General features: G+C 61.5%; 1 protein-coding gene across 1 annotated transcript; it reads right to left on the bottom strand.

Moving 5' to 3' along the window:
- Positions 1-25,499: 25,499 nt before the first annotated feature.
- RXRA (retinoid X receptor alpha) lies at positions 25,500-119,618 on the bottom strand. The gene is made up of 10 exons (XM_033122290.1): positions 119,498-119,618; positions 49,950-50,215; positions 44,323-44,473; positions 43,743-43,922; positions 35,450-35,619; positions 31,964-32,093; positions 31,082-31,214; positions 28,670-28,761; positions 28,065-28,170; positions 25,500-26,463 (listed from the first exon to the last, which is right to left on the bottom strand). The coding sequence occupies exons 1-10, from the start codon at positions 119,523-119,525 to the stop codon at positions 26,316-26,318; spliced, it is 1,404 nt and encodes a 467-aa protein (XP_032978181.1). The 5' UTR covers positions 119,526-119,618; the 3' UTR covers positions 25,500-26,315.
- Between the last annotated feature and the right edge of the window lie 21,056 nt (positions 119,619-140,674).

The raw sequence follows: 140,674 nt of genomic DNA, 5'->3' as shown, positions 1-140,674 counted from the left end.
CGGCCTGGGCTGTGGGACCACCCTCTCTCCTCCTGGGCTCCCCCCCGAGCCTCGGGGCCGGTTCCTTCCTGCCTGGGGGGCAGTGTTCACTCATCTCCTCACCCCCACCACGAGACAAAGGTGAACGCCTGGATCTCAGGCCTCGGTTCACTCTCCTGTGCCCGGCCACGAGCCTCCAGATGGCTCCTCCAAACCTGAGGCCCAGGCGCTACCTGAGACAGGATTCCCCCAGCCCAGCTCCGGCCTCTCCACACCCTGAGCTGCCCAGGACCAGGCCCCTGCTTAGGTGGACTCCTCTGCCCTCTAGTGTCAGCACCTTCAGGACCACCCTGGGGGTCAGCCAGGCAGCAGGAGGCCCCAGCTTGAGAGAGAGAGAGACAGAGAGAGACAGAGAGAGAGAGAGACAGAGAGAAAGAGAGACAGAGAGAGGCAGAGAGAGAGAGCCTTGTGATGCCACACCGGGGTTCTGAGCAGCCACAGAGGAGAGGGGAGGAAGGCTAGGACCCCAGGGGGGTCTCAGCCGCAGTCCACAGGCCCAAGCTCCAGAGGCTAGAGCTTGGGTCGTGCTCTGTGGTTTTCCTCTTGAAATTCTCACTAATTCTTGAAAAAGGAGCCCTATGTTTCCATTTTGCACTAGGCCCCACATATTCTGCAGCCCGTCCAGCTTTCACACTGCAAGGCTAAAAATCAGCCATGCCCTACCCGGCCTTGGCTGCCCATCTGTGAAGTGGGTTTATGCCCAGTTCCGAGGGTGGTCTGGGAAGATGCAGGAAACAGAGAACAGGGTTGGGGAAAGGGACTGGGGAAAGGAGAGGAGAAAGGGAGAGAGGCAGGGCAAGGGCAAGCGAGGTCCGCAATCTCTTTTGAGTGGACGTCCCCTCATCCCTTCCCCCTGGTGCCCCACCTTCACCCAAGGAGTAGGAGGCCTCGGCCTGAATCCTGTGGAAAAGAAATGGCTCCACATTTTCCGAGATGTTTTAAACATTGTTTTGGCAACGCAGCGCCTCCTCCACAGCCAGTCATCTTGACATAGAACAAGCCGGACCAGCGTCTGGCCCGGGCCCCGCCCCCTGCTCTCTGGCCAGCTTGGGCTCCCAGCTGCTGCCTGCTCTCACTTTCCCAGCCTTGCCCCTCCCAGCTGCCTGACACACCAGGCAGAAAGGCCAGACTGCCCCATTCAGATGGCCTCCTTTTAGGGCCAAAGCACACCTCTTGATGAGTTGGTTTCTCCTAAAAAACACTGTTGCTTCAGTGTGGCTGGTTTCGTGCCCCATGCAGACTTCCTGAGCCAGGAAGCGTGTAAGCAAGCCCTCATGGTAAAGGGAGAGAAACTGAGGTCCAGAGCAGGAGGGGCTTGCCTGGACATCAGAGCATGTGGCCAGGCTGGGGCAGGTGGGCTATGGGTGCTGGCCTGGGGAACACAGCACAGGCGTCAGCCCCAGGGGCTCTCCAAGACTCACCTGCCCGTCTGTGAATGAGAACGATAGGATGAGTCCAAACACTAAGGATGTCACGGTACCTGAGCTAGCTGGCCCAGAGCCTGACCGTAGCGGGCAACAAAATCCAGCAAGAGACCAAGGGCCATAGGCCACCCCAGGGCTCAACTCCACTTCCTGTCCCTCATCTCAGCTCCCCTGCAGGGCCCTGGGCCATCATCTTGACTCAGGGTGGCCAGCACCAGGTGACCTCACCTACCAGCTCCAGACCTGGAATGGGTACGTGAGCCGAGACCAGCAGGCCCATTGGGACTGAAGCCAGAGACATAAGTCAGGGGTGGGCCAGCCAAGTGAGCGGAACAGAACCAAGTGACAGGGGAAGCAGTGGCAGGACACAGGTCTCTAAGATGGCCCGTCAGGGGCCCAAACACTGATGCCCTCCCCACAAGTTGGCCCTAGGGGGTATTAGGTCCCCACGAGTGCAAGATATAGCTAGGAACCCCATGATGGATGGGGCCCACGTACCCTCCTGCTGTGGTGTCCCCTGCCTCTCCCCGAGGGGTGCAGAGCGTCACGAGCCCTTCCCAAGTTCCTGTACAAGGACTCGGATTTCCTGCAGTGGGATGTCTGGGGGCCAAGGCCGCCAGCCTGGAACTAACGGGCCACCTCGGCCCCAAACTGGCTGGGCCGGAGCCTAGGAGAGAGTCCACCACGGGCGTTAACTCTATAGGCCACAAGTGTGAAAACGGGCCTCACTTATTTTCACCTGGCCCACTGGCCCCAGCTCACGTCCAGAGCTGCTTCCCCTCCCCTCCCCCAACTCCACCATCACGAGGCCTGAAACGTCTGAGCTATGGACCCCGCATCCCCTCAGACGTCCACTGGATCTCTACGCTGGCCAAGCCCGGGGACACAGAGGGAGGCAGGCCCACTGGAAGCCCCGACGGGCCCATCATCCAGGGGTAGAAGCAGCCCCTGCACTGCAGCTCCAAGAAGTGGGCCTGGGGGATGGGGGGGGGGACAGGGGAGCTCGAGGCAAAAACGCCGGGAGGGCTGAGGGCTTCCCTGGCGGGCTGGAGTCAGGGGAGGGGACACCCAACTTGACCCATGGCTTAAAAGCAGCCTTCAGGCCGGGACCCTGGCTTTATCTGCGTGTTTTTGGCAGAGGGGCGAACAGTCAAAATGGTAATCTCGCCATGGGGTAGAGGACCGCAGGGCAGCCAGGACACTGCAGGACACGTGCAGGTGGCCTGGGAAGGATGGAAGGGATGGAAGGGAACGGGCAGGGCAGAGGCAGTCTCCCCAGGCCCCCCTCCACAGGGAGCCTGGAGCTCAGGGCATCTGCACCTTCCACAGTGGACATCAGATGCCACATTGGCCCCAAGTGTGGACCTTCTGATCTCCTTTTAAAACACTTTTATTCATTTTTAATAAAAGAAGCATTGAGTAACGGGGAAGGAGGCTGTTGCTGTGGCGATGCTTGGGACAGACTCCAGACCAGTGTCCTACACAAATATGGAACCTTCTGGAACATGGGGCAGGGCTGGGGTAACATGCCCATGTCCTGATGCCAGATGGCCCGGGACAACCAGTGGCCGCCCTGTCACAGCCACCAGCATCTCCCCATTTCACCTACTATTTAAACCTCCTGCCAGGCTGGGCGTTTTATTGACGAGGCGTTTTGTTGGCTGGGCATTTTATTACTGAGTTGTTTTAGGGTTTATTTTTTTTCCCTTGCTCCAGCAAAATTGATGCCCTCGCTCTTCAGGCTGTCATCTGTCTTCAGGCAGAAAAATGCATCAAGGGAGCTCTGTTAAGTGTCTGGTTTGTCTCCCTGCGAGGAGGCAGCAGGAGTTGGGCCGTAATAAAAAGGCAGAAAATGCACGGGAAACCCGGGAGTTTGTGAGCTATGTGGCTCACAAACCACGCGGCCCTGGGAGCGCAGAGCTGGCTGCGGAGTTCTGGGCATGGCAAAGCCCCTGTCTCTTGCCCCCCAGCCCTGCCCCATTTCAAAGGTGCCACCCTCACTCTCTCCCTCCTCCATATCTAGGCGCTGACGTCCTTCCAGCCAAGCCACGCACGGTGCCCTGGCATCATGGCAATGGGCCCGTCTGGTTCCCGGTTTTTCCCTCCCTGGACATAGCCACTGACCACGGCCTGCCACTGGGGAGTGGGTGCCCCTTGTCTGCCTCGGTCCCCTCCCTTGTTCTTCTCCAGCTCCTTCTACAGCCCCACAGCCCTGCATGGCCCTCCAAAGGCAGAGGCCGAGAGCACAGACATGGCACGCAGCCTGGCTCTAAGCCCAGCTGCCATTGTAACAACCCCACTGCACGGGCTTGGCTCCTGGCAGGTACTGCATTGAAACCTTCATGCAGCTACCCAGTGGCCAGAGAACGGGGGGGTCTCATTTATTATCCCCATTTCACAGATGAGGAAACTGAGGCTGGGGAGCTCGTTGACATGCCCAAGGCCACACAGCCAGGGCTGGAACACACACCCCTCTTGCTGGACACCACCACACTGCGACACCACCCCCAAAAACACAAACCACGCAGGCCCCCTGGGGAGGGCTCAGTTGGCAAGTAGCCCCAGCTGAAGACGAGCTAGGAGGCCTGGGCCCCAGTTCAGTTCCAACACTGCTGCACCCATCCTGCACGTCGTTCTCTGGGGTTGTCTGGAAAGGAGACAGGCGAGGGAGGAAATGGACCACAGGACAGTGGCCACAAAAGCCATCCTGGAGAAGGGCCACTGCTGGGACCTAGCTGAGCCAGGGCTTGGTGACGGTGCTTTCTGGAAAGACTGGCAGAGAACCTGACCAAACTCACCACCACGACTTCAGGTCAATAAGTCATGTCTCTTCCGACATGAGTCTTCAGGTGACCTAAACGCCCGTCAAGGTTCTAGGTAATGTAAGGTGTGAACGGTGCCTGCTACCTGACCCAGCAACTGCGCTTGTACAAATGCAGCCTCTATGGGGCTCCCAGCCTCTCTATCTACCAGGCACTGGGCCGGGGGCTTACATCCATCACTCCCTTACATACTTCTAGTCACCCAGTGAAACCAGTGCTGCTATGGTCCCATTTCACAGAAGGGAAACTGAGGCTCAGAGTGATGGGCAACTTGCCCAAGTCATGCAGGTTGTGGGTGGCATAGCTGGGAGTCACACCAGGCCTGCCTACCTACAAAGCCTGGCAGCCTCTCCAGGCCCACACACCTGGCCCCCACTCTCTCCTCAGTCAGCACAACCAGCACTTATGGGGGGCCCTCCATGAATTGGGCCTTGTGCCTGGTCCTGCCCTGGCTCTCCAGAGAGATGAGACTTCTGTTCATAAGAATGTAGAAGACATGAAAGTCAGACTGTGTGGTCCACACGCTGAGCCCAGCAGAATCCACAGGAAAAAGAAGCTCAGGCAAGCAGGGCTGGGTCAGGAGGGCTTCCTGGAGGAGAGCATGGGGTAAGAAGTGGTCACAGAGCCCCCCTGTGGAAGCCCCAGGACCCCTTGGTGATAATCCACTCTGGTCTAGCCTATACCCACGCCCAAGCAGCAGGCCGCCCATCCAGGCTGGCGAGCTGCGCCCACAATGCTACAGACAGGAAAAAGGAGGCGAGGACCCAAGCTGAGTCGCCGACCACTGCTCTTCCAAGTGACACTGAGCCCCGGCCCCATGGCTCCAGCCCCTCTGTCAGCGCACGTTCTTGGGCCCCTGGGGTGCCTGCATTTCAGCCAGCTTAGTCTCCGTGGGTGGATGACACTTTCAAGGGGCTCCAGGGTTTCTGCCTACCCTGTCATAGCCAGGGTCCCCAGTGGAGAACGGGCCCGGGAGTGCCACACAATGCGGTCAGTGCCCCCCACCAGACCCTGGTGGGGGTCCTCAAAGTGGCCGTCCTGAATTCAACAGTATCGGCAAACACCCAAAGGACCTGCCACTTTCCTGCCCACTTTCCTGTAGTGTCCAGGGGGGCGACCCCTCCCCTTTGCCCCCTTGAAGAGTTAATGAAGGACTCAGGTTTGTCCCCTTACGGCCAGAACCTTGACACTGGTTGTCCCATCACACCCCAAAGTGAGATGCAGACAGAAAGGAAACCACAGGCTCAGAGGACAGGCACTTGCTGGGGGCTGACCCAGCCCAGAACCCAGCTGTCTGACCCCAGCCTGACGCTCCTGCCCCACCCCAGCAGGCCGTGAAAAGTCAGGCGAAGACAACCAGCCAGAGGACAGCCATGACCAAGGCCCCCGCAGACAGGGGGAGGGGGCCCAAGAGCTCCCTGCTAAGCGGGAGCCAGCGGCTACTTTCCACGGAAAAAATCTCTTCAGACCCCCCAGAGGCCGGGAGGCCCCAGCCCGTGACTCAAGGCTCTGCCGCCGCCACTGAATCGCTTCCCAGACAGACAGCCTCTGTCCCCCGCCCGTCCCGTCCCGTTGTCGGGGCCAGTCACAGCAAGAGCCCACTCCAGGCTGAGCCCCACTGCCAGACGCCCCCCCCAGCAGGCCCCTGGGCCCTGTGCCCTGCACCCGGGCTGTGGGGGCCCGATGGGCCCAGGTCACATGTCCTAAGGGACTCAGCTCCTGCCTGTGAAGTGGGAAGGAGAGTTGGGGTGGCTTCTGGTTGGGCCCTAAGGACTCACAGGGGGTTTGCTCTGAGCAGGCTCAGCCCAGGCTGCGCTCCCGAGCTCCTGAGGACGAGGCCTTGCTCTCAGGACTGACACCAATCAGCGGCTGGTCCATGTGACTCTGGGTCCCTTCAGGCAGATGCCCGCTCATCCTGCTTTGTCATGGGGTTGGGGTGGGGGGGTGGGCGGTCTCCACTAGGTTTTATTTCAAGAAATATTTCTGGATGAAACATGGAGGTGACACTAGGCTGGGTCATTTGTGCAGACCCCTGGCTGTGATGTCCTCGGAGACGGCGGGCTGTGCCCCAATGGCTTTACAAGTGGCAGGCGAAGCACTTCCTGCCGTGGTGGCCCCTGGCTGGGGCAGGAGGGGTGTGAGGAGGGTCCACACATGAGGCCAGGGTGACCTTGGCCCAGAGGCCTGGCCTCCATCCACGTAGGGAGTCCCTGGAATCTTGGGGACAGGGAGTGACCTCCTTTTCTGTGCAGCGAGGACCACATCAGCTCCTGTTATGTTCCTGGACCCCTGGCTCAGGGACACACCCTCTGGAGACCCCGGCAGGAAGTGCCAGGACAAGCAGGCTCTTGACCCAGGAACCAGAACCTTCCCAGGGCAGGACAGACAGAGGTAGACTGCCCTCCTCCCTCCCGTGGTGGCCAGGAACTGGGGACACCATGAGGGATACAGCCAGCCCCATGCTGCAGGGCATACTGGAAAGTGCTGGAGCTGGGCCACACTGAACTGGGGAGTCCCGCAGGCTGAGCCACCCCAGCATGCCCCGGGGCCCGCCCCCAGACCTGGGCCACACTGAACGTGGGGAGTCCTGCAGGCTGAGCCACCCCAGCATGCCCCGGCCCCCCCCCAAACCTGGGCCACACTGAACGTGGGGAGTCTTGCAGGCTGAGCCACCCCAGCATGCCCCGGGGCCCGTCCCAGACCTGGGCCACACTGAATGTGGGGAGTCCCGCAGGCTGAGCCACCCCTAGCATGCCCCGGGGCCCGCCCCCAGACCTGGGCCACACTGAACGTGGGGAGTCTTGCAGGCTGAGCCACCCCAGCATGCCCCGGGCCCCCCCCAAACCTGGGCCACACTGAACGTGGGGAGTCTTGCAGGCTGAGCCACCCCAGCATGCCCCGGGGCCGTCCCAGACCTGGGAGTCGCCCTGCATGACAAAGGCATGGAGGGGAGGGCAGTGGGGTAGATAGGAGCTAAACTTGCGGGAGGAGCCTGTGGAGCCCTCCCCTGCCTCCCTCGGAGGGGCAGCCCCACCCCCTGGGTCAGGCCTGGCGTTTGAGACCAGACGACCCAGTAAGTCCAAAGCAAGGGACCCCGTTCTGCTCACTTCTGCCTGCCTCCTTCCGGGAAAGACCCCATGCTTCATCAGCTGTCGTGGTCCAAGAGCCAGGAGCCGGCCTGGGACCTATTTCGTGTTGTGTATGTCACAAAACCATCGCGAGCTTCATATTTTCCCACTGACGTCACCCAGCATGGTTTGAATCTGAAGTGACTGCGAAACCCTCAGAGGCATAATTGCAGTTGTCTTTGCAAAGTGAAATCAGATGGTTTTTCCAAACCTCCCCCCAACCCCTGCCTCCTCCCCTGCTCCCTCTCTCTCTTTTTTTTATTATGTTCCTTGGACCACGTCCAGATGTGTCCTAAAACAACAACCCTCCAAAAATTTACAAAAAGAGAGCGAGAGCACACAGCTTCCTGCCTGTTGGGGTGGAAGTGGCGACGTGGCAGGGCGGGGGTGGCCAGCCACGTCTGCAGGCCGGGGAAGGCGTCAGGCTCCAGCCAGATCCAAGAACACTGCCACCCCCATGCCCCAGCTCTGGACACAGGGAGGACATGGCCTGGAGGCCACAGCCTCTCCCCCTGGACGCCGGAGCTGGGAAAGAGCAGGGCAAAGCATGGAGCCCGGCCTTGGGCTCAGACTGACCCGGGTGCGACTCCCAGCTCTGCTGCTCACACACATGCGGCCGATCATGGGGAAGCCACGTCTCCACACGGAGCCTCCATTTCCACGGCAATAGAAGTGGTGTTGGGAGCTTTAATTAAAGCGGCTCCCGTGCACTGCTGGCGCCTGGGAGCACCTCACCTAGCCCTGCTCACCTGGAAGCAGGAGTGGCATGGACAGGAGGGCAGGTCCCGGGGGCTCACGGGAGAAGGGGCATCGGAGCCTTGAAGGAGACGCAGGTTTCCCCAGGAAAACGGGAGACACTTGGAGCAACAGCTGGATGCTGACCAGACCCCAGGCTGGGCCCCGAGGCAGCTCTGGTGGGGCCAGCACATGAGGGCCCCTGAGAGGCTGCAAGGTGGGGGGCCAGGCCTCCTGGGCTCTCCTGGACGCCTCCAAAGCCTTGGGGAGGGCAACATGGAGGTGTCGCCTGAGCCAGAGGGAGAAGAAAGATTCAGAAGCTGCTTTCGGAAGTCCCGCACAGCCCCACTCAGCCCCCACTCCGCACTCCACCTTCTGAGACGACACATCCCGTCTGCCACCCTGGCTCAGAAGATTCAGACCTGGGATGGGGCAGGTGGAGCCCAGGCCCCTCACCTCAGGCAGCAGCACACGCACCCGCCAGGGAGGCTCCCCAACCTGGAACTGTTTGGTGGTCCCTGGGGACTCTGGGTTGCCAGGTGAATGCCTGGTGGGTGGGTCTAGGAAGGTGGACAGGTGGGAAGAGGCGTCAAAGACCCAGGGATGCCTCAGTAAAATGTCAACAGGGTCTGAAAACGTACTGCAGGGGCCTCCTGGAAACAAGACTGCCGGCTGTGTACTGTGATCGAAATGGGACTGACAGTTTGCCCCCTTACCTGACTTCAGGACCAGTCAACAGGGACATAGACACTGCAGTTCCAGGGTCCCCAAGCCCACCCTCTGGTTCGATGCTTGGCTGGAAGGTCTCACGGGACACAGCCAACGCCTTATACTCACAGTTACGGTTTATTACAGCAAAAGATACAGATTCACATCCGCGCATGGGGCAGGCTCCAGGAGAGGCCAGGCTCCAGCTTCCGGCCCTCCCCTCCCAGGGCAGCGGTGTGGGCGGCACTTAATTCTCCCAGAATGATGTGTGACAACCTGCGTGGGGCGTTGCCAACTCCAGAAGCCCACCCGAGCTTTGGTGCCCAGGTTTTCCCTGGGTGTTGGTGACCTAGACACGGCTGACCACCCACAAGGCTGACCTTAGTCTCCAGCCTCTCCAGAGGTGGGGCTGATACCGTGTGGCCCCGGGTCTCCCCCCAGATCCATCATTAGCAGAGACTCTGGCTTGGCCCAAGGCCCCAGGTAACAAAGACACTGTATCGGGCAGGACGTCCCAGGGGCTCGGAGGTTCCCTCCCAGGTCTGCTGAATTAACCCTTTACTCCCACTGGGCGCCCACTTGGGAGGCTGCAGGCCCGACTGCGCCCAGGTGTAGGAGGGAGGGGAAGAAAAGTGTGAGGCAAGGATGTCACTGACGTTCCCTCTGTCTTAGGCGATGGGATGGCAAGTCCGCGACCAGCCTGTTGTGGAGCCCAGATCCAAAGCCCCTTCTCCTGCTGCAGCTCCCTCTCCTTCTACCGACTGCTCTGCCTCTTTCGCATCAGACTGAGCTGGGCCGCACCTGGGGGACCGTGACGCGGGGACCCGGGGTGGCTGGTATGGCACAGCTCCCTCCTGGTCACTGCTGGGTTTCTTTCCTTAATGGTCACTGCTGGGTTTCTTTCCTTAACATCAGGTGGATTTGGGACTTCGACACAAGAGCCCTTCACGGTAGACTCTACTGGACCCCAATCAAACCCTCCCAGGACCCCCGAGAAGGACAAGACCCGCCGCCAGTCGTGGAACATGCAGCAAAGGTCTGTAGAGGGTGGAAGGCCTGAGGCTCAGATTCCAGACAACAGAGGAGGCAGATTTGGGGGGGAGACCTTCTTGCTGCCCACCCCCACCACCCAGAACCACAGAACAATCCCCCGGAGGGAAAGCTGGCACTCCCAGAGTGCGGCAGGGATTCTCCTCCTCCGAGCTGTCCCAGCCCTTGGTCACCCCCACAATGATGTGGGTTTAATCTTTTGATTCTTTGTTGAAACATTTTGGAAGATTCATGCCTAAAGGGTTTTAAGAATGCAGTGGATTTCCAGGCTGGTCCCTGGGGAGAGCCGTCGGTACAGGAGACATCTGAGCAGCCGGCAAAGCAGCCTCGCCTGTGGTCACACAGCAGCAGGAGAGATTTCAGTTAGACCTAAGGAAGACCACACAAGTGGAAACCAGGCAACCATGCCTGGGTACAGACAAGTTGCAGGACTCCCACCTGCACCTCCTCCCTGTAAGACATATGCAAAGGTTCTGAAAGGTCCACAGACATGCACAATGACCACATAAAACAGCAGTAGGACCAGGCAATGCCGTCCAATGGCCTGGACAACACAATTCAAGATTTACGCCCCACCTGTCAGGAGCTGAATCCCTGTACCTCAGTGCTTGTAACTAGGACATGGGGAAAACAGCGGCCCTGGGCCAGGGCCAGGAACAAGAGGATTTAAACCAGCGGTGCCTCAGGAGCCCCTGGGGGGAGGTCACTGACGGACCTTAATTTCTTTAGACCATCCTTGATTCATGAGCCCTATCCGTGGTGCCAGGAATGAAATTAGAAAATGTTCTTTTGCCTTTTCTGTATCCAAAGAACTTCTATTCATCCTTCAGTGCCCAGTTCAAATGCCACCTCCTCTGGGAAGCCTTCCTGCCCCGCCCCTTCCCCCACGGGCTGCTCCTTCCTCTGTGCTCCCACAGCACCTTGAACGTGACCTCCTCCTGGCCCAGATCAGCCTGCAGCCCCATGAGAATTTTCTAGACTTTCACTGTCCAATGCACCAGCCACTGGCCACATGTGGCTTTTAAGAGCTTGAAATGTGGCTTGTCCAATTGGAGAGTTGCTGTTAAGTATGAAATATATACCCAATCTCCAAGACTTAGTACCCAAAACATGAATGCAAAATAGTCCATTAATAATTTTATATTGCTTGCACGTTGGAATAATAATAGTTTGATATATTGGGTTTAATAAACTATATTATTAAAATTCACGTGGTTGTCAATGTGGCTACTAGAACAATTTTAATCACGTATATGGCCCACATGACATTTCTATGGGACCGCCTCTGTGCTAACTCTGCTCTCTCCAGAGCCAGTACAGGGCCTGGCCCACGGGGGTTTCCAGGCAGCATTTGCTGAATGAATGAATGAATGAGTGAATGAATGAATGAATGAGTGAATGAGTGAATGAATGAATGAATGGGTGCTCAGGGCCCAATGCCATCACCTTTGCCCCGAGCCTTTAACTCAGCCCCTTGTGACTGTCCTGTCAAAATCCAGACTACGTGTGACATTTCCTGAACCACAGCTCCCTCCTCTGGGGTCTACACCCAATCCACATGTCGTGTGCTCGGCCCCACTGAACGCCTGGCCCTGGGGTGGGGTCTCAGGGACCCCGAGGAGAAGACGGGGAGCTCCGGCCCATGAGGAGCTACAGGGTTTGCAAGCACCCTCCTGACCAAGTGGGCAGGTACACAGACACCGCGGGGAGACAGGGGGTAGGGGGCTGGCCTCAGGGTAGGGGGCCACAAGGCTGAGGAGGAGGGAAGAAGGGGGAGCAGGAGGCAGGGGCAAGGAGACAGAGAGAGCGGACCCCGCTGAGCAGGAAGAAAAGTCCACGAAATGCTGGGAAGAAACAGTCATTTAAGGGGGTTGACAGCAGGCGGCTGGAACCATCGCTGTCTGGAGCCGCGAAGCAGGCTGGACCTTCCCACCCTTCCTTACCCTGCCCTGCCGGCCCCACCTCATTGCCCACCTCCCTCTCTCCCCTTCTCGCACCTGCTGTGCAGGCTCCTGGCATGTCCCTAACTTCTCCTCTCTGAGCTGGGAAGGAGCGCCCTCGAGGAACCTGGGGACAGGCTGGGGGTGTCACATTAGGCAGGGTCCAAAGGAGTCAACATTCATAATCTCTCCACACCCATCAAGGTCAGGTGGCAGAGGGCACTCCCATCGGACCCCCCCAGGACCAGACACCCCCCTTCCCGGCCCCTGAGCCCGTGTTCTGCTTCCCCTCCTCCCCCAGCATCAGGCGGACCCTGTCGGCCCACTCCTCCAAACCCGGTGTGATGACCAGCTGGGAGGGGTCCGCAAGGGCTCTGCGCCACGAGGCCCTCGGCGGGGTTCTTTGCCTCCGCGCCTGGCTCTGAAAGCCCCTCCCCTTTCTGCTCTGTGTTTCCAGAGCAGGATGTGGGAAAGACAAGCTTTGGAGGAAAAGGAGGACCCCTCAGCCAAGGTGAAATCAGAGATGCTGGACGGAGGCCCCTGTCTACTTCCGCCGTCCGCTCGGCCTACGGGGGCAGCTCCTGGACCCAGGCTCGGGACCGGGCGGAGGGGCGGCACCTGCCCATTACTCCAGCCGCTGGCGGTGAGCGGGCCGCTGGGAGAGGGCGGGCTGGGGCGGTTACCAGGGAGACGCCAGGGCTTAGCCAATCACCAGGGGCCGCCGGGCAAGGCGGCGGAATGCGCTCAGCGGGCGATGCTGCCCTCTGCTGTCGAAAGGAGGTGCGGACAGGCCGGCGCCCGGCTGCCGTCCTGCCTGTATTTTTCTGTCCAGAGCCGGGTGGAGGCAGCCGGTGATGCCTTCCCCTCATTTTGCATTAAAAATACCCAGGTAGGCATGGGCTTCTCTGGAGAAGAAGACTTAATACCTTCAGTTGTGGCGAGTTTCACAACCATCCTGTCCTCCGAGGAGGTTACTTTTTGTTGGAGGCTTTCTCATCAGGCTGCCTGCCCCACAATCAAGGAAAGCTGTTTGCAGGAAATAGAGTCACGAAATGCCTCTTTCCTTCAATCTTAATTCAATGTTATAATCTACAGTTCCATGTACAAATATAGGCTTTATTGAACCTGTTCACTCCATTGGTTATTTTGGCTTTATAAACCCTGAAAAGTTGTAAAACTGAGGAAATCTCAGTTTGAAATAGTTAGAGAGCGCCACCCACTGTCGACCTAGAGAATTGCAACCCAGCCTTTCTAACCCTTCAAACAGAAGAGAGTGGGGCCTGGAGAGGAGGAAAGCGTGTCCAGGGACTGGCGGAATTTCTAAAGCCCTAAAAAGGGTGGATGTGACCAATAGAAAGAAACCGTCACAGTCAGAGTGATGACCACGTGGAGTTGTCTAGCTCCGGACCTTTCAGCCAGCGGCCCTGGCACACCCTCATGTTTAACTGACCCTTTGAAGCATGCAGAAGCACGGTTACGGTTCTATAGGGCTGGCGAGTGCACAGCCCCCACTCTCCTAAGCTGTGGCAGAGCCAACCAGGCAGGGCATCTGTCTGCTGTGCTCAGACAAGGCCTCACGTCCTCTCAACACAACAGCCCCTGCCATCCGTTGCGACGGGCAGACAGCTGGCACTTGAGAGGAACAGCTTGGAACAGCCCCTCAGTCCACGTTCTACCTGTTTCTAACTCACTCGTTATTGTTTTGTACGTGGGTTTTTGCTCATTACAGAATCACTTAGTTGTTGTACCCAAAGTTCACTGCATTGGTACTTGCAACTTCCTGGACCCTTTCCTACCCCCCACGGCCCTAGCAACCTCAGGGCCCTCCAGAAACGCTGATATCTTGGCCTATGCCAGGGCAGTCTCCACGTGGCTCACCCCGGACCCTGCAGCCCAGGTGAGCCCACTTTCCACTCCACCTCCAGCCCTGTGACATTCTGCTCCACAACTGGATAGACCCGCGAGCACTGGCAAGTGAGTCTCCATCCCAGAAGTCAGGTTTGGCTGGGGTCTCATTTGTCATGGATTCTACACACACCACTTCACTGTCCCCAGCTAGACCTCGCTTCTCCCCAGACACCCAGAGAAAGGACCTTCACAGAAAAGGCCACTGAGGCTACAAAGCCAGGTCCCTGGAAGGTTTCTTGTCCTTTGTCAAGCAGAGCTGGCGCTTGCAGAAGCAGGAGGTTGGGGGAGGAAGGGGCGATGGCTTGTGAGCTCAGCTCAGCTCAGCACCTTGAGGAAGAAGCTAGGATCAGCCCATTTCACAGATGCGGAAATTGAGGCTCACTTGGCAATCAGATAGGGGAACTGATGTGTGTGACTCGAGCTGTCTTGTATTCACCCAGGGGGCTGGAAGAGGCCTACAACCAGGATCTGGGGCTGCCACTACCAGAGGGTCCTGGGTCCCCCTGTCTCCCAGCTGCCACCTGAGACACTGTGACAGAAGCTCTGCAGAACCCATCTTGTCACAGTCCACACGGGAACTCTAATCTCCCTTCCCAGGACTGCCCGCGTCTAACCCCTGACAAATGAGAAAACTTCAGAAAACCCTGCGTCTCGACTGAGAAACTGTCCTCCTTCAGACCCTCTGTCCCTGGAGCTCTCCAAACCAAGTCTGGTGACCTAGAACTTGCGGCGTGTTTTATGGGAGCTCTGGAGTCCTGCCCACAGAGGGGTAACATATGGGGTAGCTCCTGGCCCCCTCGCAATCCCTGCTTTGATCACAAACACAAGCAGTAGACCTGGAAGCCAGGTTGGCACTGCCTGTGACGGGGCCCAGCAGCCCCACCCATCCCCGAAGTGCCCAGGCTGCTCCTGTGTGGCTGCTCTTGGGGGCTGTCGTGTGGGACGGCCTGCAGGGTCTCTGCTCCCGCTCCCCACATAAGAACGCAGGATATGGCTAGGCCAAAAAGGAACACCCACGGAGCCACAGGTAGGGAAGTCATACCACTATGGTCTCACTGGAGGCTGGCTTCACACGACGTGCGACCTGCTGTCCGCTTTGCTGCCGACCGACCGACTGTCCTCAACTCTCCTCGACTCCCCAACACAGCCGCGGCAGTTATATCAGTGGCCAATGGCTCAATGGTTACAGCTGATGGCCAACTAGCCACAGCTGACGGCCATCTACTACCTGAGCCAACACCCCTCCATGTGAGACCGAGCCTGGAAACTGGTCTCTGGGGCTCTGTCCCCACAGGGGCCTTTCAGACTGAAATACAAAAGCTGAACCATGGAACGCAAACTTGCTGTAATGCTGAGGCTCGGCTCCCGACAGGTGACGAGGAGCCGCTGAGGCCAAAAAGGAACAACAACGGAGCCATGGATAGGGGGTTCATACCACTGTACTCTCGTCGGCGCCCGGTCGAGACACAGGAAGCAGGAGCCACACCATCCGCACCATCCATGCTTGCTAACGTAGCCACGGCAGTTAGATACAAAACAATAGTGGCTGATGGACAACTGGTTCCAGCTGATGGCCATCTAATAACCCAGCCAGACCCTTTCCACGTGAGGCCGAGAGCCTGAAAACTGCTCTCCTGGCCCTTCCCCGACACTTACCAAAGCGGTTCTGTGATTAGGGTGACACCCATCCCCAAACAGCTTTAACCCCTGGGGAAACTGAGGCTTGGGCACAAGCAACAGTGACCCTATTCGTGATGCTAATCTTAGAGGGGGGGGCAGAGGGGCAGAGGGAGGGAGAGAGCGAGGAGAGCCAGTCAGCCTGGGGGGTCACCTCCTCAGGCCCCCCCCGTGACCAGACCCCCACCCCCACTGTCCCACGTCCCATCCTCTCTCTCTCTCTCCCCCTGAATATGGGTATTAATAAAGGTTGGATGTGGAATCTCTTGGGAAAAGTTAAGTCTTTAGTCACAACAACTGCAGTATCTCATGAGGTCTTCAGTAAACAGTTGGTTTCTATAAGTAAGCACTTAGGCAACAGTTTGTGACATTTTTTATGTAAACATGCTGCTTTAATTTTCTAAATAAACCTTTTTGGGGATAGTTTCAGATTTACCAGAGTTGGAAAGCTGGCAGGGTCCTCCTGGGCCCCACCCCGTTTCCCCAGGGCTAACGGCTCGCATTCGTGTAGTGCTTTTGTTGTATGTTATGAGTCATGTCCATGCTTCGTTCGGATTTTCATTGCTTTTTACCTAATGCCCTTTGTCCTGTCCCAGGACCCCGTCCAGGACCCCACGTGACAGTCATCATGTCTCCTTGGGCTCCTCTGGGCTGGGACAGTTTCTCAGACAGTCCGTATTTTTGCCAATTCTGAGGCCTGGCCAGGTGTTTAGAAGAATGTCCCTCCGTTGGGATTTGTCTGGTGTGTTTCTCATGGTTTGGCGGGGTGGGTTGGGGGACGCCCTTCTCAGCACGTCACGTCAAGGGCATGTGCTGTCATCGTGACTCGACCCTGCTGGTGTTGACCTTGATCACTGGCCAAGGCGTGTTGGCAGGTTTCTGTGTTCCCTGTGAAGTTCCTCTTATCTGGCCCTTCCGACACTGTCCTGTTCATAAGGAAACCACCGTGCACTGGGCCGGGGCGGAGTGCAGCGCCAGGCTCCACCTCCTGAGGGCGCAGTATCTACACACAGCCTTTGGAATTCCTCAGCGCCGGATACTGGTCTCTTCTCCACCATTTGTTTATCTGTTCAGTGATTTATTTATATGAATATGGACTCGCGAATATTTATGTTGTCCTTTGAGTTATAATCCTGTACGACTTTATTTATTTTGTTCCAGCTCCAATTGTTCCAGCTTCGGGTTGGTTGCATCCTGTGTCCCTTTGAAGTCCCCCATTGTCACGCTTCTGTTGTTCTTTACTTTCACTTTCTAGTACTGCAAAGAGCTGCAGGCTCACCGTGCGCCTTTCCTGCCCCAAGCCTGGAACCAGCCGTTTCCCCAAGGAGCCCCGGTCCTCTGATTGGAGATGGCCTTAGAGACCACGGTCTGCGTGGTGGTGTGCCTGTTGCTACTGGGGCGTCATCGCTTCTAGACCCTCTCAGCTGACAGCCAGGAAACTGTGCACATGCCCTAAGCTGTCACGCACACGTACCGACAGACATTTCTATTGGCAGCCACCGTATGAAGTTGAGCGTGAGTTCATACTGGTGCCTCTATCTCTGATCCCTGTCACACGGATCATCCGAGCTTCCATCCACTGATTTGTCACTCCCCTCCAACGGTGACAAGCCTGGCTGCCACCATACTTCATTGTTCAGTTCCAGGGTATCTGGGGGGCAGCACCCCAGCTGTGAACCCCCACAGTCCCAGGGAAACAGCTTTACAGGCTACAGTGCAGTGTCACCCTCATTTTTACAAACCTGAAGCTCCTTTCCTCCAGCCCTCCGGTGAGGTTGTCCCAGACATTTGTGATACAGGCAGATTGTTCGGTCACAGTCCTCACTCCATCCAAGGATTCTTCCAACATCCTAAGGAATCTTTTCAATTTGCCGACAGCAAGGCGCACTTTTGTGCTCTCACGTCCTGTGGGTTTTGACAAGTGCATAGTGACATGTGTCCACCATGACAGTATCATACAGACTGGTTTCACTGCCCTTAACAACTCCTCTGTATTCTTCCTGCTGTACCTTCCCGCTCTGGGACCCCCGGCAACCACTAGTCTGCTCCATCTCTACAATTCTGCCTTTTCCAGAATGTCCGATTGAGGGAAGTGTGTAGCCTTTTTTCTTTCTTAGGCTTCTTTCACTTGAGCAGAATGGCTTCACGGTTCATCCAGGTCTTTTCGTGGCTTGACGGCTCGTTTCTTTTTATTTCCAAGAATGTCCCACTGTCCGGATGGACTGCTGTCTGTCTGTCCATTCACCCACCGAAGGACATCTTGGCTGAGTCCAAGGCATCTTGGTTTCGACAATTATGAATAAAGCTGCTGTAAATATCTGCATGCAGGTTGGGGGTGGACACGTTTTTACATCAGTTGCATAAACACCTGGGAACACAGTTGCAGGACAATGTCTAGCTTTACTTAAAAAATAAAACAAAACAAAAACAAAAAACTGCAGAATGGCTCTCCAAGGTGTCCGGAGAGCCAGCCCTCTGTGAGGTAGCCTCTCCCCTTCCCAAGCTCAGTGGCCTTGGGGGTCTAAAGGCCTGACCCCACCACAGGTGTCTCCTCTGGGCTGCTCCACCCGGCACCTGGGGCCCCACATGTCCCTCTCAGGAGCTTGGACTCTGAGCAGGCGGCCAGGCGGACTCACACCTACCCCTCAGGCTGCTGTGAGGTGTTTTCCTCACCCCCCCAAAGGTTGTGAGCCCTTCAGAGGTAGTCACTGGGTCCAGCTCTTTTCCGAACTGCTGCCTGGAAGCTGGGTCCTGCTGCTCTAGCTGAGCCCGAGCAGTCATCGCCTCTCCCAGCCTCAGTCTCTCACCTGAGCAATGGGCTGGTCACCTTTGGTGAGGTTACTACTCTCTACTCTGAGCCTTCACAGCTCGCACTCACTACAGTTCTCCCCTGTCCGTCAATGGGAAACGAGGCTGGAGAGGTAAGTGTTTTGCCCACCAGGTGTTGGCCCCTGGCCCCTGGCTTTCCGACCTCCTGCATGGCCCGGGCCAGGCACTGGCAGCTGCTGGTGTGGACTGGCAGGAGAATGGAGGCCCCAGAGACCTGCTGTCAGTCCCAGCCCGGGGGCAAGGCAGTCAGGGAGGGCACCACCAAATGCAGCCATTCCAGCCTCTCTGGGCTGTGGCCTGGACTCGCCAGGAAGCTCCCAACTGCCCTCTGCCTTGTACACACTGAAACCAATGGTGGTCCCACAGGCAGAAGCAGATTTTCTCAGCCCCACTGTGTGCCGGGCACCATGCTTCAGGGGCTCCACAGCCAGCTCTGTGGGTTTGGCCAGGGCCACCAGGGGTCAAGACAGGCCTGGAGCTCAGAGTCAGGGACAGCTGTGCCCAGGTCACACTGCGGAGAGTGGGGGAGAGGAAGAGTGTGGGTGGGCATTTAGGTGCTCGTGGGTATTTGTCCTGCCGTGTCCTCCTCTCCCACTTTCCTGTTCTAGTCCGGTAGCCAGGCCCTCAGGGCAGGGCCTGGGCCTGAAAAATTTGTCGAGTGAAGGAATGAATGAAGGAAGGAAGGAAGGAATAAATGACTAAGTCCGCTCTCCACACAATTCCCAAACACCCTCACACGCAGCTCTGGCCTGCCCGTGGAGTTCCGCCTCCACAATGGTGCCCATCCTTCCTGGTCCCGCTTCCTGACGCCACCCTCTGGGTCCCAGGCCTGGAACCCAGGCCTCAGGTGGACCCCCGGCCGAATCTCCACGGCCCTGGCCCCCAGGCCTTGCCCAGATCCCTCCGATAGGCCTCTTTCCACCCAAATAAAGCAGAAGTGGTGACGTCAGAGCATTTTCTGGGTAATCGTGGCCTTTGCACACCTTCGTCACAACAGCCCTGGGACATGGGACTCCAGTGCTCATTGTGGGGACGGGGAGACTGGGGCCTAGAGAGGGCAGGGCCCGCCCCCCTCCTGCCCCAGGCTGAGTGCACAGCAGGACCACACAGCCACTCCGGGCACCTTCATAAAGCACGGGTGCCTGCTGCAGCCCAGGCCTGATGTAATTGGCTGGGGGCAATCTGGATGTCAGGGTCCCGTAAACCTCTGGCGATTCTAATGTGCAGGGAGTCGGGACCCCCTGCAGGTACTGTCCACCTGTAAAGGGACAGGAAGGGACGGGAAAGGACCGGAGGGATCGGGGTGGGCTTTGCTTCAGTCTGGCCAGCAGGGGGCAGTGCCGCCTCACACCTGGGGCTTGTGGCCCTGCAGCTTCTGTTCTGGGGGACCCAGTGCAACTCGATAGCCTGGGGTTTTTACAGGGTGGGGGGGGCTCCATCATAACCCAGGGGTTGGGGGCTGGGCTGGTCCTGCCTCTGGGCCCCATCTCCAGACCCAGGACTCCTCCCAGGGGGCCTGCACATGGCGGGAAGGCTGACCTGGCAGCTGCGGTCCCTGCCAGCCACCACGGGGTTCTCTCTGAGCACCTACGTAGATTGTGTAGCAGGACGGGAAGTGGAAACACTAGATTACATGGCCGGTCCACCCTGACACTCTGAGTCCCAGAGGCCAGCAGCCCGGATGCTCCCCAGGTACAGATGGGATGGGAACGGCCGCTCCCCTCCAACTCCGTGCTGGGCCATCAGGGGTACGGCTGGGACCCTGCCGCGCAGGCAGGCACTAGGGAAGCGGCCTCTCCCCTGTCCGGCCGGGATCAGTCCTGACCACCGCTGGGGAGGTCCTAAGCTTGGGGACAGATGGGACCATTTGGGCATTAGGGGGCTGCGGACTGAAACCCCCTTCCCTGACTCCCTCCATGCTCCAACGCCTTCCTGCCTGAGGTCCCCACGACTTCCTCAACCACCTCCACTGGGTTCCTGTTCCTCTGGGTGCTGCCACCCTTGGGCCCAGCCATGGCACCTGCTCTTCCGTCCTTTGCGTCCTCTGCCGGGTCCCAGGGCCTCTCTCCAGGATGCCCCCCAATTCACATGCACACCCACCCTTCCTCCCATCAATCTGCCAGCCCGACGGCAGCGCCAGCGCTTTCCTGGCACCCGGCTCCCCGCACTCAGAACAGAGGCTGGTACACAGAGGCGCTCAGCAGCTTCTCAGCCCAAAGCCCCCTGCCCCACCCTCCCCTCTCAGGTTACAAGTCCCAAGCCCTGCTGGCTGGCTCGACTGTTACCACCTGATCTCCTTGGTGATAAACTTATCAAGCCCAGTATCTCCGGTCCAGGGGGAGCTTCCTGGGCAGGTGTCGTCATGGCAACTGGAGGCAGCAGGGAGGCCCAAGGCCAGGTTGCCATGCAAGGCCCAGGGGCAGCCTGGTGTTTGCTCGATTGGTGGGAACTCAGCAGCACGGTCCCTGGGGGGTTGCCAGGGGCCCCCTAACCAAGGAAGTAGGGTGTTAGAGCCCTGCCTGGCCGCACTCACCACCTCTCTGGCTCCTTTGCTCCCCCTCCCCCAGGTAAGCACACTGCCCCAGATGTACTTCCTGGAGCCTGTGCCCTGGAGAATGTTTGGAGGACCCTGGTCTTCGGTAGGAATGGCCCCACAGAGGTCATCTTGGTCACTGCCCTGCTCTGGCTGGGGCCACCCCTAACCATCCCTCTGACAGCTCAGGCTTCGCCCAGGGCCCTTCCAAGTGGCTCATTAGGAAGATATGGGTCTGCCCTCCCAGAGCCAAAGGTGGGACGTCCCAGAACTCTCCTGTTTCAGTCCTCCTGAGACCTTGCAGCCACTTCTTGCCCTGCAGCTGTCAGAGCCTGCTCTCAGCAAAGAACTCTCACCCCAGAGGACCCTCTGTGCCCAGGAATCCGCCTGAGGTCTCCCCACTGGGCTCTCATTCATTCCCTGGGGAACACAGTGCGTTCAGCAGAGGGTTTGAGAATGTGGAAGGCAGGACCTGGCCTCTCAACCGGGAGGCAAGCCCCCCAATTCTCCATGCCCATGGCTGATACATGTGTTTCCCAGAGGCCAGCAGGGGGGAGCCCGGCAATGCCACAGATGCTCCCGTGGCCCCCGCGCCCACCCCAGTCCAGGAGGTCCAGGCTGGGTTCTGGTGGGCGAGGCACGGCCCTGAGCTGGGAAGGACGCACCCCTTAAGGCCCTGGCAATCCGCCGCGGGTCTCAAATAAAGGCAGAGGTTCCCCATACTTCCCGAGTCCAGCTGGCACCCACCATTCAGCCATAGCTGGGGATCCAGAGTGGCTGAGAGGTTCAGTGTGCAGCCACCCCCAAACACACCTGGGAAGGGGGCGAATGTGGGTGAGGGTGTCCCGACTCTGCCCCGGGAGGCCGCTCAGGCCTGCCTTGTATTTCCCAAGCTCTTCTGCCCCTACTGCTCCCTGAACCATCCAGTCTTCCCCCCTGGGGCTGACCGGTGCCCCGGACGCAGTGTGAGTGTTGTATATGCATGTGGGTGTGTGTCATGCATTTGAGTGTGGACGTGTACGGCTGTTGTGTGTGTATATATTTGTGTGCGACTGTGTGTGGGGGGTGAGGGTATGTATGTGTGCCCGTGTATGTGATTGTACGCACATATGCTGAGTGTATGTGTGTGAGAGCATATTTGGGTGGGGGGACATCAGGGGAGCCCCACCTTTGATGCTGTCATAAGTTCAGCCCCTCCCGCCTGGGAGTGGCCCTCACCCTCTGCCTGGCTCTCAGCTCCAGGGTGCCCGCTGGACACAGGTGCAGGAAGGTTCGGGCCCAGCCCCTGGACAGCGTGGAGACAAAGGCACTTATCACAGGACAGAGCAGATGGATGTCATTCCCTCGGTTATTAGGGGGGCAGTTCAATGACGTCCTTCACTTGGGGCTGTGAGCCTCCCGCCAGCTCCAGCCATTGTGGACGCAGGGCAGGGCTGGCGGCCACATGAGGGCTCTACCAGTGCCCACAGATGCTGAGGGGTCCTCTCAGGAGGCCAGTGGACCAGCCCCAGGCCCCCGAGAGGGGCTCTCAGAAGAGCTGTGTGGCAGAGCAGCGGCTGAGGGCGGCCCTGTCTGGGGTCCCCTGCACTAGACTGGCCACAATTGCCAATCGGGTGGCAGCTGAGGCACCTTGTGTGGACCCGGCCCAGGTCAGGTTGAGGGCAGCAGGCTGTCTCTGGGGCCCCAGAAGCCCCCTTGTGTGGCTGAGCTCCAGACCCAAACAGGAAACACCACCAGAACAGACAAGAACTGAAGGATGATGTATTTTTAAACGCTCATATTTTGTTTCTCCTCTCACGTTTTCCTTTTCTTTCCCACAATTTGAATACCATTGTCCGTCAATCCCGGCACCTGAGGCCCATGGTGTAGAGAACAATCGCGGAGGGAAGTGATTTCACAGTCGCAGGGGCCGGCTGGCAGCGGGTGAACAGAGCGAGGCTGTCGAAATTACTCGAAAGGGGAAGAAAACCCTTGAAAGTTTCAGGCCCACGGGGAACATTTCTGTGCAGCAGTGTCACAAAGCCTGTGTGCCGTGTCACCAGGGCCCCGCTCTCTGCTCTGTCTCACGTCCCCACGTGTCACTGCGAACGCTTCCACCTCAACCTCTAGAAGCAGAAACAGAACCAGCCCCCACCCTCTCACTGTATCATCCAAGCATACATGAGGGATAAAATTACATTTGTACAAAAATAGATTTTTTTTTTTTTTTTTTACCTTTCCCAATGCTTTAGACATTTTCTCTTATCTTTACTCTCTCTATTTGTCATCCTCTGAAGTGTTAGCTACGCGTCCCGGCTAAGGCATGGCTAAGGATTGGGAACTGCGAAAGCTGTTTGCTCCAAAGCATCTTAAAATAGATGCATCTCCTCGCGTTGAGATATTCATTCGAACCCGGATTTCACCAAAGGAAGGGTCCTTATGTACTTGCTTACATGAAGCAAATTGATAGGAAAACAGAAAAAAATAGTCTTGATTAAAAATAAACACAAAACGCTGGGAACTGCTGCACGTGTGCTGTCCACAGCGTGTAGCTCTGTGCAGTTTCCGTTCAGCACGTACATTTCACACCCACACACCTGCGTGGCCGGGACCACGCCATGTGCCCGAATTCCATGATGGGGACAACATCAGCTGATTACCCACTGGCTGCATGTTCCGGCCAGGCGCTCCGAGGGCCCCACAGAGAAGGGAGCCCCAGCCTGGCCTCCAGCCCGCCAGCCCGAATCCACTGGGAACGCCGAGACTCGGAAAACCCAGAGTGAGGGGTCGTCGTCCCTGGAGGTCACCGCATGCTTCCAGGTGACGAGTGGCTGCCACGGGGCCATCTCGCTGAATGTCGCAGGCCGGCCAGCTTCCACAGGTGGGGATGCAAGCCAGAGCCTGGCTTTGCCAACACTTTCCAAACATAGCCTGCGGTCATCTTCGCTCCTCAGCCACGGGAGCCCCGTGTAGATGTCAGAGTGGGGAGGTGACACTGCTGAGGAAACTGCCGGAGGCACCAGCAGACCCGGGGCCCAGGAGGTGTCCGGCGGGCAGAGGCAGGGACGGGCACGGGTGGCTAACAAGCTGATGTTAGTGCTATCTTTAGAAAATTAAAGATTGTCCCACCAAAATAATAATAATAATTACAACAAAATCACCTTAACTGAACCAGATTGGTAACACTACTAAAGGTCTGGTTAAATAAAAACTCTATCTTTCTACTGAGTAATGTCCCATTTCCCCACATACCACTTTTCCAAACAAACAGCACTGCAAGTATGATACTGACGACAGCAGACTGGTGAGAGGGGAAAGGCGGCTCCCAGGGGCTAAGACGCTGCGGTGCAGGTGGGGCTGCGGGGAGGCGGAGCAGGCCAGAGGGGCCGGAGCTCCTGGCTTCGGCAGGCGGTGGCCTGGAGGCCTCAGTGTTTAAAGCCTGCCAGCCAGGGCCATGACGGTGACATTCCCAAGAAGCCAACCCCCCCCCCAACGGGCCCCCATCCTGGGTTTTCTCCACCGGAGCCACCCACAGTCCCAAGGGGGCCAGGAGGGGGCTGGGCTAGACGACGGGGTGTGTGTGGCTGCAGAAGGCACAGGGGTTTTGGGTGTGGGGCAGTTTCACATTCCCACTACTGGGAGGACCCCGAAAGGGTGTACCTTGAGAGTGCCTGCATCACTGCCTGTCACAACCATGACCCCAAAGGCTGCCGAAACTTTCGGGGAGAGTCTGGGCGGAGGGACAGCAGGGCAGGCCCTGGCACGCCGCAGACAGGGCCCAAAGTGTCCATGGGGCAGGGGCGGCCAGCCAAAGAAGGTATGTGTGCAGCCTTCTAGCCTCCACCCAGGTGCCGCACGCTCAGCTCAGGCTGGGGACGCTGGGAGGCAGACAATGGACACCGTCTTCCCTCTGAGGCCTGCAGGCTTGCCTCTCCCTGCCCAGCCCCAGGGGCGTCTGAGGAAACCCCTGCCCAGGGTACCCCTGCACCATCTGGGGAAACAGACTTTGGGGAAGGCAGTGCCCCCCCACACACACCCCGTCCAGCATGCCCTCGGGCTGAGCAGACAGGACGCCTCCTCACGTCCCGCAACACCCCGTCACCCCTACTCAGGCCCCCATTACTGATAAATGCTGCTGGGTTCCTGGGGTGTGAGGCGTGAAAATGGAAAGTACTCAGACCAAAGCCAGGGCTTACAATGCAAAGAGGCCAGTCCATCCTGAGACACCCCATACCCCCTGGGTTGGGTCAAAATGCTACAGAAGTGGGTGCTAGGCTGAACGGGGTGCCCCCAACCAGAGCAGGTGTTAGACGGAGCTCCATTACCCAGACAACAGCCTGCCTGGCTATTCCCAAGGGGTGCCTAGCTCCAGGCCCCAAGAGGCTGCCACTCAATGGCTTCTCATCCCAAGAGTCTTCTAGACAGAACAGCCAGCCAGTGAAGGGGGTCTTTCTATGGAGATCCAGGCCTGCCCCTCCCCACCCGCCCCTCCCCACCGGCCTTACGTGCCCACAAGTCCCTCTGGCTCTCGACGCCTCCTGCCTCCCTCCAAATGTGCCCAGCAGACTGAGACCCTCTGGGAAAGCAGCCCTCCTCCCCTCCCATCCCTGGGGATCTCCCCGGGGGCCCCCTCTACCCAGGAGAGGTCAGCAGAGCCCACCTGGCACGGCCAGCACTTCCGGGAAGGCCGAGACCAGGAGCTGAGCCCTCTGGGAAGCAGGGCCCTCCTCCCAGACTGAAAGGGAAGCTACGGGGCTGAGGAAAGGCCAGGGCACTGCAGTCTCGGTACCCTGGGTTGGACGAGACCCCATGGGGGACGAAGCTGAAAGGAAGACGATGCAAAGAGAAAACTGAGGTGGGTGGGTAGGTGGGTAACCCCAGCCCCTGCAGCCTTGAGGCGGCCCCAAAACCCTGCACAGAGGTCAGCTCCTGTTCTGACTGGCTCAGGGGCAAAATCGCAAGTCATCTTTGGAAAAAGGGGCTGTTCACCCTTCTCTGTGAGGGAAGGGAAGCCAGCCAGCCCCCGAGCCGCTCTCGTCTGCCTAGGGAGTAGATGGGTTCTTTCACAACAAAACGCCAGCCCCCCACCGGTCCCCTCCTCCTGACCATGGGTGGAGCCAGGCTGGCCAGGCACTGGCACTGACAAGAGGCAAAGGGGGTCACTCCAAACAGGAGATCCGCACGGGAGATTGGAAAACCAGCGACAACAGTGACCCACACAAAGCCACCCTTCCTGCCTGCCATAGCTCTAGGAACCGGGGCCTGAGACCCCGAGAGCCGCCCTGAGCTCCCCGAGGAGAGCCTGATGGGCCTGGCTGGGTCACACCAGTCCTGGCCACTCCGGCTGCTGCCCTGGGAAAGCCACTGCCCGGCAGGGTCCAAAAACAAGTAGTATGAAAATAACGAGGGTGGCAACATATCTCTTAGGCTTAGCAGTGACAGGCTGAGCCCCAAAGTCCAAACAGGCCAGGCAGAGAAGGGGCAGGGACGGGGCTGGCTGAGGAGAGCAGCTGGCGGCCAGGCGGGGCGGCCGGGCTGCGGGCCTAAGTCATTTGGTGCGGAGCTTCCAGCATCTCCATGAGGAAGGTGTCGATGGGCGTGTCCCCAATGAGCTTGAAGAAAAAGAGGTGCTCCAGGCACTTGAGGCCGATGGATCGCAGAGCTGGGAGACGCAGCAGCAGCTTCGCGAACCTGCGGGAGAGCTGGCATGAGTGGGCCGTCCCACCCTTCTCCCCGGCGCCTGGCTACCTCCTGGGGATGAGACCGATTCTCACGTCCGATCTCCCCAAACCTGCACGACACCTGCCCAGCTGAGCCTTGGAGGGAAGAAGAGGGCCCCTCAGGCAGTAGAAACAGAGCAGGGCAGCGCCTGAAGGCAGGAGGGCACGGGGTGGGCAGGAGGACCCCAAAAGAAGACCCACAGGGTGAAGACCTGGGATGAAGGGCCCGTGGGCAGACAGCCGCCAGGCTGGGGCAGGCTGAAGAGGGCTTTGTGGGAAAGTTCAAATAGATGGGCTTTCTCCAGGGCAAAAGGGAACCACAGCAGGATTTTATGCAGGGGAGAGAGCGGCAGAGGAGCAAGCCCCTTCTCAAAGCATCGGCACCCCCATGCCCTGTGCCAGCTGCACCCCTTCCCCAGAATTAGGTCTACTGGAGCTGGGCCTGAGCACAGGATGCCCCTTCGGGTCCTGCCGACCCTTTGGGGAGTTTCTTCAGAGGACCCCAGGGGGCGGGGGAGGAGAGGGGAAAATGACTGGGGGGCTCTTGGAGGAGAAACGTGCCATGTGGGGACTCGGCCAGATGTCCCTCCAGAAATGTCCGCATCTGCCCCAGGCCCCCCTCCACCACATGCTGCCCGGGTCTCTCCACAGGGACCCTCGGGGGGACTGCAGGGCTGTGGGACCTCATTAATTATTAACAACGTCTGTATTTCAGGGGCAAAAGCCCTGTGGTTGGCTGCCGCACAACCCGTATTCTCTAGGCAAAAACGCAGCCTCGAGCCTGGAGTGGAGCCAGAGAGCGAGCTGTTTTCTGCTGAGCTAGCGAGATGGCTGAGGCGGGGAGCCAGGAAAAACAAGCAGGCCTGCTTCTCTGTCCCATCCTCTGTCCTCCATCCGGGAAGTTTCACTTTAAACCAAACCAGATGAGGGTTAACCATGTGTGCGCCAGCCAGTGGGCAGGGAGAGGGGCGCCTGCTCTCCTTGCCACCACCCCCCTTCCACCCAGGAGATGCCCTTCTGGAGGGAGGGGGTAGAATCAAGACGACGGCCTTGGAAAACCATGAAGCCACTGACAACTCCCTTTGTCCTGGACACCTACTGTGCTCCCAGCACTGTGGACCCAGAGATGAAATGATCCTAGCCCTTCTGGAGCCCAGTCAGGCGGGCAGGAGATGCAAGCTGGACACTGGAACCACGGCCGTCTGTCTACTCTGCAGACTTTTCACAAAGCACCCACTACGTGCTGGCATCTGTCCCTGCCAGGGCTGAGCACACCAAGGCCCTGCCTCCAGTGGTTCCCTTGGGGGTGAGGGAAAGCACAGCCTTCCTTATACCATCTACAAAGCACCTACTGTGTGGTGGCACTGGGCCACGGTTTTGGTGGGGCTAAGGAAAGTGCGTGAGAGCGTGTACACCTGGGGCCCTGAGAGCACCCCATCCTCGCTCAGGACATGCCAGGCGCTCCAACAGGGGCGCCACTTGAGATACTTTCACACAAAAGTATCTAAAGGGCTAGTGGCAGTCTGCCCGGGGCAGGGGCCTGGACGCGAGGTCCTGAGGGCCAGGACTCACCTTCCTGGCTGCTCGGGGTACTTGTGTTTGCAGTAGGCCTCCAGGGACGCGTACACCTTCTCCCGCAGCGCCTCCACCTCGGCCGGGTTCGAGAGCCCCTTGGAGTCTGTGAAGAGGGGCAGCTGGTCAGAGCCCCTCACCCAGGAAGCTGCCTGGGGACCTGGGCACTCAGGCTAGCTCCCCACAACCCCTGGCTAGGCCGAGGCTGGCAGCTCCGAGAAGGTCCCCTCCTATGCAGCACCCAAGATGGGGGACAGGCAGGTCCCACGGTACCCAGGGCAGGTCTGCCCCTCACTAACACCGCCTGGGTTGTCCAGGCTCCAGACCCTTGGCAGTGGAAGCTCATGGGGAGTCCAGTGCAAAGTGGTGCTGTGCTTTGGACAGCAGAGCCCCAAAGCCTGACAGAGGCCTCAGCAGACCACTATGGTCAAGCGTGGCTCACGGAGCCGCGAGGCGTGCACAGGCCCACGGTGGGACCCTCACAAGGGCCAGGAGAAGGCGGCACAGCCATTCCCCACTGTAAACAGGAGACACCTCCGGGCGGCCACACGCCCTGAGCGGGCGGCAGGACGAGCCCTGTGCAGACCGCAGCGCGCAGACCATACCGGGGTTGAAGAGGACGATGGCGCGCAGGCAGCCCAGCTCTGTTTTGTCCATGTGCATGTCCCTCATCTTGGATACCAGCTCCGTCAGCACCCTGCAGAGGAAGCAGGCGAGTCATAAGGCCCACAGCCAACCGCACCCCTCGCCAGGCCCCCCAGAAATACCCACAGGTCTCAGGGAGCCCAGTGTGACGCCGGACGGCCCCTGAGAAGGACAAGGCCAAACGGGGGGGCTCCCAAGACAGGTCCAACATCTGCCACACCCCAGGGTGGGCTCTCTCCTCTGCCTGGAGAGGGTCTGTATGTGGGATTTTATTCTGGGACCCTGCAGACTACGGAGGGACCTCGTGACAGCCAAGCCAAGGTGAGCCAGGAGCCTGGACATCGGGGCCAAGTCCACTGCCACTGGACACTCAGCAGGAGACCGACGGGACAGCCTGAGGCACAGCCCTCGGGTTCCAGTCCCAACCGTGCCCCTTAGCCCACGGGAGAGCCATTCCCCAGGACGGGGCCTTCCCAGGTCCTGCCCAGCCACCAGAGGGGGCTATGTTCTACTTCTTGTCACCAGCCATTTACTTCCAAGAGGGAAAGCAACCCATCTGTCCTCGTCAGAGCAGACAGCCCTCCCTGGAGCCCCCTGCGGGTGGCAGCGTCCCAGACCCCCCGGGCTATTTACAGCAACCCACGTGGCCTGGGCTCCCCACACCCATTTGCCCACCCACCAGCGCAAAATGTGACAAAGTGGCAAGTGATGGGGAGCTCGGGCCCCAGGTTAGCAAAGGCAGGCGGCCCAGCTGAGGCCTGGACAGTCCCCCTGAGGAGCCCAGGCATCTCCCTGTGGGCCAAGGGGAGCCCCCGAGGTTCTGCAGGCTGGGGAGGGACGTACTTGCAGCCTGAGAAAAGATTCACGTGGCCGAGAGGATGGGGTGGGAGGGGACGGGCTCAGACGTCGCTTGGCCTCTGGGCCATCTGCTGGTGGGCAGAGGGCGGACTGTAGAGAGGTGGGGCAGAGAACCGTTCACGTGAAGGGCAAGGAAACACTGGGCCTCTCCACAGCTGTTCTGGGACCCGGGGGATAGTACCCGCTGCCTCCAGCACTGTCACCTCTCTAGCTGCTGGACCACAGAGCTGTCAGCTGGGGGCGTGGCTAGGGCTGCAATGCTAACGCAGATCCCAGAGGGACGCACGCTCTAAACCAGGGGTGTCCAAACTGCGGCCCGCGGGCCATTTTTTATTGGCCCGCAGCAAATTCCAAAAATATATTTAGTTTACTTAAACAAACCAGGTGAGGCAACACGTACTTCACCTCGAGCGAGTGGCCCGGCTGTTTGTGTGTTTTACCGCATTTGGCCCTTGGTGAAAAACGGTGAAGACAGTTTGGACACCGCTGCTCTAAAGGCTGCATGTGTGAGTAATAAATGCTGCACCTGCCGCCCCCTTTGGTGGCACCAGGGTACACCAGCTTGTTAAAGGCCCTGAGAAGTCTTGCAGCACAGACATGCACTGTTTAAGCCAGCCTGCCTGCGGTCCGTGGCCACAAGCCTTTTTGCACTTGGCACATACCAGGGAGCTCAGGGGCCTGCTCCTTCGTTCTGTCTGAACCATCCCACAGCGCAGCACATTCCTGCAATTATTCCTCCCTGCCTTGTGGGTAAGTGGGGGACTGTCCATCTTCAGGGCTCCCATACTCAGGGGCTTGCTGTGGACCCTTCCCCATGGCCTGCCCCTTCTCACTCACCACTCCTGTGCTGTAGCCCCCCAGCCGAGGGACCTGTGATACCCCTCTCAGCCCTGCCCACTCCAGCTGGCCGAAGCGATAGCCAGGTCCCAGGAGGCCCAGGCCTGCCGTGGGCCCTCTGGGATTGTAGGAGCCAGCCAGACACAAGGACGGACAGCTGCTGTCCAGCTCGCCTGGGGACGTGCAAACGGGCTGGGTTCCTGGAGCGACCTGAATGGAGACAGGCCACCCGGCCCTGGGCGTGGGCCTGCTGTGTGACCAGTGCTGCCCGCGGGCGGTGTGCAGAGATCAGGAAGGTGCCGGGAGTGAAACAGCCAGGCACAGGTGGCCACACCAGGCACACGTGGGCTGTGATGCGTCCCAGCCACAGCCCGAGAGTCTACAACGCGGCAAAGCGCACTCCTTTTACCAGGTCAAAAAGGACCCGGTATAACCGTATCCACGCCATAAGCCAGTGTTGCTTTGAAAAGAGTGCAGCCTCCCTCGCCCTATACAGGAGTTTAAGACAAGACCTGGAGGGAAATCCACCCAAACGTTAGTGGCTGCCAAACAGCCCGGGGGCTGGACTTCGAAGGGCTCGTCTTTGTCCCTGTGCTTTTCTCTACTGCCCGCATTTGTAACCTTCACAGACAGACAAACGCTAAGCCCGACGTGAATGTGGCTGAAGGCCACCCCACCTGTCAAAGATGGCACCCACACCTGCGCTGTGGGCGCTGTTCCGGTGCACGTGGAGCCCGGTGGCGAGGAGGATCCCATCCTTCACGGCTATGGACCGGTGCGAGAAGGAGGCGATCAGCAGCTCGTTCCAGCCTGGTGGGGGGACACACGGTCACTCGGCGGCCCCTAGCCAGGGTTCCCACAGTAGGTTCCACGGAACGCCATCCCCATGAAACGCTCCACAGGAAAGAGGCTCTGAGCACCTTTCTTCCACAGTGCACGCGACACAGTGAAGGCCCTGAGAAGTCCCGCACGGAACAGCTCTGGCTGTTTAACCCAGGCGTTCCCACACTCGGCCCAGGGAACGCTCCTTCTGCAAGTGCAGGATGCTTGTGCCACGGAGTGCACAGGTGCGCTCCCACAATTCTCTGGGACGTCCACGGAACAGCCAGTGTGGTCCCGACAGCAAACTCAGAGATCAACGTGTGCAACGTGGAACAGCACAAAACAGCAAATCACTCCACTGAAACGAGGTGTGTCAGAGCCGCAGGCCAACTCGACACTCTCCTTCTCGGAGCACAGACCAGGGAAGGCATCAAAGGCTTAAGAAAAGGGTGAGAGTGTTTTGATGACTCGTTTAAATGGGATACACGAAGCCATCTTCAACGAGAGCAGTCATTTTCACAGCCACCACTCCCGAGCACGTGGAAGGTTCTGGCTTTGTGGCTGACAGTAGCTCATGGATGATCCCATCTAATCCTGACTACAAACCTACAGAGCACGAATGAGCCCCTTGGACAGAGGGGGACACAGGCCCAGGGAGGGGCAGGGGTGCCCTGGCACGCAGTGAGTCAGTGTGACCCTTCGACGCCCCACCAGCCCCGCCAGCCCCGGCCACTCACCTGCCCTCAGCAGGATGACCTGGTCGTCCAGGGGCAGCTCAGAGAAGTGTGGGATCCGCTTGGCCCACTCCACGAGGGTGAAGAGCTGCTTGTCCGCCGCTTGGCAAATGTTGGTGACGGGGTCATTGGGCTAGGTAAGGGAGGCGGCACCGCAATGAGTACCATGTGGACAGCCCAGACCGGGCCCCGCTCTGCCCAGGGTGAGCTGAATAACAGCCCCCAAAGGCTCCCACGTCCGAAGCCCCAGAACCCGTGACTATATGACCTCACGCGGCCAAAGGGACTTGGCAGACCTTTCAGGAGTTAGCGACCCTGAGATGGGAGACGACCCTGGATGGTGCGGTGGGCCCAGGGCATCACAAGGTCCTTACTAGAGGGAGCAGGAGGTCAGAGTCAGAGAGAAGGCGTGAGGACGGAGCAGAGGTCGGAGGAGAGAAGACCCTGCAGCCTCGAAGCTGGAGGAAGGGGCCACGAGCCAAAGGGCGTGGAGGCCTCCAGCCCTGGCAAAGGCCCGGAAGGGGTGCTCCCCCAGGAGGAAGCAGCCCTGCTGACACCCTGACTTGATCCTGTGGGGCTGATGTCGAGAAGAGTGAGGTAGTAAATCTGGGTTGTTTTAAGCACTCAGCTCGTGGTCATTACAGCAGCCACAGGAAGGTCACCCAACCTGTGACCCATTTAGTGCCACTGCAGGAGGCAGGTGCCTTGTGCCACAGACAAGGAAGCTGGGACGTGGGGTGGGTGTTGGGACTGGAGTATACTCCGGCGGGCACGGTGGCCCAGCCACTGGGCGGTCCTGGCTCCTCCTGTGCTGTATCTCCCTACCAGAGGCAAAGGTGGCATACAGACAGAATGGCAACAGACGCCCTTCCGGAAACTTCTAGCCAGAAGGGGACTCTCCAGTGACCGGTGCTCCTCATGGAAGAAAGGCCTTTGAAGAGCTTCCCTGACAGAAACTCTACCCATAAGCGACGCGCAATCTAAACACTCCAGGCTGCGTGAAGGGCCGGCTGAGGGCTCTCCCAGGAGACCCAGTGGCAAGTTGTCACCGAGGTCACCAGGTGGGGCAGGGCTAGGGCCTGTAGAGCGGGTGCCTGGAGCCACAGGGAAAGGCATCAGCGGGGACTTCCAGGGCACTGGCCAGAGCAGCCAGGGACCCCCAGTGGGAAGCGGTGGGCAGGGCTCCACACCTACATGACGCCTGTAGCCACCTTCTTGCCAAAACCCCTCAGCTGCGAGGGGCTGGCCCACAGCTCCGCGTTCCCACCTCCGCCCCCCAGCAGACCTCGGAGCAGCACCTGGATGCCCAAGCTCACAGGGGCAGGACACCACGTGCCCATGTCCAGCCCCCCTGCGGGCATTCACCCTCACCCCGCTTCATCAACGAGCGGCAGCCACAGGCCTGCTCAAGGTCCCCGGTTCATGCATGTGACATGCACAGCAGCTAGCCATGCCAGACGCGGTGCCCTAGGACGCACCACTACGGCCCGGCTCTCCTTCTCAGAGCCTCAGTGTGCCTCCTGCCATGTGGCCATCTGGAAAGCACCAGGTACCTTGCCTCTCCGTGACACAGAGCAGCCCCATGCAGCGGGAGCCCAGGCCTGATGGGGAGCGGCCCCGTGAGCCGTGGGGGGAGGTGAGGTGTGAAGCAGACCTGGTGAGGGCCCCATACGGAAGTCCCAGCAAACGGGCCTTCTCCTGGCCACTGCCAACAGCCCCCTCAGAGCCCTCAAGGGGCCCAGAGCAGGCCCGGGTGACGAGCTGTCACCCTGAGCCGCTCCCAGGCCGGCTGGGGCCTCACAGGTGGACGCACAGCTCACGTGTCCGCTGTGCATCTGGAACGGGTAAAGACAGGACATGGGGGGCTGGAGCTGCGGGTGACTGATGTGCCCTGCACAGGAGGTAAGGGCTGGAGGGGGCTCCCCTGTGGGGAGGGTCTGGGAGGGGTTCCAGCCCCTCCCTGCTCCATCATGCTGTGTGGCCTCCAGTAAACACTTAACTTCTCTGAGCCTTGATTCTCAAACAAATGGGCCTCATTTGACAGCAAATGTTCAATGAGCTCCCACTCTGTGCCTGAGCAGGACGGACAGTTGCTGTCCTTGGAGATGACAGTAGGACTCCCCTCCTCCGGCAGAGGCTCGAGGCTCCCCCAGGGCTAGAGAGGTACCAGCTGCCATGCGTGATGCTGGGTGAGCTGCCCCTCCTGGGCCATCGGAGGGAAGGGGCCTAAGGAGCCGTCCAGAAGGGGACCCAGGCCAACCCACAGGAAGCTGCAGCATTAGGTCAGACGCAAGAAGGCAGTGCTCTTCGTGGAATCATGGGGCCACCCGGTGGAGGGCCCCCACCCCACCAGCCACCTGCCTTTGCAGCCACAACCACCTCGCCTGCTCTGAAACCAAGGATAGCAAATGCCACGCTTGCTACTTCTAAATAATGTCCTTACTTGACAAAATTAGAAGCTGGCAACCCTTGGCCGATCTCCTGATTTTTCTTCTGGAGTTTCTGCTCAATCATGAAAGCCTCCCATCTGGCGTCCTGCCCCTCGCCGGGACACAGGAGGTGAGCCCAGCACCTCCAGGGCCCAGGGTTTCGTGACTGGGCGTCCCATCAGAGCACAGGAAGCAGGACTGGCCTGGCACCCAGCCATCGGTGCCTCAGCCTGCGGGGAGCCTTATGGGCATATCAAAGGGGACCTCCACACTCTTAAACTTGGGGTGAGGGCCATGTACAAGCACCCACCCTCAGGTCAGGGCTGTTGCCCTTGCCAGAGCTGGGCAATAAGGAGCAGCAAGGACGCCACCCCCAGCCTCACGGCAAGGAGGGGGCCTTCACCCACCACACACCCCGCCATGAGATCACCACATGCTAGGGGCCGTGAAGGGAAAGATCAGGGCTCTGAGCCCACCTAACGGGCCAGGCCCACTTGGGCAGGGGCACAGGCAGGCCCTAGGAGAAAAGGGCTCCCTGAGCAAGTGACACCTTAGCCAAGACTGAAGCCTGCAGAGGAATTAGCAGGAAGAGCATGTGCCAAGGCCCTGGGGTTGGGGTGTGGACACACAGGGTGTGTCTGGGCCACTGTGAGCCAGGGCGAGAACGGAGGGAGAGATGCCAGGGTGACCTCAGAGGCAGCCTGGACAGGCTGCACAGGGCCGGCCATAGGGCTCTGGTCCCAGCCCAGAACCCACATGGGAGACACACGTAAAGTCTAGACACGATGCTACTGGCAAACCTGGGGCTGATACAGGACCCCTGACACCCAGCTGGACCACGGGCCAGAGACAACACGAAGCATGAAAATAAGTACAAAGTCCTGGCTTTGATTCAAGGAATCAGAACGTCCCCCACCCATGGACGGGGCGTGACTGCACACCTGCCTCATCAGCAGGGCTCCCGACAGTTGGGGTCTCCCACCCGGGGGCGCTCACCAGGGCCAACAGTCCCCAGAATAACAGTTCTCGGGGGGAGGCCACGTGGGCGGGGCGCACTCACCGAGTTGGGGTTCAGCCCCATGTTCGCCTCCACGTACGTCTCGGTCTTAGGCTCAACAGCCAGCTCGGCCTCCAGAATCTTCTCCACCGGCATGTCCTCGTTGGCGCTGCTCGTGGACTCCACCTCGTTCTCATTCCGGTCCTTGCCCCGCTGCCTCTCCTCCTGCACGGCTGCCATGTGGGGAGGTGGCGGGTCAGCCCACAGCTCCCACGGCAGCCCCTCCTCTGACAGGGGCCAAGTGCTGCCCACAATACCAGTGTCCCTGCCAGGGCGAGCTGACAGCAACCTCACCTCTGTCCCAAGCCTGACCTCTCAGTGGCTGTGCGTTCTGAGAATACAGAGCATGCCTGCCTCTCATTAATTCATTCAACTAATGTTCACACCAGGTCCCACCGAGGCTAGGCACAGGCCAGGGCAGATGGGGCCCGGCCCTAATGAAGCTGATGGTCCAGCAGGGATCCCAAGATGGAGAGGGAAGGGCTTTGATGGGCTGTGGAGTCAGGCAAAGCCAGGAAGGCTTCCCAGAAGAAGGGGCAATGACACTAAAGGAGCAGGAAAAACAGGAATAACAGTTCAGGCAAAGGAGGTGGCATGTGCAAAGGCCCAGAGCCAGAGCACAGATGTTCTCCCTGGGGGCGGAGCGGGGTGGGGGGAGCCGCACCAGGATGGAGGACTGAGCAAATAGGGGAATCGGGGTGGCCGGGTTTCTGGGAGCCCAGGAAGAGAAACTGATGAGAGGAAGCAGACATGCAGGGGTTCACTTCAACTCTGGCTCCAAGGAGACCCATGTGGGAGGAAGGCCAAGGAGTCCAGGGCACCCCATGCTGGGCATTCACAGACCTCAGACTTCCCCAGAGGGGCTGGGACCTCCCTGAGGTCGCCCAGCAGGTCTGATACAACAGTGAACCAGAGCCAGGTCAGGAACCCCACCTGGAGCACCCGAGGGGGCTCCCACGTCCATACCCCTCCTCGCTGATGGGGGCACCAAGGACTCTGGACGGAGGAGGAGTGGGGGAGTCGGCAGAGGAGAGAAGCCATGGCCCGAGGCCTGATATGGGGCTGGAGGGGCTGCCCGCACGGCACCAAGTAGAGCCTGAACTAACTGTGTGTCAGGGCTGTGTCTCTCAGGCACACCCCAGATGCCATCATGTGACTGACAGCAGCACCAGGACGGGCGGTCCTCCCTGGAGCCCACCTGAGCTGCCCCTCCAGGGTCGTGCTCTGCTGGGCCAAAGAAACTGTCCTGATGCCCCCCCCCCACCAAGTATCCAGGGTACCACAGCCTCCTCGGGGCCAGATCCTCAGCCCCCCACCCCAGACAAGGCCCCTCAGGGTCCCTGGGGACTCCACAAGAGTGGGCATTTGGGCGAAGCAACTTGCAGAGCGCTGCACGGAGACTTCTGTGCACAGGCCCATCCCGCTGAGGGGAAGGGCCTAGAAACAGCCCCCAGCCCCCAGCTAGAGCTGGCCTACCTCCCGGAGCCACACCCCAGTCCACAAGGCGCCTAGTAGGACATGGAGATCTTCCTGAGCTGGGAAAGCCCCCCAGGCCAGACCTCACTGGGCCCTCATGTAACGGGGGGCGGGGGTGGGGCAAAGCACCTGGCCCACCCTGCTTGGCCCAGGCCATGTGGCAGCCACCTCCGTCATCCCCCTGGTGACCATGCTGCCCCCCGGGTGCACGTGAGAGGCCCTGGTAAGTGGCCTGCTCCTTGGGGACCCCAGGGGCGGACGTGCAGGAAGCCAAATCTGCAGCCCCCACTCCCACTCTCACCCAGGAGCATGCTCAGCGCGGCTGACACCGACAGCTATGGGAGCTGGCACACGACCCGGCCTCCCGCCAGCCCTGGCGGTGGGGGCTCAGCGAGGGGGCTCAGGCCTCCCGCGGACGCCCGCCAGGCCAGCCAGAGGCGGCTGCCTCCCTCCCTCCAGCCAGACCCAGGCCCGCCTGGCTCTGCTTCTATTTCGGACGCAGCCCGGTTTCCCACCCCACGGCAGCTCCGAGCCGCAGCCCGGCAGCGTTCCCTCACACCCCTCCTTGGTCCTGGTCCCACGCACAGCGCAGTGGCTTCCAGAGGGCGAGAAGGTGCAGGCCCTCAGGGGGCTCACAGCACTAGTGCTCCCTGGGCCTCAGACCAGCTCATCCTCCCCCCAGGACATCTCTATGGGGCAGACACAGTCCCTCGTTCTTTCAGACACTGGCTGTCACGGGACCACCACTGCACCTCCAGACCCACGCCTTGCCCTGGCTCCAAGGGCCTGAGCTTGGGGCGGCCTCACCAGGCCCCTTCCCCCTTGGTTTCTGGAAGGGTTTGGCCAACGCAAGGAACCAGCAGGAGAGAGGAGGGTGGGAGGAGGCAGGGGGTGCCCACGGTTCTGGTGCCCACCCTGCCCCACCACGGTTCTCCACGTCCTTCCTCCTGAAGGGCGCTGACCCCGGTGAGCAGCCCTCCCCCAGGCTCTCCACGCCCACGTCCCCTCACTCCTCCAGGCCTGGGGTCGAGGGCTCCCTGCTGGTGCTGGGGGATCCCCACATCGGCGGCGTCACTCCCATCACACCACCCACAGTGCTGTTACAGTTCCCGCAACACCTCTCCACCACCCCGAGCCGAGTACTTCTTGCTGGGCCCCCACCAACGGCCATTCAGAGATGCCAGGCCCATCTGTGCCCCTCTGGTACCTCAGGGCTCTTTGAGGACAGGCCCTGCACCCTCCTTGTGTGCACACATGGCTATTTAGAGCTGCCCCCATACCAGGGGGTGCACTCTCCAACACCCAAAGGACTGATTTGAGCGAGGAACTTTCCATCCACATGGCAAGACTCAAGGTCGGGCTGGCCAACACCTTCGGTCCATAGCAGCTGGGCCAGGGAGCCAGGCAGGAGGACTCGAGTCCTAGTTTTTGCAAGTGTGGCAATTCTGGAAAATCTGACAGCAGGTGGGGGCTAGGTAGGGAGCACAGGCTGGCGGCAGAGGGCAAGGAGCCGACAGGGTTGTGGATGCCAGCTGGGCTCCAGGACTCCCCAGTCAGGCTTCCCAACCCCTCCGTATGGGGGTGCTGGGTCACCCTCTATCACAGTGGACAGGGTCACAGGCCAGCAGAACCCACCAGTAGGAGGCAGATACACAGGCGGCCTGGGCCAACACCGGGGTGACAGGGACCCAGAGCCCAGGTGGGGCCATGTCCCTGAGACCTTAGGATGGGGTCTCCAGGGTCAGTCCCCTGGGCAGAGCCAGGACACTGCTGAGAGGCACGTGGTATAGCTCCACCACCTCATTTTACCAGGGAGGGGAACTGAGGCCCAGACAGCCCAAGGGGCATGGCTGAGCTCTCAGGACCGTGGGCAGCTTAGTGGCAAGCTCTGAGTCAGACAGCCCCAGGTGCCCAGACCAGCGGTGCGGCCCCAGGCCAGTCCCCAGCCACCGTGCTCCAGCTTCCTCAGCCCTAGAACGGGAGTGACAGCACCGGCCTTAGGCTGGGTCCACGAGGAGGTGCCCTACAGATGCTCGCAGCTTTGTCACCGCGCCTCCCGCTCCCATGCTCCCCAGTGTGGCCCGGTTATGGGGATTTCCTCCCTCTCCACAGACAGTCCCTGGGCGCAGGGAGCCTGAGCTCACCGAGGGTGGCCCCGGGGGTGGCAGCAGCACCCGGGAGGGCAGGAGAGGGTTCCTCACACCTGCCTCCTCCGGGGCAGCCAAGAATTAATTAGCGGAGGCTTTGTAAAAGCACTTTGAAGCCGCCAAGGGCCCGGCAGCTCTGAGCAGTGTCATTATAAATATTATGCTTTTATTTATAGACGGCGGAGGGGGCAGGAGAGAACCGGGATTTATGCTCTGCCAGCTCCATCACCTTCTAGATGAAGTTATGTTTGACTTACATTCTGCTGGCGCCGGGAAGCCTCAGGCAGAAGGCATCTGGGAAGACAGGCCCTCGTTACCATCCAGCCCTGAGTGTGCCGGGCACAGGAAGCTGGGGATCCCCACGAAGACCGGCCTTCCCCCCACCAGCAGCCAAACACATGCACGGGAAGGGGATTCAACTCCCAGTACAACCAGGGTCCCCGCCATCACGAGACCCACTGACGCAAGGAGGACCAGCAGCTCTTCGGCCAGAGTAGGACAATCCTGACCCTGCCACCCCAGGGCCACCCCTCTAGGCTCCCAGGGACCGCAGGAAGCGGGGAGGTGGGATGGGGTGCCCACAGTTGGTGGGAGCCCTGGCCCTGCTGCCTCTTCTGCTTTAGGCACTGCCAGCGGCTGGGACCTTCCTCTGTCCCTTATATGGCCCAAGGGGGAAGGCAAGACTGAATTTCACCAAAAGCCTCTGGCCCAACCATCTCTTCTAAAGGCCAGGGCAACTGAGACCAGGAGAAGAGGCGCCCTGACAGAGGCCACACGGCAAGTTACGGTCCCCCTAGCTCAGAGGACGTGCCCTTCCTCCCCTTAAGGGACGCACTCTAAGACAAGGCGAATGGTCACATGACCCCCACGGCCGCATGCACAGATGCCGTCTGTGGTCACTGCTGTCCAACCCCTCCACCAGCCAGGCACAGCGGCGCCCCACCTGCCACATTCCTCCCAACAAGCCTGGGTGAGGGAACCTCCTCGGACCCCACTGTACACATGAGGAAACAGGCCCAGAGGGGCAGTCACTTGCTAGTGGGGACAGGGCGGCACTCGAACTCAGCCAGGGCTCTTTCTCTGCAGTAGAAATGTGTGAAGCCACACGTGCCTGTGTGTAAACACACACACACACACACACACACACACACACACACACACACACACACACACACCAGACACTGCCGTTTCCGTACCCCAGTCCTCCAGAGTCAGGAGACGGGGCACAGGAAGCAAAGGAGGCAGGAAGGAAACGGGGAGAGGCCTTCCTGGAGGAGGAAGCAGAGAGGTGGGGGAAGCAGGATGGCCCCCTCCAGCCTGGGCCAGTGTCACCCGCGGTGGGGGCCAGGTCTCCCCATCAGGCTGGGAACCCCAAAGCACAGGGCCTGCCTCCCCCATCAGACCAGAAGCACCTGCACGCCCCAAGCCCTGCCACCACATGCTCCAGCAGACAGGCCCGGGCTCGGCCCGGTGGAGGGCTGGCCTGAGTGGCATTTCCCACCTGGGCCCCTGCACCCCCCCGCCTCCCCCCGGAATGCTGCGGAACGAGTCCCTCGTGGCTGCTTGTGTGCGCAGGCCCCACCATTGCCCAACACCAGATGCTATCCGCCTGCAGATTCCCTCATTGGCCCAAGGGCGTGGGGGCCGTCAGCCCTGAGCCAAACCCTCCTGGGCAATCCCTGTGGTCAGCCAGCCAGGTGCCAGCCCTGAGCTGCCCCTCCCACCACTGCACTGGGCAATGCTGCCTGGGTGCCAGCCTCAGTTTCCTCACCTGTAACAGGAGTGATCGCAGCCTCACCAAGGGGCCGTTGCCTTCAAGGCCAGTCAGCATAGCTGCCCGCCCAGGGCTGGCACTGAGGGCTCGGGCTGGCCCTGGGCGCCTACGGCTCACACCCTATGCTCCTGGCCAAGAGTGTCCTGAGCTGCCACACTGACCCTCCTCATGTGGCCTGTGCCACCACTGCCAGGGCGTGGGTCCTCCTTGCGGTGGTTTGCCCAGGACAGCAGAGGAGAGGAGCTCTCTCAGGACCACTTCCAGGGGAGAGGGGGCAGTGCCAGCAGCCAGCTGCAGGCTGCACGGCAGGTGTGGGGGCAGGGGTACATGCCCGCCAACCCCTCTGTGCCACTCATCCTGGGAGACCATGGAGGTTCCTGGAGGCACGGCACTGAGGCCACACGGGGGCCCCGCAGGCACCAGGAAACACGACAGGGTGCCTCCTCACTGGGGAGTCACATGCCCAGGGACAGAGCCCACTTGGCGCAAGGCCCTGCCCCTCCTTCTTGAGACCCGCCCTCAGGCCTCAGGGCCACACAGAGCCACCTCCACAGCCCGCGAGGCCGTTTCACGCTGTGTTTGGGGCATGAGAGAGCTTTACGGCATGTTCATGACATAGATCCAGGAGGAGGTAAAGGAGAGGTGGTCCTGGTGGGACAGGTATTTATCTAACGGCCAGGAATTCAGGCCTCAGGGCCCGTCTACCTCCGGAATGTGCCTGAAGCACCAGACTGTCCCATCAAAACTGAGCGCAGTGACAAGAGGGACGCAGCCCCCACTCATGGCCCTGAGACGCCCCAAGTGCCCCGTCTCTCTATGTATGAGGTGTGGGGACAGCATCACAGCAGCGTGGGTGAGTGACACACTGTATGGAGATCGGGCGAGTCCCCAGTCAGGTTCTGCACACAGCAGGTGCCCCTAGGAGCCGCTCGGGACAGGCCCCAGTCATCGGTGGGTGCCAGGAGAGGGCCGGACAGGGGACTCCAGGTCTCCCCAGCCCTGAGTCTGAAGCCCCACTGGGATGGGACGGGGCAGTGCCCACTCTCCCCCAGGCCTTGAGGGGACAGGAAGCTGGAATCTGATGACACCGAGGCTCGCAGGTGGACAGGCCGAGGGGACCGTAGGAAGGGGTCAGTGTCCACTGGACAGTCCCAGGCACCTGCGGAAGGTCATTCTCTAGGGCCTGAGGTGGCATCCATGCCCTGCAATGTGCCCCACCTGCTGACATTCTCGGCCTCCGGCTGGGTGAGTGGCATACAGCCTGGCCATCTCCCTGCACCCTCCCTCAGTCAGCACTGGTCACACCGGGGATGGGGGTGCTGCCTGGCTGTGATGTCCCTTGCCACGGATGGGTGCGCGCAGCTCACTGCTGTCTGCCCAGCGCCCAGTGTGGTACCCAGCGCCAGGAGTGGTGAGCTCAGTGAGTCAGCAATCTTGGGCACTAATCCAAGCTTGCCCGGTGCTGCAGTGCCCTCCAGGGAGCCGTGAGCCTGGAGCTGCATGCCAGGATCCCCACTCTCCTGCCGGCACACTGGCACCCAGCCCTTTGGCCAGGCTCCATACTCACCCACTGCCTACCACACACTTGCCCCCGACCCTAGTTTCCATCCTTCAGAAACAATACTGCGCTCACCACCTCCAGCAAGCCTTCCCTGACTACACGGCACCCAGGGGCAGCGGAGCCGGGCACATGCTTCCTCGGCTCTCTCGCTAGCCTGCAGGAATGAGATCTGCACTGAGAGCCTGAGGCCCAGGTTCCAGCCCTGTGTGTGACCTTGGACATGCCTGGACCTGCACTAGGAAGGGTGAGCGAAGCACTGTATGACCCCCTCCGGGGGTCCACGGCCCCGCTGCCCCTCGCTGGGAGTGGTGCCAGCTGCAGGAAATGGGGCGGCCACGAGCCCCCACCCCCGTCACCTTGCTCCGCTCACCCGTGTGACCTCAGGAAGGAAATCCTGCAGGACCCCGTGGCCCTACAGAGGTTTCAGTTTCTGAACAAGAACAATTGGGGCTGAGGAGGTGCAAAAAAAAAAAAAAAAAGAAAGAAATGGGATGGGATGAAAGCTGCAGCCACCACAAGAGGACAGTCCTTGGTGACGAGACACCAGCAGGGGACCGAGTGAGGAGCCGGCGGGAAGGAGATGGACACACAGCAGCCACGTGTGGGCCACAGGAGCAGCCACGGTGGAGTGACCTTCTTTCTACCTGACCCCACCCCACCCCTGACAAATGCTGTCAGAAAAATGGGCTCACGCATCCAAGGCCCAGAGGCCAGCAGCTTGAGCCCCACTGCTCCCAGGGCCTGGCCGTTGCCGATCACGTCCACCAGGTTTGCAGGAAGAACAGAGCACAGTGCGACCCCAGCATCCAGTAGACTCAGGAGTTCCCTGCCCCCCCATCTCAATCAGCATGTCCTCACCATGGCCTCCTGGACACAGCCCCAGGCTCCCGGCACGCCAGCCTCGGTTCCTTCCTGCCCCGACCTGCCACCTCCAGCATCAGCCCGCACTGTACTTCTCTACCCATCTCCCAGAGTCACCCACTGGGCACAGCACACTACAGCTGTGAAGAGGGTTTGAGCAATGCCTGTCCCCAGCGGGATTGGAAGCTGCTGGCAAGACCGAGGCTGTCTCTTCTGAGCCTCCAGAGCCCAGCATACAGCAGGCGCTCAGTCAGATCTGCTGTGTGAGATCACCACCCACAGGGATGCACTGCCCCAAGCAGAGCAGCAGACTCTGGAGGGAGGGAGTGCCCCGTCACTAGAGGTATGCAAGGGAGCCGGCTGCTGCTGGAATGCTGCCACGCTGTCACCTACAGGCTGGACCCTGTCTCAGGGAACACCAAGGAGGCCCCGACCACCCCACGCCCACCCGGTGCCCGCCCGGCGCCTGCAGCCTACCTTCCCGCTTCATGCCCATGGCCAGGCACTTCTGGTAGCGGCAGTACTGGCAGCGGTTGCGCTGGCGCTTGTCGATCAGACAGTCTTTGTTGTCCCGGCAGGTGTAGGTCAGGTCCTTTCGCACCGTCCGCTTGAAGAAGCCCTTGCAGCCCTCGCAGCTGTACACGCCGTAGTGCTTGCCTGTGGCGGGGCAGTGGGGCCCTGAGCGGCCTGCACCCACCCCACCCCTGGCGGGTCCCTGCGCTCTCCATGTCTGAGCTGGCGGCCCCCGAGGGGACAGGTGCTCTGGCCCGGGGACTGTCGGGGTTCAGAGAGTGATGCGAGGGGCCCTTTGCCCAGCGAGAGGACAGCCTGTGCTGCCCTTCATCATCGTCGCCACCAGCAGCTGCCTCCTCTGCAGGAGCCCCCAGACCACCTGCCCACGGTGGTGTCCCCCACGTCCTGTCTCCCTGATGTGAGAACCCCAGAAGGTCCATGTGAAACGCCCTCGGAGCTCTGAGCATCGCTGGCTGGCCTGGCCGGGCTCGTGCCCCCCGGCACCCCGCCCCCCGGCACCCCGCCCGAGGGCCCTGTGGCCTACCTGAGGAGCGGTCCCCACAGATGGCACAGATGTGCTTGGTGAAGGACGCCATGTTCCCTGAGGGGTGGGCCGGGACTTTGAGGACGCCATTGAGGCCCAGCGGGGGCTTGATGTCCTCGCTGCTGCTGACGGGGTTCATGGGCGAGTTGAGCTGAGGAAGGAACACGGGGCTCAGCCCTGGCACGTGCCACTGTCCCCTGCAGCCCTGTGCTGAGCAAGGTGCCGCCACACCCCCACTTCACAGACAGGGAAACCGAGGCTCAGAGAAGGGCCCTGCCCACTCCAGGCCACACAGCTGGGGAGCGGCGGGGCTGAGCCCCGCTGAGCACGGGCTGGACACCTGGCCCTGGCTGGCTCAGCCAAGCTGGCGGAGACCATCCTGCCCTCGGGGCTCCCGCTTCCCAAGGTCGACCCCAGGCCTCAGGAGGAGGACCCCGCAAAGCCCCTGCTCACGTCTAAGTGAGAACTGCCTGCCATTACTGGCCACTCCCTGACAGGACAGCGTGAACCCCATGACCCTCCCAGTGAGGCAGGCGCTTTGGGGACCCCAACCCACAGATGGGCACGGAGGCTTGTTCAGAGAGGAGGGAGGAGAGCTGGGGGCCACAGTGCCCAGGCCTGGGGGGCGGGCGGGGTCTCTGATCACATGACCCAAGGAGAGAGGGATGGAGACACCCCTTGGGAATCCGCTGGCAGGGACACCGCCTGTCCGCCCTGCCCACGGCCGCCTGCCGCCATGCCGGAGGAAGCGTGGGAAACTCACCCGTCACCCTGGCAACAGCTGCCACGGCTAGAATGACACAGCAGTTTTGGTTCCGCTGTGTCCACCCCAGCTCTCCCGTCAGCGCTAAGGGCCCAGAGGTGCTTCCCGCTGCATCCCGCAAGCCAGCCTGTCTCCTCCAAGCACCAGGACCCCAGCTGGCCAGCCCCCAGCACCCCCACTTCTGCAAACCCCTGACAAAGGCGGAAATCGGGTGCAGCAGCTGTCTCTGGGGATGGCAGCAGCCACTGCGATGCCCCCTGGTAGCCCCGGGCCCCTCCTGCACACAGGAACCTCACCCCCTTCCTTCCCTATGGCCCCCAACTCCCATCCTCCTTTCTCACGGGACAGGAAGGGCTTGGTGCTCAAAGCACACAGAGCAGAAACCAGCCCCAATCAGTTTCACAGGCCCCCCCGCACCAGGGTGATTCTCCCAGCCCTGGCCGCTCCAGGCCCTTCCTCCGTCCAGGTGGGACGATTAACCCCCTCGGGTGGGCTGCAGGGAGGCCAGGAGGCCAGCTCCAAGTGCTTGGCAATCCGAGATGCCCCTGTGCAGGTGTCAGGAGCATTTCCCAGACAAGAGGGAAGGAAGGAAGGGGCCAAGGGAAGGCGTGGACTGTGTGCTAAGCGTGCCTCTCATGCCTGGAAAACCCCACAGGGAGTGCTGCTCCCCCATTTCCCAGATGCGGAGGTGGAGACACAGGGAGTCAGGAGCTGGCCGAGCAGTGGTGTGAGCTCGGGCCTCTCGGTGACCACTCAGGTGGTCCCGCGTGCTGCAGAAGGAGAAACTGAGGCCCCAGAGAGTGGGCTGGCGCAGAGCTCCCCCCCAATTCCTATCCTTGCACCGTCCAGAGCCTGCTGGCACAGAGGGGATGAGGAGGGAAGGCTTCTGCCTCCTCCCTTCACTGTGACTTAGGGGAAGTTATCTCATCACTCTGAGCCTGAGGTTCCTCGTGCACCAAACTGGGTGACACGAGTGCCAGGTCTGAGGGCTGATGCTGGGATAACTGTGCTCTCGTGGGCAGCCTGACAGACCAGGCGGAGAGCACAGCACTCAGCAGGGCCTCGGGGGCGATACCACCAGCTGGGCCTGGGATGTGGAAGGCGGGCGTCCCAGGCAGAGGGGCCACCCACACAAACATCTGGAGGTGGGGAAAGCAAAGGACTGTTTGGAGAAGGCCAAGAAACGGGTGCAGCAGAGGGTGAGGGGACAGCAGCAGGGGACGAGGGCGGGTCCCCCGGGGCCCCACTGTGGAGAGCCACTGAGGAGCCCTCTCCCGGGCTGCAGCCTTCCCCACAGGAGACCACCCATGAGCCCACAAGGCTGGATCCGCCTGGCGGCCCCGAGGACAAAAACAAAGGCATTTATTTCCCCTTTCCGTGGTTGCCCAAACCACGCTGGGTGGGAAGGGGGCCACCTGCCCTGTCTCCCAGCGCCCCACGTGCAGGCCCTTGGGAGTGTGGCCTGCCCTAGGTAAACTGAGGCAGGGCTGCAGCATCGAGGAGAGCTGTCCAGGGTGCCAGCAGGCAGGACGACAGAGAGGTCTGTCACGGTCAGTGCCATGGCCACACTGGCTCCCAGACTCTGGCTTCCCCTGGCACAGCAGTCGCCAGAGCTGGGGAGCCCTCGGAGACACACTGCCCAAGATGGAGATGCAGGCGGGAGTGCCCGCTCTCCACGGCCCCGGGTCACCCACTTTGCTTCTCTGCCTCAAGTGGTGGACAGTCCCACCTGGCCACGAGGGCAAGGCTGCTCGGGGCCGGAGGGTCATTCTTCCCCATCTCAGTTTCAAGCTGCCAAGCCTTGGGCGGGTTCACAGCTCCCAGGACAGAGCACAGAGCAGCCTTGGGCCTCGTTCTGCCACGCACGCTCCCCTCCCCCAGTGGGCTCCACAGCCCCCCACCTAAGGGGATGCTGCTTCCTGCATTCCACCCCATCTCCTAGGACACCCAGGGCACCAACAGCCCCTTGCTGGAGCCTGATGACTCCTCAGCGTAGCCAGGGTGGGGACCCCATTTCCCCTTTCATATCCTCAGCGTTTATTTCAGTTCCTGCTACAGCCTATGGGATTTACTAATAACCACCAGCCTCACCAACGCCTCGCCCAGGTCTCCTGCCTGTCTGCCATCCCTCTCTCCACACCCGGCACACCCTTCCTTCCCCAGCCCATGGCAGCCCCCCACCACCAGCCCACATGGGAGAGGCCCTCACCCACGTCAGAACTGGGATGGGAGGCCCCAAGCCCGCCGGGCACCAAGAGCAGGCCTCCATCTGCCCACCAAGGCAGGGGCAGAGCCTCGGAAGTGCCCTCAGCTTCATGCGGACACCTGGTGGAGGCCTCATGGCCGAGGTACCCACAGCAAGAAGCAGGCAGGGCCGACCGCCCGCCTGCGCTTGGGCAGGCCCTACAACAGGGAGGCTTTGCTGGGCTGACAAGGCCTGGGCACTAGGAGACCCTCACGTGCCAGGTGCTGTGGGCAAGCTCCGAGCCGTGGTGGGAACGCTCCCTGGGCCCTGTGCAGACGGAGTCCCCAGACCAGAGAGACATGGCTCAGTTGGGTGCCCAGACCCCATGCGCCCATTGCCCTGCAGGGCGGGGTCCAGTGGGGTAGACTCAGGGGCGTGGACGGCCCCCCCAGGGCTGTGGACTCGGCAGACAGTGTTCGGCATAGCGCCAGACGCTCCCCGACAGCAGCAGAAGTCAGAGAAACTCTGGCTCTGGCAACTGTGAATTCGCAGCTGTGGTTTTGGAGGCGGGGTGGGGGCACATGTCCCCCTTGAACTCCACCACACTCCCATGAACATGGGGAACCCCAGGTTTCCAAGACAAACTGATGAAGCCCGGAAGCTGAGCTCAGCTCCCAGGGAAGGAGCGATGGGAGGCAGAGGTGAGGCAGGGGGCAGGGGAACCAGGCCAGAGGCCGAGCACAGGGCTCAGACCATGGCAACACCGAGTGCAGCCCAACCACCTACAGACGGTCAGACGGACAGCTGACCAGCAGGACATTCGCGCTCCCTACTCACCTCCCAGGCCTGACTCCTGCCGTGATCCCCTCACCAACCTCAAGGGACCTGGAGACCCCTCGCTCACAAGCAACTTGGATTCAACAAGCACCTGCTACGAGCCATGAACCTGGCTGTGTGCACAGAACTACAGAGAACAGACGGAGGTGGCCCCCAACCCCCACCTCCACCCCGTACCACCCCATCCCTGCCTCCAGGTGGGCTAACAGTGTTGGGGGCACCAGGCGGCCCAAGGTCAGGGGGCATCCCCGCCACCCTCGGTGGGCCCAGCGCCTGCACAACCCCACTGCAGACCCTCACGCCCAGGCTCCCGCTGTGCGCGAGCCCTCGGCATGTCCGGGGCAGTTGGCGGGCCTGTGACCAGCAAGGAGCTGCGTGGGGCTCTGAGAGCCGGCAGGTGCCCACCTCTGTCCAGGTGCCCAGTCTTCAGCTGCCCTTTCTCTGTAGCATTGTGCAGCCAGCAAGACTGGGGGTGGGACGGCCAGACTAAAAATAACACGGCCGGGCCCAGGCAGGCGGCGGAGCCTTGCTCGTGCCAACACCTCAGGCCTTCTGCCTGCTTGTGGAAGGCCAGGGGACATGAAGGGGACATGGGGAGCCCTGCACTGATGCCCAAGGTCCTAGCCCTCTGCACCTAGCTCCCAGGTGAAGAGGGGCTGACAAAGTCGCCCTGGAGAAGTCATGGAGATTCCCACCAAGGCCAGACAGGCACTGGGCGAGCTCCAGACTTCAACGGTGCCCCAGTCCTCCTGAGCCAGGAGTAGGGGGCCTGCCCTGGAGGTGGTGTGGCTCCACGGGCAGCAGGGGGCTTGCGACACAGGACACACGGCTGTCGTGATCAGCTGTGTGGCTTTAGGTAGGGCAGCCACACTTCAAGTCCCGAGGCCCCGTGGAAATGGCACACCGAAACGCCACACGGGACCCTCACCTACCAAGGCACAAACAGCTGATCCTGGACGTGGACAGTGAGAACAGGAGGGGAGCCCGCCTATTTCAGGACAGACAGCTGGAGCCCCGGTGAGAGGGAGTGCCCGCGGGGGCTCAAGCAGGTCTCCTGGCCAGCCAGCGGGAAATCCGCCAAGAACCACAGGGGGAGGGGGGTGCCCAGCTGGGCTCTGTGGCCCCTCACGGCCCAGGAGTCTGAGGAACTCAGGACAGCTCTGCAGGGGTTTGGGCAAGAGGTGTCCAGGGGAGGTTGAGGCAGGCCTCCAGGTCTCCAGAGCAAGAAGTGAGCCAGGCCCTTCTAGGCACCAGCCGCTTCCTGATCCAGACAGAGCCCCAAAGCCAGACTGTCCCACAGAAGTATCTGAGCAAACATGCGAATGCAGCAGACTACCAAGTCGGGCAGGAGAGAGGGGGCCTCCGTGGGGCCCGAGGCCGGGGCACTGAAGCCACCTGGTGTGGGTACGAGCGGAGACCAGGAGGGGAAGGGCCCGGCCCGAGAAGGGGCAAGCGAGGGGACACAGGATTTAAGCCTAGGAACCCCACAAAGTTCCACAGGGAGGGGGCCATGACGGAGTGGAGGCGCAGCTGGGAGGAAGCCAGGCTGATGACCTCTGAGGGTCACGGGCGCAGGAGTCAGCCAGACCCAGGCTCAAACCTAAGCCCACTCCGAGGCTCGGTTTCCCAGAGGTAAAGGGCAGCCATGACAGCACCTGCCTCCCAGAGTCCATGTGGTGATGCAGCCGGGCTGCAGGTGAAGCCCAGGCCCCGCCCCCAGCCCAGGCCCCACCCCCAGCCCAGGCCCCGCCCCCAGCCCAGGCCCCGCCCCACCTGACCCCACCCCCAGCCCAGGCCCCACCCCCAGCCCAGACTCCACGCCAGTCCAGCCCCAGAACTTACCTGGGGGCTGCTGGTGCCAAAGCCCAGGGTGGGTGTGGTGGGCACGGACATGGAGTGGGGGCCCATGGGGGAGCTGATGACCGAGAAGGGCGGGCCCATGCCGTTGATGGGGGAGCTCAGGGTGCTGATGGGAGAGTGCAGCTGTCCTGGGGAGCCCAGCGAAGAGCCGATACCGGGCCCCAGGGAGGGGTGCAGCGAGGGGGCAGCCATGGAGCCGCGTCCCGTGGGGGGGTTGAGGGACGAAGAGTTCACCTGGGTGGAGAAGTCTGCAAGACAAGAGCCCACAGGAGGGTGGTCAGGAATCCACACTGGCCTGCTACCCTCAGGCCACAGACACCACAGGGGGCCACCGAGCCAGGGAAAGCCGGCCTGGGCAAGGCCCCGGGTGCCCCCATCCCAGTGGCTCACTGACAGAAGTTCAGTGGACACAGGACAAGGCCAGGGTGTCCAGAGCGCCCCTCCAAGGCACCCCCCACCCCCACTGCCCATCCCAGCTTTAGGACTCAGTCGGGACCCCAGGCAGATGCAGCAAAAGCAGGCTGACAGCTGCCGTCAAAATGCTCTAAGACACCTATCTGAGCAAGGAGGCCAGACAACTGCTGCTCGAACCCCCAACAGCCCAGACCTGCTGAGCCTGAATGCCCTGTAGCCAGGGGGGGCCGGCCCCTTCGCCCATGAGCTCAGGTGAAGGTCTGGGAAACATCCTAAAAAAAGAAGCCTCATGTTTTCAGAGCATCCACGATGTGGCAGAACCAATCCACATCCCCAGTGTAGACTAATGCCTGGAGAGAGGAGGCAGGCAGGGGCACAGCTACCACCCCATGTCACAACCGGGGAGCCGAGGCCCTGTGTCCCAACAGCGGCCCTGGCAGGGCACGACTGGCACCGGGAGGCTGGCCCACTCCCGAGTCTGTGGCCCTAACTGCCGGCCACACTGCCTGGGCCTGCTCAGGTGCCCCAGCAGCAGTGGCCAAGACACCAGACCCCCCAGGCCCCTCTGATTCCCCTCTGAAGACCGGAGAGGTGCAGTCTTCCTGCGTGCCCAGGCCTGGAGGCACGCGGCTGGGGCAGGGAGCTTCCAGGTGGGCCTGGTGGAGGGGCCCAGCTATGTGCCAGGCATGCAGTCGGGCAGCCTGCAGAGGCTGTGGGGACAGGCTGGGACCTCCCACACACAGCCTTTCATCTCAAGGATTTCAGAGCCCCAACAAGGGCTCATTCGGCCTCCTCACCCCACCCTGAGGACTCAGCAAGCAGAAGCACCCCCAGCAGAGAGGTCCTCAGGTGGTGAATCCAGTGCCCAGGGGCCTGTGCAGGCTGGAACTGGAACCAGAACTGGCGAAGCCCAAACAAGGCAGCTGGAGCACAGCAGGATGCCCTGGGCAAGCCCCGCCCCTCTCTGGGCTGCAGCCTTCCCATCTGCAAAGGGTCCCTCCGGCCCTTGCCACGCGGCCTGCAGCGATCACACCTGCTTCTGAGAAGTCCCGTGGAGCCATGGGCACAGTGGCGTGGCCTCCGTCCACGCACACCCCAGGTCAGGGCACACAGCTGGCTGCACCCCTCCACAGCCATGCAACCACTCAATGGCCCCAGGACAAGTTTGCCTTCCTACACCTCAGGGCCGCTGTTCTGAGCCATCCCTGAGTGCCAGGCCCAGGGCAGGAAGTCCTGTGTGTGTGTGCCTCGTCCCCAAGTCCTCTCATCAACACTGGTTGCCTGTGCAAACTGAGTCTCGGGGGACACACACCATCATGCTTCAGGACACCACCACCAACCGGCAGAGTCCGGACGCGGAGCAGATGTGATTCCAGCCAAAGCCCAAGCTCTTATCAGGACCTCCGAACCTGTCCATGGAGGCGCTGGGCACCCGCGGGGCAGGGTGGTCCCACACAACACAGGGGGCTCTCTCACCCCTGCCGGACCCCTCCTCTAGGAGCATTTACCCGTTCCCATCCTGCAGCCCCTAGCCTCACTTCCCCTCTGAGGGAGGAAGGGGACCTGGAATTCCACTTTCAAGCTACAGGGTGAGGGGCCTGCCTGCCATCTGACCCCCCCCCCCCCCCCCGACAAGCCACATCTGATCCCCTCGAAACTCTCGCCGTCACAATATTGGGAACAAACCACTTCACTGAACTCAGAAACAAAAGCTTAAGGAATTCCAGAACCGGATGGCAGTGGCACTTATGGGCAATGATCGGTGCTGCAAATCAGCCCGATTCGTCTCTCAACTCCCCAGACCACGTGTGGACACTGCGTGCCAAGAGGTCTCCGCTTGGGCTGATGGAAGCAGACCGGAAGGAAAAGGTGCCCGAGACGGCTGCCCACGTGCATCCGTCAAGCACCTCCATCTCCTTGCTCTCACAGAATTCTTGTGACCCTGTCCAGCCACCCATGACAGACAGGGAAACTGAGGCATGGGGAAGGCACACTCCTAGAAATCTACAGCTATCCCTAGGCCGGGCAACCACCGTTATTTCCACTGGGCCACTGCTGGGACGCCTACAGTGCCCACCTCACCAGGCTTTCAACCACCCCCTGGACGAGGAACCCTGAGCCAGCTCCATCTCTGACCAAGCCTCGGTTTCCGGTCTGCACAGGCAGGCCAGCAGGACTCAGGCCAGGGCTGGCACACCCCTTTCACATGGTCCAGAAGCACTCTGCTGATTTCAAGGTACAAGAGGAAGGAAAGCAAGATGAATACCCCCAAATCCGTTTTGCGGACATCTCCGCCACAGCCCAAACCGAGAGGAGCAAAGGCAACTGCTGGGGGTACCTGGGAGGAGGCTGGACCCCACTCCTGGAGATGGGGGTCCCAACCGCAGGAGTGAGTCCGGAAGCCTAGGGGAGCCGCCCACCTTTCTTCCCAGCCTTTGGGATTGAGATGGGCCAGGCAGAAGTCACTCCTGCATTCTCGCAGCTTCCCCACCTCCACACTCTGAGCCTGGGAATCCTGGGGAGACTGGAGGTCTCTGAAGTAGAGGAAGGCACTGGGGGTTCTTTGGGAGTCTCTCTGAGGGGCCTCTGCTACTGGCTGGCCACACGCCACACCTGACAGGGAGTGGTCCTGCCTGGGGAAGGGGGGACTTCCTGGTCACACAGCTACAGGGGCTGGGCCCCAGCTGCCTGGTTGTTTGTTTGTTTGCTGCTCCTGGGCAGGAAGGGGAGGGAGAGGCAGGAGAAAGCTTGGCCGGAAGGAGGGAGGGAGGGAGGGAGGGACGGAGCAGGGAGGGAGGGAGGGAGGGAGGAAGGTGGCCTGTCTGACTGCCAGCTGCCAGGCTACACCTCAAAGCTCCCCCAGCTCCCCAGCACCCAGCCCAAGTCTGAGAACCATAAGGAGGGGGAGCCAATGAGATGGAGGGGAAACTGGCGGGAAGAGAAAAGATGGGTGCAAGGAGGGACTCCAGGAGAAAGGGGGGACAACGGGGAAAGAGCCTCCAGCCTCTGGGTGCTGCCCATCCCCCAAATATGACGGGGACCTGCTTCCTCAGGCATGCCCCCTTCCTCAGGCATGCCCCCTTCCTCAGGCATGCCCCCTTCCTCGCCTCCAGCCTCAAGTGCAACAATTGCTCCAAACCGGCTGACTAGGAGCCCCTTCCGCCCCCCCCCCAGTCCTGAGGGTGTGGCCACCCTGCCAGCCCCCGTCTTGCATGACCCCCACTGCCCCCAGGCCCCTACATGGGCGCTTCCTGTTTACACAGACCGCCCATGGCAGACACTTTCCCAGAGCCTGGGTGACAATGGGCTGCGGTGTTTTCTGGAGTCTTCTGGAGAGAGACACTCTCTGGTCAGGAAGGGAATGTTAGAAAGAAAACGCAAAGATGTCCAAAACCCTGTGTTGCAGGGGGAGGCCCTGTGTGCGCCCCTCCACAGGCTGCAGGGGGAGGCCCTGCGTGCGCCTCCACAGGCTGCAGGGGGAGGCCCTGCCTGCGTCCCTCCACGGGCTGCAGTGGGGAGGCCCTGCCGGCCCCTCCACAGGCTGCAGGCTGTCTTTTCTGGGCCATTTATCTGTCCCTACCCACTGATAAGCAAGAGCTGTGATAAGGCATTATTCTTAAAAAGTCATACATTGGACTTGCAGAGGCCTTGTCACCACACACTTATCTGACCCTCAGCTCAGTGGAGCTGGCTTGGCCGGGGAGCCAGGCTCAGAGCCCCAACCCAACCCTGGGAGCCAGCTGACACCCAGCCCTCCCTATCCGAGGGGATGCAGAGCCGAATCTGGGCCCCTCAGAAACCGGACCTCACACCCCAGCACCTCACGCCCCTTATGTCCACCGTGCCCACTTCGAGACCATCAGCAATCAGCGGGACTCTGAGGAAGGAGGCAGAGGCTGGGAACTCACAGGGACTTCCAGAAAGAAACAGGCCCAGTCCCAGCAGAGGGGATGCCCTTGGCAGCCCTGACACAGACCTCACAGGGCTGCCGGGTTCAGTCCAGGAAGGCTGCATGGAAGGGGTGATGGACAGATTTCTCTTGGCACAAAAAGTACTTCAGGCCACAAAACTGACTCCAAAATGCAAACACCTGGAGGCCAGAAACAGAAGCTGTGGAGCAGAGATGGAAGAGCCTGGAATGGTCAGCACGCCGAGTAGCTCCCTGGGCTCCAGAGTATGACCGTGAAAGTTACATTTAGTAAATAAAATTAAAATAAAGAACGTTCGCATGGTGACTGACAATGGCACGGCTGCTTGAGGTGGTGAGTTCCCCGTCGTAGTTGTATGCAAACAGAAACTACAACCACCAGTGGGGAACGGCTGAGCTGGTGGCCCCAGAGGTCCCTTTAAGAAGGAAGGGACACCCCCACTGACCAAAATTCCTGAGCTGCATAGGCTCCCTCCAGAATGCCCACAAGGAGCCTCTTGGACCCAACAGCAAGAAGCTGGGGAACCCCCACCAACTCCTTTCCGGCCTCTGCCTGGCAGGAGGGGAAGGCGGGGAGGTAGCAGGAAATGCCAGCCCCACACGGCCCAGGGTGGGGGCAAGCCCTGGACCCAGCCCCTCCCAGGCAAGCAGGGAACCCCCAGTTCTTGGAAAGGGGATCTCAGGGCTCCCCTGGCCCCCTCTGAATCTGCAGGACTGATCAGGGCAGGGTCTGAGCAGACCACAGGTGCGGCCAAGGGCAGGCCGCACGTCCTGCTGGGCAGAAAAGGACACGAGGCTCATGTGCGCAGGGTCCCCAGCACAGGGACGGACGGGAGTCCAAATACAGGAGCAGGGGAGGGTTCCCATGGGGCTGGAATGGGTCGGGCTTCAAGGAGAGGCATGAAGGAGGTAGGAAAGGGGGTGTCCAGGAGGGGGAGGGCCACCAAGGGGTAAGGAAGACCCCCGCAGTGAGCCAGCACCCAACAAGGACAGGCTCTGAGCGCAAGCGTCCGTTCCCCCAAGCCCTGCAACTCTGTGCCCTGCCCAGGGACCTCCCCAGAACCGAAACCCTGCAGTGGGGAGCTTCCCGGGACGCCCACCTCCAGCCCCCACCTTCCGGAAGGACTGCTTCCCCAGCAGCCACGGGAGGGAGAAGTGGCAGCCTGGTGGGGACTGCGGTGGGACCACGGCGCGTCGGGGTTTGGGGGAAGTGAGGTGGTTGGAGCAGGAGGGGGAGGCAGGAAGCTTCACTGGCCCCTGCAGGGTGAGGGGCCTTTGGGAACTGCGGCAGGGCAGGCAGACGTGCCCCCGACACAGGAGGTGCTGGCCCTGGTGAGAAGGGGCTCCTGCCCACTCTTGGGGCCCAAGGCCCATGCCTCCCTGGCCTGTGTCCCCTTCTGTAAGTGGCCATGCCGACAGCAGAGGCTGCTGACAGGGCCCAGACAAACAGGCCCCACGAGCCCTTGCAGGGTGGGCTCCCGGCACCTGCTGCCTGTTTCCAACCTCCCTGCAGAGCGTGGCGCAAGCCAGGGGCCTGTTACCTGCAACTCCAGGGAGCATGACAGACCCACTGCCTCCAGCGAAGTGTCAGTTTACGACTCAGGGGGTTCGAGCTGAAATTTCAGCTCCTCTGGGGTCACCGTGCCCTTTGCCCAACCAATGGCCCCCGCCCCAAATGCCAGCCCCTGCTGAGGACACAGGTCAGCTGGGCCCCCATGGTGACCAGAGAAACCCCAGCCCACCTCCGCCCCCACCCCTCCAGCAGCCTGGGGCCCTCAAGTAAGGTCAGATAGCAGCACCTCAGGCAGCCAGCCTCAGGGGCCCCTACAGAGAGGCCCCCAACTGGCCAGAAGGGACCCAGGCCCCTGGCTCTGCCAGGCCCAGCACATCTGTCAGCCAGCCGGCAGGAGCCACAGCTCAGGTCCCGCTCCACAGGGGAGCCTGGGGTGGCCCAGCCCTGCCCAGGCCCCACAGGAGAGAAGAGGAGGGGTGCAGTGCACCACGACAGGCATCCCCTCCACCCTGTGCCCCCACCGCCCACAGGCGCCCACAGGAAGTGGCTCTAAGGGCTTCCAGCCTCCGGTCATCCAGCAAGGGCTTCACTCTCCATAGGCCCATGCAGACCCCCGACTGGCCTCTTCAAACTAGTGCCTTCTAGCACTGCCCACCCAGCCCCTCTGGCACAGACGGGGATGCCCAGGGGCGCAGGAGAAAAGGGGTCAGGAGGGGGTAGGCTCTGAAGGCCAAGGGACAGGCCTGAGTGAGGGACAGGCACCATTCCCACGCCAGCCCTGTCACACGGGCGTCCAGTGACCGGGGAGTACAGACCCAGCAGACAGAGGCTCCGCCCAGGGCTTGGGAAGGGACAGGCGCCCCCCTGAGAGCCTCAGGTGTCCAGGCCTCGGAGGGACCCCAGGTGGGCTGTGCCAGCTCAGGGTCCTGGACTCCGGTCTGGCTGCTGCCTCTGTGAGCTGAGGTCCCTCACAAGACCTCAGCGACTCAGAAATGCTAAATCCACCTTTATGGTCGCCAACCCTGCCCAAGTCAAGGAGAGCAGGGTCTCAGTTCCCGGTGCCCCCGCCCCAGGAGCCGTCATGCGGCTGGGCTCTCTCTCCTGGAACTCGACTCTTAGCCCTCTGCCCCACGAGCCAGGGAGGCCCCAATGGCAGGGACCGTATCCGGCTCCCCTCAGAAACACCTCAGGCCCCAAGGTGGGCTTAAGGGCTGGCTCAGAGCAGGAGCCTGGGAAACGCCGGGAAGCGAGGGGGCACGAAATGAAGGCAAAGGGCCTGGGGCCTCTGGTCCCTGAGGCGGGAGGGCGTGCAGCACGTGGCACAGCTGACCAGGTGGCTGCTCCACCCCCACAGGGAATCAGATACAAAGGCAGGGCAGGATCTTCAACCCAAATCTGCCCGGCCCCATGACCTACAGGGGTGTGAGGTCAAGGAATGGTAACACATACCTCGACCTCCAGATCCCAGCCGGGAGACACGAACCCAAAGCCCTTCGGTCCTCATCGACCTCTAACTGCCCAGGGCACAGGGCACAGCGCTTGCAATGCCCTTTATGGAGACCGGCCCCATCAAGGGCCAAGGGATCTAACCAGGGAAACCACTCCTTACAATACAGCTCAGAATAGGACAATGTCTGCACCGGTACCCAGCGAGGGCTCGATGACAAACTCGTCTGTGTCACCACCATATTCACCACCACCATCACCTTCACCTACACCATCACCATCATCATCCTCACCATCACCATCCTCTCCACTTGAGCAACCCCTTGCCTTGTCCTACTGCACAGACAAAAGGCTGCAGCCCAGGGAAGCGGACGGTGAGGCTACATGGATTTGGCAAAAGGACAGTGTTTGGGGGTTCTGCTGGCTGTACCGAGCAGGCCAGGGCTGGTGAGAGGTGGGGGAGGAACAGGAAGTGGTGCTCAGGCTAGCAGCCACCCTCACCCAGCCCACTGATACAACCTGGGGTGCTGTGGTTGGGCCCAATGGCAGCAGGTGTAGCTGGAACGCAGACACTGTGGGGGAAGTGGGGAGCACAGCCAGGAGGAAGGGGTGGCCAGTCTTCCAGCGCCTGGGCCTGGATGGTGTTCGGCGAAGAGCAGAGGAGTGACGGCACCAGCGCACTAGGGCACTAGGGCCGGGGTCTCTATAGGAGGCCACCCACCATGCCCACTCTCCAGAAGCCCACGGTCCACAGGGGCTGTGGCCACAGCCTCCTTCACACCAGGCCCAGCTACCATCAACCAAAGGCACCTGCAGACCTTTCCTTCCCCTCAATTCTCTCAGTGGGCACTGTGGTAACCCACCGACGGGCAGCAGTCCAACAGATGCCCGTGGCAGGCGCTACCTGGGGATCCCTGGGTGCTGAGCTGCACACTTTCCCTGGGGGCGCTCTCCAACCAGCACGGTACAGATGAGGGACCTCCTCCGAAGCTGGGTGCGTTCCCTAGCCCTTCACAGCTTAGAGAAACGTGCTGGGGAGGGGGCTTGGGGGGCAGGAACACACACTGACCAGACAACCAGACTCCCGCCACAGTCCTTACTCCTCAGGCCCAGTTCCCTGGCTGCGTCATGCCCCTCCTCACCAGGCCACCCTGTGTGCGCCGGGGTGCTATGGGGAAAAGACCCCCAAGGGCCACTCACATCTTCAGGATAACGGGGACCAGGGTCTGCTGCACAGACACCTCAAACACGGGCTCAGGAACCGCCATCTCCCCACTTCCCCTCCTTCTTCCCCGTGACTCCAGGGCCCCCAGACTTCGGGGTAGGGGCAGTTTTTCAGGAGAAGCCAGATGACCACAGGCAGAGCTCCTGGCAAGGACCAGCGGGCAGGCCTGGGGTCAGGGGCAACGTCAGAACTGGCAGTGACTGGGCAGCACCTATGGACTCATCCTGGAGTGCTCGGCCCAGGGCCGGGTTCTCACTCTGGTTTCCAGCCCTCCGCCGGGCAGAAACCTCCCAGGATGCCTACCCTCAGGCCATCACCCAGAGCCACCAAAGGCGAGGGACGCCAGTCCTTACAGGACAGCTGCACGGCATCTGACTTTACCAAGAGGCACCTCCCACTCCACAGGCAGCTGGGGAACGATGAGGACTCACATGGCCTCACTGATGGGGCCATTCACCCATCCCAAGGACCCAGATGTGAGGGTAACCCCAGCCGGCCAGCACCAAGGAGGAATTCAGGAGAGGAGTGACCGGCAGTGGCCCTTGCAGCTGGTTTCCAGAAAGAAGCCCCCAACGGGGTGGGGGAAGGGCTGCTGGATGAAGGCCGACTCGGGCACACCCATCCAGAAAGATGCCAGGGGCCCCTGAGAGTCCCAGAGCTGGTTTCCAGCCCCGTGGCCAGAGGTCCTGCATGGCCCCCCGCCCCCACTCTGATGTGCTGCCCGGACGATTTGCCCACGCCTCCTGCTCAGGAGCATAACATGAGCTGCAGGGGTGGGGGGACAGGGGGCAGCAGTCAACCCTCACGCCTTTGGGATCCCTGGGGAGGAGGCACAGGTACAGAAAGGGGGTGACAAAAGGGACAGGACACAGAGCAGCAGGGAGCCAGCCGAGATAAGTGTGTGATGCTGTATCCAGGTGCCTGTCCCGTGCGGTGGGGGCTGTGACAACTCCCCAAGGACAGAGGCTCCGTAAGGCAAAGACGCGGTCTAAGCAGCAGCACCTGTGACGCACCCACACCGTCGACACTGCGCCAGGGTCCATTATGGGAGTTCCGTCCCATCCTTACGGGGGGAAAGGCGCTCACGGATAGAGAGGCGGTTTCCAAGCCAGAGCAAGAGCCACTCAGCCAGGAGCAGGCCTGGCTTTCTGCCCCTAGTGCACCCAACAAACGTCCCCCTTCCAAACCCTCCCCCGGCCGGCCAGGATGGCCGGGCACAGAGTTCCAGGCACAGACACCCGGTGCCCAGCAGCGAAGCCCACCGTGGAGACGGACGGGAGCGCAGGGAGCTGGCAGCACGCTCACCTCTCCAAGGCCAGGCAGGGGCTCCTGGGCGAAGCGACCTCCCCTCCAGGTAGTCCCCCTGAACTGTCCCCAGCACCTCCTGGGAGTCTACCCAGACTGTGGAGGAGGGTGAGCAGAGAGGGGGGAATTCCTGGTGAAACCCCGCCTGTTCCACGGCAGCCTGGGGGGCAAGGGGGCCCCGAGACTGCGGGCTGGCTGAGACGGTTTCTCTTCAACAGGAAAAGAAATGATTCTTGTTTCATTTTGAGCGGTGTTGCTCTTGCTGGCTCAAAGGCCCGCCACCTCCCGCGGCTCTGTCGTGGAATGCCCGTGCTTTCCACCCCCTCTGGCTGTTTTTCTCTCTAATTTTCAATGCATCCCCCGTTGGCTCCTGGAACACGCTGGCAGACATTTGGGCGGAGGCTCACCACACCCCAGCCACCTGTGGGGCTCCAAGACCCGCGGCCAGCAAGTCAGAGCATTCTGGAATGGCCAGGCAGAGGGGATACTCCGGGGGCAGCTCCTCTGGGCCCGGCAGGGGCTGGCTTCTTCTGGGGACGTCCCCGAGTCCTTCCACTGCCCTCTGAGCTTGGCCATGGGATGCTCGAGGCCTCCAGGGCGTGGTCACCCAGGGCCACGCGGTGGGTGGGGCAGGGCCAAGGCGGGCGTCCCTGGAGGGCAGAGCATCTGCTCAGCTCCCAAGGGGTTCACAGAGGGCTTTCCAAGCCTCCCGCTGCCGCGGGCGTGAGCCCCGGCCCACATAGCACCCCCCCTTGGCAGAGGCTCACCCACGCGCACTGACTCAGCCAGTGGCACCAGGCTGATGCCCGTCGTGTGCGGGGGCCCGGCTGGTGGGGCCTCTGTAGACCGGAGACAGGGCCTCACTCATGAGACAGACTGAGAACGGGACATCCGCCCGCTGGAACGGGGCTTCCCCATGACCACCACAGCATGGGTGCCTCCCCTCAGCAGGGGTGGCAGCCGCCCTCCCCCCCTGCCCAGCCCCACTGCACCCAGAGCCACCTCTTCAAAGCTCAACCTCAGCATGTCACACCCCAGCCTTGCTGACAGCTCTGCCAGCTCTTCACTGCTCTGGGGAGACCCTCCTGCCAACAGAGCAGCTTCTGGGGCCTGCACAGCTGAGCCTCTCACTGCCGTTCCCTGCTGGGCCAGCTCAGGATGGGGCCCAGTCTGCTGACAGGATTGATTCCACCCTGCACTGGGGGGAGCGGCCCAGGGGGCTGGGGGGCGCTGTCCAAGCACAGACCCGAGGACCTCCACCCCTCCGCCAAAGCATCCAATGACGTCCCCAGATCTCCAACCTAAGGCCTTACTCCTGACACACCTGGGGGCGGCAGCCTCCAGGCAGCCGAGGAGGGGGAAACCCTCTCACCCCGCACCGGCACTTCTCGGGATGCTGGGACAGCAGAGGCAATGAGCCGCTGACCCTGCAGATAACAGGGTGGACAGGGGTCAGGCAATGTCCATGTCCTGCAGGCCCCTGCCCCAAGAACCTGGGACGGGGCTGCAGGGAGCACCATGGTGGCCCCTCGCCTGGCTGCCCAGCCCACAGTGTCCCCAGGCAGAAGGGGGGATGGACAGACTAACAGAGAGCCCAGGAGCGCCCGTGTCGGCCTGGATGACCACGGTCTCCATCCACGCAGCACTGCCCTCCCCAGCTGGGAACACCTCACAGCCCCCCTTGTACAGGTGAGAGCCGCAAGTGGCCACAGACAGCTTAGCATGCCCTCCCCATGGCTGTCCCCAATGTCGGTCACTTGGCAGGATGGCCACTGTCCATTCAGTCATCAAGAGAACCTCCCACGGCTCCCCATTACACCCCCCAAACTCCAAAGCCCATGACCCGTCCCAGAGGCCGAGCCAGGCCCCCTGCTCCCCTCCCCCCGCTCCCCAACACGCCTGCCCTCTGTGCTCTGGCCATCTGGGGCGTCCCTGTGCAGTCCTTGCCCCAGTACCCCTTCCTGGCCCTGTCGGCCTCACCAATGTCCACATCTCCAGACCCCACAAGCGACCCCCAGGGGTGACCATGGCCAGGGTCGAGGTGGGGGAGGGGACCTGGGGAAAGCTCACTCCTGTCCTTGGCAATACGTGCAAATCGCTTCCAGGAGCTGGGAACACCTACATTTTTGAATGCCTGGGGGGCAGGGCTGGGGGCCAGCCATGTGACCAACATGCACCCCACTGGCAGGGCCACATCAGGAATCGGGGGCCCAGACCCCTGCCCTGGGGTGGGGGCAGTACAGAGGCCTGGGGGAACAAGGCAGGCAGGCAGGCAGCAGCCCCCAGCTCGCACATCCTCCTGAGAGACAGGAGGGCCCTCAGCATCTGACAGGGGTGAGTGGGGACCCCGAATCACACCTCCAAGGCTTCAAATCTATCGCAGTCCCCAGCCCCCACCCCTGTAGAGAGAATGGGTCCCTCCAGAGAGCACACAGCCCACCAGACGCCTGGGGAACCATTAGCACCTGGTCCCATGAGCACTCAGCTGTCACCTGGATCAGCTTTCACCTGGATCGACAGAGAAAGGACAGCAAAGCACAACTTCTGTCTACCGAGCGCAGCCTCCGCACTCGTCCAGACCCAGGACAACCACAGAGCCAAGTGCCGGGTGACCCCAGAAATTAATAAGAATGCCAAATGCTCTCGAAACAGCTGCCACCGACCCCAGGGGCCAAAGGCTTCCACGTATGTGACTCATAGGAGATGGCTTTGCTCACAGCCCATGACTCAACCGTACACACAACACTAACAGAGAGTGACCTGGAAAGAGCTCCAAGTGGCAGCAACAGACGGCAAGCAAGCAGGGGACAAGGGAACAAGCCCAAAAGTCCAAATCCAGCAGCCAGGTGCACAGTCTAGGCACAGAACCCCAAAGATTCCAGACTCATGTCCTACACAGGCCAGAGCAGTGTTCCCAGGTCACCTGCAGGGGAGGCACTCAGCATGCCTGCTGGACACTTAGGATGCCTGGCCCGGTCACCAATGCCTGTGAGGACCCCTACCCCGCCACGTCCGACACACACACACACACACACACACACACACACACACACACACAACAAAGCCTAACAGCCTAGTATGTTTCCTATATAAAAGCAATTTTATATGATTGTAAACCTGTCACGTCAAGATGCTGGCCTGGAAAATTCTCTTTCTGCACCCATTTTACAGATAAAGAAACCAAAGCCAAGAGCTGAAGAGGCCTGCCAGGGTCACATGTAGTGGGGAGACAAGGGTCCGTGGGCAGTTCTCACCCTTGAGGAAGAGCTGCCAAAGGGATGGGAGCCCAAATCCCCAACACCTCCAAACAGGGAGACAGCGCCCCGATCCCAACCACGTGCCCAGGAGTTCTTTGCTGCAGGACGGGCATTCAGGAAACCCAGACCTGGAGCAAGACTCACGGTCACTCATCCGGAACAGCTGAGCAAGGTGGCGGGAACCAAGCCAAGAAGCCCAGGGCTTCTTCCCCCTGCCAGGGCTGGCCCAGGACAGAGAGCAGGGCCGCACACCCTGGGTGCCTGTCCCGCAATTCCTGCCAGAGCGGAACACGGGAGAGGTTTGTAAAGGGCATGGAAAGGGCAAAGCCCTGTCAAGACAGCACATGCCCAGCTGGTATTCTCTTCTTTCAGGTTCCAGCTCCAAAACCAGTGGTTCCCAGAGACTGGCCGGTGCAACCTCGCAGGGCGTCCACCACTGTCCACACGGCGCAAGGGAGGCCAGGCCAGGGCCCCTCCACAGAGATGCAAGCCAGGAGACCTACAAATGAAGAGCTAACCACTCACAAATTGTAAATGGATTTTAAAAGGCGTGAAAGAGCAAGGGATCCAAGCTCCCACCTGGCCAGCCAGGTCTTGTTTGAGTCCCTCCCTTAAACCGCTGTGTGGCCCTGGGAAAGCCACTTCACATCTCTGAGCCTTAGTTTCCCCCAGAACCAGGGAATGGGAGAGTGCGTCCTCCTAGGGACGGCTGTGAAGGCAAGTGAGTGATCCACACGGGCCCTGGTACACAGTGAGTACTGAAGACACCAAACGGAGGGGAAATGGAATGTGTGGCCGGGGTGGGCAAGGACGAGTGCCCAGCAGACGGCGCTGGCCTCCCCTCAGTACAACAGGGTTAGCCTGGGACCCGCTGGGACGCCAGCATCTAGCCACCCTCCCCCTCCCACACACACTGCCCCAAGGATTCGGGGCCAGGACCCAGGGCCAAGCCGACTCTGGGCTGTCCATCTGTCCATCTGTCCCAGGCCGACTCCAGGAAGCCCAGGCCTCGCACAGCTCCCTAGTAGATGCTTGACAAGGGACCCAGGACGATAGCCGGGTCCACTGCACCCCTCCAGCTAGACAAGTCCCCAACTGATCCCAGCTTCGGTTTCCACATCTGTAAAAGGGACTGAGCCAGACCTGAAGGGGCCCTACCCAGAGCGTCAGGGCAAGGAGACAGAAGAGCCAGCCACTCTCCCCCCCCATGCAGAACCTGCTGGCCCGGATACCCAGAACGGGCCGGAACCCAGTGGTCCTGGCCTCAGGCTGCGGGCAAGAATCAGGACACGGACGAGATGTCCGCGGCACAGCTGCGCTCCTAGTGCTCGCTCAACAGCCGTGACCTGGCATTAGGAGGGCACGCTCCGTGGAGACGTCCAGCACCCTGCACCTGGCCCCCTAGGCACACCTGCCATGAGCGCCACACACCCCGTAGGCAAGACACTGGCACCCTCCCGGGCCTGCCACCCCCAGTGCCCACCAAACTTGACCCTCACCTGCAAGCCACCTACGGTCCCCAGGCCGCCAGGCCAGGCCACCTCCCGAAAGAGAGGCCAGGAGGTGCAGCCTCATGGTGAGTGCAGGTGAGAGGTCCCACCACGGGGACGGCCCCATGAGCCCCCGGCCCACCGGCTCGGGATCCCGAAGCCTCCGGCGATGCAGCATGGCAACTCAGTGAGCAGAGGAGCCCAGGAGGGACGGAGGCCAGGACTGCCGTGTCCTCTCCGCGGAGCAGCTGGGAGCTCGTCGGGAGCGGGTGGTGCGCGTGCTGCCCAATGCCTCAGTTCCTCTTTCCCAGGGCCCGCCCGGCCCACCACCCTCACCCAGACACCTGTGACCACAGGCGGCTCCCATTGGCCGAAGCCCAGGACTGCTTAGAAGAGGATAGGGACCCCGGCTCGTTTCCTCAATCGGAGACACGCCAGTCCCGGCCTGCACACAGAGCAGCAGAGGCAGCAGCAGCGGCCAGGGACCTGGGCACACGACAAGAACAAGCCCTGGACGGCCAGCAAATCTGAGTTCAAATCTGCTCCATCGCTGGCCAGCTTCCTGGTTGTGGGCGAGTCAGGTGTCGCAGCTGAGCCCCCTTTTCATCTGTGTATTGGCAAGAAGATGGGGTGATGGAGCACGCCCCCCGATAGTGCCAGCCAGTACCCCAGGAAGGCTCAATCAGCTGGACGCACTGTGCTAGTCTCGACCTGGCCTAGGCTGGGGTGGCAGCCCTGGAGAAGCCCAAGGGCACTCCTAGTGGCCACATGCCCTCACCCACCCTCTGGTCCCCACCATGCCATCCTGCCTGCTCCATGTGCACCGAGCCCGGAGCAGCAAGGGCCCTGCAGAAGGGACAGCAAAGGTACAGGCCCAGAGGCGGGAGTCCAGGACAGGAGAGGGGTCACCAGGCTTAGCAGGAAAGAAGGCAGGGTGGGCTAGATCCCCACAGCCAGGAAAGCAGAGCCCGGGCAGGACCGGATGGGCTATAGGCGGGGGTCTGCAGGAAGCACGGAGGGAAGGAGGTCTTTGTGGCTCCTGGCAGCTCTCCAGCCACACAACAAGGTCATTCTTCCAGGGCACAGAATGCCTTTTGTGGCCCATGAGCCCATGGCCCAGCCCAGGGCTGACGGTGGGAGCCAGGCCACACGGTGGGAGCCAGGCCACAGGGACCGTGGGGGCTACAGCATACAGACTTTAGCGCCATGGGTCCCTGGCAGGCCAGTGAGGGATCCTCAGTGCCCCCGCCAGGAGGTCCATGGCTGCACTGTGGGGCTGCAGGGGCCAGGCTGCCCGGGTGACTCTGAGCGCTCACTGCCCACACACAACCTGCTGCCCACTGCCGGCACTGGGGCTGGGCCACCGCAGTTTCCACTTGAGCACGTGGAAACCCCGCTGCAGGCTGCCAGCCCGGCAGCAGCCCTGCTTTGGTATCTCCTGCAGCCCCCAAGCCCCAGGCCACTACAGCACACCCCACACCTGTCCACCAGTCTGCTCCCACTACGTTCTCCACCTGGAACCCAGCTTGCTGTGGGACCCAGGCAGGGGTGTCCACCCGGGGGCCTCCCACCCCATCTGCCCTGTTCGCAAAAGTCCACGCTCACCAGAACCCACTAAGTGTGGGGTTTAAGGATGGTGAGGAAAGCCCCCAGAGGTCACAATGCAGAATGGAGGGGTCTGGAACCCGGCTCTGGACTGGGGAGATGGCATGTCATTGCTGGCATTATGGGCTTGGGTTCTGTGCCATGCATAAGTTTTATCTCCATAATCACGACACAGACCACCTGTGTGGTGGCCTGATTCTAGCAAGGACCCTGGCCAGACGGCCCCTCCCCGTGTTGGCTAGGATCCCCCGCTCACTGCTCCTCGCAGCTGCCTGCTGGTCTGGTTCAGGGCCCAGGACCACACCTGGGTAAGCTCACTGGACGGACGGGGCACGGCACAGTCGTGCCTGGGGCAAGGATCACCGCCCAGCCTACCTCATCCTCGCCCAGCTCGAGTCAAAGGCTTTATTCCAAGAGGCAACTCAGCAGCGGCTGGTGGTCAGCCGTGACCCCCAGATCCTGCTCAGCCGCCCAGGGCCTGGCCAGTCAGCCCAGGCACGGCAGGGAGGTTCCTCTGAAAACCTCTTTCCCGCACCCCACTGAATCAGCTCATTGCTGCCCAACAAGCCTCATCACTTGAAAGCTGTCTTTAGCCACCAGGGAGAAAAAAGTGCTCCGAGCCTCCCCACCTGCCTTCAGCCCCACGGGTGGCAGGCAAGGTCCAGAAATGCAGGGGCCCGCTCGGAGCCAACACAGCAGGGCCAGTGCTGGGCCCAGGCCACGTCCTGACCTGCCGGGCAGCCTGGCTCCAAGCCTCCACGAATGCCCTCTCAGCCCCAGGCCCCTCCACGCCACCCCACCCGACAGTCCTCCATCAGCTCGTCCCACCCCAACATGACTCGTCAGATTCCAAGACCCACCCTCTGCACCGTTTTCTCTGCCCCCACCCCCACCTGCCTGCCAGGGACCAGGGGGGCTGAAGAGCGAGGCCAGGTGACCAGGTGCGGGGCCTGGACCACCGGCTGGGTGGCCTCGGGGGTGGCATGGTCTGAGGCCACCCCACCACGGCCCACCTGTGCGCTCACTGGGGAGGCAGGCCTCTCCCAGCACTGGGTACTGAGAAGGCGGACCTCCACCATCCCGGCCTCCGTGCACACACACAAGCCACATCACGTGGGTCACGCAGCCTGAGTCCTAGCTGGGCATGGCCAGGTACCTCTGGGCCCCTCAGGGTCTCACCCACCGGGCCCCACCCTGGGCAGGCACAGCCAAGCACCGAGAATGTGCCAGGAGCTGAGCAGAATCGCAGGTAACATGTGCTACCTCTGGCTACGCAGCAAAGCAGGGGGGGTTGCCCAGTGAGAGCAGGACCAACTCCGACCAGCTCATGCAAACAACCAGCATCCCTTCTCAACCAGCATTCAGTGACATTATACATCGCTGGCTTGAAGTGGGCTGTGAGGGAAGTGTTTACACTATGGCAAGTGGAAAACACACAGATCAGGGGCAGAGAGCCCCACACCCCTGCCCCCACCAGCCATGGGACTGCACACTCAGCTTCCCCCATACGTAACTGGAAGGGGTTAGCGGGTGACAAACGGTCCCTCTCCTTCCCCCACAGCACCCCTCAATCCCACAGACCTACTGCTCCGTCCAAGCCCAGGGGCCCTTCTTGTCCAGTGCCCAGCCTCGGGCCCACCTCACCAGTCCACAACACCCGAGATGGCAGCCCCGGGTCCCCCCTGGGGGGTGCGCAGGGCTTCTGCTGCCGTCACTGGCCTCTCTATGCCACCAGCTGTCCTGGACCTGCCCGGGCACCTAGCTCCTGGCGCCCAGGAAGCCCCCGGCCCCGCCTCAGCCCTGCTGGCTTTCCCAGGCCAAACACTGCCCATCAAGGTGGCCAGCACCCCTGGAGCCCAGTCAAAAGCAAACACACACACACACACCACCCAAACCTCAGCTTCCTTCCTCCGCACGCGGCCGGCCGGCAGTGAGAAGAGCAGCGGGGGCGAGGATGTGGGCGGGAGGCACCAGCCCCAGGACGGGCACGCCAGCCCCCTGTGCTGCCCCTTGGCTCAGCCAGCTGCCCCCTCCCGTCGTTCACAGCGAGGGGAGGGCAGCACATAGACCAAGAGCCCCCACTGGGACCAGCCCATATTCCTGGGGAGGGGGAGAAGGGGGCTGGGGGGTCTCTCTGACAGCTACACCTGACAGCAGATACCTGGGGACTGTTTTTGAGTCCACTAAGCAGCACCCACCTGGGAGGACCACTGAGTTCCTCCTGGGGACCCCAGACCCTGGAGTGTCCACGGGGACAGGGTCGCCTCTTCACGAGCACCGACTGTCCAGGATTGAGGCACCACCCTCACTTCTAGTCGCTGGACGGGCAGAGGACCCCAGGGAGGTTGGGGCTAACCCCCCCACAGCCCCAACTAGGGCTCTGAAGCCAGGCCCAGCCAGCAGGCTCCCCACCCCTAAGATGGCTAACCGCTAGCTTGGAGAAACCTTGAATTAGCCCAGGGGTCCCACTCAATCCCTCCCACCAAGGCCAGCCCACCTCCTTCCCCGTGGCCGTGGCTGTGGTGTGGGGGGATTCTGCCCCATGCAGGCCTCTGTGTCCAGTCCTGCCCAGGCCCCCGCCCTCTCCAGCCGATGTGGCCATGGACCCCCTCAGCCCCAGCCCTCGCCCTCAGAGCAGGCAGTCATTCCCTCTGGGGCTTCCTACCAAGAACACTTCCTCCAGGAAGGCCTCCCGGCCCCTGCCAGACAGGGTGTGAAGGTCTGGACCACACCCCAGGCCGGAAAGACCCCCTCAAAGCAAGCAGCCTCCACTGTGTAGCTTAAGTCTGAAACCACCAATCCAGACTACGGGCTCTGCAAGCAGGCGGGTCATCCCTGGACCCCAGCCCTCAGCCCAGGCCCTCTGGTCACCCATTTCCAGCCAAACTGTCTCTTCAGAGCCTCTGCAGCCCCTGACCTGCTCTAGCAGCTGCCACCTCCTCCAGGACCTCTGTGACCAGCCCAGCCCACACGTTGTCCTTCCTCACAGCGGTGCCCACACGGACCCTCCAAGGTCCAGGAGCTTTCCCTTGAAGAGCTTTGCCCAGGGCACAGATCTGGCAGGAAGCGGCGGCTTGGACCCTGCCTGTCTGACTCTGCCCTGCACAGGTCTGCAGCACTTCCCACGGTGGGACACATAGCCCCCAGCCCCTCCTGGGGCTCTGTTGTCTCTGCGGCAGGGTGGGCCTGGGGTGCTGACCCTCAGTAGGAGACGGGGCTGCCGCTCCCCTTGGGACCTCCGCGGCTCTAAGCCCTCTGGGCCCAGAGCTGGTCCTGGAGCCCTGTGCAGGCCCTTCATGTGGCATTCGGACCCGCAGCCCCAGGGGCCAGGGGTCTGCAGGAGATTCTCGCTGACACTCAATGACCAGGCCCTGGGCCAGGAGCCTTGCGGCCCAGGCACAGGAGGGCCCGGTCCAGGCTGGCCTGGAAGCACGGTGAGGCAGCTGCAGGGGCCCATCCCCTCATCCCTGCTGCTCCCTGGACAGCCAGGGACATCCACCCAGAGGCCTGGGTTCCGATTCCAGCTGCCTTCCCACCCCCTCGCCTCCCCTCCCAGTGAGTTTTCCTTCTGCTTGAAAGGTGGGCTCCGGGACAGCGTCTGCTCCTTGGGAAGCACTGACCTGGGAGGCCCCCAGCCTCCCCAGCCTGGTCCCATAGCACAGCCTGGCGGGAGGCAGAGTCTCGGAGGGCTGGCCCCATCCCAGCTTTTCCAGGAGGCCTCAGGCAGACCCCCCACCCTTCTCCCCCGCGGGTTCCCATGCCAGGCCAGCGACATGTCTTGGCACGCAGCTGGGCCCCTGCCGCCCCCGCTCCCAGGATCGGCGTGACTCACAGGGCCGGCATGCCACCTCTAGCCCCCACCGCGGGCGGCTACCCTGAACACACACACCTGTCCAGACTTGATGGCAGCGGACGGTGGGACGGGCCTGGGAACGAGGTGTCCCCAGCGCTGTGGGGCAGCCAGGCACAGCATCACAGAGGGGCTCCAGGGAGAGACCCAGGAAGGCCACGCTTGGCCGGGAGCCCAGGAAATGCAGCCCCCGAAGGCCTCAGGGACCCAGAGGTGGGCCGTGGGGAATGAGCCTGCGAGCCCAGACCCACCCGCCTCCTCTGGGAGTCACCCAGCCTAAAGGCCGGCATGCTGACCAATCGGGGAGAGAGCCAGGCCCAGACCGCTGGCACTGCCCATGTGAGGCTGAGCTCCACCCAGGGGGCTGGACAGGTCAAGGCCAGTCCCCTACAGGCCACAGGCCTCTGGGTCTTGGGCTCTGACCGGGGTCACTCGGAGAAGTCCACCTCCAGGAGGAGCTTGGCCAGAGCCTGAGTTCTGCTCAGGTTAGGCCGACCCAAGGTCTCAGCTGTCAATCGGCTGTGTCTTGTCACCTCCCAAGAACTAGGGGGGCCAAGAAGGGGCAACAGACAGGAGAGCAAGGCTCCCCCCGCCAGTAGTCAGGGGAGTGTAGGAAACGCCTACAGGGGACAACCACACCTTGGCTCAAAGGGCCAGAGCAGACCTGTCACAGAAGGGCCACGAGGCCACCATGTCCACCATCCGAGTCACCACTCTGACCACAGGCCCCACAGGCAGTCCCCACAGACAGCAGAGAACAAGGCAAGCCCTGTCCCAGGAGCCCCCCAGGAGCCCACAGGGCTGTGTGTCAACCTGGGGACAGCCTGTGCTCCTCCCTTCACTGCACCCCTACTCCGCATAGGTCACCAGTTCCCTCAGCAGCAGGGGGCAGACCCAGGCCCCCCACCTCAGGGACCCCAGAGGAAGTGAGAGAGACTGGAGGACAGGGGCCTCACCTAGTGCAGGTGGGGGGGGGGGCGGGCTCTGAAGGAGAAATAAAGGCAAAGGGACCAGGAGGAGCCCTGCAAGGACAAGCAGGTAGGACAGGGAACAGCACGCACAGGTGTGGCGTGCGGGGGCGGTGAGGCGGGGGCCCAGGAGTCTGGCCCGCATCCAGGAGCGGTGACAGCAGGAGAGTGACCCACAGTAACTGAGTTTACTGACTGACAGCGATGGCAGCACAGGCCCCACCCCACCCCCTGGAGGGAAGGCAAGGGCTTCATGGCCTTGGGGGACCCGAGGACAGAAGCAGGCCTCTCTTCCTGGCACAGGATGGAGTGGGACAATCTGAGTCGACGAAACAAAACAAAGTCACAGCCAAGGGTGGCCTGGCTCTGGCCAGGGTCCTGGGCAGGGTCCTGTGCGCAGCCATCACACAGCAATGCCCACGGTGGCCTGGCACCCTCGGGCATCCCCAGGAGCCCAGGGCCTCACCTGTACTCTCTGCCCCTCCCTCACCTTGCCCAGAAGGAGTGGCCACTGCCAGATTCCTGCTCCGTGCACCCCTAGCCCCCAGTCAGCGTACAGGCGCTCAGCGCCCCGGCACTGCCATCCACCCACCGTCCAGGACCATGGGGCTCCCCCCACAGGAGGTAGCCAGGTGCCTCTGGGCCCCACTCAGCCCCAAGCTGGCCCTGCCACCCTGCATTTTCTCAGCCCCCCAGGGGCTGACAGACCAGTGGCCTCACTCAGCACCCCATCTAGTCCCCGACATCCCCACCCCCCAGACCTGAGGGGAGCAGGGCACAAGTTGGTCTGGGCAGCAGGAATCTGTGACTGATTAACACACACACAGAATTTTAAAAAGAAATCGGAAAAACCGTTTTAAATCTCTGTAACAGGGCATTCCTCACGCCCCCAAAAATCCAACACGGGGCAGATGGCACGTGTGGGCCAGGGCTGGGATCCCAACTCCACCCGAGGCGCTAGACGCCTGGGCCTTTGTCCCGCCACGACACAATCAGGGGTCAGGCTCCCCAAATTTAACAATCGGATGCAAAGGGCTGAGCCCAGGGGTATAACCCGGACCCTGGAACAGCAGATACCCCCAAATGCGCCCCCGGTGGGAGAGCAGCGTGGCTGAGTCCTGCCGCCAAGGCCCGCGACCCACGACGCCCACCGACACTGAACATAACAAACATCAGAGTCCTGCCTCCTCACAGGACAAGGAAATGGGACGGACAGCCACACGGGGAGGGCTGCAGAACGACCAGCATCAAGAGCAGGTTCCAAGGGTCCAAGAAGAGACAAGCCCACGGGGCACCAGAAGCCAGGACCAGGCGCCCTGGGCTGACGGGCTGAGCCGGGCCGCGGAGCTGAGCGCGGGCCGCGTGGACTGTAAGCGTGCGGCACCCCAAGCAGAGCAGCGCGGGGACCAGGACGCCACCCCTCTGGGCCTCGACCCCATGGCCCCGGTGTGGGTAGGGGCCGGACTGGGGTTCGCCGGGCACCCCACCCACCCTGAACCTGTCCCCTAGGCCCACCTGTTCCCTGGCCAGGCGGCCACGAGGACAAGTCATGACCCCTGTACTGGGGGACAGCACAGGGGGACACAGGATGGTCCAGCTCAGACCCTCAGTGACCAGACGACCAGGCTGAGAGCAGTACCTGCCAACGCTGCCTCGGGGCAGCCAGGAATGAAGGGCGGAGGCAGAGAGTTGGGGTTCCGCTCCTCACCAGGTCCCAGAAGCTCAGTAAGTCTGGTTGGGCTCTCTGCCCCAGTGCAGCCTCTGACTAGGCTCCCCCCATGGCCAAGACCGCAGGGCCACCGGGACCTACCAGCTCAGGTCAGGAACAGCGGCAAGGAGCCTGCCTGGGACAGAGGAGCAGTGTGGGGCCTGGACCCACAGACCAGTGAGCCCGGAGGCCAGCCCGCCTGCCCGGCCCTGCACCCACGCCCTGCAGACCTCCACAGGGCCAGGAACCCAGGGCTCTTGCCTCCCTCAGACGCTGCTGCCCCCACGCCCCAGGCTCCTCAGTGCCCAGACCCCTGGTTGGTCTCAGATGCAGGAGCCAGTGGGCCCCTCCCCCAAGCCCCTGCATGTACAGATGGGAGAAAGGTGCCCGCCCGATGCCCCCGTTCCCCCTGCAAATGGCAGTGGGGAGGAGCACTGTCCCCGCGCACAGGACCCTGCGCCAGGCAGCCCGGAACACGCACTTCGTCCAGCTTTTCCAAACACCCACAAGCGTCACTTTTTACAGAAGGGGAAAGAGGCTCAGAGACATAAAGTTCAACCTGCCCAAGGCCACACGGCTGTTAGGGGCAGGCCAGACCGTGAGCCCAGGGCTGCCTGGGCACAGGTGCAGGGGAGGGGCAGGGAGGCACCGTGGGGGGAGGTGAGGGGGCGGGGGCTGACCACAGGGGGACGGAGACCACTTAGAAGGGGTAGCAGAGACAAACAGACACGGGCACACATGCCCTCCTTGGGGCCCAGCGGCCCCTAGAATCCCCTCAGGCTCGTTGGCACTTCTGGAGCGGGGAGGGCTGTGAACGGTGCAGGAACCTGGATCCCGGTCCAAAGTCTCCGAAAACACTCAGTTCTCCCCGCCGCCGGCCACAAGAAGGCTGGGCCAGTCCCACCAAGAGGCCAACTTCTTCCTCCCTCAAAAGAGTGGGGGGCGGGGTCCCTCCTTCCTACCGGAGATCCCAACTTTGATAGAAACTGAAAATCTGTATTCCGCTTTGTTCAAAAAATAGTGACAAACAGAGGTGTGCACGACCGACCTGCACGTGGAGAAGGAAAGAGGCCTGGCCCCAGGACGCCTGGCGCTCACCTGTGGGGAGGGGACATGGTGGCTGGCTTTTCCTTTCTTTCTTTGGCTTTGGTAACAGAGTTGCAGGGTGGTTGATTTTTTCTTTTTTTCATTTTGGGGGTGTGAGAGTTACAGAATCTCAGCATCGCCCTGACCAGCCTCTTGCACAAACTCCCACAGAAAGCTCGCTCCAAGCCAAACGCAGACTTCATTTTCTCCAAAACCCGACCCACCCAGAGACCCTGAAACCTTCTCCCAACGTGAGCTGGAAGGGGCGCCAGGAGGGCCGGGAGCCTGTGTCCTCTGCTGTAAGATGAGCCGGCTGACCCAGCAGCCCATCTGCGTGGTCCTGGGCTGACCCCGAGATGAACCGGGTTTGCTCTGGGCCAGGGCCCGCCTGCAGCCTCAGCCAGCAGCCTAGAACCAGCTTCCCACAGCATCCCCAGGGCAGTACAACCCTGGAGCTCCAGAAAGGCTGAGGCTCACCACGGGCCCCCCAGCCGCCTCCACAAAGCTCATCCATCTTCCAGACCCCAAATGGGCCAACCCAGCACCCAGAAGCCACTGCGACTCTGGAGGCAAGAAGATTTCCAGGGGTGCCCAGGCCAAGCACGGCCACAGCAGCCACCGCTGCCCCCGGCCTCGCCTGCCCTCCCACACTGCCCGCGCTCTCAGGCCAGCCCACTCTCCAGCCCTAGCCCTGGGAACCAGGTCATTTCCAGGAAAGCACCAGCTCTCTTGCCTCTAGGCTTGGACTTGCTGTTTCCAGTGCCAGAAACTCCCTCTACTCATCTCCTGGCTCTTCCAACCCAGTGTAAACACCTCCTCCTGGAAGCCCTCTGACCCTCCCAGACAGGATAGGGGTCTCTTCTACTACATACCCTCCGAGAGCACTCATCACGCCACAGGTGCCCCCAGCCCCCGTCTGAGGCTGCCAAGGTCTGGGGGCCCTGAGAGGAAGAGCCACGACTCGGCTCACCGGTGCCAAATAAAGGCTTACTAAATGGATGGATGGATGGATGGATGGATGGATGGATGGATGGATGGATGGATGGGTGGGGGTGGGGCGGGGAGCTAGGAATGGTCCCACACAAGCTCCAGGACTCACCATGGTCCTTAAGAACCAGCCAAGCAAGCACCAAGTTACTCAGAGACCCCAAGGCTGACAAGTGAGTGACCGAAGCAGGTCAAACAGCCTGTCTGAGCCTGTATGCCTCTTCTGCAGAGATGTCACATACAAAGGACGTGGGTAGGGGCAAGGGGACGTGGATGAATGGCCGCGAAGATGGCCTTTCCTCGTCTGTCCCCGCACATGGTGAACACAGGTGGTGAGGTGCAGGTGGCCCACAGCCAGCAGCAGACCTGCGTTCTAGGCCCGGCTGTATAAGGGCCACAGGCACCTGACTCAACCCCACTGGGTCTAAGTGTCCTCATCCTCAGGAAGGGGACAGTGCCCTGGGCTTCAGCTCCCTTCACATGTTAGACTGCTTGCTGGTGGGACACCTACGCACCCCCTGCCCCCTGCACTAGGAACGGGAGGATAAGCAAGGCCCTACCCAGTCCAGAGTCAGACTTTTCCAGGAGCCCAATGGGTCCCGTCTATCAGTGATGCGGCAAGAGAGGGCGGAGCGGAAGGCACCCTCTCTGTTCAGGTACAGATATCAAGGAGGGCTTCCTGTAGGAGGCACCACTCACATCCCTCCAGCTACTGCACAGCACATTCCTGCATACCCCTAAACCGATCCCTGGGCTCTCTCTGCATATCTGGATGACAGATGGGAGAGACTTACACACAGGCCCACCCTGAGGACAAGTACCCCAGCCCCGACCCCGGGGAGGGCGGCAGGCAGGCGCAGGGGACCCCTGGCCAGAGAAGGCACTGAGCACAGTGCCTGGTGCAAGGCAGGTGCTGAAGCAGGCAACAGCCACGGCTCCTGGCGCACAGCAGATACTCAGTAAGAACAGCACCACTGCAAGGGTCACCATCCATCTTCCCTTACTGTCACCCCAGCCCAGTGAAGGCGCTACGTGCCGCTGGCTGGAACCCACGTCGTGCTTCCCACCAGACCAGGAAACTTCCGCCTTACCAGAGTACCGGTCTCCCGACGCCCCTCTCCACAGGCCCCTGGCCCAGCTGCCTCACTGTGGCCCAGGCCCAGCCCCTCACCCTCTGTGGGTGTCTGCTTCCTCATCCACAAGAGCCTGTCTCCAGGGCCCCTCCCCTGCTGACAGGCAGCAGGCAGACGCCTGCGACAGTCAGGCGTGACCACAAGTTCCTAGAACCCCGAGGACCTAGCTAGGGTCTGCAACAGCCCTCACTGGGGAAGGCAATCCTGAGTCCCTTTCCTCCTTCCCTCACACAGCCAGCCGGATTCTGAGAGCGTCCTCCAGCAGCTCCATGCCTAGGCCAGCCGAGTCCCCTTGTGAACAGAGAGCTTCATCCAGCTACTCGGCTGAAGTTGCACAGCTCAGAATGGCAGAGCCAGGGGCGGCTCCAAGGTGCACTTTCCCCCTGTCCATCTCCTCCGAGTCTGACCCAGCAGAATCCCAGAGAAAGGCCTCCAGTGTCCAGCAACCTGGATGCTGACTCCCCGCCTCCAGCAGGTCACTCCGGTTTCCACCTCTACACACTCAGCATTAGGACACCCACCAGGGAGGTGACAGGGAGGGTGGCATGACCCTCTGAAGTCACGTGCTTGGAGCACAGTGGATGATCAATGGCTGTGCAGCCATCGTGTCCACTGTCCTCTCACCGGCAGAGCAGTCCAGGCACCAGGCCCCGTGCCAGCTGAAAAGAGGGACGCCACCTGGTACTGCCTAACACCCCCACTTCCCACGGTCTCCTCAATGGGGGCGTCAGCCCAGTCAGGGACCCACATGCGTAGACGGGGCCGTCCCGTGGAGGGCATGGGGGGCTGGGACCCTGGGCCACCAGCCTGGTGTGTGCCCACCGGCGGCTGAGAGTCCTTGGCTGAGGGCAGCACCATCCAAGGCCTGGGTCCAAGACCCAATCTCCACGCCAAAGCCACCTGACCTCCCTAAAACGGGAGGGTCACACGGATGACGTGGTCCTGGAATAATGTCACCTTGCCCTAACGTCACGACCTCTGCCAGCGCCCTGGGCAGCAGCGGGGGAGCACATGAGGAGCCAGGCACCCCGAGAAGGGGGCCGAGGCTGGGCCTGGCACCCAGGATCCTGACACGCAGTCCTGTGACAGGCTGGCAGGATATTGGGAAACCCACAAGCCCTTATTTCAACACCGCCGGCCACATCACCGCCTGCTTTCCACACCCACCAGCACTGGGAAAGGGCCACTGCCATGTGTCTGCCCACCCCACCGCCTGGCCCTGGGAGGGACAGTCCAGCCTCAGGCTGGAGCTCAGGCCCAGGCTCCCATCTCCACCCCCCACCCCCAGGACTTGCAAGACAAGGGTGGAGCCACTTCAAAGGTGCAAAGCCACGCCCACAGCCTGCTTCCCACACCCCTGGGCCAGGCTGCAGGCCAGTGAACGGGGGTACCAGGCTGAAAACGGGCCACCGGGCTCTGCTCCAAGCCTGCGAGCAGAGGCCATGACACCACGATGAGTGTGCTCTGTGGACCAGCCAGGGGGGAAGCAGGGGGGAGCACATTCAGAAAGAGAAAGTGCCCCTGAAGCCTGCCTTCTCAGCAGTACCAAGTGCCCCAGTGCCCAGGGCGCCCTGGCAACACAGGCCAGCGCGTGTGCCCCTCGCGGGGCTGTCCCACTGTCCACACACAGCCGGTCGGGCTCAGCAAGCACACACCCTGCTTCAGTCCGGCCAAGCCCGGGGCCTGCATGCCCTGGCTGAATTCTAAGTGAAAACACGAGTGTGGTGGGGACAGCAGCCCCCCCTCGAGAGCACCCTGTGCTTCAGGGAAACGGCCCCGCTAAGCACTCACAGCAGCCCCAGCCCACAGAGGAGGAAACAGGCCCAGTGAGGGCAAGGCACTTGCCCAAGGCCACAGCTGGAAGGGCCAGTAGGGAGCCCGCTGGGCCAGCTGGAGGAACAGTCTCAGTTGGGAAGGGGGTCTGAAGGGCGTGGCAAGGTCAAGGCTGGCGGTAAATCCCTTAACCTGTGACCCTTGGGAGACATCTGGAACAAGGTGGCGGAGGGGACACTGCACCGGCCACAGGCCACCACCTCCCCCAGTGACTGGAGCACCCCCTCACCTCAGCCAGCACGGGCCAAGCAGCATCCTCTCCTAGGACACGCGGCCCGGTGGTATCCACAGCGTCCACCCTCCATGGCCGGAGCTCCGTTGTGGGTAAGGCCCTGGGTTCTGCCACTGCCCAGGGCTCCACCACACCATGGTCTGACACAATGCGCAGCCAACTCTGGGGGACAGTTTGGGGGTGACAGGGAAAGGTAACAGGGGCCGTCACAGCACAATGGGCTGTGAAATCCCAAAATGCTCGGCAAAGCCAGGCCGCACCAGCAGACGGAATTTCCAATGAGGGAGGACCATGCATCCTTCATCAGATGTGGACTAGGGCCTTCTCACACCCGGCGCGGCTCTAGATCTGGGGACACGGCAGGGAACCCACTAGGGAGACAGCGAGTGAACCAAGACAGAAATAAGAGAGGTAATTGGGGGTCACCAGACGGGGAGGCCCGGTCTGGACACAGTGACCGAGGAAGGACAGCAGTGGGCCTGGGGCACCTCACCAGAGGGCTGGGAGAGCAGCACCTGTTCTTCTCAGAAGAGGCCACACCCTGGGTCTGCTGAGCCAACGCGGGCACTGGGCATGGGGGCAGCCAGAGCGGGCAGCGGGCTGGGCTGCATGCCCTCGTTTACCTGGAAGAGGCTTCTCCAGGGACAGGCCCACGATGTTCACCTTATGGAGGGAGGGAGTGTCCGAGGGAGGATGAAGTGATAAAAGGGCTGCTGCCCCAGGCTGAGGGCACTGGGCTTTCTCAAGCTCAGGACCCCTGGGCTCAAGGTGAGGAAGCCCAGTGCCCTCGCCCCCCAGACAGTCAAAAAGTCCCGAGGGGGCCGAGGGGACCCCAGGGCCCCTCTCTGGGCAGCCGGGCCTGAAGCACAGCCGTACAGACTGGCGCCTCCAAAGCGAACCACACCGTGTTTGTTTAGTAACAAATGACCCTGAGCAGGCAGGGAGTGTCTTATCAGCACGGATCTCCAGCACGGCCGATGCCACCCCTGATGTCAGGGAGCCGCTGGGAACTATTAGCTTAATTGGCAGCTCCTGCAGGGTCAGCACAAAACTGCTGCTTGAGCGGCCCAGGAACCAGCGTGACTGCCAGAGACGGCTGGGCAGGTCCCTGGGTGACAAGGGCCTCGTGAGGGACAGGAACCCAAAGGTGCGAACAAGGTGCCACCAGACAGCACAGGCGGCACCCCTCGCATCTCTCCACCTGCGGGGGTTAAGGACATCTCCGTGCCCCTGGGGGTGTGCCTGTACTCCCATGTGTCCACTGCACAGGTGGGCAAGTCGAGGCCTGGGAGGTAGCACTCACAATAACCAGGGCGGACGTCACAGGCTGAGGCAACAGAAGCCACCACAACCTCCTCAAGCAGCCCTAAGCCTGGCAAGGGGCTAAGAGCCTGTGGGGCTCCCATCCCAGCTCGAAGTGGCTGGTTCCTTGACTGCTCTGTGCCACTGGCCCACGGAGGCTCAAGACCTGGCCAGGGTGGCAGGGGTCAGTTATTGGTCCCGGGGCACTGCATGGCCTCCGATAAGGAATCCACCGCTCTGGGCCCCATGGATAGTCAGTCCCTTTGGCCCTTCACATCCTGACAGCACACTCCAGGTGCAGCTTCTGGAAGCAAGAAGACCAGCCAGCCCCACCCAGCGAGTGAGGCGGGAGCCAGGGGTGGGGGGGACCTGCCCTCCACGGCCAGGCTCAGCCACACTGGCCCCAGGCCGGCCTCAGCCTCGTCCTGCCCGAGGGGGCTCAGGGCCAGAGCAGCTCAGCTGGCGCTGGGGAGGGGGCCGCTTCCGCTCCCCCTGGAAGCCCCCGCTGCAGCCGGGCCCTCTGCCGCCGACACCCTGGGGTAACTCATTCCAGATGTGGCCTGGGCAAGACAGGAGCAGCCCTGCATCCTGCTGAGGAAGCTGGAAAGGGCCTGAGATAATGTGGAATTCCTGGACCGGGAGGGGCGGCGAGCACGCGGAGGAGAGGCCACTCCCCTCCCCTGCCTGCGCCAGAGACCACCCAGGCAGCACCAATGCTGGAGACACCCCAGGACCACAGTGCCCCCAGCCCCGGCCTCCCTGCTGGGGCCCTGGCGTCTGTGAGCCTCCGACTCCCATCTGTCTGGGCCCAATGCCTCTTCCAAGGCTGCTGCTGAAGCACCAGAGCCTGGTAGAGAGACGCTGTCACAGTGTCAACCCCAGAAAGGAAGGGGTGAAAGCAGGCGCCTGACAAAATCCTACAATCTTAGGGCTCCAGCCAAGACAGAAGTACACTCCTAGAGGTCACTCACCTGACCCCTGAGCCCCCACCTCTCAGGCCACCCATGAGCTCACGGGGGGGCCGGCCTCCATCACTGCACCCAGACCCCAGTTCCATCCCAACCTAAAACTAAACACCTTTGCCAGATGCTGCAGGACTGCCCCCCTCACAGGGTGACCTTGGACAGGGCACCGCCCTCTCCAGCCTCACTTTCCTCATCTGTGACAGGGAGGTGGGTGGGAGAGGAGCAGGGACTGGAGATCCCCATCTATTATGTCCAACAAGCTAGGCTTACAAGCCAGGGCCCACACTCCCGATTGGTGGAGTCTCCCAATCCGCCAATGCCAGTGGCCCAGCTCGGCCCCCACGTCACCACAGGCAGGGCTGGGCTTAGCACGCCTTCCCCAAACTCCCAGAGCACCCCACGGCTGCTGCCCCTGTGCCCCTGTCTGGCAGAGCCTAAATGGGAGGTGGTGTCCGGGCCAGGGGCTGCTCCATCTCTATCCACACCTCCGCCAGGAAGCCCCCCAGAGGGTCTGGAGTGGGCCATGGCCAGGAGGGCAGGGCAGGGCCCCAACTGGAATCAGTTCCCACAGCTATAAACTGTCCTCTCGGGCTATTGGGACATGTAAAGAGACCATGCCTATGACAGGTGCGTGCCCAGAGGGGCTACTGTCCTCACTGTCACAAAGACACCAACCCAGGCCGTTCCTGGAGCCTCTCGGTGGTTCAGCTGGCCTGTCCTCACCAGGTGGGCACCTCACAATACGCAGGGGCTCCCGTGCTCATGGAGGGTGTTTGCTGGACCCTCCGCCCTGCCCACACGCACAGACTCCCGCCCCACGGCTCCGGCACCTGGTCTTGAACACGCGGACTCCACAGACAAGACACTGCAGACCTCGGACCCTCAGCTCAGCTGAAGGTGTCTTAATCCAGCTTGAGATTAGGAGAGAAAGATCCTTCACATCACCACGGTAGAAGAGTCTAGAAAAGTGGGCTGGAGGAAGGGCACAGGGAAGAGGACGAAACCCAGAGGGACGACGGGTGCCTTTCTAGCTCCCACACCCGTGCACAAACTGCCATCTTTCTCAGGATGGTTCATTTTTCTAGTTAAAAAGTTCTCCATTAAGGCTTTTTCCCAAAAACATTGCCAAAATAAGTGGAGATGACAAAATGTCAGGAGCCCAAGGTTTCCACAAAAAGCGACGTAATAGCATTTGCCCAGAATCACTCAGCTAGCCTGCCCAGCAGCCCCCACAGGCCAGTGCCCTGCCCGCACCCCCCGCTGGCACTGGACAGCGGCCACGCGCTTGCACTGTGAGGAGGGGCGCGTGGGTAGGGCCTCCTCCGAGGGCCGAGCTCTGGGGATGGACGGTGCCACTATGCTGTCAGCACCTGGCACAGCACAAACACCGGCTCCGGGCGGTGTCTGCACGACGGCCACTTTACACGACCCTCTGCCCACCTGCACCATGTACGTAGGTCTTCCTAGAAGATGGTGCTGGCAAGTCACAGAAACTGCGCAGAGGCAGACAGCCCCAAGACGGGCGCCCTGGCAGGGGTGAGGGCTGAGGAGCAGGGCTGAGGAGCAGGGCCGAGGCACCCAGCAGCGTGGCCTGTGGGGTCCACGCCAGGCCCATTAGGGCTGGATGCTTAGATGGGAAATCAGTGGGCTGTGAAATTAGCTGCTCCTCTAAACGGACACCTTCCACCTCTCGCCTCCTGGCAGGGAAGGGGGTGTGTACAGGGTCTGTGCCTCTGGGGCCCATGGCTCCGCTCCCCAGGGGAGGGGCACCTCCAAAGCAGTCCTGTCATCAACGGGCTGTGCGGGGACAGAGCAATGAAGTGTTCTGCCCACTCGCCTGCAGCCATTACTCGGGTTACATCCATCAGCAGACCCAATGACCCCCAGAGGGTCCCCGTCTGCAGGCCGAGCCCCTTGGAAGGCCCAAGGCCCCACCTCAGAGGGCTGGGGAAACGGGGTGGGAGAAAGGGGCACCAGTTCTGCTCTGATTCACGACAGCGAGGAAGGGCCCCAGACTGGGGCCGGGAGTGGCAGGACAGTGGACGCTTCAGGCAGGGAGAAAGCGCAGGCGCGAGGCAGCAGGCAGGGCCTCTGACCAGGGAGAGGCCCCTCCTCGTTCTGAGCCCCCCCAGCCTGGCTCAGCCACCAGCCCCGGCCCCCCGAGGGCACCCAGAAGATGGTGGTGGACTCAGCTCCATCACAGACCCGAGACTCCCTCCTTCGGGGCCTCCCATCTCTGCTGCTCAGAAGGAAATGACCGCAGGTGCCTCATGGCCAGCCCAGCGCCTGGCGCGGCGGGACCACTCAGGAAGCCGTGGGCCCAACAAGGGCAGAGAAGGCAGCCCCAGTCCTGGAGGTGGCCCGGCGACCACAGAATGCCACCACTGACTCACTCTGCACATCCTGCAGAGAGCAGCCTGCTGACACCAGGCTGCCTGCTAGACACTGGATGCACTGGTGTTGGGGGAGACAGGCCTTGGACACGACAAGCCACCAAAACACGGATCTTGTGGCAGGAGGAAGAAACGTGGAGGGCTCCAGGAGCCCCCGATGGGGACCCCAACTCAGGCAAGGAGCCCAGGAGATGCCCCCAGAGGTCCAGGTGGTGACCTCTGACCCGAGACATGAAGTGAGCAAGAGCGCCCTCCCCGGGGACAGGGTGTACCCGGGCAGGGAGGCCAGCCTGTGCTGAGCTGCATGCAGCACGCTGCATGGCTCTACCCCAGCTAGCGGGTCGGGTGTTAGTCCAGGGGTGACAGGGACCCTCTAACGGCAAAAGCAGGGCACGCCATGAGCCTTGTCCCCTCCCAACCCACATCGGCAGTGGGACAGAAGCCAGGAAAAGCAGTGCAAGCCAGGGGGCAAGCTCAGGGCTGGGAGAGGGCCAGAGTGGGGGCTCCTCCTGCCAGCCAGTGGCCCTGCCAAGCTGGATGGCCATACCTTGGGGGCGTCCCCATGGCAGCTGAGGCTACGGGAACACTCTGGCTCCCTAGGGCACTCCCTACAGACTGGCAGGGGAATCCCCTACCCAGGTAAGACCAGAAGGAGGCCCAAGGCACTCAGACCCTGAGCTCTTGTTCCAGAACCTTCCGCCACCACCTGGTCACTCGCCACGGGTCTGCTCCCAAACCAGGAACCTCTGGAGTCCCTCCGATTTTAATCAGGGCCATTACTCGCTTGCTCGGCAATTAAGACACAAATTACAGAATGAGAAAGCTCATTACCAACAAATGACAGCACGGCCGCTGACAGCGCTCGAGTCCCTAATGAATCGTTGGAGGCGGTGAGTCTGCAAGAGCTGCAACACCTCAATGCCCACGGCACATTTGTCACCCATACCTGCCCGCGACCACTGGCCCAGCCCCATCTTGCCACCACGCCCACCCCACCCCACCCCAGGCCCGGACCTGGGCTGGAGAGAGCAGGAGGCAACTATGAGCTGGATGCAGTGAGAGCTGAATAGGTCCTCAAACCAGCCTCTGCACACAGTAGGCCCTCAGCCCACACTGGGTCAAGCACTGGGTCAGCGCTGGGGAGGAGGCAAGGCCCATGTGGGGGCAGCCTTCCTGTCTCAAGGGAGGCCTCAGTTTCCCCCTGTGAAATGAGAACATTAAACAGGAGCTCCAAGTTTCCTCTGGCTCTGAGATCTGACCCAGAGAAAGTTCTGGAATCAGTTAGTTGATCAACAAATTAGCAAAATGGTCACAACACTAATTTGATGAGTCACACAGCAGGGCACCAGTGGGAAAGTCAAGTCTGACACCAAAAGGCCCGCTCTCTGCTACCAGGCAGTGGAGGAGAGGAAGCCACACCGGGGAGACGCAAGCCCGAGCCAAGCACACTGTGGGGGCTCCCCTGGAAGAGACACCTTGAAAACGCTGCCAGGCCTCCTGGGTTCCAGACCAGGGGAAAGGCAGGGCTCACCTGGGCTCCGACAGGCACTGGGGATGGCACCTGGTACTAGCCCAGGACCCTTCCCCAGCCTCCCCTGTCACAGACAGGCAGTGCTCGGGGCCCCGCCTTCCTAGCCCCCACCTCGGCCCCACGTGTCCACCCACCAGCGCAGTGCAGCTCCCAGGCCTTGGCCCCAGGTCTCAGGTGGGGCTGTTCCTTCCAGGAGGTTCCAGCCAGAACTGCTCCCTCGGCGCCCCAGACCCCCAGTTCAGCCCTCACCGAGGGCAGGCCCTGTGGCCAAAGCCTCTCCCCGGTGTGGGCCGAGATGGTTCCTGCATTTCTAATGAGCTTTCACCACGTCTCAGAGCAGCGAGCCACTGTGGGGCAGCATTCAGACAGGGCCACTGGACAAGCAGCCCACACCCACACGTCCCCACCCCCAGGCCTCTGGAAAAGGAAACCCAGTCAGGGAGGCCACACAGCCGGGCACGGCGGAGGCGGGGTTCGAACCCTGGACATCCGACTCCCACGGTGTGCAAGGCCATGGGGCAAATCCAGGCCTCCCTGTCACAGCACGATCCTGTGACCAGCAGGGGTAGAAGCCGGAGAGGAACAGCTGCTTCCTGCCACCTCTGCCCCACCCCCAGGACAAGCATAGTGACAGCCTGTCACCACTCAGGAGGTGGCCAGACATCAACCCAGCACCCCAAGGCCCCGTCAAGGCCACAGGGTAGCTGGCAAGTGAGCCCAGCCCAGGGGCCCTGGAAGATCCCAGGGTGAAAGCAGGGACTGCCGGTAAAGGCCTGGGGGCTCCCACCACCTCCGCCTCCGGAGGGTACAGTGGCCTTGAAGAAACCAGCCGGGACCATCCAGCTGAGAGCGCGCTCAGCAACGGGAACTGTATCACTGCTCCACGGCCCTGCCTGCTTCTGCACCCCCTCCCCAGCCCCGGGACCCCAAGTAGCTCCAGACCCTTCCACCTGCCCCTCTGTGGTGTGACAAGGAGCCTCAGCTCTGTGTGAGCCCCTTCCCCACACAGGCCAGACCCACGCAGAGCCCCCGGCCCCAGGCTGCCCTGCCCAGCTGGACAGACGGCCTAAGCCGGCCCATGAAGGAAGTGGACAGGAAGCGGTCTGGGCACCCAAGGCTGGCAATCCCCAGCGGCGGGGGAGGGGTGACGCAGGAGGGGCAGCCTGACGCCCACCCCTACCAGGGCTCAGCCATGTCTTGTTCAGGACCCCAGGGACACACGTACCCACCAGCCCTCTCCCAGGATTCAGGCCACAAATGATTTCTGGGTTTTTCATTATTTATTCAGCAGAGGGGTCTTTCTTTACCAATCTTCAGGAAAATTCGATCCAGGCCCACTAACAGTGGGGAGAGGACTCCCCACCTCCCCTGGGGGCAGCCCAGCACCCTCCAGACAGACAAAGCCAACCTCAGATGGATGAGCAGCAGGGGAGGTGCTCTGGAGGGGAGGGGTGGTGGGCGGCACACCCCCAGCCAGAGTTATCTATCACAAGGCGCCCCAAAACGTTAGTGGCCCAGGGGCAGCCCCTCCCAGCGCACCGGGCTCTGCTCCAGCTCAGTGCCCACTGCCGGGCCTCATTTGCCCCAGCTGCAGTGGGATCAGTGGCTTTCAAATCCAGCTCTAAGGCACCCTGAGGTGGAACAGGGCACCCCCGGGGCTCCTGCCCAACAGGAACCCTGGCTTTTCCCTACAGATGCCTGGGAGAGCTCTCCAAAGCATGTGTGCACCCCAGTACTCTGCCAACCTCGCCCAGCCCCCCACCCTCTGGCTACAGACCGGTGCTTCCTCCTGGGCCTCACCCTAGCTTCTCCTACACCCAGGAGGTGCTCAGCAAATGCTCCCTGAACTGAAGGGGCCCCAGTGGCGGGGTTGGGGGTTACTAGGCTGAATGAGAAAGCCCTGCCACGTGGAGGTGTGAGCCCCTCGGCCGATTCCAGCTCGGCCCACAGGGCCTCCACCTGCACCTCTTCTGTCCTACTCCTTACTGAGCCCCCGCCCCGTCCCATGAGCCCTCTGCCCCTGTGCACGGCACGCTTTCACACGCAGGCCGGGCTCAGACCTGCCAGCATTCCCAAGGCCGCCACCGCTGCCTCATGGAGACCCCAGCCCTGGCCCAGGCCTGCCCCAGGAACGGCTTGTCTCTGGCAGGGCTCAGCAGCCCTGCCTGGTCCTGCTGACAACCAGAGCCAGCAGAGGCAGGGTAGGGAGCGCCTGGGGGCAGTGCTGCTCTGCTGGAACAGCACCCAAACAGAAGCCTGGAAAGACTGATTCGTGGATTCATGGAGAATTTTCTGGAACTAGAACTTGCTTCCCACACACAATGTTTCCACCACTCCCACAGGGTCAAGTCCAGACCCCATAACACAGCCTCTGAGGCCTGCCCAGCCTCGGCTCGACTTTCCCACACGAACCCAGAACTCGTCTCTCAACTCCGGGCCTTTGCATATGCTGTTCCCCCATCTGTTCCCTTGTCTGGACCTACAGGTTGTCACCTCCTCCAGGAAGCCTTCTCTCAAGCTCTACTCCACCCCAGGCTGATGGAGACCCTTTCACCCTGGACTGTAGTTGCCCACGTCTGGCCCCTCACCCCAACTATATACCCTGTGCTCGCACCTACCCCCTGCCTGACAGACTGGCCGCTGACAGCCTGAGTGGCCTCCTGCCCAGCTCCGGGCTCACCTGGCCAGGACTCCGCAGCTCGGCTGGGCAGCATGTGGCTGTCTGACCTGTGACCTGAGAGAGGAGCTGACAGTGGCTCCCTCACCAGCAGAGGGCTGGGTGCCTGGTGGTGACCCTCACGGACAGCAACCGCTGTGAGGGAGACGGCCCCGGTGCACAGGCAAGCAGGGTCTGTCCATGAAAACACGCGTGGCTGCCACACCTCACTCCAGCCGTGCCCCAGAGTGTCAGGAGGGGACCACCCACTTCCCTGCGTTTCCAGGGCACTGTGGACAATGGCGGAATCCCCAGGCCTTCACTGAGTGGCCCAGGCCACACTCGGCATTTCCCGCCTCTCCTGTGCTGTCACTTCTCTCTGCTGACCTCGAGTCTGCTACAAACCGCCCCGGCGGTCTTGTCCTATGATAAAACAGGTCAAAGGTTGCCAGGCAAAACGAATTAATGAACTTTTGAAGAAACCATGACTTACAGTTTCTAATGATTTATACAATTTTCTAAGAACAGAGACTCTGACCGGAGTCTTTTCTGCTTACTTCTGGCTTGTATTTATGTTCCAGAAGGTTCTGGCTAACAGAAATTTGACTTCTGGTTGGGCAAGTCATTCCCTACCTAAATCTGCTCAGGACTGTATTCGCCACGGCTGACCCCCCGGCCGAGGCAGGGTGTGAGCTCACCGCTGACAGCCGTGGGGGCCTGCAACTCCCCCTGTGTGAACAATCCCGAAGACAGATAGACATCTTTCACCCCCCCCAACGGCAGATGAGGAAACTGAGGCCCAGGAAGTGCCTGACATCACAGAGCTACAGAAGAGGGGACAAGAAGTGCTGGCTCTAGGCACGCAAAGCCCCCTTTGCCCGGGAAGCGGGGAGGCTCACGGGGGGCGGGCAGGAAGCTGCAGCTGCCCGCTCCCGCTCCCATGGCAGGTGAACTCCAGCCAGGTTTCTCCTTGGGGAGAAGGCCCTCCACCCAGGAACCAAACCCGTCCGACTGCCCCAGACTCTCAGCGCCTGGCGACTATCTGCCCCATCGCATTTCTCAACCCAGCACCCAGCAAGCGATTGCGACAGGCAGCGAGACAGATAAGGAGGCTTGGGTGTGGGCTGGGTGGGGCTGGGGGTGGGTTTTTGTTTTGTTTTGTTTTGTTTCCGCCCCCGCTGTGCAGTCTCTGCTCCCAGCCCTGCATGAGGCTGGGTACTGGGGCTCTGGGCCACCCACAGGGCTGCTGGGCTGGGAGGGACGCAGGTGAGAAGACCCTCTGTCACAGGATGGAGGCTGAGCAGGCCACCAAGCAGGGTGAGGACGGGCCGGCGCGCGCGCACACACACACACACACACACACACCTGAGAAAGCCGCCGTTTCCCAACTACAAGGGTACACATGCCACCAGCCGCGCTGTCACCTTCCCTTCCAGCAGACAATGATGAGAAAGTCCACCCTTCCCCGTCTGAGGCCCAAGGTGTCTGGTTCCAGAGCCAATGAGCAGGGCCTTCACCACGTGGCTGGTACACAGGGTGCTCAAAACCAGGGCCTGCACCTGGGGGTGAGGGAGACACCCTGGGGGGTGGGGCACGGACTCCCCAGCCAGGGGCTGAGCGTCCTTACCTGCAGGGCCCTGTGGCCCAGCCCAAGGCCAGGCACAGGGACCCCAGGCCCCACTGCCACACGCTGCATGTGTGCCAGGTGTGAGCCAGACAACTCTCTCCACCTTACAAAAACCTAAAAGGCAGACTTTCCTCTCCCCATTTCACTGATGAGGAGATCGAGGCCGGGAGTCATTACGTAACTTACCCATCGCTCCTGGCTCCCCAGTGGGAGTCACCCACAAAAGCCTGAGACAGTCAGTCCCCCTTCTCCTTGGGACCAGCTTGCCCAGCCCCACAGGGCTGGGAGCTGGGAAGTCGGGCGAAGGTAGGGCAGCTTCCTAAGGAGGCCTCGCCCTGTGCCAGCCCGCCAGGGGTGGCAGGGGAAGGAACAAAGGCCAGCAGGGGTCATGCCTTCCGGGTCATGGGGGAAGGAGGCCTGAGCCAGGCTCCCTAAAGAGAACTCTGGATGGGCCTCTCTGGCTCCCGTGGGAGCACAGCCCTGCCTGTCTGTGTGGGGGTGTCGAGGCCTGGCAGCCATCCCAGGGGGCAGGCTGCCCCCCAAACCTGGCCATAGTCAAACCTCCCCCACTCCAGAGCAGTGTGACACCTGGGAGCAGGCCAGCCTCCTCAAAGCCTTTGCTCCCCTGGGACCAGGGTGCCAGGAAGCTTTCCAAAAAATGCAGACTCCAGGGCAGGGCAGAGCCTGGAGCCCCGGGAGGAATTTCCCTGCACAGCTGCAGGTTGCACAACAGGCCCGGTCCCTACCTGCCTCAGCAGTGTCGCAAGGACCTGCCGACCTTCCAGACAGAAGAATACTGTGAGGGTGGGGGCTGAGGTCCGGGCCTCCCCAACCTCTGGGCACTCGGCCCTGGCCACAGAGGACGCTTTGAAAACCTCTCCGCCGACAGTCGCTATCCTAGCCCTCCTCTTGGGGTCCGCTGTCCCCCTAATTCGGGGCTGGTGCCCACCCCTCCCCATTCCATCCCAGAGGCGAAGCCCCAGCGAGCGAGCGTCAACCAACACTAACAAACAGCAAGTCCCAGGGCTGGCTTCTCACCGCCCCAGCTCTCCCGAGGGTCAATCAAGAAACTGAGGCCAGGGTTGTGGGGTGCTGCCGAAAGCCTCCCCAACCCACACAGGGCTGGGCTGCTTTTCGCTGTCTGCCACTCAGTTAACAGGGCTCCCTGTACCTCCAAGTCGGACTGGCCGCCTGGCCTGGCTGGGAGCTCAGACGCCCTGGCCCACCAGGCACGGCGCCCACTGATCCTGGGAACCACAGCACGGATCCCGGGACGCGGGCCTGCGTTTCCCCCAGGTGAGGACGGACCTGGGGGAGAAAGAAGCAGAGACACAAGCTCAACAGCAGAGGTCCCTCATGCTGTAGGGGGTGCCCAATGCCGGGCAGGCAGAGGGGAGCCGGGCACAGAGGAGGGCTTGGGATAGCCAGGCCCCAGCCCCACGCTGAACCCCAAAGGCCGAGCCGGGCAGAGGGCAGAGGGACACATGCTCTTCTGGAATCACAGGTCCTGGGCACTTCTAGAACAGAAACCCCGGTCACGCAGCCTCCTGAAAACAGGGGAGCCAGTTTCTGGGGGTCATTCTAGTCCAAACACCCCAGAACTCTGGGGCAGCTCCCCAACAGCCATCCGAGACTCCCAGTGGCTTCTCAGCCCCTGTGTCACCAGCCCCGGGAAGCCCAGGAGCGTGGTCAGGCCGTCAGGGGAAGTCGGAGTGCACAGGTATGTAGGATGGGAGCCACAGGTCGGGGACGCAGACAACCATGGCCTGAGCGGCATGGAGGCCTGGGACACGGGACGGGTCTTCCCAGGTCTGAGACTGCGAGCAACGACAGAGCTCCCGAAGATTTAAGTCTCACAGGAAGCCACACACACACACACACACACACACACACACGCACGCACGTGCGCGGAAGTAGAGCCTGGGGAAGCCCCCTACCCCGCCCCCGAATGCCAGACCCACATGCTCTGAGCCCGTGGGGGCCAGCCTGAGTGCATGTTAGAATGTCCGGGGAGCCGTGAGAAGCCCCAGGACCCAGGCACTGTCCCCAAGGCTGCTGTCTAACTGGTCTGGGGTGTGGCCCAGCACTAGGAGTTCTGAAAGCACCCTGACGGTCCTGGTGGTGACCAGGGTGAGAACCACTGACCAGGTCAGTGCAAAGCCACAGCTAACTCGGGTGGATTCCTCCAGCCCCGCATTTATCAGGCCCTGCAGCCTTCTCACGCCACACTGTTCGAGGAAGGAAGAGGCGGAAGAACCAGTGGCAGGCGGCCTTTGCCTGAAGATTCTGCAGCAGTTGTGATGAAAATGGACACAGCCTCGTTCTTCAGCTCTTGGTGCAAGAGCTTGATTTGATTAGCTAAGGACAACTGCAGACCCAGGACGGCAGAGCTCACACCTCCTCCTGCCCGTGCTCTTACCCGGCACACATCACCAGTCCATCACAGCACCCTTTCCCCCCGAGGCCTCCGAACTCACTGCTGCTCCAAACTCAAAGGCAGCCACAGTCGATCAGAACAGTCACGAGGGCTGGCACAGGCCTCTGCTTTTCCAGGCAAGGACCGAACGGGTATTTTACGGAGGCGAGAGAGGCTACGGTCTGAGTCCTGCCCCCTTCCTCCAGGGGGCCTGCTGGCCTCTGCTCCCTGAAGCAGCACATCTGGGTCACCCCAACCCCATTCCCACCGGCAGCTTCGGGACACCTCCCCCGGCATGGTGGCAGACGTGTGTAGAGCTGTCCCCGAGTCTTGCCAACATCACCAGCAAGAGGTCAGGAAGCTCAGGTCACAGATGGCTTGCTCACCAAACAGGTGCACCCAGCCCTGTAAATGACTCACGTTCTACAGGCACCAGGAGGCTTCAGGGAGAAGGACCCCTCCTTTCCCGAGGCCTGACATCACCACGCACAGGGCACCTCGCCCCTCCTGCCTGGGGAGGGGGCAAACTCCCTGCTGACCTGGAGAAGGAGGGTGTGTGTGTCCAGGCCACCACCTTCAGGTCGGGAGGGTCCAGCTGGACACACTGGGGACACACAGGTTCTGAGAAGCAGACAGTGAATCACTTTGTGAAGTCAAAACTCTTCTGAAAACGAGTGAAGGTTTGCTTCGGGCAAGGAGCGCCCGTGGCGAGGCCACATGAAGGGAGACTGCACAAACATGCACAGACGTGGGGCGTACATGCCCGTGTGTGCGTACACATACACACGTGTACGCACACACACGTGCAAACGCACACACACGGCCCAGGCCACCTCCTGCACACTGGCCCCAGGCCTCTCACAACTGCAAGCCGTCAGAAATTCCACCTTCTGGGATGTTTATGAGCGTGACTCCAGCAGCCCTTTAAATCCATTTAAGAAAATAAACACGCCTCCTCCCCAGCGGGGCCAGTTAAACCCAGCGTTGGCTCTTGTTTCCTCAGACCCCAGAGCCCCCTGGTATGGGCCTGCCCCTCCCAGCCCCTTCCTTCCAGTGCCAGCAAGTTCCCTGAACCCCAACCCGATGGACACTGAGGGGGCCCAGGGGCCCAGCCTGACAACATGGCTGGAACCACTGTGCTGAACGAGCCAAGCTGAGGAGGCCGACCAAGCAGGAAGTGCTCTCCTGCCTTTCTGCACGGGTACCCGTGCCCACCCAGGAAGTGTGGGCGAGCCCCCCCAGAGAGAGAGAAGACGGAGAAGAACCAGACCAAGGGCTCGCTGCCCCATGCCAACCACCCCAAAATGCCTCAGGCGACCCAGCTCCCCTGCCCCCCAGGAGAGGCGAGCTGAGCCATCGACGCCCCCAAAGCGAGCCGCCTGCTGTCCCGGATGACTGCAGTCGGCGAGCAGGACCCCCTGACACTCGGAAAGGATGGCACCTGGACGTTCGCGCTGACGTGGAGCCTTGGCCCCCCCGCCCCTGCACACGGCCCCTCAGTCCGCCCCACGGCACCCACACATCACAACTGTGTCCCCTGGGGGAGCTGGTGCTCCAGGTGAAGCAAGCGCACCGTGAGGCTGTAGGACGTGGCCGGGACACACTGCCCCCAGCGCCCGGCCCGCCTGCAGCCGGGGATCGGCTCTGGCCCCGCCAAAGGAAAACAAGAGGCCCAGCAGGAGAGTGGCTGGAGGCTGGGTGGTCCAGGCACTTAGCGTCGCACGGTCTGCTGCTTGGCGAGTGGCCACTTCTGCCCACTGCTGGGCAGAGGCACGGTGGGGAGGGACCGGGCAGGGCTTCCAAGCCCTGGGTCGCCTGTCTGGGGCCTGGAGTGGGGATCCTGCACCCTCCCCAGTGTCCACGACGCACCCGGGAGCCCTGACGCAGCTTTTCAATCCCTGAGGGGCCCCAGTGAGCAGCCACCAGACCTGGCTGGATGCCACCACCTCCCTGTCCCTCCCACCCCGGCCCAGCACACTCGCCCAGGGTTTCCAACACAGCCATCTGGACTGGCACTGTCCATCCAGGTCCAGGCTCCCCCATGGCCTGGGAGACCTGGTTTCTGTTCACCTGCCCCTCTGTGTCACCAGGCACCCGTCACACACCTGGGCAGCGCCAAAGCCCACTGTGACCCTTGGACCAGGACCCCCATCCCTCCTCCCTGGAGCCCAGAACACCATCCCCTGGCTGCAACCAAGCCCTGATGGCCCTTCACACATCACTCCTGGGGCCCTCGCAGTCCCCGGCTGCCTGGGTGACGTCATCCCCTCCCGTGGGGCAGTCAGGACTCCTACTGCCCGTGCACTGGGCTGTGCAAACGTGGCCGCTGCGCTGACCAACAGGACGCCGACCTCAGCCACCCAGGCTCTCCCGTCCTGACTCACACGCGTGCACACCAACACCCAGACACCAGGCTCTCCCCAACCCTACACAAACACACAAACCAGAATGACCCCCCACACGCCAGCCACACGCACCTCACGCCTGGCCACGGCCTCCGTGTGGCCTCCTCAAATCTCTCCATGGCCCCCGCACGCCCACCCTGACAAACCCTACTGTGCACCCTCCACCTCTCATTTTTGATGGTTAGAAATTCACTGAAGGCAACAGACTGCTTGTTACATCTCGGCCTTAATTACAGAGGGCAGCAGGACGACATTTTAAACAGCAATGTCATTTTCTAACTGACACGGCTCCATTATCAAGAAAAATACTCAAACGTGCCTGAAAGGGAGGCGGTGCCCCTCCTCCACCCTCGGGGGGGGGGGGCAGCTCAGCTTCAATTTTTAATTTGCTGATGAAATATTCACGGGCCAGGGAGGGGATCGCGTTTCCTGAGGTGTAGGTCCCACCTCTCCAGGGGCTCCCTGAGCCGGTTAGACACCACTTGGGGTGATGAAGTCAGGGCATTCTGGAGAACAGGGCCTGCGGGCAAGGGTTAGACACCCACCCACCCCACAGTCAGTACCGTTTGTCCCCTGGACCGTGGCTCTTCCCTCCCCTGCACCCCTGCTGTGGACACATCACAAACCCTACTGTTGGTGTGGGGGGCCTCCAGTGGGTGATTCCCTGGAGGGGGACACTGTGGTCCAAGGTCGCGAGTGACGTCCCCTCGGGTCTCCTGGCCCCAGTCCTGCCATGTCTGAACCTCCAGCGCCAGTCTGACCCCCCCCCAGGAGAACCAGGCCCACCCACGGCACAGCAGTCCCTGAGCAAATACAAGAGGACCCAGCCCTTAAGACCAACACTTTCTCCAGTCAGGCATGTATATACCCTGAGGCCACAACCGCTTCTTGTAAAGGCTGAGTAGCTGCCTCCACTTTACAGGAGGGAACACTGAGGAAGAAGAGAAGGAAGAACCCTCCCATGGGGGCCCTTCCTCCCTGGGCACCTGCCCACCCACAGGGCAAGGGCATGGACAGGGGAGACAGGCGGGTGACACTCGGCCTCTGACAGTGACAGCATGGCTCCTTGACCTCTCAGAGCCACAGGTGCTGATGTCACCCAAGGTCCAGATGAGGACACGGAGACAAGCAGGGGAGGCACTTAAATGGCAGTGGGAGCGGGGGACCCTCAGCTCCCTGGAATGCACGCCCCTGGGAGGACAGCCCCCACCTGCCCCAGCCCACCTCCCTCTCACACCCGCCTCTGAGCAGAGGAGAAAACTGTCCCCAGCGGGCAGCGCCGGGTGGGGGCAGCACTCCCATCAAAGAGCAGAGAGCCAGGCGCAGAGAGCGGGACCCCCTTGGCAGGTTCCTTGGATTTCCGGTGCAAACACACATGGTGAGCGGGGCCAGAGGGCACAGCCGCAGCTCCGACACAGTCCTTCCTGTGGCTTCGGACGGGTGCCTGCTGTGCCCACCAAGGAGGAAGACACCGGACAGAAACTGTGGGCTTCGTCCCAATACACACACTCACACGTGTGCACGTGCACATGTGCGCGCACGCACACGGTAGGAAGCTCTCCACAGGAGCCCCAGGGGAACCTCCAGCCACCAACACCCCACCAATGCGGTTCTGTGCCACCAGCCATGAGACGAGGACAGGCACCCCCCCAAATGAGGAAACTGAGGCTCAGAGGGGCACCCGCTGGCAGGGGGCGAGGGCATGGCCCCATGTCTCTAATGCCAATGTACCCTCCCCCCAAGGCTTGCTGAGGCCCGTCCCCTCCCCCGACCAGGCTGCGGCCCTGGAAGGCTTCCACGCATCCTGCCGTGTGAGCCAGACACTGACCAGCTGCCCAGTCGGCCTGGACAGGTCATTCAATCAAAGCGCACGGTCGGCACAGCATCCCGATACCGCTGGGCAGATGTGCCCGCCTGGCCATCTGGTGGGCCCGCTCTTCCTGACCTGGGCCTGTGTGCAGGCGTCAGGGGTCCAGGAGATGGGGAAGGGGGCCCAGTGGTGCCAGGGGCTTCCAGGCAGCAGGAGCTGACCTGGCTGGAAGGAGAGGACAGAGTTAAACACACAGGGATAGCGTGTGCTGGGTGCCACTCCCGTCACAGCAGCCTACCCGGCCCCTGCCTGCCCTCCGAGCCAGCCCTGCACACCCTGCTCTGAGCAGCCTTCCTGAGTGGGCAATGCCCAAGGCTCGGCCCTGGGGGACCAAGGACACAGAGCGGCACATCCAGGGCTCACACCTCAGATACACACTCAGAGTGGCCACAACCACACACACGGTCAAGGCAGCCCCAGGGGACTAAAGACCTCTGTCCTCATGAGACAAGGCAGCAGGCCCACTGGGGCCCACACCAGCGCGGGGTCACTGGATGTCCCTGTCCCACCCATGCTCATCTGGACACTGCCCCCCCCCACTAACGCTCCCTGCACGTAGGGACTTTCAGAGACCACGAGACCTCCAGCCCCAGCCTGACTGCCGGTCACCACCAGCCAGCGCAGCAGCTTTGCACCAAGACGTAGACCTGCTTCGCCCCACAGGACTTCTGGGACTTCAAACCTCTCGTGCACACTGGTACCCCTGGCAGCCACAGGCGGGGCCCACCCCCAAACCCCCACCCCCATGAGGCCTACCAACACCCAGCCCACCCACACGGGCTGCTTCACCCAGTCTCGGACGCCAGCCCCTCACCCAGAGCCCCGGAAGGCCTGTCCCTGTCCACTCCCTCCTGCTCGGTCTGCAGATGCTCTCCCTCCCCACCCAGGCCAAGTCGCCCCTGCCCAGTGCTGCTGTGCGTGTGACCGCTGACCATGCACAGGGGTCCAGGGACAAAGCCTGGGTTGGCTGGGGGAGGGGGGTTCCCATGTCCCTGACGTGGGGAGGCGGTGGCTCTAGGCTCAGCTGGGCCAGGGAGCTGGGGTCTGCAGGCCTCCTAAACCCCTCTCCTGGGGAGCCGCCACCTGGGCCCTCGTGAGGCAGGGCAGTGCTCAGGGGACCCCCACGCCCAAGTCCAGGGGCAGCGCAGGTCCCTGCCCGGGTGGCGGGGACTGGCCAGGCTTCACCTACCTCCTTGGCAAGCGCCCTCCCTTCACTGCTTACAACAGAACTGGTCTGCGACACGCCTCTGTGCACGCTGGCATGACTCCGCAGCTCCACTCACAGCAGGCAGAGCTGGGGTCGGGGAAAGACCCTGCGGAAGTCTGCAGGCCAGCCTGGGGCCCGTCTACGTTCCCAAGACTGGAGGCCTGGGTTTCAGCACCACACTCAGAACTCCGCTCTCACTTGGGGGCTGTGACACCCCCAGGACCCAGCCACCCCCACCTCAGGGTCTAGCCTCCCAGGAGGCATCCTGGCAGGCATCCCGTGTCTGACAACAGGTAGATCAGCTGGCATGACAGAGGCCCAGGACCCAAGGACAGGGCGCTCGAGCAACCCCTCAGAAAGGAAGGTGACAACCACAGGAGGGTCACACAGCTGCTGAACTTGGCCAAGACCGGATCCAGCCCCCGAACCAGCTTAACAGTGCGCGGCTCCCGCAGCCATGACCAACCCTGACCTATAAGGGGCCTTCCCGCGACAGTCCCGCGCCCTTCAGAAGCTCCCTGGGAGCTCGCTGCTGCTGCCGTGTGGCCATCCCGCCATGGACGCATGCTCCCCACACCAGTAAACGCCGCTCTGACGCCCGCTGCTCTGTCCTCGCCCTCAAGCCCCAGTCATGCTGACAAAACGCTGCACCTAGAACATTCTGCGCTCTGACCACAGACCCCAGAGGCTCAAGTCTCCCTCCAAGACGAGGTGTCGGCGTCCCCTGCACGGCGTCACCTCCCGAACTGCTCACCCAGGCTCTGCACGTTTTGCCCCAACCCCCGCCCAACACATGACCCAGGCCCAGTCACCCCGAGCTCTCACGCCTGGCCTGTTAGATGTGGCTTCACCTGCAGCCCAGCTCACCCTCTCCTCCCGTCCCAGCTGTGGCCACCTCCTCGGGGTCTCAGGACCCTATTTTCACCAGTGGCCTGGGGCTCCCTCACTGCACCCCACCTGGCTCTGCCCCCTGCCAGCCCCAACACCTGCCCCACCTGTGTGGGGACCCTCATAGCCGAGCTCACGACCACCTCCAGGCTTTGGCACATAACTGCCCTCTCAGCCAGAATGTTCTTCCTCCACACCTTTGCCTGGCAACCCCTCATCCCACAACCTCCCCTCAAATGTCACCCCTACATACCTGGGACGTGACCATCGTCACCGCAGGCCCTGGCCGCCGGGATCCTCCAGGCTGGGTGTGCAGGGGTCAGAGGGGCACCGGCTCTGACCAGCCGCGACACACAAGGCTCCTCCCGGGCCCCCTCCTCAGCCGACACCCCAGCACTCCAGCTCCCCGTCGCTAGGCAGGGGTCGCAACGCCTGCCCCTCGCTGCCTGGTCCCCTGGGCTGACGGACACACCGGCCTCCACTCGGGGGGCGTGGAGACAAAGGCAGGCTGACCCGGGAGCCCACAATTAATCTCGGTCAACACCACGCAGGGTGGGTCGTCCTCCACCCTGCAATTTACATTTTTATTAAATCACCCAGGAAAATTAGAAACATTATTACTTCCCTCAGTCTTTAACCCTTTCTCTGCCCTGCACTGCACGCAGCTACCCCATGCTGTCCCCATGCTGTCCGTCTGGATGAGGTCCAGACTCCCAACCCATTCCCACCTGGCCTGTCACCTCCAGTGACCACCGAGGGCCCTCCCCACAGCCCAGGTCCCCCCACCCATGGCCCAGAATGTGCAGCCATGGGGGGAGTGCTGCCCCAAACCCTTTCCCAGTGGCCTTGAGTCAAGGAAAGCTCCTCCCCTCTCCAGCCTCAGTTTCCCCTTCTATAAAATGGGAACAGTCGGAAGCTGATGGGGTCGCAGCCATGCCCCAGCTGTCACTCTTCCACCCACCACTGTTCCAACTCAGCCTCCACAAGCACCTGGAGCCCCCTGAGAGCTCTCACCACTCAGAGCTCTCACCACTCAGAGCCCAGCAATGCTGCAAGGGGACCATCTCCCAAGGGTGACACCTTGCCTTTACCCCTCCTGCAGGGGTGTGAGGAGACAGCAGGGAGGCACACCGCAAAATGGGGGCTCAGCGCACAGGGGAGACCCCCAGCACTCACCTATGCCCCTCCCTTACCCACTGTGCTGACGACCTGGGGATCGCCAGGGTACAGGGCAGGCCCCGCAGTCCCTTGGGAACCGGCGACCCCAGAGTCCATGCCCAGCAGGGGACAGACAGGAGCCCCACCAACAAACCACTTGCAGAACGTGTGGAGCCTCAGAAGGGACGAGCAGGCTGAGGTGGCCGAGGGTGACAGTGGAGGTGAGGCCACAGCAGCCAGGGGTGCTGGGGTGACACCCGAGTGAGGCTGGAAGGAGCAGCCCAGCTGTCGCAGGGTGTATGGGAAGGGCATGCAGGGAAGGGAATAGCACATGGGCTGGGGACATTCTAGCAACAGCAAGCTGACCAGTACAGCTGGTCCCCCTCGAGCAGGGATGAGCGCCAGGTCTGGGCTTGGGACTTCACCCCAAGGACCGTAGCAGCGTGGGAGGGACCTAGTGGAGGATGGCAAGTGAGCGCTGCAAGGAGAGCCTCATGGTGCCTGACGGCACGTGGCTCCAGGCTGCCGTCCACAGCGCCACAGGCCCCAACCCGAGGAGCTGCCACCTCTCTATAGGGAAGGTGGGGAAGCATCAGAGAGGTATGCCCAAGTGGTAGCATCAAGGAGGGCTTCCCGCAGGAGCGGGCACCTGGGCACAGCACGCAAAGTGGGCAGATACTGCCGCGCTGCCACTGTCCCACCTTGCAGCACCCACTCATGCTTATCTGTTGACCCAGATTTAGTCATGAATGAACCAGGCGGAGAGTCGAGACTCTAATTCCTTTTCACTTGCCCTCGTCATCATTATGCACTGACAGTGTGTGTGTGGGGGGGGGGGGGAGGGTTGGAGGAAAAGCACGCGGCACAATTAATTTCAGCTTCGATTGTTCGTTCCCGCCTCACTCTCCCCACCGGGGAAGAGCCTTTTTTAGCTCCATGTTTCACAAATACCTTAAAGGATCAAGCCGGCAGCTGATGGTGGCAGGCGTTGCTGGCACCGTGGACGGGTGGGTGAATACTCAGCCGCTGTCAGACACTGAATTAAGACCCGGTGGGAAGGGCCAGATGAGGAACACAATGTCAGAGGGACAGAAATATGTCCCCACTAAACCCAGGCCCACGGCTGTGGTCCCTGCTTGCCGGAGGCCACTGACACCAGACTGAGGCTTCACAATCCAGACTCCTAACCCCAGGCCGGTCAGCCGCCTCCATGCTGGCCCCAGGATTGGCTGCAAGGGCCATGAACCTACCAGGTGCCCCCACTGCTTACTGCCAAGAGGACACAAAAACCTCCTCTCCAGATTCAGCCCAAACTTGTACCCTCCTCCCCAGCAGCTCCATTTCAAGGAGCCAGACACGGCCTCAGGCTGTGCAAACATCAGCTCCCTTATTCCCACTTGACAGGTGAGAAGACTGAGACCCTTGCCCAAGGCCCACTACTACCAGGCACTCACAACCTCTAGGGCACATCCACTTCCATTTCCTCCACTGTCCATGGTCCAGGCAGAGAGGGGCCACTGCATGCTGGCAGGGCAGCTGGGGCCTAGGAGGCCGAAGGGCCCAAGCTTTCAAGCAGCTCCAGCAACAGGCCCCGTGAATGCCAACCCCAGCTCTCTGCCAGACGCCTCAGTCCTGGCCACCTGGCCACACAGCCCAGAGTCCCAGGAGGCAGGCCCCAGCTAGGTGATTGTCACTGCTGCCCCTATCCCCCCAGCCCCACATGCACTGTCTGTCGGGCCCAGCACTGAGGCTGGGGAGGGCTCTGAGTTCTGTCCTGCCACTACCACCAGGGTAAAGAGACAGACGGCACTGCAGTCATGGGGTGGAGGGGATCTAACCCAGGGGAGCTTCCTGGAGGAGGCTGCTTATACATGGACACCTGACAGGCAAATGAAGGGGCAGCGTGAGCAGGACCCAGAGGCAGGAGCAAGCCTGGCTCCTGAGGACTGAGGGGCATCTGGGGTGGCAGCAGGAGGGGTGAGGGTGGGGGCAGCAGTGAGAACTTCACCCTGCGTGTACTGGGGAGCCACAGAGGGTGGTGCACAGGGGAGAGAGCAGTCCAACAGCGGGGCCCCAGGAGCCCATGGCCCCAACCTCCTGCTGGGAACCCAGAGAAGGAACTGAGGTCCCACTTCCCACCTTCTTCACAAGAAAACTCCGGAACGTGCGGCAGGCATTCCCGGGTCAGGGTTTCTGTCGAGAAACCTCCGCTTTCCCCACCATGCGGCTGCTGATTCAGGAGAACAGGGGGCGGGCCCAAATCACGGCCCCTTCCTGCAGCACAGGCACGAGGCCAGGCCTGCTGCTCCCCGGTCCCCACTGAGCGCCTACTGCGTGCCACGCTAGACCTGAGCTGAGAGCACCAGCTCCCAGCCCCCTCCCTAGCCCGCACCCCCCTCCCCAGGACCATAAGCCACAATATCCTCACTCTTCAACATTGGAAGAGACCCCCTTGGGGCTGGGGAAACTGAGGCCCGAGGCAGGACAGGGTAGACTTGTCCATATTTGGCCGATCCCCTCCTGGGCCACGGAGCAGGTGTGGGATGGCAGGGACCACAGAGGGCAGGGACGCAGGCCCTGGAATCAGGCTGCAGGGACCAAGAAGAAGAGCGGGAGCGAGGCAAGCACACCGGGCAGAGGGAGCGCTCAGGGTGGCACCACATGGCACCCCCCCCGGGGGAGACTGCCAAGCCTAGGGGGAGGGATGACCAGGCGTGCCCACCCCACCTAGGCCCAGGAGCATCACAGGCACGAGGGCAGAAGGACAAGAGGGCGCCAGGACGTCACATGTGCTGACCAAGCCCCAGCCCCCACCCAACTTCGGGGAGGAAATGCTCTTTCCCACAGTTACGAAAGATCCTCTTTGCTTGAAGGAAGAAGGCGAGCCCAGAGTCACACCATTCCACGGCTCAGTGCCACACGCGCTGGGGTCGGGCGGTGGGTCCCTGAGGCCTGGGGTCCACAACAGAGCCCCCCAGGTAGAACACACCGTCTACCTGGGACACCAGGCAGGGAAAGGTGGCTGGGCCCTAAGCCCAAATCCGCGTCAAAGCAGCACCGGCTGGTGGGTGTCACTCCCTGGCCTGGGAAATCCTTGTGCCCCGGGGTGGTTCTGGAACCAGCTACCCCTGAAACCCCCTGCCCAGGGCAACACTTCCTCCCCGGGGAGCAGACTCCGGGCCAGGACGTTCACATCCTCCCCACGTTCTCCGGCACGCTGAGGGATCCCCACATGCCAGGCACCACAGAGGGCGGACGGGCAATCCCTCACGGGCACCCGGGCACCAGAGCAAAAACTTGTCTCGCCACCCTCAGATGGGAACACCGAGAGGTTCAGGGGGCCCCCAGCTACAGCTCTTCCCCACCCCTGGGCAAGAACTAAAGGCTTGGCCCTGCTTATGTCCACTCTCATGGGCACCCGAGAAGCAAGTGCCTTCACCCCACTTCACAGATGCGCTGCCCAGGCTTGGAGAGGAGACATACTGCCCCAAGTCACCCACCGGCAAAGGGCTGAGTGTGGACCTGAACCGGGCCTGTGAGTCCTGCCACCCTGGCACTCTGGGCCACTCAGCCCAAAGCCTGCTTCCCAGGCTCCGAGGAGGAACTCTCCTCCAGTAGACAAACGCTTCTGCCTATGCCACCTTGGTCCCAAGGGCGGGCGGGGCGGGTGGAAATCCCATAATCTCTGGGGCCTCTCCAAGGAGGAAGTGCCCCCCCACCTGCTTGGGCCGCGGGATTTGGTTTCCTGGCCTCTAATTGAGGGATTACCGACAACCCTGGCACCACACGTGCATGCACGCCGGGCACCTCCGTGACCTCACCACCCACATCAGTCACCCAGGAGGAAAGGCCATCCTGGCAGGACAAGGGCTCCTGGCTGCAGGGCGGAGCCAGCCAGGGCGGGCAGGGCCAGGAGGGAGGCCGGGCAGGTTCCCCTCAGCACTCTCCTCTCTCCCTTCGTGCCACATCCCACAAGCCCCCGGCGTGGGCCTGGGCACAGCCACATCAGCTCTGGAGGCCACACCCGGCACCCTGCAGGAGCCGGGGGCGGTGGGCTGTGCCTGGGAAGCCCACCTAGCACCTGCAGGGTGACACAGGGTGCCGGGTACCAGTGGGGCTCAGCAGGACGGGGGCCAGGTCACCTGACCGCCTGGAGTCTGCCGTTACTGCCGAACAGATGGAGGAGAGACGGGCACAGAGCAGGCACCTCCCGGGGCAGAAGCAGGATGGGGCTGGGCCCACGCGACCTCACTGACGTTGCCCCCCCATCCTGCCTCAGTCACCTCAGCAGCCCTTTCTAACCTACAGAGCCCTCAGGTGCCAGCAGCACACCTGGGGCCCGTCCACGCTCTAAAAGGCCGGCACCCAGCATGCAGCAGGCACCGTGCTGGTGGATGGACCTTTCCACACGGAAAACGTCTGTATCCCATGTCCCCGTCCAGGTGAGCCGGTCCCCAACATCAGGGCCACATGGCCTCCTCTTCTGACCCCACAGCAGATCCTGGATGAACCCAGCCGCCTGTGCTGGAATGGCTCTGCCTGCACTGCCCGGGCCCTCCCCACTGAAGACCTGGAACGGGCAGCTCGATGCAGTGCCTGCCCCAAGCTCAGGCTCTGGGGCCCAGCCCCCTGTGCGACCACGGCAGCAGGCCCCAGCTCCCTGCACCTCAGTTTCCTTGTATGTGGAATAAGGGGAAGGGTGTGGCACTCGCCGCCCCACACCCACAAGCTGTGTGGTCCTGAGGATCTGCCCAGCCTCTCTGAGCCTGGTCCTCATCTGTAAAGGGGGCACAGTGGGCCTGGCACAGGCTGGCACCTGGGCACGTGGTAGACCACAGCTCGCCAGCCCTCCACCCAAAACCCCAACCCCGCTCACGCCTGGGCACCTTGGTGGGCCTGGCACTTTCCCCAGTGGGATGTCACAGTTCAGGACCCCCATCCACCAAATGCCCACGGGGGCTCACGCAGGCCCCTCACCCCAGGCGGGACGTGAGGTGTGATGTGGGTGGTGAGGTCACGGAGGTGCCCGGCGTGCACGCACATGTGGTACCAGGGTTGTTGGTAATCCCTCGATTGGAGGCCAGGGGAGACGCCCCTCCACCCTGGGCTGTCCGTGTGTCCCACAGCCAGCAGCATCCACCGTGCGAAGACCCCAGCTGGCCAGATGCACCAACAGTACCCCACCCTAAGGGGGGGTTTCGCTGACCCCACAGCATGGCCAGTCCCTCAGTGAGTGAGACCAGGGCCCGCAGCAGACACGGTCTGAACAAGGTTGGGCCCAACGCTGCCCTCACCGCACCCTGGCCAGCCAGGCTGGAGGCAGGAATATACTCATATGTGTTTACCTGTACGTCTGCAGCCCACCCCCCAGTGCATACGCCCACGCTCTCACCTTTTCTCCTCTGTCATGACCACCCCAAACCTCAACCTCCAGCTGAGAACCAGGGGAGGGGTGTGAGGAAACTGAGTCATGCACCAAGGCACACCAACTGCCACCCCAGGGGATGAGAAAGGGCCACCCCACAGAACTAGCCAGCCAGCCAATGAGCTCCCCGTCACCAGAGGTATGCAAGCCAAGTAGCCGGGTCCCCCCCACCAGGGGTCACACACACACTCGCCTTCTTGGAGGGCTCCGGCCTGAGCCAGGAAGCCGGGTGGAGACTGGAAGGCGGGGGCCTATCTAACCAGAGTTGCTAAAAAGAGCCAACGGGGAAGTAAAAATAGGAAATAAAAATAAAATTGCTCCAGCCGCCCTGGTTGTTTGTGTAGGAAACAAGGCATCTCTCTGGGGCGGGCTCAGCTCAGCCCCTCCCAGATGAGGAATGTCTCCCCCTCCCCCCAAATGTCCAGCTGCCACCAGGACTTCAGCCTCACACCCAGGGCCCAGGGCAGGACTTGCCTCAAAGAGAAATCGGAGAACCGGCTCTGCCACCCACCAGCCCCAGGACCTCGGACAAGGAGCTGAGCCTCCTATCTGTACCTCAGCTTCCTTATCAGCCACAAGGTGCAGACCCACCTGGTACAGAGGGAGGGAAGGGGCAGCACCACGGCCCCCCACCACAGCAGGGGTGCCCCCCCTGGGCCTGCCACACACTTCTCTCTGTCAGGATCCCCTGCAGCTGCTCCCCAGCTGCAGGCTCACTCTGCCCCAAGGTGGGCAGTCAGGAGAGAACGCAACACACCAGAGTGAGAGACCAAGCCTGGCTCTCAGCTCAGACCTCGATTTCCTCAACTACACAATTAGAGGAAGCCTTCCTTCCTATCCTTTCCCGTTGGGCCTGTCCAGGCTTGGCACTAGGCTTGTTCTCACTAGAGTGTGCATGACTGACCCTGGGTAGAGAACTCCACAGAAGAGAGGGGCCTGATCCTGCAGCTGGGCACGGGAGGGCCGTGAGGGCCAGGGTACAGCTCGTGCATCCATCCTTGGGACTGTGCGGATTCTCCACTACGGGCTGTATTCAGTGAAGTACCTGCTGGGTCAGGGCTTGTCGATTGCTTGAGTCTGCCTAGAGCACCTGCTGAAAGGAACTCTGAGTGCTGCAGACGACTAGCGATGCCTGCCCCAGTCTAGGCCTGGAGCTGTGGGACGCGTGCCAAGGATGAGCCCCACTGGCCCCGGGTACTACTTCAGAGTGTCCCTCATCACTCCGGAAGCCCCTTCAGTCCCACCACTTGTTCTGACGTTCGCTGCCCCCTTTGCCACTCCCTGGGAACTGGGTGGGCTCTGGGGGCCTGAGCGGGGTCTGGGGGTAACAGCACTGGTCTGACCCAACGCTGTCAACCCCAAACCACCCTCGCCACGAGAGCTGGAGTTCTTTCTGGAAAATCCTCTGCACTCGGCCCTCTCCATTCTCTGGCCCTCAGGAGAAAACCCCAGTCCCTCCTGCAGACCACCCGCCCCCAGCCCCATGCTCTTCTGACGCCACCTGGCTGACCGGCCTCTCCCTCCCTGCACACAGACCGGCTGAGGCTCGTTCAGTTGCCGCGCTTTCCCCTCGGCCAGGGCGCCCGCTCCTCGGGACACTAGCCCATCTGCCCCCTGGATGTGCCTGTGCGGGCCCAGGGCACACACAGCACACACACACACCCAGGAACACTGGCTCACACACCCTTCCACACACACAGGCTCACACACACATGCTCTGACTGGACCCCAGGTACAGAAGGGACCCTGCCCAGTCCCTTCGCTCAGTAAGGTCTGGCTCCAAGTCCCCAAGGAGGGTCTGGGGAGGACAGGGACCCTGAGGCTGAGGCCAGAGAGGAAAGAAGGGTGCAGGGGACAACATGCCCACCACGTGGTGCTGCCCTCCAGCCCGCAGACCCTCTGAGCTGGCCAGAGTACAGGTGGAGGTCCCATGAGTGGAACAGAGGCTGAGAGCACACCCTGGGCCCGCCCCTTAGCCTCCAGGTCCTGGGGGCCAAGCCCAGATCAGGAATTCCAGCAGCCCCCCCGACACAAACACGTGGGCTGGTGACCCAGATCCCGTCTCGAGGTCCAGGTCCTGGCCAGCGTGGGCCGCCAAGCACCAAGCTCAGAGTCCAGACAGCCAGGCGGTGGACAGTCACCTCCTTGTTCTCAGAAACCAAGAGGGACCCAGAGTCAACAGGGGAGCGAAGTTGGGGTGGGTGGGGCATCTCCAGAGCCCTGGAGACATCTCCTCATTCTGGGGTCCCCCAAAGCCCCAGGTCCGCACGAGGCCTGCTTACTCCCCCAAAGCGGTGATCTGTCTGCTCCTGCCCCTCACCCACGGGGCTGGGCAGAGCGCAGGGCCTGGCCTCAGTGCACGGCGGGAGTGATGGCCAAGGGGGGTACTGACTGCCCCCTCTGATAACAAGCTCACAGCGTATCAGCCACATCCAGGCCAGCGTGGCTCCAGTAGTTGTCCCCTCCCCCACGCCATCAGCCAGCCATGGGCGCATCCCCGACGCCCAACGCGGGAGACACAATAACGTCCACAAACAGATAAGTGTCGGCGCGGGGCTGCGGGCAGGGAGGCCGCCCACACGCAGACTGGCCGCCGCGGCTGGGCAGACACCGCGAGGAACACACCTCTCCCACGAACTGCGGCCAGCGACGGCACCCAGCGCCGTGACCCACCTCGTGACCTGGAACTGGGAGGGCTCGCAGGAGCTGAGGCAGAGGGCCCGGGCACGCCACCTGGGCTGAGGGCTGGTCACCCTGGAACCAGAGCTGCCTGCAGGTGGCAGCCCGCAGAGGGGGGTCAGCTCACCCTGACACGAGGAGGCGCTCTCATCACCAAGGCCTTTTCTTTTTAAAACTCCCAGCCTACGCCAGCCACGGGGAGCCAGGCCGGGGCCGCGTCCACACAGCTGCCCAGCCTTCCAGGCTGAGGAGGGAGGCCAGAGGTCCATGGACAACACCGGCTGACTGGCCTGGGGCCTGGCCGGGGGAAGTTGAGCAGCAGGGACACGTGGCACCAGGGCCCCAACTGCACACAGACCGTGGGCACCCAGGCCCCGCCCGCACTTGGCTGCAGCGTCTCCGGTAACCCTCAGGCGCCCTAGGATGCAGGGACCGTCATGAGCCCCATTCACAGTTGTGGAACCTGAGCTGGCACCCAGACGACGCCATGTCAGCCCGGAGCACATGCTCAGGGCGGCCCAACTGCCCGGGTCCAGGCAGCACTGGCCCAGGACGGGCCTCCCACTTCCGAGTGCCTAGGCCAGCCCTCTGGCCACACCAGTGCCAGGCGAGGGGCAGCCCATGACTTCAGCCACACCCACTGTACCCCCTGGCACAGCAGGAGGGTAACCTCTCTCACAACAGCTGCCAAACACATCCTTTCAATTGATCGTCAAAGGGCAGAGACCCTGGGCTGGGGGTAGAGGGCAGTGTGGGCATAAGCCCGGCACCCATCACACCCCGGGGGGAGATGAGGATCACCCCCTCCTCCCCAGGGGGAGGCTGGGGGCACCGCCCTGCCGCTGGCTTCTTCCTGGCCCTTAGAGCTCTTCTGGCTGCCTCTCTACGGCCACAGACCCACCGGCACGGCCGACACAATTCTCCCCAGCAGTGAGAGCACTGCCAGCTGACCCTACCAGGAAAAGCGCCCTGAGAAATGAAAGTGGAAGCTGAGGTGGGGGTCCCGCCTAGGAAGCCTGGCTCAAACCCCACCTCATCCAGGCAGCCTGCAAGGACCCCTCTCAGGGGGCCCTGCACCAGCCCGGCTCCTCCTCAGCTCTCCGGGTCCACCCTCCGGCGACCTCGTCCCGCTGCCAGGCTTTCCTGCCACCTGCAGGACGGCACAGCACTGCCCAGGCCCCTCCCCCACTCTCCCCGCGCACACACTGCCCACCCAAGCTCTCCCGGTGGGAGTCACAGCACAGCCCACACCCAAGACCTGATCATTCCCCAGACCTGCTCGCTCTACGGTTCGCCTCGCTCGGTAAAAGGCACACATCCCACCAGGTACTCAGGCCTAAAGCGTGGGACCACTTCACCCGGTTACCCTGCCCCACCCTGCCCTCCAGCCCCCCTTATCACACAGCAGCACAGCCTCCTCCCAAGCACAGGCCAGACACCCCCCTCCCGGGCCCAGGACCCTCCAATGGCTCCACCCCCATGGGGCCAGAAGATCCGGAACCTTCTCGCCCTCTGATTCCATCTCTACCTCCCCCCTCACTGGCTGGGCTCCAGCCACACAGGCAGATTCAAGGAGCTCTGCCCAGAAGGCCTCTGACGAAACAAAGCTCACGCACAGGTCTGAGGATGCAAAGCTGACTTCTCCCAGAGAACTCCTATGCATCCGTCATGACCCAATTCACAGGGCCCACCCCACGGAACACCAGGGCAACATGCTGTCACTGCTTCTGTGCCCACTCTGCTTCCAGACTTCCTTCCACCACCACTCTCACGCCATCTCCTCCCCCAGACCGGGCACAGGAGTAACACACCAGTCAACTTCAGCTCTACACACTCTATGGGTGACCTACCCAGACACACTTTACAGAGAGGTAAGAAACCCGGTCCAAGGGGACACTCTGGCAAGTGGCAGTGCTGGGATCCATCCCAGCCTGTCTGACCCCAAGCACCACTCACCCCTTGGAGGCTGGGCCTCACTCAACTTTGCCTCCCCAGCAGCCCGCAGGAGCCAGACATCTATGGACAGACAGCCGGTCAGATGAACAGATGGATGGACAGCTGGCAGGCGGAAGATTTGCTCTGAAATCTTGGCCAGGCCTTGACCCACCCACCCACCCAATGGCCAAGTTTCAATACAGTGCTTAGCGGCAGAGAACGGAGCCAGGTCCCAACATGGGCAGTCACGTGGGACTCAGGGTGCCCCACTCCGCACCTGGGCACTGAGGCCACGGAGACCAGGTTCTGTCCAGCAGCAGGTGGCAGGTGCGTCTAAAGCAAGCAGAGCTGAGGGTGGGAGCTCACCCCTTAGGCAGAAACACACGAGGTCCCAGCCTTGGCCACAGGCTCCCTGAGGGCTCCCAGGGCCCCCAGCACCAAGCTCGGGCCCAGCATCTCCCCTTGGGCAGCAGCCCACCCCTCGTCCCAGGAATCAGCACCCGGCTAGACACGCAGCAGGACGTCCCTCCCTTTAAAGCCAGGCTGGACCCCCAGAAGGAGGATGATTCAAATCATGATGATAATTTTAAAAGTCAACTCTGCAAGGGGTGGGCTTACCCCCAGGACATTTCTGAAGTGGAGGATATGGGGGAGAGTCTGCAGAGAGCACGAACTCATCCAACAGACGTGGGGCTGGCACAGCGCCTGGCACTGTGGGCTCAGCAAACGAGACCTACAAACCAACCGCACTGCGAGCAGGGGCTGAGGTCCCAGAGCCGCACGCCCGAGAGTGGTGGCGGCCAGGGTCGGGGTGGGAGGGGCAGCACACGGCAGTGCCCAGCCCCCACCTCTAACTGGCTCCAACATCCTTCCTTCCATTTTACAAATGAGGAAACCGAGATAAAGAGGGAGGAAGTCACAAAGTTCATGTGGCAAAGCGGGAATGGAACGGGCAGGAGCCCTGAGCGTGGCACCCCCTTGGTCCATCAGCGGCAGGGGTCAGCCTCTTGTGGGGGAGCTTCCTGGGGTCCCCATCTCGGGGGGAGGCAGACCTGACAGACTGGTGCCCTGACCTGGTGCCCAGGGAGACAGAAGAGAGAAGAGGGGGCCCTGGCTCCCCTCCCCACTGACCCTGCCCCTCCAGCTGGGCCCGGGAAGGCCACGGCCAGCACTGCCCTGCCCCGGCCGCGGCCCACCTCAGCACATCTGAGCCCAGAGTGGCCTGGCAGCCAGTGCCTGAGGCCCCACCTTCCAGCCCTCCTCCCGACCTTGATCCTGGGCAGAAAGTCCAGGAGCAGGGGTGGGGCGGGGGCGGCTCCACCACCTCCCCTGGACTCTGGCCCCAATCAGAGCTGTTTTCCTCAGCGCCGGCAAGGAGAGGGTGAAGGGCCATCAGACAGCCCAGTGCACACAGGAGATTCCTGGGCAAATGATACCTAGAAGTGCTCACGGGAGAGGGGCAGGGCCGTGGCAGGGGATGGACCAAGGGATGTGGGGACACACAGGGTGGGGAAGAGGCCTGACAACGGCACTCACACCAGGAGCCAGAGATCCGAGCTGGCGCAACAACTCGTGGGGGGCCAGAGTGGGTCATGCTCCAGACCAGGACAGTCCAGGGCCTGGGAAGCAGAGGGGACATCAAGCCAGCAGGGGACTGGCTCAGAGGGGGCACGGTGGCAGCCAGGCCCACTCCCAGCTCCACCTCCTCCCAGGGTTAATTATTCCCAGACCAGCTGACCACACCCCCACGCTCACGTGGTTCCTTACCAGCACAGACCTGCAACCCAGCCAGCAAGCGGCAGGCCAGAGCCTGGCCATGCAGTCGGGTACTTCTGGAATCCTCCGGGGAGGACCGCTACCCAGAGCCACACGGACAGCTCCTCTCCACACCCAGAACTCCCTGCTCTAACGGATTCCCTTCCCACAGTCCACCCAACAAACTGCTATTCATACCTTAAAACTCGCCTGCACCATCGCCTCCTCTCGGGAGCCTCCCTGACTCCCCAGGCAGTGAGCAGTGAGCAGGTGAGGCACAGGAGGCCCACACAGGTGATGTGCTGGCCCAGGACCACAGAGCCCTCAGCGCAGCACTGGCACTCACTCATCACACAGGGTAACCTCTTTCACCATCAAGTTGTAAACACAAGAAAGCCAGGGAGGAGAGTGAGTGGTGCCTGATGTGGCAGGAGAGGCCACAAGCCACGAGACCCTGAGCAGAGGCCTGGCCTCCAGCCGGGGGTGGGGGGCCATGGGGGGCCATGGACAGTTCCAGTAGGCAAGGTCAGAGCCCAAGGGGAGAGGGGCTCTCCTGGCCTTGGGTGGTGGCCAGCATGACCCCACTGTCCCCTGCTCGACCCAGCCCCAGTTCGTGAGGTTCACTGTTTCCCCATCACGTGCTGCCCGGCCCCGAAGTGTCTCTCCCAACACTCCTAGTTCAAAACCAGAGCTAGGCCAACTGGAGTGACCACACCCCCCACCCTAGCCACCTCGGCGCCCATGGCCTCCTAGCCCCCCAGGGACCCAGCCAGGCCCTGCCCCCCTCAAATGGGGAGGTAAGGCAGCCATTTCCTGAGGAACTGGTCCCCAGCTGTGCCATCCCACCCAGACAGCCACCCAGCTCAGGGGAACCAGGCCAAGGCACCAGGAGGGAAGGGCAGAAGCCTCTGGCAGCCAGAGAGCCCCAGGGAAACTGAGGCCCAGAGAGAAGGAGGGACATGCCGGGCTGCAGCGACCGGTTGGAGTGTCTCTCCCGCCTGACAGAACAGAGCAGGGCAAGAGGGCTCAGGGGACACCCCCCACCCCCCGGGGCTCAGCACAACGAACCTCTCCCAGTAGCAACAGCGAAAGCCTCTGCTGAAGGCACCCTAAAAGCACTCCAGACGAAGCTGGTCCAGGGTGTGGATGGGAGGCGCTGACGGTCCCAAGGAAGGACCCCATCGCGGCTCAGCCCCCAGAGTTGACATTCCACGTCCTCACCAGCCCGGGCACCCTAGCCACATTCATTCAACCTTCCCGAGTCTGAAGCCCTCATCCCCAAAACGTGGACACGACAGCCCCCCACCTCATGGGCCTGTCCACGTAGACAGCTGACCTCAGGACAGCTGAGCACAGGGCCACCACGGCTGCTACCACTGACCAATGCTGCCCAACGGCCGGCCATACGTCTCAGGGACAAACAGACAACAAGGCAGGCACTCTGGACATGAGGCCTGAGTTGGCTGGACAGCAGGGGCTGGACCGGCCCGCCAGCCCCCACCAGGGCCCTGGGCTCCTCCTCTACAGCCTGGGTATGGAGCCGCAGCCGGGGGACGGTCAGTGTGGGGTCTTCTCCATCCCACTCCTCAATCAGACACACGTGCTGGGGGCTGCAGGGCTGCACTCGCCCTGCCAGGCCCTGCCCTGGGGAAGCCTCGGAAACAAGAGAAGGTGCGGCGGGTGGCCAGCACATCCCGAGCACACACTGGCCAACGCCTGCTCTCCCAGGACAGCCCTGAGCTTCCACGTACCCACAAGGAAACGGCGAGGCAAGTAAGGCAGGGCCAGCCAACCTGACAGCGGGGTTTGGACCCAGGGAGCTCAGCACCGAGTCCAAAACTGTGCCCAGTGCCCTGCATGCTCCACCGTGTGGGAACAGCAGCCGTAGGTTTCCGGAAGAACATGGCTTTGGAGCTGCTCCCACAGGCAGACGAAGAGGGGACGGGAGCAGGCGTCCCAGGCGGAGGCACGGGGCCAGCCAGGCCCACAGGTGCCAGAAGGCTTTGGACAAGGCGGCATCACAGCACCTGGGCTGCCACTGCCTGACCTCTGCCCGGGGCGAGTGCGGACACTTAAGCTAAATTGGTCAATTATGGGATACTTAGATCCCTCCCGGGGGCTGCCCAGCCTCCCTGGTTCGAGGAGGCAGCACCAGGAAACCTGTTGAATCAGTAACCTCATTACAGCCCCGCGGCCCGGGTGTGGCCGGCTCTGAACTCCTCGGGGCTTATCCAGGGCCCACGGAGCGTTTACACACACAGCCTGGCCCCAGCCCAACTCACTCTCCCTCCCTCCCCTCAGCACTGCATGCTCCAGACTCAGCACAGCGGCCGCCACTCTACAGAGACCGTCACCACCAGCCCTGTGCCCAGGGCAGTCAGGGAAACTAAGGCACAGCTGGAAACCACTGTTGCTCCAAGGAGTCCAGAGACGGGCAGGGTGGCCACGGCCAGGCTCGGGTCAGCCCAGAAACCGAGCGAGGGCTCCCCTTTGCATGTCGGGCCCCAGATGACAGAGCTTGAGGCTCCGTGCCTCAGGAACTCCGAGCCAAGGGCCAGGAGAGGACCCCCAGGGCCCGCCTACATCCCATCCCCCAGCCCCGAGGCCAGTTCCCACCACAGCCCTCGGGTCCCTGCCCTGACCCGAGCAGGCTCAGCCGCTCTACCCTGCATGGACAGCCTGCCCCCCCAACTGCAGCCTGTGCTCTGGTTCTGGCCTGTCCGGCCCAGGCCTGGGCCAGCACTCTCTTGGCCGCCGGCCCATTCCACCACTTTTCCCAGAGACCCCAGGCCCCCTCACTCGTGCCCCTAGCACACAGGCCCTGGGATGTCTCCATCAACATGGGGGGGAGACACATGGGGTAGAGAGCACCTCCCCAGGGAGAGGCCAAGGGCCCAAGGGCCAGGAAGAGAGCGGGGGCTCAGGGGGCGGGGGAGTCCTCTCTCAGCCCCATGCTCAGGGACGCTGGGCATCCGCCGCCCAACCAAGCTGCCCAGTCCGATCCCCAAGAAAGCCCCTCGGAGTCCCCCGTGCCCAGCTCTGGCCGCTGTGCTGAGGGCAAGGGGAAACAAGGCACTCACAGGGGCCCTGCCGTCAGGCCCCCAGCCCACGCAGGCCCTGCCTCCTTCCAGCGCCGGCCTGCCTCCAGCCCACCTTCTGCACAGAGCTGGAGGCCCAACCCAACCATCTATACCACCCTGCCCACGGCCACGCCGGACCCCGGACCCCCACACACCTGACCTGGCGCCAGGGCCCCGCCTAGAAACTGGGTCTGTCCACACACTGCCACCTCTCCCAGCTCCTGCCACATGGGCCTCTGGGCCTTTGTCCACCCGGAGTTACCCTCCCCCACCACCTGTCGCAACCCTGTCTCTCCTTCAGAGCCCACACCAGAAGCAGCTGCAACAGGAGGCCTTCCCCAGCCGTCCACTCGTCACACGTATCTCCGCAGGACGGCAGGAGCAGGCCAGCACCCGGCAGGTGTGCCCTCGGCACCTGCGGAATGAATCCAGCCAGCAGACCTGGGTCCTTCTAAGGAAGAGGCTGTTGAGACTGTTAGGATCGGCGAGGAAGGCTGGGCGTGTACATGTATGTTCGTGTGTAGGTACATGCATGTTCATGTGTGTTCATGTGCATTTGTGTATGCATGTCTGTGCGTTCCATGTGTACATGTGTATGTTCATGTGTGCATGTGTACATGTGTGCACGGGTGGGCATGCATTTGTGTGTGCGCATGTGTGTTGGGGGTGGAGACTACAGAGGTAACCAAGGCCCCACCCTGCCCTGGGGACCCAGTATGGCCATCCTTGCCCAGCCCCCCTCCACCAGGTTCCTCAGGAATGTGCTACCAGACAGCTCTGCCCTGACAGGGAGAGCAGGTGAGAGCCGGCCGCCAGGCCACCGGGGTCCTCCGGCTGTGCCTCTGGCTGCTGTCCTAACCCAGGCGTTCCAGCCCACTAACAACCCCCCCACCTTCAGCCCAGGACAACCCTGGATAAGGATCAAGGGTCTCCAGTCCCCAGCAGGCCTTCAATGGGTGAAAGGGAAAGAACGGACAGAGTGACGCTTCATCCATCCACCAAATCCCACAGAATAAAACACTCGCTCACCCAAGGGCCTGAGACCCACAACAGGGCCCCCAGGAAGCCAGGCCGGGGCGCAAACCCAGACGCCAGCAGGCGAGCCGCTTCAGAAGATGCTACCCGAGGATCAGGAGGCCTGGGGGAGCGGTGCCCCCACGCCAGGGACAGGTTCCGCTCAGCTGGTGCTCCGGCCCCCCCAGACTGGGAAATCACTTTGCTGAGAAAAAGCAGGCAGAGCCACACAAAGACGCTGCACCGGCACCACGGCTGTGGCAGGCCTCAACCAGGGCTCCGTTTCCCCATCTGCTCACAGGGGCCATCTCTGCGAAACCTCCACGCATCCCAGGTGTATAGCAGGTGCCCCATGGAGGGAGCCAGCGGCATCCTTGAAGGGGCAGTGCAGGGCCCTGAACAAGCTGGGAGACACTTAGAAAAACAGGACAGGCAGGAACCACGGAGATCCATCTGGATGAGGTGACAAGGAAATCAGGCCCTGAGCGGCGACCTTGTTCATCCACTCCGCTCACACCGGGCGCGGGGACACACACAGGGACACAGATTCACAGGGACACAGACACACAGGGTCACAGGGACACGTGAAAAACAGCAGCGGGCAGAGCTGCAGGTAGGGCCTGGCTGCAGAGGAGAGCACAGTGCAGGCAGAGACGGCTGGGAGCGCGTGTGCACGTGTGCACGTGTGCGCGTGTGCACAGACCCAGGCCCTGCCCGGGCATGTGTGTATCCCACGCTCCCTGCACGGCCTGGGCCAATGTGATGTGGCTGCTTTCTGCTCCATTTCACGCGCGTTCAGCTGCTGAGCTAGACAATCGCTTTGTAACTCTAGGGTGCAATTTCCCTGTCTGGGAGGCGCCGGGGCACAACTCAGAACAGCTCACGCAGGCTCGGCGGGTGTGCGCGCGAGTCCCGGGCCCCATCCCCTCCTGCAGGCCTCGAGGAGTCCGTGCAGTGGGGTCCCAGTAGGGCGAGGGCGCCCAGACCAGGGGAGGACGCAGGAGGCCCTCTTTTCCTGAATCTGCTGGAGCACTTGATGGCACCAGCCATCACCTCTGCGTTGGAGTCATGTTTTGGTCCCACACTCAGACCTGGGCCACAGCCTGACCCAGGCAAGAGGCAGAGATAGACACTCCCCTACAACAAACCCGCTGCCCAATACGTGCCGTGCGTCCATTCTGCAGAGGGAGAACTGAGGCTGAGAGGCGGAGGGGCAGGCCACACACAGGCAGCATGGAGGACCAGACCACCAGCCCAGCAACAGGACACAGCCCTGGGGCAGGAAGGTGCAGCTCCTGGGGTCCTCCCAGGGATGGCCATGTCACTCCAGAAAAAGTGGGTGGGGGGAGCAAGTGACAAAGGGACCTGAATAGAAGGGAGAAGAAGAGAGTGCAGCTTTTAAAATGTAAATGTTGCAGGCAGGGGAGGGGAGCGGAGGGAAGGGATGCGCCCTGTCACCAACCCTTCCTAGCATCTCTGAAATCCACCCGCTCTGCCTCGGAAAGGTCTGGAAGGTGATTCCCAGATGGACACTAGCCCCACCAGCCACAGTCCAGGCAGCCAGGCTCTTGAGGACCCAAACCCCTGGCCCCACCAATGGCCAGTTCCCGTGGAAATAAACCAATTAATGAGCCCCCTAAAGGCCCTGGCCACAAAAGGCGACTGCACACGACAAACTTGGAGTCGGAAGAGAAGGAAGGAGGGCAGGTCTTGGCTTGTGAAGCCCTGACACCATGACGGTGGCCCAGCCTGAGCCAGCTCAGTGGCCTCTGCTCTGTGCCCCACGGAGAGCAGCTGAGCCGGGCCCAGCAGCTGGGACGGAGCGCTCTTCTCCTAAAGGGCGGACCTTGCTCCCCACTCTCGAGGCCACAGCCCTGGAACATGCCAGCTGTGGAAAGAGCCCACACAACGCAAAACCATGAAACTCCACAGGCGGCTTCCACTGGCTCTGGGCAGGCTTTCCAGTCTTTCTCTCTCTTTCACACACACACACACACACACACACACACACACACCTGTCCCACCTCACTCACCTCAGGGCCCCTCCCCTGGTGCCGGAGCCCCAAGAGTGCACACTCAGCCCGAGCCAGACAGGGCCCGCCCCCGAGCACCCATTCTATGCCCACACAGTAATTCTGCAACTACCCCCACCTCCAGGCCTTCTTTCCCAGGAGAAGAAACGAAGACCACAAACAGAAAGCATCCCAGAGCCACAAAGGGGGCCAAGGGAGAGCAGGCAGAGGGCCTCCTGGAGGAGGTGCAGCTCCCCTCGGCCCTGAAGGACAAGTACAGCTGGAAGAGCTGGTGGAGCTGGGAGCAGGGCTGCTGGCTCAACTCTGCCTAATCCTGGCTCAGAGCCGCCCGGCCCTCCCTCCTTGGCCTGTCCTGGGGGCCCCCAGCTCGTCCCACCCATGTTGTGCAGAGGGAATCAGGGCTGCACACTGGGCCCAGACACGACAGCCAGCCCCGGGCAAAGAGGCAGGCTGGCAGGCCACAGCCACGGTCAGGCCACACGTGAGGGCTGTTTTTCTCACCCTGACACTTCCCCGTGCACAAACAGAGCCCCCTCCGGAGTTTACCAAAACAAACGCCCCAACAGTGGGCAGTGCCCAGGAGATAGAACTGCCTGGGCAGGCAGACTCCAGCCCGGCCTCCCAGCCCGGACTCTAGCCCGGCCTCCCCAGAGTCATGTGACCCTGTTATTTCGAGAGGCCCTGGAACATGCTCTATTTTGGGTCCCGAAGGCTCTGATTTTACCAGAAGCCCCTCACCAGAGTTCCAAGCTCTCCCAGGTCCCAAAGAGCCCCCCCAGGGGGTGGCCAGTAGGCCTATCATTCTGCTACTGGCCACCCACCCCTCCCCAGGCAAACGGGCCACTAGCTGCCAAGGAGGTGGCGGGGGGGGGGGTCTGGTATGGTCTGAGACCTCTGGACTTCTTTTGCAGGCTCAGCTGTCTAGTCCCACTGGCCAGGCTGACAACAGCACAGGCTTTGCCCCCTAAAGGGTGCATGGGCACTGGGGAACACTGGGCAGCAAGGGCAGGAAGCAAGGGCTGCCTCAGGCGAGTCACTCGGCCTTCAGATCTGTACCTGGAACTCATCCCTGCCCTCACTGGGTGGCTCAGAAGGCAGCAGCTGGAGGCTCTGGGCGAGTGAGGGAGAAGTCCCAAGCCCACCAAGCCCCGTGGCACTGGGCACCGGGAGGAAGAAGCCCTCTCTTCCCGAGGCCCCAAAAGGGGTCAGACAGCTAAAAGGGACGGTACAGCCTTCTCAGCAGCTCCAGCTCTGGCCTGGACTGCCAGCCGGGCCCTGGACAAGCAGGGCCTTCTGACACTCACCCCCCACGGGGGATTAGGCTGTGTTGACAAAAGGGCTTAGGCAAGTAGCCGCTTAAATGGACCTTCAACTCCACTGGACTTCAGAGCCGGTCACAAGCTTAGAAAAAATAAAATGCAGTGAGGGTCCAGGCCTCTCTGCTCAGGCCTGGGACTTGGGGGCTGCCTGGGAGGCCGCTCGTGTCGGGGAGAAGCCCCCAGCCTCCTTGCAGTAGAGGGGTGCACCCACCCAGGTTCCTGCGGCAGTGGCTGGGAGGCACCTCTCCTCTTCAGGGAGACTCTGGCACAGCCACCCTGGGTCCTGGGCCCCCATGTGCCAACTCCCAGGATGTCAGAGACAGAGGTCTATCCTGCTCCGGCTACCCAGCAGGGAGAGGTAGGAGGCAGGACATGACAGAGCTGAGCATTCTTGTTCCAGAAGAGATCCTATGGGAGAGCCCAGTTTTGTGTGTGTGTGCACATGCACGCACAAGTGTGCAAAGCTTTAATGGGGAAAGGGAGCTGTCGGCCCACACAGGAGCCTGCCAGTCCCATTCGAGGCCCGACAGCAGTAAGTCACAAAGGACTCAGCTTTCTTCCCTGCTCCACACGGTCCGGCACCACGGACTGGTGGGCTGAATCCCAAACCCACCACTTTGCAGCCTGGGGCCTCAGCCTTTCCTAGTCCGTTTTCTTATCTGCAAAACGGCATGAGTGCCCACTCCTGGGGCTTCGGGAGGACCCAGCGCCTGCCAAGGTCTTCATCATATAGTCAGGGAGGGAGTCTTAGATTTGACAAACTTGAAACCTTACCCCAGGCACCCTGCAGCACACCCTCTGTGAGTGCCTGGTGCTCGTTCCCTGGCCCTGACATCTGGAGGGCACCAGCTCCCAATCTCACCAAGGTCCCTGCAGCCCTGCTGGGTTCTGACCACCAACCGGGTAGCCAACGTGCACCCCAGGCTTCGGGGACAGGGGTGGGGGGGGCGACTGGCCCCTGGGGTTTCATTCAGTGTCAGCTGTTTTGATTTCCACTCAGGACGAATCCTCCCCCAGCCTGACAGCCTGGCCGCCGGCCCGCCACCGAATTAATATCCTTGCGATGCTCACTTATAAAGTCTCCCCACGCCCTCCCCCTTGCCTGCCTCTCACTGGCTCCCAAACCCTAGGGAGGGCATCGGCTGGGGGCGCCTGGCCATGCCCCCTCCTCCTTCTCGGTGGGTCCTGGCCTGGAGTTGGAGTGCAGTCTATAGCAAGAAAGACACGGGGCAGGATGGCAGGGGGAGGACAGGAAAACTGACCCTCCGTGCCTCTGGGGCGTCCTCCCCCAAGTGTAGGGCCAGCGCCACAGAACGACCCGGAGAACAGCCCGAGTGCGCCAGAGTGAAGGCCCCCAATTCTGGGATGGGGCCTTCCTGGGTTTGACGTTCCCGGTCATCTGGCCCCTTGGTGGCCCAGCCCACCGCGCCTGGACTGCTCTGCGGGAGGAGGGGTCCCGGGTGCTCCAGCCGGCGGCCTTCTGGACTCGGCGGCCCGGGCGGCGGCGCCGAGGCCGTCCCGATGCCAGGGCGGCCGGAGGCTACGAGCGCACAAGTTGCTCCGCCCGCCCGGCCCGGTCCCTGCGCCGCCGGCTGGAGCCGGGCGCCGGGGCCGCGGGGCGCTGCCAGGCCATGGGGCAGAAACCCCCAGTCCCAGGCGACCTGCCGCCCCTCTGGCCCCGCCGCGGCCCGCTGCCCTCCTGCTCCGCGACCCAGTGGAGGCGGGGGCGCCCGCCGCCCTCGCCCCCTCCCAGGCAGGCGCGCGCGGGGAAAAGTTGCCCGGCCCCCCGCCGGGGCACAGCGCCCCAACTCCGCGGAGGCCGGGCGGGGGACGCCCCGCGCACTCCAGGAACGCGCCCCTGCCCGCCGCCCCGCCGGCCCGCGAGCACTCACCGAGCGGCAGGAAATGTTTGGTGTCCATGTCGGCGGCGGCTCGGCGAGCGCGGCGGCCCCCGGCGCGGCCGGCCGAGCCCGGGCGGCGGGAGCCGGCGGCGGCGGGGCGGCGGCGGCGCGCGGAGGCCGCGGCGCGGCGAGTTGTTGCAAAAGTCGCCCAACAATGTAAACTACTTGTGCTGCGCGCCGCCGCCGCGCGCCCGCGCCCGCGCCCCCGCTGCGCGCGCCCGCGCCCCGCTCCGACCGCTGCGGCGCCGGCGGGGGGGCGGCGGGGGGCCCGCGACGGGCGCGGACTCGGCGCAGCGCCGCCGCCCCACCCGGCGCTCCCGCCCCTCCCGCAGCTCGCGCGCGCGGCCGGCCCCGCCCCCCCGCGCGCGCCCGAGGCCGGCCCGCCCGCCCGCCGAGTTGTGAGCGAGCCAGCGCCGTGCAAACTTGCAAGTTTGCCTCCGCCAGGGGTTCCCGGGAGCCGCGCGGGGGCGGCGGGGCGGGGGCGGGGCGCGGGCGGGAGCAGAATTCCCTCCCCGGCCTGCCAAAAAGAAGAAAAAGCCACCCGGGCGGTGGAAGAGAGCGGTGCTGGCAGCCCGACGCCGCCGGGCCATTGTCTGCGCGGCCACACAAAGCGGCCGGCCGCGCCGACTCCGGCCCCGCACTGCCCGCCGCCGACAGTAGGGAAACTGAGGCCCGGGTTGCCAAGCCCTGACGCGGGAGCACGGGCTTGGCTCCTCCGCGAGGCGTCTGTTTTCTGGGGCCCACCCCCCAGGCAATCCCCTGCTTCATGCCTGGGGGGAAGCATAGGCCGAGGGCACCTTAGCCCCACCCCCACTGACGGACCCACGGGCCCGCCAGGAATGGGGAGGAGGGGACGACGGGGGGGGGGGCTCACGCTTGCGCTGTAAGGTTGACCCCCACTTCGGGACCCCTCTTTAAAAGCACCAGGCTGGGGAGGAGCTGCTGAGAGTTGGGCACTGACTTTGTGGCCGGTGGCTATTTTTATGCCTTGGGTAGTTCTTTGCCTTGACTTTCATATTCAGGATTTGTTTGTATAAAAAACGAAAGGCAGCCGTCTGCCCTGGACAGCTTGGGCGGCTGGAGCTGGGGTTGGGTGTGAGTTACCTGCGTGGGGCCAAGCACGAGGCACACCGTGCTCCACCGCGCAGGGCTGGCCCGGGGCAGGCGCCTCCCCTCACCACCCACCCTGAGCCTGCTGCCCTCTAGACCCACCTTCCCTGCGCAGACCCATGCTCAGTGGGGGAGTGGGGGCCGGGTCAGAGGGCCTCTCCTAAGGCACATAGGCTGCACGGGCTGGTCCTAGGGCCACGGACGGGCTGATGGAAAGGGAGGTGATGAATGAGGGTAGGTGGCCCCCACGACTGCCCAGAGATAGCCACAGCCCTCCACCAGAGAGGGAGTCCTGCCTGGCGCACCACTGCCCCCTGTGTAACCACGGGTAAGGCTTGGCTCCCTCTCTGCTTCACTTTCCCCTCTGTGAAATGGAGTAACAGGATCCACTTCCCGCCTCCCACCGGACAGTCGAGCTGGATCCCACAAAAGCCTGGCCTGTCCTCGGGGGAGGTACTCATTCCACTTGGGGTAGGAGCACTTGGGGGTGCTGTGGGGGCTAGCATTTGTAGGGGAGCCTTCCCCCAACACAACCACAGGCCACAGCCCGGACTTGTCCTGCCCTGGTTTCCGCTTGATCCGTGCTCCCTCTGCTCTAGAAAACCTCCTCGCTGGCTCCTGGGCCTCCTGCCCACCTGCCCCCCACACACCACCCTTCCCCCTTCTGCCTTAGCCTGTTTAACTATGGCCCTCGTCCACTGTCACAACAAACGCACTCCCCAAGGCACACTCCCCCACTTCTAACACTGACCCTCCTGCCAGGGCTGGGGGCCGGCAAGCATCCCCAGAAAGGGCTGAGAAGCAGCAAACCCAGGCGCTGACACATGTGGGGCATGTGCCATATGCCAGCCCCAGTTCTCAGTCCTGTGTCCATCAACAAACAGTGGCCCCTCCTCCCAGCCTGCACCAGACTGGTCCATTTGCTAGAGAAGAAGGGGCCATGTGCCCTTTTCATATGGGGACCCCACTGGGTGCAAGTAACCAGGAGGAGAAGCCCCTCCAGGACCATGGCGCCCTGTCCTTTGCTTGTCACCCTAATAACCTGTGGGCAGCGGGCACTACTAACCCACCTAACTGGGAAGACAGTGAGGCTGGCAGAGATGACATGATGGCATGTCACACAGCATTGAGGATGAAGCCAGCATTTGAACCCAGAGTCCAACCTCGGAACCTCTGGGCCACCAAGGGTGTGAGCCCGTGACCGGCAGTGCAGGGCTGCTTTCTGCTACCTCCTTTGCCAGCCCATTCACGTTCCACACTGGGTCTCAAGACAAACAGGTGAGAAGAGGAAAACATGAATGATCCCGGTTTTCCAAAGCCATGGATCATTCATTCACTCAACAAACAACTGCTGAGTCTGTGCTCAGATTGGGTACTCAGGTGGAAGTGTGGTCCCAGATAGGCAGGCATGGGCCAGATCCCAGCTGTGCCTCTCACCAGCTGTGTGGCCCAGCAGGGTCCCTTCCTCCCTGTGCCTCAGTTTCCTTATTTGTAAAGTAGGGAGAGCCATACCTTCCTCACTGAGTCACTGAGATGACTAAATGAGATAACAGAGAGTCTGGAAGGGAGTAGGAGTTCAGTAAATGTTAGTTACTACGAGTATTACTATTATTATAACATGATGGATTTGGCTTTCTGGGAGTACCCCGCCCCCCGCCTTGCCCACAGGGCAGATGAGACAGGCCCACGAGGAACTGTCATTGAAGCAGAGAGTGATGGGCAGACAGGAAGTATTATGGACGGTAAGGGGAGGGCAAGGACACGTCCAGCCGTGGGATGTAGGTAGCTTCCGGGCTTGGCTGGTTCTTGAGTTGGATTTTGAAGGCAGGAGGTTTCCGTCAGGTAGAGGCAAGGGCGAGGGCACTCCAGGCAGAAAGGCAGGCATGAGCAGTGGCCTGGAGGTGGGAGGCACCCGGCACGGTGAGGGAACAGCGAGAGGCCCGCTCAGAGAGCAGGTCGGAACATGCCAGGCGCTTGTGGGAAAGCTGGTCCTCCGGGAGGCCCCTGAGGCTGGGCTCAAGCCTCTGAAGTCACCTCCTACAGAGGGCAGCCTGGCACCCTGGGCTCCTTGCCCCCCCCCCACCGCACCCTTGCCACAGAAAACTTGAGACCTTTTGGAACTGTTGGCGTCTGGAGACAGGGAGCCCCACATGGACAATTTTGTACTTGGGCTCCCTAACCCAGGGAAGGCACAAGGGCTCAGGGTTGCCAAGGGTGCAAGAGGGGCCCTCTGTTCCTGAGACCTGAGAAGGCGTCACCCAGCCCCTGCCTCTCCCCTGGAGACCATGTGGACAGTAGAACGAACACGGGGCCCAGAGCCATAGAGACCTGGCTGAAATCCAGCCTCAGTGCCTACAGATGCTGAACTGCTCTCAGCCTGGCCTCTCTCACCTGTGGGGGTGGCAGGGCACAGGGGTGCTTGGGGAGCGGGGCAGGCCTGCTGGGAGTCAGAAGGGGAGCTGGCTGCAGGAGTGGCACACACACACCACACACACACACACACACTCACACTCACACACACACACACACTCTTACACACACAGGCTCCTGGATGGAAAATGTGCGTACTGCTTGTTACGGCTATTTTTCACTCTCTCTTCAAGCAGGGGCTCTTTGGTGCAAATGATCCCACACGACACCACCCAGGACAGTGGCGGCCGGTTTGGAGTGGCCAGGTCCAAGCTAACCATGGAAAAAAACGCCCCCAGCCTTCCTGCCATGCGCTTCTGCAGCCAAAAATATTTTTATAGTAATATCCATCTATTTACAACCTGGGATCTGAGAGGGTTTTGTTTTTTGTTTGGGGCTTTTTTTTCCCCCCCTGAAGGATGCTTTTTAAGGTACTTGGGCTTATTCCGCATGCCTGTCTCCACTCAGTCTTGTAAACAGTCTCTGGAATCGCTGGTGAATAATATTTTTAAAGGCTGGTGTCTGCCTGCCTGAGGCTCCTGGGGCTGGCATCTGGGCAGATGTTCCCAGCAGCCTCTGCAACACCCAGGCACACCTCAGCGGCTACTGGTTCCCTGTCCCCAAAGAGGGTCCATGTGACCCTGAGCTGGGGACCAGCGGACTTCACAGAGTTTTGGGGCCCTTGTCCCCAACAAGCGTGGCAGGGGCTTAGGTGCTCTCAGCCTAACCTCACGGGCAGGTGGCCTGTCTCTGTCCCTAAGCACCCTGGCGAGGTCACTTTCTCACCACGACTGTGGCTCCTTTGGGGGTGATACTTTCTGATGACGAGGATCGGCTGGGAGGTGGGGATGAAGCTCAGAGAGCAAGGGCTCACCTGAGATCACACAGGAAGGCTGGAAGGAGTGACCCCAAGTCGTGTCCTGTCCCTCCATCGGTCTGGGGGAACATGGGAAAGGCGCTGGGCCACACTTGGCCTCCAGGCGGTTCTGCTTAGTAGAGACAAAGAGGAAGGATGGCAGGGAAGGGGGAGGGGAAGAGGGGAAGTAGGAGAAAGGTCAGGTACCATGTGAAGCAGCGCTCTGAAGGCAGGCAGCTTACCTCCCTGATGAGGTGGGAGCCTAGTCCCCAAACTCCAGGACGCTGCTGGTGGTGTGGGCAGACCAATCAGGTGAGCCAGGCCTGAGGGGATGGGGCTGGTTTGTGGAGAAGGACGGGACTGCAGGGCAGCTCCAGGCGAAAGCCTGTGGGTTCCCTCCAGGGACCTCCAAAGAGACGCTTCTGCCAAACCCCAAGGCCACCTGGAAAAAGTCACAGATGTCTGGGGGGTGGGGGGGAAGGACCGGTAGCCCGCGAGGCTGGAAAGTGCTGGGGTGGTCCCGGGAGTTCCGAGTCAGGAGGGGTGAGCACGTTGCCTCCAAGTGGCTTCTTGGTGCCAGGTATGCCATGCACTACCAGGGACCGTCTCCTCTAACGCCACCCCAGCCTTGCAGACTCCTGTTTCCCCATTTCACAGATGGAGACACCGAGGCTGAGAGGAACAGTGACTGCCTCCAGCACCGAGATCACCGCAGCGGAGGTTCACAGTCAGAACCCGCAGGGCAGCTCGGGACAACCACCAGCCTTGGACTCCCGCCTTCAGTGAACTGCTCCACCTCCCTGCTTCTCAGGGTGTGTGGGGGGTCAGCTGGGCAGGAGGTGCCAGGTAAGACCAGAGTCCGGAGAGAAGGGACAGGCAGTAGTCTTGACACACTGGGTACCAGGAGGGGTATGCCATAGCCTGGCTCAGCCACCAAGTCTCATCTGGCCCTCTCTGAACCTCAGTCTCTTCTTCTATAAGATGGGAGGAGAGAGCCCGCTAACCGTGGAGCCATCTTGGCACAGAACGAGAATGTATCGACAGGGAAATCGATGTGACCGCCTCACTGCAGCTGAGGAGGAAGGCTATGGCCGAGGATGCTCGTCTGGTGCGAGACTCCCAGCCTAGGCCTGGCTCTGAATACGCCACGCCGCGTCCTGGCCCGTCTCCACCAGGCCCCTCTCCAGACACCACCCATCAAGCAAGAAGAGAATGTGTTTTATCGGGGGCATTTATTATCGACAATTGCTCCATCCATCTCCCTCTATACACATATATATACGTAAGAGGGGATAAATATGCAGGGGGAGCCACCGTGCCCAGTCCCACTGATGGAGTCACTTGCCCCCATAAAGATAACGGGAAATAATTCATAATATTTATTTGACAGACATGATATGAACCGTAATAGCCTGTTGGGATTAAAAATATCTGTACGTCTCTGTCATCCACCAGTGTGGTTTAAATATTATATATGTGGCCACTGCGGCGATGGGGAGATGGGAGCAGTTATTGATAGCGGCCATAAAGCGAGTCGTTTGCGCTGAACGATGGGAGAAGTAACCGAGGACTTTGCCTGATACCGCTTGGTGCTTGCATCAAAAGAAACCCTGCTTAAAATTGTGGCTTCCCCATCTGCAGACTGCCAGCAAGCGGGGCACAGACGGCCCAGGGCGTGCTATTCTGCAGCCCTCGCGTCCGAGGAGGCCTGGCCTGGCTCTGGGCTGCAGCTCCGGGCCCCACGAAGCCGCCGTCCCCACAGCGGAGGTCCCGGAAGGCCCAGGCCCCACGCTGTATGGCTGAAGACCCCTGACTTTCAGCCTGTGCCCAGCCTCCCTCCACCCGGCGTAGAGCAGAATGCCTTGCCCGCCCGCCCACCTGTCCCTGTCCAGTCTCCCCCAGCTTTAAAACCCTTTCATGCTCCCCACTGCCCTCCAGATAAAGTCCAAACTCCTAAGAAAGCCCACCAAGCCCTCTCTCGCTCCCTGCCCTGAGTCGCCTCCCTCCTGCAGGCACCCAGCCCTTCCCACAAGGCCCTGCCAGGCCGGCACTGACCAGACTGCTGTTCTGGACCCCCATCCAGACCTGTCCACTCCACATTCTACTCAAAGGCCCAGCTCCAGTGGCCCTGTCAGCAGCTTGCTACCGTCCCCTGCTCCCAGCCTGGCTGAGGCTTCTGTCCCTCTGTTTCCTTGATATTCCCTCGGTGGCCCACAGCTCACCGAGGCCAGGGGTCAGGGGTCACAGGCTTTCCATTTCCCCACTGGGCACATGATGGGAAGTCCAAGTGTTCACTAAAGGAGCGGGCCAGGAGGGATAGCGCTTTCCAGGGCCTGGGTCCTGCCTCTATAGCAATGTCTCCCCCCCAAGCCCTGGGATGGACTGTCAGGGTCCCTCGTTATGTCTCAGTTCTTCTGTACTCAGAAAAACATCCTTCCACCCCCCCAGGCCTCAGTTTACCTATCAGGACAGTCAGTCTTTGGCTGCAGGGGTCGAGGCCCCTTGCAAACCTGGACATTTACCCATGAGGAAGCTTTTTAGGGTTTGCTTTGGGAAGGACCCAGAGTCTTGCACTGAGAAAAAGGCCAGCGGGGGGGTTAAGGCCCTTCCAGCATAACCCCACCTCACCCCACCCCACCTGGGTCCCACTCCGAGAGCCTGCAGCCCCCAGTCCCAGAGCTCTTTTCAGCGGAAACCTAGTCCCCAGGCTGATGAATTACCGGCTCAAGGTGACAATTGGCCTTTGTTTCTCCTACTAACGAGGGTCCCCAAAGACTGCTTCTGAGCTAAGGCACTGCCTGGAAGGGAAGGGCTGTCATGGAAATCAGGTCACCCAGGAGGAGAGCCCAGAGCCACCTGCCTACAGCCCCAGCTCCCCTCTTCTCCAAGCGGGGCCATGATACTCACAGGCACGACAGACGGACGGGAAAGGTAAGCATCAGGCCAGAGCAGCGCTGATGAGCCAGAGGAGACGTGGCATGCACTTCCCAAGCCATAGGCGTGGACCTGCGCTTCCTCCCTTTGGGGGAGACCCTATTCCTCCTGGGGCTCCACCGACCCGTGTTGCCAGCCTCCTGCCTTGCGGTCGTGCAGGCGTGTTGGAGTGGGAGGGTGGGGGGTGCCAGGCACCTCTGCCAATAACTACGCATGTTGACATGGCTACCCCCTGGGTCCTCCCTCGGGCAGCGGCCCCTGCATTTCAGGCTCCCTCTGCCTAACCCACAGAGCCCAACACAGACCTGCACGAAGTGGGTGCTCCCGGAGGGGGCTCACTGCCCTCACCTGGCCCCGCTCTGGCCACATCGGCCTTCAGCTCCTCCCCACGATATCAGGGTCCCCACCTGCCCAGGGGGATGGAAACCCAAGAGGTCACGGGTCTCACCTACAGACTGGATAGCTGCCTGGGACCGGTGGGCTTCAAGCAGGCTTAGCCACAAGGCCCTTTTCTCAAATGCCCCTGGTGTGGGGGCGCAGGTATAGGACGCGGGAGGCCCTGGCTGAGGCCCACTGGGGGCCCCGGAGCCTGCCCACTACCCCAACCTCTGAGGGGCTGGCCGGACCCCGCAGAGTCACAGACACTGAATCAGGAGGGACTGGGGTGTCAGGCCCATGTCCCCTCCCTCTGGCAGTGAAGCCCCAGGGCTTTAGGACCACTGGGGGCTGTGCGTGTTGAGAAAGGAAGTCACCCCCTTGCCATCACCTCAGTGGTGCCAGTGGTTATGGGGAATGTACCTGCCCTGTCCCCCAGGAGTGACTGTCTTCACTCTTTTCAGTGTGGCTGCTGTCTGAAGTGTGCTTGTCAGGGGATGTCTAATTGTTGAGAAAAAGTGCGTTTGTCTTGCTTGATGTTTTCCGGGCTAATCACACCTGCGTATCCATGATAAATCCAGGCCGGGTGGCAGGAATGGGAGTCCTGGGCTCTGAAGGGTGCGACGGACCTGATGCAAGGCCCTTCTCCGACAATGGGTGAGGCCTGGGGCTCAGTTTCCACCTCTGCAGTGGGGGCGAGTGACAGGACCGGCCCTGTGGGGCTCAAGTGTGGGTAGAGTGAGACAACGTCTGCAAAGAGGCCGGCCCAGGCCTGCCCTGAACAGCACAAATAATGGCACAGTTAATAGGATTACGAGGCCTGGCTGGGGTGCCTTTGGTCGGGGCACATCTCAGGCCTGTCGCCCACCGAGGCGCTCAGCCGAGAGGCCGGAGTTTCGTGACAGGCCAGGCTCAGCATTGCCAGCTGAAGACAATTGGTGGAAATTTCCCGCTGGTCCTGGGGTTTATAGGCTGGTCCCCGATCTTCCAGGCGCTGTGGCCTTTTGGGGAAAACAGGTCTGTGTTAGCGAAATCCACCCATGGATGGGGAGACAGGCAGGTGGCTTGGGCCCGGGAGCTGAGGGAGTTCTTCCTCGCGAGCTGTGTTCTGCTGGTTCGGCCCCCAGATCTAAGCTCTGAGGAAGCACAATGCTTGGGAAGGCAGGAGGGCCTCCCAGCGGACCCTCAGGCCACTCAGAGCTGACTGGGGAGGGCACAGGTTCCTGCTGTCTCGGGGTGGCCACAGGGACACCAGCAGAGAGGTGAGCACTCACCTTGTCACTGCACAGCAAATTGCCACTGGGCAGAGGAGATGAGCCAAGTGCGCCGGGATCCCGGCTGTCCCACACCCGTGATCGGGCCGCCCCGAGAAGCTGGCTATCCCGGCTGGCTCCATGAGCTCCCAGCACACGATCCCCAGCTGCTGGATCTCTCAGCTCACCAGCTCGGAGAAACATCGGCCGACAGGAACACCACACACTGACGGCCTGGCCGGTGTTACTTCCTGGGGTGCAGAGTCAGCGGGGTGCCCCAGTCATTCAGCCTGTCTGCTGGCTGGCCATGGGGAAGGCCTGTCCTCTCTCCCAACCTCAGTTTCTTCCTCTGTTAAAATAAGCTGGCCTTCCCCACCCACCCACACACACACACACACACACACCGGTTTGTAATGTAATCCAGAACTCTCTCCTAGGGGTGCCCTGGTTACCAGCAGCCCTGCGGGACCCGGAGCAGAACAAGAACCGTGCCTGAATCTCAGCCAGTCACGCCCCCAGCAGCGAAGGTTCCCGAGGAAACAGATGAAGACTCAGTGATGACGGGGTTCACTGAGGCCCAGCCGACAGCTGGAAATGTGGGGAACGGCTTCGACGGCTGCTGATGGATCAGTCTCCAATAAATTACACGCGTATGATAAAAGCAGTATACTGCCAAGAGAGGAAAAAAGCAGTTTAAATTATATACAGAAGGAGTCCGATTATAAATGCATATACAAAAAAACTGGAAAGAAATCCCACCCCCCGTCACCCCCCGTTTGTTAACAGTGGTGAGTTCTGGTGATTGAGCTGGGGGAGCGTTCCACACCCTACTTGGTAACGTTTTTTGTTTTCTATGATGAGACTTTTATTATTTTTATAATCAGAGAAAAGTAGGGTTCACAAAGACCTGTCGGAAATGCATCTGAAACCTGACTCTGGTGCCTGGAGCCAAGCCCAGCTCAGGTCCTGTCTCCCTGGCTCGGAAGCCCCCAGCCCGCCCCACCCCCGTGTCCCCCATGTGACAGTGTCATGGGCCCTGGAAGTCAGTGGCCATGTCTCTGGAGCCTGCTCCTCTCCTCTCTAAGCACCCTCTGCCCTGCCCCCACGTCGTCCTGGTCCTGGGAGGCTCCCAGCCCCTACCATCCAGACACCCTCATCTGGGCAGGCTCTGTCCCACCAGTATCATTCATGAGACATCCCGTGTCTACTTTGTACCCACAAGAATATGCTCACCTTCCCTCTATCTGCTGCCAGGACATTTATGATCTGCCCACCTTGTCACTGGGCCAAGAGAGATTAATAATACACTTAATTTCACAAGCACAGAAGGTTGCATCTAAATGGCCAAAATATTTGGACCACAGCACGACAAGTGAGCTCATCTTAGTGGTTTTAAAGGCTGATGCAGAAGCCACTTGGCTTTTGTTCCCGGCTGTTTCTTGCCAACAAGCTGAATGGCTGGGCTCATCCAAAAAGTTGTGAGCTGCTGGACGGTGCCCTGGACCCTAGCGTCCTCAGCAAATGCCGCCGTCCCTCAGCAGGGCCTCCTCGGAGCAAGCAATGGAGGGTCCGGGGCAGGGGGATGCAGGGAGGGGAACACGGCACCGTCCAGGCCCCCCTCTTCCGTCCATCTCCAGATGACCAAGGTGGACGACATTCATAGAGCAGAGCCGGCACAGGTCGCAAGGCCACAGAGAAAAAGGAGATGAGGGATCGGGGACTTAGGGGGGCTGTGGGGCCCGCTAACCAGGTGTTGGGGAGCAGTGCTCAGGAGGGACCTGGAGGTGGGGCCAGGTCAGGCCCGGGGACATGGGAGGGCCAAGATGGGGAGGTCAGACCTCAGGTGGGTGGGTGGGTGGGGGCACCCATAGGGAGTGGGGGACACGAGCACTCAGGGTGCTCAGTGGGGAGCAGTGGTCCTTACCCCGAAGGTCATAGTGGCCCAGGTTTGGAAGGACGCTGGTCGCTCAGCTAAAGCGTTGTTGAAAGGGGAGCAAGGAGCCCCTGGGAGGGTATGAGTCCAGAGGGACCTGCCACCAGGTGACAGTAGGCTGGGGTGCTGCTGTTCACTGAGCACTTGCCCCCTCCCCTTCATCGTCATGCGGAGATAAACGCTACCATCAGCTCCAGTTTGCAGGGGGAAGCTGGCTTCAGGACGCCAGGTGACTTCACATTGTAGCTCTGCGAGGGCACAGCCAGGAGCCTGCTTCCAAGACGGCAAAGCTGGTCCAACCTGGCTGGTGGAGGAGGGTGGTGAGGGGCATTGCTGTGCACACCCACCCCGGCTCCACCCAGCCAGCCCAGCTGCTGGGCCTAAGAAGGGCCTGTGGCCTCACTCTGCCCAGACGACTTGTGAGAAAGCTCTCCTAGGCCAGACTCAAGATGCCCCCCTAAACCACCCTAATCTTTTGGAGGTTTTCTCCACCCCCGTCCCCCAGGGTCAGCCCATCTGCAGGGCCTCCCAGGCCTTCCAACCCTCAGAAGCTTCCAGCAGACACGGGGCCTCCCTTGGACGCCCTGTTGGTCCAGAGAGCTGAAGGGGATGAGTGCCTCTGGGACCTGCCACCTCTGAAGGGCTAAGCTCTTCATCAGGCCGCTGCCCCAGGAGCTGCTTTGTCTGGGAGCCACTGGACAGAGGGAGCGGAGCGAAGGGCTAACAGGATTGCTCGGCCCTGTCACTCCTCCGTTACCCACTTCGGTGTCTGAAGAGGGATTAGTGCCAGCGTTCCTGCCCCCTCCCTCCCTCCGCCCTCCCTTCTCTCTCCTCCCTCGTTTTTCCTTCCACCCTCTTCCTCCCTCCCTTCTCCCTCTTGCCCTCCGCTGTCCTCCCTGCCCAGACCAGCAGCCTGAGCTGCTCCCCTCCACCTGCATTTCACAGTCAAGCTCATAGCTAAGCCTGGTGTCAGGCCTCTCTGAGCGGGACCAGCAGGACACACGGCCAGCTCTCCTATGAGCCAGGCAGCCCTCTGCTCCAGTGTTGGGGTTGGGCCCATGGGGTGGGGGTGCCTGCCAGCTCACATATCTGTGGGGCCCAGGTGAGCACTTGGTTCCCCGACTCTGTTTCTTTCCCACCTGAAGTGAGGGTCCCAGCACCTTCGCAGGCCATTGTAAGCGTCAGAGTGCAGCGTGTAGCGTGTCAGGTACATAGCAGGTGCACAACACTTACTACGTGTCATCACTGTGATTGGCCCGGCGATGCCGACCGAGGATGCTAATTCTCACAGTCTCCTGTCTCATTACAGTGGTCCACATAACGGCCACTGTCAGTATCTCCAACAAGGCCACGGCCGGCCTCCACTGGCCAGGGGACATCTGTTGGGCCCTTTCACCTTCTCCCTCCAACACAGGACCCAAAGGGTGAGACCTGTGTGTCTGACTGACCCACCGCCTCCGAGGTACTCCAGGCCAGGCCAGAGGGGTCTGTGGCTTGGCTATGGGGCCTGGCAGACCTGAGCTCAGCCTGGCTCCACCACCTTCTGGCTGTGGTCCTGGGCAAGTCACTTCTCTGAGCCTCAGTTTTCTCACCTGTGAAGTGGGCAGCAGTAGTAGCAACCCGCCCCCCCCCCAGTGTGGGTGTAGTGGCACAGTGGCCACTCTGAGCAAACACTCAATACATTTGCTTCACAAAAAATAAAACTGGACTGTGGAAAAAAGAAGAAACAACTCCAAGAGACACCCCAAATTGTCGGCGTGGCTGAGGAAAGGGCCGGCTCCTCTCCCATGAGCAGTACGCCAGCCGCATGTCTGAGCCCACCCCACTGGCTGGCCGGCCGTCTTTGCTAGGGTCTTCGCAGGGGGAGATGCTCCTTCTGGGGCATGGCTCCAGCCAGTGCTTCCGGCGAGAAGAGGACGTAGCACCACTTCTTCATCAGACCTCAGACCCCGCCCCCCCGCCCATTAGCAGGGCCTGGCAGGAGAAAGTGCCAGGCTGTGTGGTCAGCATGGCGATCCCCGGAGGCTGCCTAGGTGGCACCCCCCAGCATATCCTGTCCCCCAGGGCTGTCTTACCACTGAGCGGGCATACTCGGGACCAGCGGTGCTGCCCCATCGGGGCCTCGGGTAGCCCTTCACGCACAGCGAGCCGGGCTCTTTCCAGACTCCTACACAGCCTCCCTCTGTGGCTTTTTACAGCGCTGGGAGCATCAGCTTCAAAACACACCTGCTGTCCCCCATGCCGAGAAGTCAGAGGGCTGAATTGCTCTTTGTCTAAAGTGGACCCCAATGCAGGGCAAGGCCCAGGCAGGGGGCTTAGGTCTGTGATGCCAAGCCAAGCAGCCACCTGGAGACGCGTGTGCATCCGGGACGTGGCCGAGAAGCAGAAGCATCCAGACCTGTTGTCCCAGCTGGCTGTTGTTGCACACGGCCCCCACATTTCGTCGCTCACAGCAGCCACGTTAGTATATTCACGATTGTGTGGTCGGGAATCCCGTCAGGGACCCCACCAGGTGACCCGTCTGCTCCACGTGGCTTGGCTGGACTCACTTGGTGGTCTTCAGCCAAGAGCCAAGTTGGTCTGGAGAGTCTAGGATGGTTTTTCTCACAAGTCTGGTCCCTCGGCAGCGTGATTAGAGGTTGGGCTCAGTGAGCACTGTCACCCAGATGGCCTACACATGCCTCTCCAGCATGGTGCTTCTGGGTGTTTGCACATTTATCTTACGGCCTAGGGCTCCCAGACTGGCCTAAGAGGCCTGGAAGCTGGTGATGCTGCGAGACTCCATCTGAACTAGCTTTGGAAGTCATGTAGCATCATTTTCACTGTGTTCCATTGGTCAAGCAAGCTGTAGACCAGCCCAAATGTCAGGTGAGAGGAGTTAGACCCCACCTCTCAGTGTGGGAGGGATCGCTTTGGAAGTCTCTTTGGCAAGGCTCTTTCCTTATTTGGCTGTACAGTGAGTCCATGAGAAAGGTTTTATCACCACCACTACCGCCGCCGCTGCCGCCGCCAGCATCACCACCATCACCACCACTAGCATCATCCTCATCACCATCGCCACCATCAACACCACCACCACCGCCACCACCACCGCCACCACCGCCACCACCATCACCACCACCACCACCGCCACCATCACCGCCACCATCACCACCACTAGCATCATCCTCACCACCACCGCCACCATCACCACCACCACCACCATCACCATCACCACCATCACCACCACCATCACCATCACCACCACCACCACCACCACCATCGCCACCACTGCCACCATCACCACCATCACCATCACCACCACCACCACCATCACCACCACCATCACCATCACCACCACTGCCACCATCACTGCCACCATCACCACCACCACCATCACCATCACCACCACCACCATCACCACCACTAGCATCATCCTCACCACCATCACCGTCTTCTTTACCATCATCACGATCATCATCACCATCATCACCACCATCATCATCTTCTAACCGTCACCATTACCGTCACCCAATCACCAGCACCATCAGTACCGCACCACCATTGTTATCTCTCTTTTTACACCCATCACGCCACCATCGCCATCATCACCACCGTCAGCCTGTGCTGTTTGCCTCTCTGAGGCCGAAGCTGTCTGAATCCCCGTGGAACAGCTGAAGAGGCCGAGGCACACAGTAACCTGCCCACGCTGACCCTGAGTGAAGCATCAGGCCCTGGGCGCAAGTGGGCGTGCCCCACACCTTCCCCACACGCCATCCCTTTAAGTGCTCACTCCCCTGGTCTTCCCAGAGCTCTTCCGGAAGCCAGCCCACGAATCCTCACCACAAACGTGTGAGGGAGGCTTTATCATTCCCATATTAGAGTCAGGGAGATCGGGGCACAGAGAAGGGCGGTCAGGGTGTGGTGGGAGAGCAGTGTCTTGTTTCCAACATTCTCTCTGTTCTACCACAGCTGTCTGAGCTCAAGCAACCAGTGGAAGGGGGTACGCAGAGCAGACGGTGGTGGTTCTGTCTGCACTAACCAAGTTAACCGGATAATTGTCACTTCATGGTGTCTGGTGTTGACACAACCTTGAACTTGGCTTTTTACAGATGCTTTCCTCTGCGCCTGCTGTAGCTGGTGAATAGGGCCTCCTGCTCTCCCAAGCCAGGGCCACGGGGTCTCCTGTTCTGGTGTGTGGGGGGGGAACGTGGTGGAGGAGAAAGGCTAAATGACTGTCCGAGGTCATGAAGTGACCCGTGGATGAGACGACAAGAGAAGTCCTGAGTCTGCCCACTGCCTCCGGCTCTAACAACTAAATCACCCCAAAGAGATGTGTGTGATTTCATTTCTATTCCATCTGCAGGAGGGGGGGAAAATCAATGTTTGCTAAATGAAAAGGAAAAAGATCGGCAGGAGGAAAACGTATTTTCAACTTTTAATAGGATATTATCGACAATGACAAGTCAAAAGTAAAAACAGCAGGGCCCGTCTGGCCATGGGGCTTGCCTGTGACGCAGGGACGTGATCTCAAAGACCGAGTGCTGGGCCCAGTGGGCGACAGCAAGAAGGGGCACAGATCGCAGCCAACAGCTTCCCCTTTCTGCCAAGCCTGGGGTGGCTGGCAACTTCTGAATGAGCTCCAGCTGGACACCCCCAAATGGGCGGAGAGAGGGCCCCGCTGGGAGAGCAGGGCAAGGGCTCCTTTGTCAGGGGGAAGGGAATCCACCCACACAGCCCACGCCCTGCGCAGGCCACGAAGCACAAGGAGGGCGAGGACAGGTGGCCAGCGTTCCTCCAGCGGCAGGCACGCCGCCCGCTCCGGTCTCCCACAGGCTTAGGAGACCTTCACGAGGGTTCTGTTTCGGCGACGTGGATCAGCAAGGGTCTGGTTTTATCCATTCCTTGACTCTGGTGTCTATTTAGAGAAAATGTTATTGAACGTCTCCTACGGGGCGGGCACAGTGCCCAGTGCTAAGGATACGGTAGAGACCAGGGCACAGACTGGCCCTGTCTACAAGCTTTCTGGTTTGGTAAATACAATGGCAGATGATAGGCGACAGGCTGGGGTAGGGGAGTGGGGCTGCTGGCTGCAGGCTCTGGGACTGCAGACTGAATCCAGTCGGGGGCTTGGAGGAGGCCTCCCAAGGAAGGGACACAGTGTACGTCTCAGAGGAAGCGTGTTTTCAGCTGAAGGAGCCGCGTAAACAAAGGTTCAGAGCCAGGAGAGGGGCTGTTGGTACCGAGGAATGGACCCAAATGGACCAGGGTTCTCAGGGGCCACTCCAGGGAGGGGAGCTGAGGGCGGGAGGGGCCCTGTCCAGGACCCACCTCTGCCCTTTCTATGCCAGGGATCTCCCACAGGGGCTCGGAACAGACACATCCACGTCAGGGCAGACGAGGCTTTGGGGGGCAGGAAGCATCCACAATGTACAGTCCTCTTTAAGAAAACAAGTTCAAAATCGCAAATGTGAAATTAGGTCCAGAGCCTGCAGGTGAGGGATGTGTCATTCAAGCTTCATTAGCTTCCTGGCAAATCCCCTTTCCATCGACGCCCTTCATTGTCCCCACTACTTCTCGGAAAAAACCCTTTCTGTGACATTGCATTTCGTCACCCTCTTGAACACCCCCCCAGGGCTTTATCGGACGCTGACCAGCCTCGGGATGCCCTGTCCCACCTTTGCTGCCCGGTCACCAGTTCTCCATTTTGACCCGGCTCTTGCTGACCTGTCATTGTTTTTCCTTCCACCACTTTGGGTGCTGGATAAGTGCACGTTTCCTGGGAACTTGCAGCTCTACCAGTGTCGCCACCATCTCCCCAGCCAGACACCAGCTCAGCGCAGGACCCTGTGAGGAGACGTCCTTTCCCCAGCCAGGCCCTGGCTTCTCCTTGCAGAGTGCCAGCAATCGCAAGAAGAACACATGGACGGTGTGAAGCTGGGGGGGCGTTCTGACTGCGTCTGACGGGACAGAAGACTGAGCCTAGAGAGTCCTCCTAAGTTCACACAGGGAGACAGGCCTGACCCGGCTCTGACCAGGGCAGTTGGCGCCCCACTGACGATGCTGGGGAAAGGCGTGTGGAAACAGCCGAGTGTGGTGCACCTGTGGCTAAGATAGAGTCCTCACGACATTACAGTCTGCCAGAGGTGTGCCTTCACTGTGTATCGGTCCTGGGGGCTTGGATATTTAAGTTGTTTTCTTTTTAATTAAACAAACATTTTAAAAAAGTAATTCACTTGAGAAAATCTGGAAAATGTAGAAAGAAAAAGGATAAAAGACAAAATAAAAATACCAATAATCCCTCATAAAGAAATAACCATAATTAATACTTTGGTTTTTTCCCACTACTCTTTTTTTTCTGTATTTTTTAACCTAGAAATCATACTATATTTACTTTTTTGTACCCTATTTTTTAAATCAAAATTGTATCATGCACATTTTCCTGTCTGATCGAACACCCAAACAGTCACTTGTCATGGTTCCCTGGGGTTCTGCAGGCAGATTTAGAGTAATTTACTCACCTGTTTTCCACAGTTAAATCATCTGGTGAATCCTCTCTCCTGAGTCCTGTTATTCTGACCCCCCCAACCCACCCCCGGCTGTGGGACGATGGGTCAGAGGTGTGCTCACTACCGGGCTTGACACCTGCTGCCCGATGGCCGTGGGTCCAGCCGTGCCCATACAGCCGGGACGGGGCCCAGGGAGGAACCAGCCACCCACTTTTACTGTACTCTTGACAAATTTTGGGGGTATCTTCTTGGGGTTTTAATTTCCACTTCTTTTATGACCAGGGTACATGCTCTGACTGCACATAATACTGAGCAGAACTCGGCCTCCCTGGAAGAGAGACAGAATCTACAAGAAGGGCCGGGTCAATCTGTCAACTGTCCTTTGTTCAGTGTCCCCTTCAGAGGCACAACTGTTGGGGTTCCCAACGTTGGTGCTCTCGAGTAGAGGAATTGGAGGAGCGTTGATAAAAGGGAGTATTTGCAAAGAGGTGGCGGGCTGCAAGGGGCAGAGCCCGACCCGGGCTGCAAGGGGCAGAGCCCGACCCGGGCTGGAAGCAGGGACCGTCACCACTCAAGGCTTGAAAGTGCAAGGGCCAGGTGTGTTGACCTGAACACAGAAGCAGAGAGGGCTGGGGAAGGGGGCACATGGCAGGCGCTGGACTCCCAGAAAAAAAGCAACTCCCTGACTGTACCTTACTGTTCTCCTCTGAAGCTGGAGAGCAGGGAGCCCTCGATTCCCCGCAAGGATCTAGAGCCACATGGACACAAGGGGAAAGGGTCCCCAGGGGCAAGTGAAGACTCGCCAGCCGGCATGTTTTCTTTTTGGCTGTGAACACTCTTCATTGCATGGCACTGCCCTCTCTTTGAGCACCAAGCCTCAGTGGTACAACCTGCTTTGGCCTTCATCGTCCGGCACGAGCTCTTGCCCACGGGACTGGATGTACGTGGGGATGCTTTTGCTATCGGCCCTCAGGTGTGCCCATCTCTCCTGCCTGGTAAAGAGACAGCGCCAGGCAGTGTCAGGCTGAGAGAGGCCCGCAAGGCTTAGTGCAGCGTGAGTAATCACGGCAAATCGTTGTCGCCTTCTTTGGTAGGACTGAAAACAGCAAATCCGAAGGGTTGATGAGGCCGCACTCACCAACTGCGGAAAGATTTTGGGTTTAAATGTAAACTTCAGGAGTTCGTGTCTGTGGTGGGCAGCCTCCAAGACGGCCCCAGGCTCCCCGCCTCCTGGGGTCCGTGCCCTGTGTGGTCCCCTCCACGCTGAACAGAGCTGGCTACATAACTGATAGGACATCATGGAGCTGAGACATTGTCTTCTGCCTTGCTCTCTCTCGGCGAAGGAGCCCGGGGGCAGCTGGCCACAATGTCGTGAGGACACTCGAGCCGCCTGTGGCGGGGTCCACGTGGGGAGGAGCTGCGGCCTCCCGCCCACCGCGGGCACCGACTTGCCAGGATGCCCGTGGGCCCCTTTACAGTGGGTCTTCCACTCCCAGCTGAGTCGTGTCCGCCCAACAGACATCTTTGTTTTTTCCTTTTCTCATTTTTCTGCCGAGCGACATCTTGACTGCAGCCTCGTGAGCGACTCCAAGCCAGACCGGCCTCACTAAGCTCCCCGTTTCCTGGCCCACAGGAACTGTGGGAGATCTCAAAGGGTTATCGCTGTTTTACGCTGCTACGTGTGGGAGGGTGATTTCTTGTAGAGCAGTAGGTAGCTAGCACACTTGCTGCAAACCCCTGGAACAGTGTGAAATCAAGAGTCGGAGTCCAAATTCCGAGTCTCCAGGTGAACTCATTAGGAGCACCCATCACCGTAGGCGCTGTGCGGGCAGCTCTCACGCCTCGATCTTTGGGAAGGGAGCTGACGGCCGGAGGCTGGAAATTGAGAGCTCTCCACGGGGTCCTTTCCCACTCTGAGCCTGTCTCCCGTTCTGTAACGTGAAGGAGCTGGGCTAAGGAGGGCTAGTCCAGCCCTGACCTCAGGAGATCCTGAGGTTGCACAGACAGCTCCTGTCCCACTCCTGACACCTGTTTCTCTTCCAGGAGCTGACCCGTCCCACCTGCACCTCGACTGCAGAGGCTCCAGGAAGCAGAGCTGCTCGCTATTCAGGGCACCAGAGAGGACGGAGTGGCCCCTGGCCGACCACAGCTCCCCTGTAGGACTCTTCTTAAAATTTTTAAAATTGGAATATAAACCATAAAATTCACCATTTTAAAGTGTACAATTCAGTGGTTTTTAGCATATTCACGGAGCTGTGCAATCGTCACCACTATCTAATCCGATGACATCTTCATCACTCTAAAAGAACCCCCACAGCACTTAGCAGTCACTCCCCTTCTCTCCGCCCCCAGGCCCCGACAACCACCAATCTGTGCTTGTAACCACTCTCTGTAGCTGAGTAAAGGGGGGGCTGGCCCGGAGACCTGAGCTCCCAGCCCCATATCCATGACGGTCAAAGGGATGAGCAGGACCTCAGTTGGCCTGGGCCTCAGTTTCCCCATGAGGGGTGGGGTCAGGGAGGACCCCTTGCCAGGAAAAAGCTACTCCTGACCTCGCCACTCAACCCCAACCACTGTGCCCCAGAGACCCAGAGGCCCCGTCCCCTTGTCTGTAAAATGGGGTGAGGGCGCCCAGTCCAACTGGCGGTTTGCGCATAGAGGAAGGGAAGAGCCAGGCCAACAGGGAAAAGAAGGGAACGTGACTTAGTTATGGCGAGAATAAGTGATCCAATAACGAAAGAAGAATAAAGGCTCTTTGGCGGGGGGGCACTACATGTCAGCTGTCTCTTGTCCTTTCAGCCAGGGTTGGAGTTGGGCTGGAGGTCCCTCTACCGCCCCAACAGGGCTGGGCCCAGGGCTGGACCCCTAGGCTTTGCTGGGAGAGGAGGGCACAGGGAGTTTAGAATTACAGTTGAGGCTGAGGGCCCGGCGCCCCATGAGGCCCAGGCAGGGTCCCCCAGGGGGCCCCATGAAGCAGAGCAGAGTTTCTGCTGTCAGCCTGGGGTGTCACACCTCCTCCTGGCGGCCCCTTCAGTCCTGGCTCTGAGGGCTGGCGGGTGGGCGGGAGGCCAGGCGTTGCCCCTCTCCCAGTGCTAGGGACTATCCATCTTGCTGTGACCCTATTAAAATACATTATAAAGGGAAGAAAAGGGTGGGCCAGAGGGTGGGGGGGGAGAAAAATGAGGCTGCGTCAGGCCTTTGTTTGTCCCTCCCCCTAGGACCTCGTGCAGGGAAGATAAAAGGGGGCCTGGGGCTTTGTTCTCAGGGGCTGGGGGAGGCCCAGCTCAATAGGGTGACTGTGGGAAGAAGAGACACCGATGGGACACACCGCGTCTGTCTGGGGCCCTGCCCATCCCCCGCGGCTTTTGCACCCTCAAACACAACGCCTGGGCACCCAACGCCACTCGGCTGCCTACAGATGCGGCCCATCCAGCCCCGGTCAGGCCAGCAGCCTGCAGAGTGGGGCAGAGACATGGGCTCCAGCTGCACCTGGGGATAGAAGAACCATCCTGTGGGTCCTGCAGAGGTGGGGCTTTTAGAACTTCCCTGACCCTGAAGCTGGTCCCCAGCTCCTGCTGGGGCCCCTGACAAGCCCATGGGCGACAGCCACCCGTGGACAGGTCCTGCTCCTGAGGTGGGACCCTGGACAGCTGACCAGGGAGCGTGGGCATGTGGCCACCCAGGCATTCATTCTGGGGCTGCAGAAAAGGGCAAAGCCACCCAGAAGCAGACATTTCCCTGCCCACACTCGCGGGGCCGGCACTCCCTCCCCCAGGAGACAAAGCCACGCAGGCAGCGTGCTGAGACGCC

The sequence above is a fragment of the Rhinolophus ferrumequinum genome, chromosome 12 (assembly GCF_004115265.2).
Source record: "Rhinolophus ferrumequinum isolate MPI-CBG mRhiFer1 chromosome 12, mRhiFer1_v1.p, whole genome shotgun sequence".
NCBI lineage: Eukaryota > Metazoa > Chordata > Mammalia > Chiroptera > Rhinolophidae > Rhinolophus > Rhinolophus ferrumequinum.
Note: the sequence above shows the minus strand (reverse complement) of the source record. Positions and strands in the feature narration are given on the sequence as shown.

Bases quoted from the DNA above. Each gene is read 5' to 3' on its own strand.
- RXRA (XM_033122290.1), bottom strand. From the start codon at position 119,525: ATGGACACCAAACATTTCCTGCCGCTCG. The intron at 43,923-44,322 runs GTAGGCCACAGG...GCCCCGCCACAG, and splicing joins CTGTGGGGACCGCTCCTCAG to GCAAGCACTACGGCGTGTAC. The intron at 28,171-28,669 runs GTATGGTCTGCG...CCCTCTTCACAG, and splicing joins CATCGTCCTCTTCAACCCCG to ACTCCAAGGGGCTCTCGAAC.